General features: G+C 36.9%; 5 protein-coding genes and 1 long non-coding RNA gene across 18 annotated transcripts in view; 4 read left to right on the top strand and 2 right to left on the bottom strand.

Moving 5' to 3' along the window:
* Positions 1–20,553, bottom strand: part of LOC126821456 (uncharacterized) — a 20,630-nt gene extending 77 nt beyond the window's left edge. Inside the window, exons 1-6 of one of the 5 annotated variants that reach the window (XM_050549897.2) lie at positions 20,427–20,552; positions 17,849–18,039; positions 17,154–17,236; positions 8,225–10,028; positions 7,681–7,819; positions 1–990 (exon numbers count right to left, since the gene is read on the bottom strand). The exon at positions 1–990 is cut by the window's left edge and continues 77 nt beyond it. In XM_050549897.2, coding sequence (XP_050405854.1) covers positions 523–990; positions 7,681–7,819; positions 8,225–10,028; positions 17,154–17,217 — 2,475 coding nt within the window. In that variant the 5' untranslated portion in view covers positions 17,218–17,236; positions 17,849–18,039; positions 20,427–20,552 and the 3' untranslated portion in view covers positions 1–522. Of the gene's footprint in view, positions 991–7,680; positions 7,820–8,224; positions 10,029–17,153; positions 17,237–17,848; positions 18,040–20,049; positions 20,186–20,426 lie in introns of those variants that run through there. The other 4 variants (XM_050549887.2, XM_050549918.2, XM_050549914.2 and 1 more) reach the window with 4 other exon arrangements.
* LOC126821397 (uncharacterized) lies at positions 20,470–36,249 on the top strand. 2 transcript variants are annotated; one of them, XM_050549812.2, is made up of 6 exons: positions 20,491–20,588; positions 23,572–23,764; positions 30,097–30,236; positions 30,568–32,848; positions 33,471–33,594; positions 34,142–36,249. In XM_050549812.2, the coding sequence occupies exons 3-6, from the start codon at positions 30,116–30,118 to the stop codon at positions 34,622–34,624; spliced, it is 3,009 nt and encodes a 1,002-aa protein (XP_050405769.1). In that variant the 5' UTR covers positions 20,491–20,588; positions 23,572–23,764; positions 30,097–30,115; the 3' UTR covers positions 34,625–36,249. The 2 variants fall into 2 exon arrangements, with proteins under 2 accessions (XP_050405780.1, XP_050405769.1); XM_050549823.2 differs by lacking the exon at positions 23,572–23,764 and having other exon boundaries at positions 20,470–20,588.
* Positions 36,250–81,489: 45,240 nt separating this feature from the next.
* Positions 81,490–103,043, top strand: LOC126808955 (myb-like protein X). Of its 4 annotated transcripts, none has more exons than XR_007674854.2 (10): positions 81,490–81,613; positions 81,935–81,958; positions 83,853–84,031; positions 84,419–84,539; positions 92,056–93,583; positions 94,762–94,848; positions 95,840–95,963; positions 96,663–97,143; positions 97,512–97,696; positions 101,922–103,043. XR_007674854.2 is itself a non-coding variant. In XM_050534034.2 (10 exons), the coding sequence occupies exons 7-10, from the start codon at positions 95,910–95,912 to the stop codon at positions 102,135–102,137; spliced, it is 936 nt and encodes a 311-aa protein (XP_050389991.1). In that variant the 5' UTR covers positions 81,498–81,613; positions 81,935–81,958; positions 83,853–84,031; positions 84,419–84,539; positions 92,056–93,583; positions 94,762–94,848; positions 95,840–95,909; the 3' UTR covers positions 102,138–103,043. The 4 variants fall into 4 exon arrangements, 3 of the variants coding, with proteins under 3 accessions (XP_050389991.1, XP_050389990.1, XP_050389994.1); XM_050534034.2 differs by having other exon boundaries at positions 81,498–81,613; XM_050534033.2 differs by lacking the exon at positions 94,762–94,848 and having other exon boundaries at positions 81,498–81,613.
* A 5,490-nt stretch (positions 103,044–108,533) lies between these two features.
* LOC126808592 (uncharacterized) lies at positions 108,534–133,657 on the bottom strand. 4 transcript variants are annotated; one of them, XM_056098294.1, is made up of 8 exons: positions 133,618–133,657; positions 122,405–122,456; positions 116,632–116,813; positions 116,205–116,228; positions 115,779–115,805; positions 113,746–115,444; positions 113,410–113,533; positions 108,534–112,667 (listed from the first exon to the last, which is right to left on the bottom strand). In XM_056098294.1, the coding sequence occupies exons 3-8, from the start codon at positions 116,792–116,794 to the stop codon at positions 112,185–112,187; spliced, it is 2,520 nt and encodes an 839-aa protein (XP_055954269.1). In that variant the 5' UTR covers positions 116,795–116,813; positions 122,405–122,456; positions 133,618–133,657; the 3' UTR covers positions 108,534–112,184. The 4 variants fall into 4 exon arrangements, with proteins under 4 accessions (XP_055954269.1, XP_050389373.1, XP_050389377.1 ...); XM_050533416.1 differs by lacking the exon at positions 133,618–133,657 and adding an exon at positions 117,778–117,969; XM_050533420.2 differs by lacking the exons at positions 116,205–116,228; positions 133,618–133,657 and adding an exon at positions 117,778–117,969.
* On the top strand, positions 122,454–125,456 carry LOC126808594 (uncharacterized). Its single transcript, XR_007674694.1, has 2 exons — positions 122,454–124,929; positions 125,111–125,456. It is a non-coding gene; the product is annotated as an uncharacterized LOC126808594 (long non-coding RNA).
* An 82-nt stretch (positions 133,658–133,739) lies between the features above and the next one.
* Positions 133,740–141,106, top strand: LOC126808591 (uncharacterized). 2 transcript variants are annotated; one of them, XM_050533415.2, is made up of 5 exons: positions 133,740–133,868; positions 135,005–135,318; positions 135,555–137,298; positions 138,808–138,931; positions 139,510–141,106. In XM_050533415.2, exons 2-5 carry the CDS (start codon positions 135,018–135,020, stop codon positions 140,038–140,040), a joined length of 2,700 nt encoding a protein of 899 aa, XP_050389372.1. In that variant the 5' UTR covers positions 133,740–133,868; positions 135,005–135,017; the 3' UTR covers positions 140,041–141,106. The 2 variants fall into 2 exon arrangements, with proteins under 2 accessions (XP_050389372.1, XP_050389371.1); XM_050533414.1 differs by having other exon boundaries at positions 133,845–133,971.
* The last annotated feature ends 3,073 nt before the right edge of the window (positions 141,107–144,179 follow it).

The following is a 144,179-nucleotide window of genomic DNA, read 5'->3' as shown; positions in this document are numbered from 1 at the left end:
ATAAAATGATATTTTAAAATTACTTATTTTCAGTGATTTTAACCAAAACTAAAGCAAAATTAATTTTTATTGTGTAAAACAATATTCAGTATTATTAATAAAAGATGAAAAATCAGTTCTTATATTTCCACATGAAATGGGGTTCATTGTCATACTTTTCCACAATCTCAATACAAAACCCCAAATTATGTACTTGAATTTGTTGTTATACCATGACAGCATTATCCAGATTGTGTTTGAAACATCAATATCTCTACTTCGTGTATTTATGGTGATGAATGATGAATATATTTTCTTAACACATGATGGGAGTTTATGTACAAACTAAAATGAAATAGGTTTCTATTTTAAACAGCTGTCATCCCCATCAACACAATATCAAGCAATGAACAGATTACATGTACTGAAAGAAACTGTTAAAATAGTTCATACTAACTATATTTTTTTTAAAGGTATCGATGAATTATTTTGCTACACTATAAGCTTATATACAGTCTTAATCAGTGACGATTTTCAATTCACTTAATTGTCCTTTTTGTGTAAATCCAGTTCAAATTCTACCACTTTGTATCGCCCCGAGGTTTTGTCATTAAAGGCTGAAACATAATCAAGGAATTTCTGTGCGCTCAGGTCTTTGGTAATATATTTCTGTATGATAATGTAGGCTACATTTTTATGCCGTGAAGTTGTTACTACAACTCCCAGCTCATCAGCTTGGTCTAGAAGAAGCTGTGAGTGATAAGACGGCAGGTGGGATACAATCATATCATCAAGTCCCTCTGTTTCCTTGTAGCTGTTGATGACAATACGTAGAAAAGCATCTACCCAGGGGGATAGTTCATTTGGTTCAGGTTCATTTTTCTCGGGTTTACCATAATTTGGTGCTTCTTTTCCATCAAGATATTTGGGCTCTGTCATAGATAATTCACCAGCTTTCTCCACAATCTGTTCAAATGTCAAAGCGACTTTTTCATAGTCAATTGGTGCTACCTATAAATAAAAACTCAAAAAATTTAGAGATACATTTATAAGATTAAGATAAAAAGTTGACCATTCTTGCTTTAATACACATGTAGCTCAAAAATAGATAATGTAAAATGAAAATTTCATTCAAATTACTTCATTCTAAGCCAAGTTATCACCGTTTGTAGTTATGACAAGATGTGTGCATAGTGGTAAGCAGGGCACTGGTATATTTGAGACTTAGCCTTGCTTTCCCATTTTTAAATTAAATTTTTAAATTGCGAACCGTTCTAGTCTAGTTAAAATCTTGAGTATCCGATGATGCAATCGAGAGTTGATTATGGTCTTGTTTTGTAAATAAATATCTAATTAATAGTTTATATAACATTTCAGGCCTAAAGAAAGACCTGCAATTGGCAGATTTGGCTCTTGAATAATGTAATTTTAAGATACACCACACACAAGATCGGTTGAAGAACCTTACAGTCGGTTTGATCTTCTATTTCTCCCCAATAGATTACAAATCATATTGTTAACTATAAATCAATCCATGTTTGCCCTTAACTGAAATGAATGTAACACCTCAGTAAAAAAAAAAAAAAAACCCACCCAGTTAGCCTAAAATAAATGCTATACCACTACTGGCAAGATGTAATATTTACTATGTGTACTTGTCTACTTGAAGATATTACCAGTAAAAACCATATAATAATATGGAGTTTAAATCACATGGGAACTTGTCAGGCGAGTATAACAAAATGTTGTCCGTGCTAGATCTAATATCATCTATTAAAGATGCATTATGTAAGATTTAGACAAGAGCATCGCTAACGCTGCAATATACGTCCACATTCCAGCTTTGATTGATATGGTACTTTTTAAAATGAAGAGAATGAAATATGAAATGGCTGTAATATGATCAGAGGCAAAGAAGGCTAGGCGTCTGGTTTGTTTTGCCAAATTTACAGAAATGAAATGAAATGGGGTTTAACGTCCTACTGTTCTGCTCCTATACTGGGCTAATGAAGACGGGCATACGCCATACAGTGTGCTATGAGGGAAATTTTGCCCGGGCAGCGGCACTATCGCCTACTCTTATATCGAATTCCAACTGCCAAGGGATCTTTTACGTGCATTCTAATGTATACACGGGACCTCGGTTTTTCGTCTCATCCGAAGGACTGGACAGCTGTCCTTGTCAGGCCCTCCGTTCTGCACCACTGACAAGGGGAAACCACGTCGGAAAATCCAGATGAACTTTCTCGGCCAATGCAGGGATCGAACACCCGACCTCCAGGCTAGCGAGCCAGCGTCTTAACCACCCAGCCACCCCAAATTTACAGACAAAATACTAACAATAAAGTGGGTGTGACACTGCCCCAAGAGGTCGGGGCAAGTATCAAAATAAATAGTTGCTGTCTTTATGGTATAAGGAATAAATATGCAAAGTTCCAAGATGATCCATTCAGAATTGCAGCCTGTAGACGATAAATACAAAAATTGGGCATGGCTCTGCCCATGGGGGTTGGATATGGAAACAATATAAATAGTTGCCGTCCTTAGGGTATAAGGAATAAGTACTCCAAGTTCCAAGATAATCCATTCAGAATTGTGGCCTTTGGGCGTTAAAGGGAAAATTGGGCGTTGCTCTGCCCCTGGGCATTGGGGCATTCACCAAAATCAATAGTTGATGCCCTTAGGCTATAAGGAATACATATGCCAAATTCCAAGTTGATCCATCCAGAATTTGGGCCTGTAAACGATAAACATAAAAATTGGGCATGGCTCTGCCCCTGGGGGTCGTGACATGCAGTTGTCGTCCTTAGGCTATAAGGAAAACATATCCCAAGTTCAAAGAAATCCATTAAGAATCGTGGCCTGTAGGCAACTCACAGAGACACAAAGAAAAAATGGGTGTGGCTCTGCCCCTGGGGGTTGGGCAATCACCAAAAAAATAGAGGTCAGCCTTAGGGTATAACGTATAAGTATAAAAAAGTTTTCAAGATGATCGATTAAGCATTGCAGGCTGTAAGTGACATACAGACACACAAAAAGAAAATGGGTGTGGCTCTGTCCCTGGGCATTCACCACAAACAATAGGGATGTTCCTTAGGATAGAAGGAGTATGCATGCAAAGTTTCAAGGTGATACGTTATGAAATGTGGTCTGTAGATAACAAACAATGAATACAAGAAATGGGCGTGGCTCTGCCACTGGGGGTCGGGCATGCACCAAAAACAATAGGATCATCCTTAGGGTATAAGGAATTCATATGAAATTTTTTCAAGACGATCGATTAAGAATTGTGGCCTGTAGGCGACAGACACACAAAAAGAAAATGGGCTTGGCTCTGCCCCTGGGGGTTGGGCATGCACCCCAAACGATAGGGGTGTTCCTTAGGGTACAAAGAATAAGTATGCAAAGTTTCAATATGATGCGTTAAGAAATGCGGCCTGTAGACGACAAACAAACAAATACAAGAAATGGGCGTGGCTCTGCCCCTGGGGATCGGGCATGCACCAAAAACTATAGGGATCATCCTTAGGGTATAAGGAATAAGTATGTAAAGATTCAAGATGATAACTTAAGAATTGTGGCCTGTAGGCGACACACAGACACACAAAAAGAAAATGGGCGTGGCTCTGCCCCTGGGGGTTGGGCATGTACCCCAAACGATAGGGATGTTCCTTAGGGTACAAAGAATGTGTATGCAAGATTATAAGTTAAGAAATGTGGCCTGTAGACGACAAACAAACAAATACTAGAAATGGGCGTGGCTCTGCCCCTGGGGGTCGGGCATGCACCAAAAACAATAGGGATCTTCCTTGGGGTATAAGGAATAAGTATACCAAGTTTGAAGAAAATCCAGTAAGAATTGCGCCCTGTAGGCGACACAAAGACACACGAAAAGAAAATGGGCGTGGCTCTGCCCCTGGGGGTTGGGCATGCACCCCAAACGATAGGGATGTTCCTTAGGGTACAAAGAATGTGTATGCAAAGTTTCAAGATTATTAGTTAAGAAATGTGGCCTGTAGACGACAAACAAACAAATACTAGAAATGGGCGTGGCTCTGCCCCGGGGGGTCGGGCATGCACCAAAAACAATAGGGATCTTCCTTGGGGTATAAGGAATAAGTATACCAAGTTTGAAGAAAATCCATGAAGAATTGCGCCCTGTAGGCGAACCACAGACACACACACACACACACACACACACACACAGACAGGGGCGACGGCATAATACGTTCACATTATGAATGTGGACGTATAATAAAGGACTGTATGTTCTTGCTATAACTGTTTAACCAGCGGCTGCCAGGCAGGATTCGCCCACATTTTGCAAGAGATGAATAGAGAACAAGCTAAACAAAAAGCAAAATTTTCTTAACATCAAGGGCCATAATTCAGAAAGGTACAATCAGATATGCGCAAATATCGACAGGAACCAAGATCTTTCGGTTATAAACACGCATTTCAAGTTTCATTAAAATCAGATCAATATTGTGACCTCTGGATATTGATATACAGTAGAATCTGCATTAAGCAGCCACCCAAGGGAATTTTAACGACTGACTGCTTAACGGGAGTGGCCTCTTAATAAAATCTTGTGCTTTTTGTGCTGACATAAATTAAATATTACGCTTAGGTGCATTGGAAGCGAACATCAATACTTGCATCGGTAAATTTGAGTGTCGCTGAATCTTGCGCCGAACGAAAATTCTTTACTCAATGTCTACCATTGGTGATGCATTCGATAATATTTATCAATTTTTGTGAAGAAAATCGATGAATTAATTTTATTTTATCAAAAAAGGACATGAACAAAAAACCATCGTTGATGTTATCACCTATTTACAGGGGGTGTAACTCTATATGTAATATTACAGGAGGCGCTAAAACGCCTGTTTAACAACAAAGTGGCAATGGAAAAGAGATACTAGATGATCGTGACAAAACTCGGTACTTTTATTTTATTCAATCAGTATCAAATAATGTGTCGTTACGCGTGAAAACAATGATCAGTATCGTCGTTTAATAAAACAAAAGATTAATTAACAGATAATCCAGGGTTGATTGTTATTTTTACATTTCTTTTTACCTAATCAGTGGTGGTCCAGTTAATTAACTACTACTCACGGGATTTGCTGGGGTGTTACAAAGAAAGAACGACAAGATGGTATCATTCAACAATGGCCGTTGAATGGGCGGTTTTGTTGAATTTATTAGTAAAATAGTGACCGCTGGCTGCGTTAGAGGAGTGACCGTTGAATAAGAGATGAAACAATAGAATTTTTACAGGGGGAATTTATTGTGACCGCTAACAAGGAGATGTCGCTGAATAGGAGTGGCTGCTCATACTGATTCTACTGTACCAGATGTTTACACTATTTGCAAAGAGTGTAGTAATATGGAGGGAAAGAATTTGTGCTTTGAAACATCTATGTAAAATAATATTAGGGTTTTGATTAATTATTCTCCATTGTCAAAATATTAGCTATGGTATATAAGTTAATTCTGAAACGCAAATTAAAATTGTTTAGGAATAGTGTGACAATAACCAGACATGAGGTCTAAAGACAAAGAATAGAGAAATATGATGGCTGGAACAATAGCGTTATCTTTCATATTGTTGATTCTAACTTCATAACCAAAAATAGAGAAAGTATGCTGGTTGTTTAGATACGTTAACGCAGTTAGAGTTTAGTAAACATGATGGTCATTTGCATTTTTCAAGGATAAATTGTCATTGTTTGAAATACACGTGGTAGGAAAGTTACCATTTCATATTTGGGAAGAGTGACCAATCACATGATTAATTACATCATAATTAGCCAATAGAATAATTAATGGGTGTGAATCTGGGAATATATAATTAATAGAATGTGCGCCCTAGGTTAGACAGACATGTAGTTCTCGTAGGGAGAAGGTGTAGGAATCTCCATCAGCAGACTCACCGAGTCTGCATGAGAACGGGTTGGAGAGAATGGCTTTATTATGCTTGTAACTTTGTAACCTATATGTAGCAGTGCTTAATATAAAATATAGAAACGAAATGTGGCATTGTTGTTACTGTGTGTAACCATAAACTGAATGGCAGAATAAATACACAATATTTAAAGTTGAGTCCTAAAAGAAGAAAATAAGAAACAAATGCGGCCAGAGACAATACTAGACGATCAGGGGCTGTTCCAGAATATGTAGTAAGAAACGATGCATGGGTTATACGTCGGATGTTGTGATCGGGTTTAGCGCTGACCGTTCTCCACGTCTGACGAACGACCATGGTGCTACAAGAGGGGCGGCCATTTTGTCTGTCAGTTTTCGTCCGATTTTCACAAAAATCGTTCTCAATCAACATTACGGTGTAATGGTGATATATATTCGCACAGTTTTTTTAAATCAGTTAATAATTGTGACTTCTAGAGGGACCACAAGCTAAAATAACAATTTGTACAATCAGGGGACATAATTAAGAAAGTTACGATCTGATATACGCGAATAACGAAAGCAACCAAGATCTTTGGGTTATAAACATGCATTTCAAGTTTCATCAAAATTGTGACCTCTAGAGGGTTCCACAACCTTGTTATACCAGATGTTTACACTATTTGTGTAGGTGGACGGCCATTTTTTCTGGCAGTTTTCGTCCGATTTTCACAAAATTCGAACCCAACCAACATTCAGGAAGTTATGATCTGATATGTGCGAATATCGAAAGGAACCAAGATCTTTGGGTTATAAACATGCATTTCAACTTTCAAGGTTCATCAAAATTGGGTGAAAATTGTGACCCCTAGAGAGTCCACAACCTTGATATACCATATTTTTACACTATTAGTGTACGAGGGGCGGCCATTTTGTCTGGCAGTTTTGGGCCGATTTTCACGAAATTTAATCTCGACCATCGTTAGGGTGCAACGGTGATATATTCACACGTTTTTTTAAATCGGATATAATTGTGACCTCTAGAGGGAACACAAACTAAAAATGCGATTTTTCGTACAGTCAAGGGCCATAATTCAGAAAGTTACGATCCAATATGCGCAAATATCGAAAAGAACCAAGATCTTTGGGTTATAAACATGTATCTAAGTATCATCAAAATCGGATCAAAATTGTGAGCTCTAGAGGGTCCACACCTTGATATACCATATTTTCACACTGTTTGCGTTCAAGGGACGGCCATTTTGTCCGGCAGTTTTGGTCAGATTTTCACAAAAATCGATCTCAACAAACATTATGGTGTAATGATGATATATTCGAACAATTTTTTAAATCAATTAATAATTGTGACCTTAGAGGAACCACAAGCTAAAATGGCGATTCGTACAATCAGGGGACATAACTAAGGAAGTTACACTCTGATATGCGCGTATATCGAAAGGAACCAAGATCTTTGGGTTATAAACTTATATATCAAATTTTAACAAAATCAGATAAAAATAGTGACCTCTAAAGGGTCCACAAGCTACAATCAGGGGCCATAATCCATGAAGTTACGGTCCAATACATGCCGATATCGAAAGGAACCGAGATCTTAGGGAGATAAACCTATATTTCAAGTTTCGTTGAAATCGGGTAAAAATTGTGACCTGTAGAGTGTCCACAAACAATTGTGGACGGACCTACGCGACTACAATATACGTCCACATGAAAGTGTGGGCGTATAAAAATGTAACATTGAATGATATCGACGTTTAAAATTAGAAATCATACCTCAACACCAATTCTGTGTCTTTTCATGAGGACTTGTTTAGCTCTACGCATTGCTACCGATTTACCAGACTCCTGCTTACTGCTGTAAGAATCGGCAACAATCTGCCCTTGCATATATATGACACATCTAAAATAAAAACTATAATATCCATTACATTGATCAATAATTTACTCTAAGGAGTTTAAAGTTCATTCTAGCATGAATAGTTTTATCTAAGTAGAAAGTTATAAAGTATAGCTCTAATTTTGTGATCTACATGTATACTAATATTTGTGACTGTTGTTTGTCTGTCTGTCTGTTCGGGGTTGGCGGCTACACTAGGTCTGCCCGCGAGTCTGAAATTTGGGGTATAGGGGTAGCTCGGACCGGGGAGTAACATAGGCCAGGTGGCGTTAGTCTACCACTTCCGGTTTCGCGGTTATGACCCCCGAGCGAAGCCGGGCATTCTTCTAGTAAATCATAAATTGAATAGCATAAATAGTAAATGCAACTAATGTAGAAAGGTATAAAGTACAGTTCTAATTATTTGATGATAAATCATACCTCTTTACATTACCAAGACCATTTTCAACAAACTCCATTAAGACTTTATTTGCCAAAGCTGTTTCTTCTAATAAATTCCAAGTTGAAGTGGCTCCAGTTGGAACAATAACTACAATCCTGTCTTTTACTTCTCTTAAGCTTTTTGAACTAACCCCTCTCTTCTTCAGTTCTTCGAGGTTGCTGTAAACCCTGTGTTTGTTTTCAGCAAATCGTATGTCAATGATATCCTCCGCATGGAAGTCAATATGTCTCAATCTGTTTAGATGATTAAAACGTGCTCTGATTTTACTCGGCTTTTGACTCAACTTCATTCTTGCTACTTTTACTGCTTCAGCATATGAATCAGCTTTTCTAATTGCTTCTGCTTGAGATACAAAAAGGTCATCTACATAAAATTCACACGAATAGCCAGTCTTTGTTTGCTTGTAGATGTGGGTTATCGAAAGTTCAAGTGAATAGATGACCTCTTCAAAGTCTCTGTTCATACAATCAGTTGGTAAAGCTCTAACCCCATGACAGAGAGATTCCACTATCCAATTAAAACGTTCATCACACAGACTGACTTCTCTCTTCATTTTAGTTGGATGACTTCTCTTGTCATATAACTCAACGGAATGTGCAAAAATATAGGATAGTGGTTTGGTAAGTAAAATGTAGAGAGCAGCACAATAACAATTTACTTTGGCATCAATCTTATTTCTTCCTTCTTCAACACCTACTAATACCCCATTCATAATTAAAAAACCCTGGAATCGGTCACCATCAAGGGGTTCATCTTCGTAAGTGGTTCGGATGTGGGCCTCTGGACAGTTGTGTCTCGCCGTTTCAAGAACCCTTAAAGCTTGGGGAAAGTTGTCATACTTGAAGATATCTCTCTTCACTATTGTTAGCCTATCCTCTACAGGCAAGGTATTATATGGTCTATTCAGAGGATTGGAATTTGCAAACAATCCAGGTCTCCCCCGTTTCCCACGTCTTGAGTCGTTTCCACCTCTTCCCTCCATAGGTCCAAAATCATCTATATCTCCAGGTGGACCAAAACCCCTCCCTCCTCGTGGGCCGTAACCACCTCTACCAAAATCATCCCTTGGTCCAAAATCATCCCCTGGTCCAAAATCATCAAAGGCACCAAAGGCACCCATTCGACTTGGTGGGCCAAAATCGTCTGGGCCAAAATCCTCTGGTCCAAATCCTCTTCTTCCTACTGGTGGGCCAAAATCATCAGGCCCAAATCCTCCTCTTCCTCCTGGTGGACCATATCTATCCAATCCTCCTGGTGGACCAAATCTATCCATTCCGCCGGGATCAACCCTGCCTAAGGGTGGATCAAAGTCATCAGGTCCTCTGCTGCGATTTCTCCTTGGTTGATCATTATTTCGGCCCATTTCATTAAATCTTCTGCTTTCTCTTCCCCCTTGCTCCACTTTCATCTTACCAGGCACATTAAAACCGTAATAAAAATCTTCATTGGGCATTTTATTACGACCAGGCATGGGATAAGATGTTAAATTAGCCAAATCCAGTAAACTCTGGGGTTCTTTTTTGGGCTTTGGTTGAGCTTGCTGTGGTGGGGGCGGCTCATTGGAATCTAGATTTGACATCTGAGCCATCATCTCTGTCTGCAGTTCCAACAACATTTGTTGTCTTGTAAATATTTGCTTCAGTGCTTCTGGATCTTGTGGTAGACCTGAAGATGTTTTATTTTGAATGTCCTTCTGAGAGTTCTTGATGACCATTTGCATCACTTCTAATGGATTTTTCTTTCCTTTCTGTTGGGAAGAGTCATCTTCTAGTGGTCTTTTATCTGGAAACAAAAGTAAAAGAACAGTATTTATTGTCTGAAGCAAGTCCAGTTGGCTTTGATCCAAAAATATGAATAGTGTAAAGAAATCTGTAAAAATACATGTGTGTTGTCTATCAAAAAAACAAATCTTAGGCATTAAATTTTTTAATTTAACATGTCATAGTAATGTCCCTCCAAAACTCTTGGGTAAATACAGATGTGGAGAAACCAACCCACTCATATACACGTACCAGGCAAACATGTACAATAGTATCAAGGCAGTAGATGGGTGAAGGTCTTCCTAGCAGTTCATACAGTTTGTTACATTTTTAATCTTTTGAAAGCAACAGGAGCATTTACAAGACATTTTGAATAATTTTTTTTATGCCTAGCAATAACATAAACAAAACATTGTCTTTAAATCAGATTATAACTTAGCTGCTAGATATGAATATCAGTTTTTTCATCGCTGGTTGACAATCTGATGGTAACTACATGTACACCTATAGCCACTTGACAATTCACAAGAATTTTAAATACAAACTATGAATAATTATCGGAATCGTTTAAAACCAGTTAGGCCGTGGACTGGAGCGAGTTATTGTTTACACTCGTGGAATGGCTTAGTGCTGGTAATTTTTCTGCGCAGACTAATTTAAAAATACATAAAATGAATAATGACAGTTCTTCACACCTAGCTTTCCATGAGTGATTGCTTTAAAATATTTTTATAACTTTTAATTATTTTGTTTTCGCGGATTTGGTCCTTTTCACCGCCATATTAATGTGCCGGTGAAAAGGTTGGGAGAATTTGCAACTAAACGTTCTGGGCCCGGGATTTCAGCCAATCAGCAATCAGAAAAATCGTCATTACGAATTATGAAGTGCTTTATCCACCAAGCAATCAAGAATCCATGCAAATTAGTTCAGTTTAGTGATACCAGTTGAAATTCTGTTGCGAACTACGCAGAAAATTGCTATATCTTTATCATGATATGTTTGAAGGTAAAGTAGGCCTACAATAATTTTCTTTTCTCTCTCTTACACTGAAATGACAACAGATTTTATTCTTTACGTCTATGACCAATTCACTCAGATAATATATAATTGCACGAAATATACAATAAATAATAATTATATGGATTTGGAAACAAATTATAAAGCTTATATTAATCCGTCTCCAAATGGTAATAAATAAATAAAACAAGCCAACAGTGAGGCTGATGTCCCACGCCGAAATCCCAAAATAAATAGATGACACGTTAATTAATCGCACATTTATTTTTTTCAAAAGTATCGAGCAATCAAACTACACACTAAGTTTCATCACTCTCTATCAGATAGAATCAAGATTATCTTGTCCCAAAGCATCGACCAATGAAATTGATTATCTCTGCTTAGCTTTAGCTTGAAATGTTAATCATTGAAATCAGTCAAGACATTCACAACATCTACATCAGGTTTAAACATTCTACATGTACCTCAATTAAAAGCCGAGTTTTTATGTTCCTTAGCCCAGGCAAAAAATTCGCACAATCAAACTTAGTCAAGGTAATGATATAATGAATCTATATTCAGAGTTTCATCGCTGTTATCGTGCCCCTAAAGCATCAATGAATCAGATTGCTTATCTCTGCTTACCGTAAGCAGACAATGTTCATCATCGAACTCCATCAAGGGATTCACCTAATGAATGCCTACACAAAAATTTGAACATTCTACCTCAATTAGGAGAGTTATTGTGTTCCAAAGTCTCGACCAATCAAATTGCTCATCACTCTGCTTACCATCAGCAGAAAATGTTCATTATCAAACTTAGTCAAGGTATTGATGTAATAAAGCTATACACCAAGTGTCCTCACTCTCACTTAATTAGTTATCATGTCCCAAAGCATCAACCAATCAAATTGCTTAGCTCTTCGAACTCCATCAAGGCATTGACCCAATAAACACCTACACCAAGTTTGAACATTCTAGCTCAATTAAAAGGAGAGTTATTGTGTTCCAAAATCTTGGCCAATCAAATTGCTTATCGCTCTGGCTTACCCTGAGCAGAAAATGCTTATTATCGAACTTAGTCAAGGTATTGATGTAATGAAACTATACACCATGTTTCATCACTCACTTAATTAGAACTAAAGTTATCGTGTCCCAAAGCATCAACCAATCAAATTGCTTATCTCCACTTACCCTAAGCGGAAAATGCTCATCTATGAACTCCATCAAGGTATTGACCTAATAAACACCCACACCAAGTTTGAACATTCTAGCTCAATTACAAGGAAAGTTATTGTGTCCCAAAAAGTGTGACGGACAGACGGACGGACCCATTTTAATAGTTCCCTGCTTTCTTCGAAAGGCGGGGGATAATAAAAATGGCATGTCGAAGATAAATGTTTGACGCAATATCTAAACTTATTTTGATATTGCAGGAGATCTACATGTATTTCATACTGACCAGATACTGTTACATGTAAATGCTGAAAATTAGGTCATGCATTTATTTTTTCAAAATATAAACTTTATGTAGGCTCAAAAGATCTATGGTTACCACTCCAAGTGCTATCTCCCGCCAGTGATAAGCAATGGGTCTAAAGTTTGGAAAAAAGCCTTGAAAAGGGCCGCACTAGCAACACCCGACAACAAAAATTGCCCCTCAACTCGTCACATCTTCTACCACAATGTTAATGTAACTTGAGTTGATTTCTTTGCGGATCAGTACCCAGTTATAAGCATCAAGAATGCCAAGTGCATTAGACGAGCTAATAAAGGTGTGTCAAAATAATTTACAGCAAGGAACAAAACATTCCACAGCAGTGGGCATGTTTTCTTAGTAATGGAACAAACAAGGAAGCCGTTGGCAAACTATAGAGTCTTCTACACCAGGTATAATTAATCTGTATGTTACCCATGGAAATTTATGTACCAAATTTAGTGCTGATGATGTCCCAAATATAGAGAATGTTCCGGAATTATACTCTGATCATGAAGAGGCAGAAACTTAATCTTCATGCTAACCATGCTTCTACTCAGATGTATGGCGATGTTTACAGATATAGTTATCAAAAGGTACCTAATACATATGTGATAATCATTTTACTTTCCGTTATTGTGGACATTGTGGAAAATTTATTATTTTACACCGGGACAAAAAATAAAAGTCGAATAATAACCTTACTTAAAGTGTTTCAGTAACTTGGGCGTGAAATTTCACTAGCCTTCGTTGGACTTCATACATTCACTGGCTGTGATTCAAAAAGCTGCTTCCAAGGAAAAGGTTAAACTTAGAAGTAGTTTCATCCTCGATGACACCCTCATTTCACTTGAGAAGAATTTGTTTGTGATTTGTATACACAGAAAGGTAATAGTGTGGACAGTGCCAGATATAAATTATTCTGCTTAAAAATTTCTTCTGAACAAAGCCCCACCTCCAAACTAAAGATACCTTGGTTTTACATGTTAAAAGATGTAACTATCAGGCTTCAATCCATGGGCATTCTATTTAAAATCTTATTTCCTCTCCACTCCCGTCAGGGAATGGGTGGAATATAGCCGATCATGACATGGATGACACTTGATCCAGTGACTCTAAAAGATGTTCATGTAGACTTGAAAATCTCTCATGCACCAATCTTTGTGGATGTAGGGACTGTAATAATACTATGGTTACGATTTATCAGATGATGATATTGATGAATATTGATCAAAAGCTTCCTGATTGAACAATATGAACATCCGATAATAATAATGTCCAATTCTTGAGTGCCAAATCACCCATAAGCATGCTCAAAGTGCTTAGCAATAAACTATATATATGTCTATTCAATTTTAGTCTACATAAGATTTTTTTTGAACAAACGAGTTCTTAATTGGATTTTGCTGTCGCAAATAATTTGAAATCTTTCAAACATACTATTATGCATTGTTAATGTTGTGACTGTTTTTCTAGAATTATCTCCCTGTTGGGCTTGTTAATAAATACAAAATTAACAATATTTTTGGTCTTATTTTAAGCATTGCCTTTAGGGGATGTCAATTGCTATACTCTTTTCACCTACCATTAGCATTGTTTTGCCTATCAATCTTAGACACAAGCAATAACCAGTGGTTGATTGAACAATTTTCAATCTATTTATGTTGGTTTGCCATGCCCCAACTTATTTTGCAAAATGATGAGAAATTAAATTTTAGTATAGTGGCCTAATGTAATTATGGCCTGATGGAAATGATAGTTTGGGGACTCACAGGTTCATTTGACCCCTCTCCTAGCCCATGGGCCAGCCACAAAAATTTGTTTTACTCAGCTAAGAGTTTAGTCAAATTCAGTGTAGCATCAAGAAATTACTCAGTTACGTTTTCTCCAATATTCAGATTCAAGCTAGTAAAAAGCTGTAGAAATATGAATAAATTTTCAGCTGAGTAAAAAAAAAAGTTATGTTTTCTCCAATATTCAGATTCAAGCTAGTAAAAAGCTGTTGAAATATGAATGAATTTTCAGCCGAGTAAAAAAAAAAGTAAAATAAATAATGCTTTATAGCTGAGCCTGATGTCCCGAGGCCTTCCCCAAAAATTATTGATAACTACATGATTATCTTATCGGTGAGTAATGACGTAATTTGAATCTCAAATTCAACGTTTCTACGCTTTCGTGTGTTCCTGATTATCCTGAATCCATTTCTTACCAATCCTTGTTGAAACACCGTTTCCACAAAGCCTACAATGGCAATAACCAGCCGTAAAACAATTATTTGAGTTAAACCCATCACAGCACTGTTAATAAACAATGATCATGTGCCGCAATCCAACGAGTTTCATTAGTCAATTACTTGACCGCGTAGCAACTTTGTGTTTTGTCGAGAAAAAATATAATTCTTATTCAGATAATGTTATAAATATTATACACACTTTCGGCGACATGTGAAGTGTGTTATTTAACATCATTTTTGCTGTATCTATCAATTTAAAAAAATTGGAAAGGCAGCCCTAGGCATTTTAACGAGAGTAAAGATCTAAGCCATATAATCTTACCCAGTCCACGGCCTAAGTGGGTGTCTTCATCTCAGGAACAAAGACATTGAGTATGAGTTTTAAGTCAATCAATCAAATGAACACTTTATCCAAGAGCGCCAACGTAAAAAAACAAAATAAAACTAGAACTGCGAAGCAGTAATGACGGGTTTCACCGGTGCCACGTTACCCTTGAACTTATGTCACTTCCGGTACCAATGAAACCGTTAAACAGGTTTCCACATAAGCATTGCACACATGAAATAAAATGGACGCAGAAACAACCAAATCCAGCAATCAATTCATTTGCTACATGTCAGTGATCCTGTCAAAATTACATTACTTCCGGTGATAATGAAAATGTTAAATTGGTTTATGAAATCAGAAATAGCATCATCACATGGTGAAAATTTTATGTAAATCCTATAATAATTGCCACCTTTATAGACCAAAAACCTTGAAAAATGACTTGTAGAAAATCGCCTATTTCTCTGCAACCGTACAAGTTAGAAACCATTTTGAGGTATCTGTATGATCGAATTAGTTCATTCTATTTGTTGATTGGAATCAAATATCATAATTTTAAAAACATTATAAATCTGTTTCATTTGAATAAAATATCTGTTTTGAAGGCTTAAAATACAGTTTTTGCCAAAATGACGTTACTTCCGGTGATAATGAAAATCTTAAATTACTTGTATGATATCGTAAATGGCATTATGTATCACACAGTGAAAATTTCATGAAAATCGAATAATAATTGACACTTTTATTGACAAAAAAACCTTAAAAAGTGACCTGTTGAAAATTGCCTATTTCTCCGCAACTGAACAAGTTAGAAACCATTTTGTGATATCTATATGATCGTAAGGGTTCATTGTATTAGTTGATTTGAATCAAATATCAAAATTTTAAACAAAAAACAAATATGACTCATTTGAATAAATTACTGGTTTCGAAGGCTATAAATACAATTTTTGCCCAAATTACGTCATTTCCGGTGATATTGAAAATGTTAAATTGGTTTGATCTAGTTAAAATTGACATTACACATCAAATGGTGTCACTTTTATGAAAATCGAATAATAATTGACTCTTTTACAGGCAAACTAGCGTAAAAAGTGACTCATGCAAAATTGCCCATTTCTCGGCAACTGCGCATATTACAAATTAATTTTCACATACATTCTCTCCGTATAGATTATTGCTACGAGTTTATGAAAGTTACGAAGTATTATTTTAAAATATGAAAACGCTGGATGGGTTGTAAATAGCTTAATTTCACACCTTTTTTCACCTTTTAATCGAAATAGCCCGAAAACGGAATCGAAATTAAAAAAAATGGTCCCAACATTTTGTGCGCCTTTAAAGGGCGCACAATTTCAGTTATACCAGATTTGAAAAAAATAATATTTGCTTTCGAAAAATGGTACCTAACTGTCAAAATTGTAGTTTTTTGTCAATTTACGCCACTTCCGGTGCCGACAGATAACACTATTGGTAACAAAAAAAATGACAATTGAGACAACGGGGCATATGAACTTTGTTTTATACAAATCGAACAATAAATAATTAATCTAGGACTGAAAAACTGAATTAGCCAATGGGGACCAAGGAAAATTACCGAGACAAAAAATTTTCACATTTTTGCCCAAGTCAGAGGACTCGTTATATTTGTGTAAAACACGACTAAAAAATATTCATAAATAAAAAAGTTTTTTGTAAAAATTTAAATTTTCTAAATTTAGCGCCTAATATCTGCGAAGATTTGCCGAAAATCAAAAATCAAAAGTAGCGTAGCTATGTGCCCCGTCTCCGGCTATGCCAAAATGCATCGAAAGTTAAAATCCAATGATTATTGTTAAAATTACTGCAATATTTCTAAAAACGATAGCTTCGGTGATTTCGGACATTTCGCATTGTCGCAGAACGTTCAAAATAGCTTTATCCTCTAAGTCACACCCACTTTTCCGATAAAACCGAAGAAATCGTAACGATCCGACAATCAGTTGCTGAGATCTACTCAAAACAAAAGAAGAATAATAATAATAAGAATAATAATTTTAACAAAAACAATAGTGTTTCACACAAGCTACGCAGTGTGAAACCCTAATTAAAATTTCTTGGTTTTTAACTTACTTGATTGATTCGGATTGAAACCAGGCTTGTCCTGGCCCCATCCTCGACCATATCCAGAATCCATTGTGATTTATCACAATAACCTAAAATATGAACACAAAAAATATGACAGAATAATTTGTGACTGATGTGCTTCTAAATAATGAGAACCTCTAGAAATTAATATTCACTTAGTGATTAATTGGTCAAATATTATCATTTTTAAAAGCAGGATAAAAGTATTGTCCCTTTAAAATTGAAATATAATAAGATTTCAAGTCAAGACTGTAAGACCCACGGAATTTTCATCCAATGTGACCTTAAAATGGCATGTTATACATGTATCTATATACCCCTTTTAACAAAAATTTTATGAAACAAATTTGGGCAAAAAAATCACTTGTATAAGCTTGTCAGCATGAAAGAAAACACAACACTAAAAACTTCACTTGGGACTTCATAAATCTTGGAAAAATGTGTTTTCACATAAATAATTCACTCAACACGAAATTATTTTGAAATATTGGTTAAATCATGTCATCATCATCACCATCGATAACCTTGATAACAGATTATCTTAAAAAATTTATTTCAATCTTCATTCAGATCTATTTTTCCAAGATACTTTCATACATGTAACATGTAATGTACTATAAATCTAAGCTTTTGCTTATGAGATCAATAAAATAAAAAACAAATCCTTTCAACCTCTTTACCTTCTTTTCAAGATTTGTTTGAAAATGATTGGGAATGGTAAAATGTAAGTTATTTGTAAGAAAAGTTGTCACTGGTGAGTCATAACCTGGAAATGGTTTGATTGAAAAATAGTTTTCACAATTCAAAAGCAGAAATCCTTCTTTCAATATTTCACTGAAAATTCTCTTGAAATGAATCAGCAAGCCACAACCTAGAAAAATGAAAATATGAGAAAGACAATTGAGTTAAAAATATTTAGTTTTTCTGAAAATAGTGTCTCCATAATGTACCAAGTGCAACATCCTGGCTACAGTGTAGTTCATTTACTGATTTGGGCAATAAATTTTTAATTTCACTTATCAAGAACTTAAAGAAGCATTATACATAAGGCCATACAAAAAAAATGGCCTAAGATTTAGATACAGTGCTGGCTGTTTAGCTATAATAGTTTTAAAATAGATATAAAAACAAGTATATTGGCAATTTCACTAATTTCAGTCAAATTACTTAATTCTGAGCAAAGCTATGAGTGCTTAAAGTTTTGACAAGACACAGCCTAAGAAGTTGACTGTCCAGTATCATTGCTACTTGAACACCCATCTTAACATTTAAAGGACAGTATTGGTGACAGTCATCATCAAACTGGTTAAACACATTCCAAATATAATTTTAACGCAGAGATCATTGCTACATGTACGATAGAGGCATTATGAAGATTTAAAGAAAGGGAAGTGACGAACGCAAAAGGAAAACACGAGTTTTCCTTCTACATGTATATAACTGACTGAAGTGACGGGTGCTAACAGATACACGGCACGCACAAATTCCTTTGAAGGCCTAAAGTTGTTATAGGAGACTGTGGGAGGATATCTGACAATACAAAAAAATAATTGACTGTCACTAGATACGAGAAAAATAGAAAAAGCCTATACATTACCATGTTTTTATTAAGTATAGAATGCATAATAACAAGGGAATGTACAGACTATTTCTATTTTCCTCGTTTTCCCTTATCTAGTACTGATATTCAATTACTTTTCATGAATTATTAGATATATTCTCACAGGCTCACATAACTTTTGGTCTTCAAAGGAATTATTACTTAGTGAGCAGAAATTCAACTGTGTATCTGATATCATGTTTGCATACTGGTAGAATTGAAGTCTATCTATATAAATACTGACCCGAAATAATCTATTCTCTCCCACCAGCACAATTTATTTTCATGCCAGCAGTACATTATTTTGATTCAGATGGCTAAATAGTAAATACATGTACTAACTAACACTATTATTAATAATTAAAAAGGCTTATTGATTAAATATGTCTATTAAAAACTTTCACTGTTCATGACTAGACAATAGGTACTGAACATTCACAATTGTTGGGGTTGACTGTCACAGTGTCAGAACTCATGCTCTAGCTTTTAATGGCTATTTTATTTAATTTTAAAAAGTATTTAATGCTTGATGGATGAGGGCAACAATAATTAGGTTAGGCTTGTTTTGGGAAATGAAATGAGGTTTAACGACCTAATTTTCGACACAGACTGGGCTAATGAAGACTGGCATACATCATGCAGTGCTATGAGGGAAATATTGCCTGGACAACGGTGGTGTGGACAACTCTTGTAATTGTATCACATTCCAACTGTTTTTTGTCCCATCCAAATGACTAGACAGCTGTCTTCGTCAGGCCCTCAAACCTGCATGACTAATTAGGAAACAACTTCTGGAAATCCTAAGGAACTATATGCGCCAAGACCACCAGACCAGCGTCCTAAACACCATGCCATTAGTTTTGGTGTGACCGGGTCTAGACAGTGATAAACCAAGCATGTTATATGATCCTGGCCAAAATTTTGAGAGGTCTATTATTATCTTTAGAAAACCTTTGTTTGGAAAACACACAGAAAGTTGTCCATAAAACCACGTACCGGTATACAGAGTTTGTACAAGACCATTATTAGAACAAGTTACCGACAAATAAATGTATTGGAGTGGGTATAAGCCTACTTTAAATACGTGCTTTAGCGCAAGATCAGTGTGAAGGGGAAGTGTCATGCCTAGTAGTCCCCCTAATAAATTTAACTTCAATCAATACAATAGCCTACTACTTTGGAAGCCAGACTCAACACGACGTAGGCCTATTTCTTATTAATCTGAAAAAGTCATTGTCCAAGCCTGTAATAATCGCATAAAATAAAAAATTATATAATCACCTTCAAATGCATTTTTTCGACAAAATATCTAAACAGTGGATCGAAAATATTGCAAATTCTTCCTCGTGTTACAAGAAAATTTAATTATGACTACGCATGACCATTGTAAGGATATGATGTCATTTGGAAATCAAGGTCACCGCGCGAGCCACGGCGTCCCCACCTCTGATTGGTTGTTTCATAGAATGCGTCTCTTATGCCATTACAAAGTAATTACAAAATGCCTTTTTTATAACATATATGATGAAGTATTAGTTAGTATCACTTACTATTATTATCTGAATTGAAGAATTGATACTAAAGTTAATTCATGTTTGTAAAATGATCATAAACCATGTAAATTCTACCGCAGTTATAATAATGTTAAAACTGTTTACCATGAAATTCTGCACCGCTTACACAAAATCCTGCACCCGAATCTAATTGTTCACCGCTTGCCTTGTGCTTTGTCTTTTCCTTGCTGGTTGGTGTAAATGTATGGTTGCATTTTAGTGGACATCTTCTTCAGAATTACAATGAGAAACTGTGGATCGGAATTGGTAAGGAAGTCACGCAGTATAGCGAGACGGTTTAAAAGCTGCACAAAATTAAATTTTAACTTTGCTACAAATTCTGGTGAAATTGCTCATGTTGTGACGCGCAAACCGCCGAACCGCGTGTTGGAGCACTCGCCAAAGCCTACCTACAGACGTACAGTACAGGGGTGTGGGACATTGACATAATAATGCGTAGTATGCTAGATGTAGTAGTGCTCTAGCTACGGGAACGTAGCTAAAAACGTTGAGATATACTGATGTGCTTGTTTTTAGCTACGATTGGGTGCCTTTGGCATAGTTTAGACCACAATGTGTTACCATTCGCATTTTAGTATTCTAAATAGTAAATTGATTCTTATCTTATTCGGAATTCTTATATTTGGTCGAGTTGTTTAGTCGGGTAGACTGATATCACCGGAATTCATTTACAAATACTGGAATTCATTTACAATCACCAGAATTCACTTTGAAAATCCCCGATTCCTCCCATAAACAGGGGCGGATCCATAGCCCCCCCCCCCCCTGCTCAGCCACATAAATTTTTTTGTAAATCAACACTTTTTATGAGAAAGGTTTCTCGGTCGTGTGCTTTATACTTTATCGTCAGATTTCCGACAGGATGGGCACTCAAAGCACTAGATAATGATATAGACATGTGATATCACAATTAATGCTTTGCATCCATGAAATTGAATCACAATGTCATTGTATTAATTCATAATAAAAATTGACGTCAAACGAGGTGTTGAATTTCTCTGTTTATAAAGCTCAATGTGTATATATATACGCCAAAATGACAATAGAGACCATGCGGGAGGGGGGGGGGAGATACATTGTCTTAGGAACATGACATGACCCCCCCCCCCCCCCCGAATTTCGTGAAAATTGGATCAAAATGGCCTCCCCTCATACGCAAATACACTCTAGGGTGAAAAATATGGTTCATCATGGTTGTGGATCCTCCAGAGGTCATAATTTTGATCCGATTTTGATGATACTTGAAATACATGTTTATAACCCAAAGATCGTGGTTCCTTTCAAAATTTGTGCATACTGGATTGTAACTTCCAGAATTATGCCCTTGATTGTACGAAAAATCATGTTTTTAGCTTGTGGTCACTCTAGAGGTAACAATTTTTATCTGAATTAAAAAAAAAAGTTTGATTGTACGAAAAATCGCTTTTTGTTTAGTTTGTTCTGTCTTGCAAAGTGCAAAATGTGGGCGTATCCTGCCTGGCAGCCACTGTTTTGTTTTGTTTTTTTTGCTAACAAACAGTGCGTGTTTCGGATGGATACATTTTACGTATAATATTGCCTACGGAATATTTTGTTGTCCAATGAATGGAAAATGATAAAAATATTGTGTGATGGCAAATATGGTGTCAGGTGGGAACACATGGTCAATTTTTACGAAGGGAAAAGACAAAAATTATTGTTCTGTGAATAATTATCGAGCTTGCATATTTACAGGATTATCAAATTTAATGTTTATAAAAATTATTTAGGCCTACTAATCTTTGACTGCTTTTGATCTCGCGACCAGCTTCAAGGGGAATGATAAATCATGTTTGTTAAACATTTTTTTCACACTTAATTTTGGACAAGAAACTTGATTCGCAGATTCCCATAGATTTGATAACTTTCTGCTAATCAAATATTGATATTTGATCCGCACTTACGTCATTTTTGTTTAGTAATCTGCTATGCAATACCGCTTATCATATGCCCTGGTAGTATGCCAATGTCAATTGTATGGAGTGTCTCCAGCAATAGCAAGAAAAAATAATCTTTAAGCCCCGAAGCCCAGTATAATGCTTAAAGTCTATAATGTTCCATTCTCAGTATTCCCAGTGGTCCATTTCTAGTGTACTGCACTATACCCTAGGTTCATCGTGGTATTCATGTATTCAAATTATTTGCCCTTGGTCGTAGCCTGATTCTACAAAAGAATTTTAAAAAAAATAGTTTACAAACCAGTCTTGGCCTCATTGTTTACATTCACAACAATATGGTGGCTTGTTCGCTCGATTATTAGAAAGTTTGCAAGAGATTTTAATTAAAAGAAGTGGCATGCACACAAAAAAAGATGTCATAAAACATATTTTCGATGGGAAAGCTGGGTTTTTGTCAGTTCTTATTTATAGATTCTTTTTGATTGGTTGATAAAAATAGCACAATCATCATTTCAATATGTGTCTCCCCCATGGATGAACCCAAGGGTTAGTGGAGTGGAACGTAATGAGACCACTGGGGATACTGAGGATGACATTCATATTTTCATAAGGGAGATGATCAAATACAGAAGCAATCCGAAACTGTTTCTCAATCAGTTAATACGTGTGGGTGTGAGAAATGAAAGATATCTACCATGTCTCTTTCTCTGAAATTTTCCGGTAGTTCTATTGATGCATTGTGTTGAGACTCAGTATTTTATTTAATTTGTATCCACTAATATCCAAGGCCATAATCTTCAATATTATCTTAAATTACAATATAACATTTTTTAGCCCTTAGTTTTATTTTAGGTAAATAATGAAAAAAATTTTATTGGCCTTCTGTCATATATTCATATACATTTATTTGCACAAAAGTGGATCTGCAATACAATGTAGCCTACCGGTATTTGAAGTTTATACCCTTAAAATTTAATCCTGATTTCTTTTTTTTCAGTCGAGTATACTGAGCTTTTTTTCTAGTGTTATTTTGTCATCTTAATATTTGAATTTTATAAAAAAAAAAATTATGCTGCTCTTTGTCGCATTTTACAATTTTTGCGTCCAATTTGCAAGATGATAAATCTAACAGTCAGTTCCGTTTTCACAATTTTCATAACTACCATGAGATACCTGAATTTTGCTGCAAATTACTGACCCTGGCAGGTACTGTTACTGCTGTGATTGAAGTATTTTTCTATTATACACATATTGAATTTTGTAATTCTCATGTATCTGAAATGTTTATTGTATGTACTGCTTCCTTTTTCTAGGTAAACTGAATCCAGATAAAGAGAAACATCAGTCCTTCATTTTCTGATTGAATATTTTATTCAACTTTCTTCAACAAGAACACCGAGCGTTTAACCTTTTCAAGCTGAAACCGGTAGAAGATAATTTGTGCAATAATTTCAAAGCTAATCCTATAAATTAACTTGGATTGTTAATTACTGTATTGGTTTCAAGGTAAAACTAACATCCCATTTCGGGATGAAAATATCGATTGCTTATGTTGGCAAATGTGGTCTTACTTTATGCTACCGGTATATATATACTGTACACGTAGTTATGTTTTTTTATCATAGTTTTACCAAATACTTGTTAATCATGACCAAGATTTTTTTGCTTAATATAATCTTTAGGTGATTATTTGAAAAGAATACTGTAAATACCTTTTTGTAAATTTAGACTTGATTTCCAACTAAGTACCGGTGGTCTTCAGGGATATATACATGTATATAACCTAATAATAGGATTATGGACTGAAAACCAGTTAAGGTTCATTAGGATACCCAGTACATTTAAAATAAAAATGACTTTGCTTTGCAATTTAATAAATTAAGAATTTCTATTACTCTTAAGTCTTCATACAGTTAACCTACATGCACAATGTAACAAGTTTTTAAAAATGTCTAAGACCACTGTCTGACATAAATTGTCATGTAATTCTGTGATTGGCTAATTTCAAAATATTAATGTCAGAAAGACTATGTTCCAGTGCAAATCCTATCGGTTTGAAACAGTATTTTGTTTTTTTAAAAGATTCTGAATTTTTATATGGATTTATTCTTATAAGTAAGATCTGAACGAACACTGCTGCAAATTTTGAAAAAAAAAATGGTTAGAATTCTTAATTAAATAGTCAGATAATGGATGCAGGCAGTTGTATCAATGTGACATTTATGACAAGGTACAAGTACAGATACATGGCCATTGAAGATTCAAAGAAACTAAAAAAAATAAGTGCCTATATAAAATATCGGGCCATATTCATAAAATGGATATAATTAAAAATTTAATGACAATTGGATTCGTCAAATAATCAAGCCATTAACATTTGATGTTAGCATCAGAGTTTGTTTTTAAAATGTGTATTGTTATATGCAATTATAGTATAAGCTCAGGTCATTCGAAGCTGGCATCAGTCATACAGTGTTGATTGAATTAATTTTTTTCCGTTAATGTCTTGTTGCCTGTACAAACTTCCCAATAAATTAGACCAGGTAACATGGTAAAATTGAAGGTGATATCCTTTAATCTTTTCAAAGACTTAATTTGTTGGTTTTTGCAGTCATTTCAAAATATATTCATTCTAGAAAAATGAAATAAGTTTATTTTATTTTCATTGGTGGAAAATGAAATTGTGGACCAATTTCGTCAATATTGTCATTAGAGCCTACATTTAAATGTTTAACTTTTAAGAATTTATATTAAGTAATCTGCAACATAATTTAAAACCTGCATACAGTATTTATATTAAATTGTAAGCAGTTACAATGTAGATGGGTTTTTTTTTTTTTTTCATAATCAGTTATGAAGCGATATTTTCTTCTCTCCATTTTGTGAGGCATTTATAAATTTTTTATAAATCTATAGAAGTTCTTCTTTACAATTTACATACAATTAACTAGTGTCCAACATGAATGATCAATTTAAAAACCTATATAAACACATCTGCTGTGATCTTTCTAGGGGAAACTGTCATCATCTGTAAATAATAAAAAATGGTATTGTGAATGGCAGCTACCCTTCATAATGTCAGTCAAAAACATGTATTTCAAAACTAGATTGATTACCTTTACTAAATTGAGTTGCAGTTGAGTTATTCTCCTTGCAATACCATATTGCATGTAGAGCTGGGCGATATTTTAGTTTTTCAATATTAAACCGTCACAGAAACAAACAAAAAAACCCATCAAAAATACTGTCTTCAGAAAAGTATATAAAAAGTGAACATATTGCGATATATCACGGTTTTGATTAGAATCGTGTCTGCTCCTGTTCAATTTTCTATGTATCTTGATGAATTGTGTATAACCAATGCTTTGATTTTTTTTCAAAGAAATCATTGGTTTTCTTATTGAAATAAATTTTAATAATGCCGAATTATAAATATTGCCAACTACATGTCTATCGATAGTATCGGTAGACCAGTCCTTCTCGTTTACGAAATGGAGCGGAAGGCATAAACAATTAACTAAACTCCAAATTTAAAAATTGAGAGAAAAAAAAACTTGTTAAAAAAAAAAAAAAATTTTTTTCTTAATTATATTGCAAGAGTAATTCTACATTGTATTTATACACTTTAGTTTTCTCATATTCTCTTTATTATGTCATTTATTTATATGTTCCATGAATTTTCATCAGTTTGATCAATTTATCAGCATGCTTCTTAGTGCACAAGTCTAAAGACCCCCCCCCCCTGTGGCTATTTGCCCTCAAGTAATTCCAATTTAAAAATGTCGCATATTTGACAGTTTTGACCATATCCAGCCCTAGTTTTACCATGGAAACGCTCATCGCTCAAGGAGGAGGTCACTATATATACTCAAACATAATATGCAGTTTTAAAAATAAACAAAAACTGAAAGTAAGGTAGTTTATGAATCTCAATATTTAGGAGAGCGCTTTAGCTAATTAGCAGGCGTATGTAATGACTCCCCCAAAGATAAGTGGGAGACGCAAGTGAAAAAGCGCGCCTTAAACGTGAAGGACTGGTAGACAGACCGCTATTTGACTTAGTTAATGGATACTTTTAGGCAACTCTGATGTTTTATAGTGTAATGGCGTTGAGTACTCTAAAATGCACATTTTAAATCTAGCACTGTAAGTTTTGTTCATACGATATGAGTACCTGGTATTATGACATTTTCTTTTATTTGGGGCCATAAATTATATATTAATCACCAAGAAAATACCAGTTTTGTTTACCAACTATATTCCAAACTTGGCCAAAAGCATGATAATAAAGGGTGCTAATGACCAACAAAAATTTTCTCAGTTACACGTATGACTCCATGGATTTTCATTGAATATGGCATGAACACTGCTAAATGCAAGTTCAAGAACCACAAGGGACACTTTGCTTTGTCTGGTATCCATGGAAATGCCAAAAACTAATGAGTTTTTTTGTAAATTCTATAAGTTCATGCTAAAAAGAGATATCAATAGTCCCCCCCTCCTCGGTAGATCAAAAGTTGAGGTTATAAGTGACATTTCAACACTAAAAATGTAAAATATGAACTCAAAGTATATAACAATTGACAAAATCGAGATAACAAGCATCTGTGAATAATTTCATGAAAGAATTCACTACAAATGCACAAAACAGAAACGTCAGAACCATGAAACAAAGCAGGGATCAGCTGAAGTCAATATCGGGTATTTCCACCCGGAGCTCTTACACATGCCTGAAGTCGCCTTGGCATGGACTGGCACAGATGTCTCACTACACGCTGCGGTATGTTTGCCAATGATTTTGGAGTGCCTGTGCCAACTCTGCAACAGTTTGTAGTGGCATGGCTTGAGTTCGTCCCAAGTTCATCCCAAAGGTGTTTGATCGGGTTCATGTCGGGAGACATAGCTGGCCAATCCATAACACGGACAGGATGATTGTTCAGAAAGTCTCTTGTCAACCTGGCAGTGTGGGGTTGGGTGTTGTCATGCTGGAAAACCATCTGTCGACAGACGTCATGTTGAGCCCTCAATGGAAGCAACACCGGACGAATGATGGCGCCAATATAATGTTGAGCGTTGAGAATGCCTTGGACCACCACCAAAATGCCACCTCCCCCGAAACTATCCCTTTCCAGCACACAGTTATCAGCAAAGCGTTTGTGTTGATGTCAGTAAATAGGGCAACATCCAAGAAGATGACATTTCGCCATGGTGTGTTGTGCAGATACCCCTGATTTGCGTCCCATTGCTGTTTGGCAAGTTGATGACTGTGCAAAAGGAATTGACCATGGTATGGTCGACGGCAACATAACCCAAGAGCAGCCAGACGCCTTTGGACTGTTTGGGGGCTGATCTGACATTGCTGTGTTCCAACAGTTCCCCTGGCAGTAGCAGTAGCTGACTGGAACCTGTTGCGCAGATGCTGTAGTCGGATATGGCGATCTTGAGCAGCGGTTATTACAGGTGGCTCTCCAGGTCGGGGTGGATCGGCAACTCTTCCAGTGGCGTGGAAGCGTTGTCTGAGGCGAGCAATGGTCGATGGGTGGACATTATTAAAGTGTCTGGCAACGGCTACCTGTGAAACCCCCCTGATCCAGCATGCCCATACCTCTGTTCCTGTTTTCTTGTGTAAGGCATGGCATTTTTCCGAAGTGATGAATGTTGAAATTTTGATCTGTATTTAAAGGGCCAGAGAGTGCAGGGAATGCACAATGTGCAAAACGTGTGACATGGGACTGCTTAAAATCGTGAAAAAAGACAAGTGTTGCGTTAGCACAAACAAAGTTCATTACCGAGAACTGATATTGGGTTCAAACCCAGAACTCCAGGAAAAGAGACCCATCACAAGTTTCACCTATGTGCCATAAAATAGGAAAGCCCAAGAAAATGTTTACCTAAATATTTCACGAATTGGGCATTGCGTTTTTTATAATGGCTTTGAGTGTATATGTTTACATTAGTGAAATGAAGAAGCCTTTTTAATTTCAATAATTTCTGTTAATTACTTCTACTAACTTCTAGCGTTATGACCCTTGTTTCACTTTGTTGCACCGTGTGAAAGCTGTAACATCAGTAGTTACCTACCGATCTGTATGAAATTTATATATGTCATTTGGATTAGTAAAAAGAACAATCCTATTGAATTTCAGAAATTTTTGTTTATTACATCAAGAGTTATGGTCCTTGTTTTACTTGTGAATGCTCTAATGCCAAAAGTTATCATCCGATCTTTGTGAAATTTATATGCATTATTTAAATAAGTAAAATGAAAAAGCCCGTCAAATTTGAAAATTTTCTGTAACTCCCGGAGTTAAGGCCCTTGTAAACACTTGAACGACAAAAATTATAATCTGATCTGTATGATGAAATTCTTGTAAATGTCCCCAATTACCTATAAAAGAATATTACATACAAAAATGTAGTCTTCGACCACCAAAAAATGAAATTCAGTCATGCCCCAATCATGGTAGGTGATAGAACTGGATAATCGCGTCGTAGAGGGAATTCCTTCTGGCTTCATATATAGATAATTGTCAATGATCCAGTGTGAAACTGCCATGATTGTTTACTGCGGATGACGTAAACGGTTTGTTAGACGTCAGAATTTATTTAATAACTGATCTAGGTTAGAGAAATTTTCTCGTTTGCTATAAATAGTATTTTCCTTTTGACGTGTATCTCCGTTATTACCTAACGAACGATCGGAGTCATTGTACTGTTAAATGTCCTCTGAGTTATTTTACTCATATAAAAGATGTGCAAAGTCCTAATAAGATTGGTGTTAAGTTGGTGTGTATCTTAGACTACTCAACGCTCTAAACATAAATCTTTCCAAAATGAAAGACAGTTTTTATTACTGGTACTGATACAGAGTAAAATGATAATCTTTGAGGTCAACGGCACATGCATCGTTTAAAATCGATTAAAATATTCATCCTTCAGTGCGGTTAGCATAAATGAGTAACTTATGATGGTAGTAACTGCTAGGTTTAAAAGTTTTACTGCTGTCTCACTCAATTCAGAGTAAATAGTATTCTCTAGTACGAAATTGAGATTATTGCGGAAACAAATCGTAGAATGTAAAGCTGACAACACAATAAATACAGTTAAATTTATAATTGTAAAAACATCTTAAACTGTTGGGATAATACTTAAAATTGAAAACAAAATCTATAAAGAATTGAAAGCTCCGGTAAAAATAGAATGTTAGCTTCTATAGTTGGGGTCCGAGTTTATTACCACTCTAAAAGACCCAAAAAAGCATTTAACTACAACTCCGAACGAAAACATTTTAATCATTTCAAAGAATGTATATATTTATATAAAAATAATGAGAGAATAAAGGCTGTTGGAATCGAATATCTGTTGCAGTTATCCACCTACTGCTAGAATTTAGAAATGGATGGAATAGACATATTATTTTGAATTTAATGTTGCATAAAATTAATCATCTCCATTTTTCATTGTTTTATTTTTTATAAATATTTTTACCATTCACTCGCAAGAGGCCACCTGTGAAAAATTAAAGAACATTTGGTCACACTTTTGTTTTGAGAGCTACTATGACCCCATAAAAGATAATCCAGTACATTGCAGGGTTTTTTTTTTCTTGTCTTTATGAATTAAAAGCTGGAACAAAAATTTCTTTCAAAATCCATTAATGTCATGCCTGTTCCAGTTGTTTTGGGTGCACAGTACAGCAAGCCAGGATTGAAATATTTTCCACTGACTTGATAATCCAAGTACATGTAAATCATACTGCTCAGATGTATTTATACAAATGTTGTCTTTAATAGCTACCTTTTGAATCAATTATATAATCTTACTGTTTTGTTTTGAAGGATATAATTTCTGTAGAAAATGGCTTCAACATGGGGCGGAGGGAGAGGTCGAGGAGGAAGAGGTCAAGGTATAGAATTTGGACGTGGACGAGGTGGCAGAGGAGGTAACTCATTTAATGAGGGAGTCAATCGAGGAGGATGTAAGTTGAATTAATTAGTATAAGTATAATACAATAATGTGTGTATGCCATTACATGTATGTAGATAGACGTAATTGGTAATACTACCAATTGGGATATTTTGACAGCCTGAAATTGATCTGATTGCATATCCTAAATTAAAAAGGTCTTATTCTTTACACTGGTAGGGGACCAATAATCTAAATCGTATGAAAAAATGTATGTTTTAAATATGATCTAAATCGTATAGAAAATGTATATTTTAAATATGATCTAAATCGTATAAAAAATGTATGTATAAATTATTACAAAAACATAACTTTAACATTTAAACCAATTTTGTACTTTGTAGATAAACGTCCAGTAGATAATTATGATCCATTGGATATTAAAAGATCAAAAACATCATCTGTTGAAGAGATGAGCAAAATGATAGAGGATTCCCAAAGAGAGATAGCCAATCTAAAAACTAGTAATGTTGGAGCTGATCATGTAAATCAAGTATTAGAGAAACAACAGAAATTACTGGAAATGCAGTCTAAAATGTTAGCTGGTTTAGGAGGTGTTCCTGCTGTACAAGATGTTGAACCTTTCTCTCAGTCCAGTTTTAATAATGGAAGAGGTAGTGATACTAGTAATAGAGGTGGTTTTGCCACGGGCCGGGGTCTAGGCGGAGAGACCAGAGGTAGAGGTGGTGATTCAGGACGAGGTAGTTTCAACAGAGGGCGAGGTGGTGATATAGGTTATGGAGGTGATGCGGGTCAAGGCAGTTTTACCAAAGGACGAGGTTATGATGTTGGTTATGGTGGTGATGTAGGACGTAGCAGTTTTACCAGAGGACGAATTGGTGATGTAGGACGTGGCAGTTTCACCAGAGGACGAGGTGGGGATGTAGGTTATGGTGGTGATGTAGGACGTGACAGTTTTACCAGTGGACTAGGTGGTGATATAGGGCATGACAGTTTTAGCAGAGGACGAGGTGGTGATGTAGGGCTCGACAGTTTCAGCAAAGGACGAGGTGGTGGTGCAGGATACAACAGTTTTACACGTGGTCGAGGTGCTGATACAGAACAGGGTCGAGATACCAGAGGAAGAGGCAGTGATTCACGCAGCAGAGGCCGGGGTAGAGGTTATGGATCACCTGTGGATGATCCATACTATTCACTGGAAAATTTAGACTATGGTTCAAGCTCTTATCCAAGCGATCCAGTCCGCGGACGGGTCTCTGACTTTGGTTCTTATGCCAAGGATCCCTATACTGATGTTCCGTATGCTGCAGATCCATATGCTAATGATTTGTATGCCAAGGATCCTTATGCTCCTGATCCCTATGCCCCAGATCCCTATGCCCCAGATCCCTATGCTGCAGATACATATAGAAGAGCAGAGGACCCTTATCGAGGAAGAGAACTTCCACCTGCTCGAGGTGAATATGAAATGTATGGCAAAGATCCTTATGGAGAGGATAGATATGATGTACCTTATGAGGATCCTTATGCTCGTGTACCTACAAGGGATCCCTTGGGTTATGAAGCTGAGGAAAGCCATTTAGCAAGGAGCGCTGGTACCAGAGGTCGAGGAAGAGGATATCCACCAACAAGAGGTAAACCCGGAGGTGCTTATGCTGGACGAGGTGCTTATCCAGTTGAAGACGCTACTGAATACTCAGTCAGTGTAGAAGGAAAACTAAACACTTTCAGTAAATTACTGTTTGATTATAAGGATATCTATTCACCAGTTTCTGCCATTGAAACTACAAGACATGACAATACAGAAGTAGTCAAGATTCGTACTATTTATGAAACTACTGAGGATGTGTCCAAAGACCTCTATATTGGTGGTTATTTAAAGATAAATGGTGTGTTGTTAGCATCTGAACGTGGTTTAACTAACCATCATGTCAAAGACAAGGTTTACTCCAAAGCTGTTTATATGCTGTTATCTAAAACTGTAAGTGAAATTTTTGCAGCAGGTAACATACTTGCAGTAGCACTGAATAAGGAAGCTTCTGAACAAGGACGAAAACATAGAACTCATCGATTTGTCCATTATCGTCTTCGAGCATTAGTCAATGTTTTACGGGAAGAATTAATGGAATCGAGCAGATTCGCATCAACTGAAAACAACCTTGTTCATCAGTTTGATTTAGCAAGTGGTAATGCTGATGCAGGAGTTACATTAGTCTACTTACAGAATGATGCTACTAATACAGTTATATGTGAACTGTATGCTGATGATCTGATGCTTGGTTCTGGAGAAGCTAAGGATAAGAAAACGGCTTACCAGTTTGCCTATCGTAATGCCAGGCGTCTCATGCTACATTTTGGCATAACACCAGATGAAATAATTAGTGAAAACAAGCGATTGCAGGATTTGGATTACTTTAGTCCCAGTGTGATTGATGTACAATTTAAGGCCAAAAATTATGAAAGAGGAACTAACTTGTTTGCACTGAAGAAAAGTTATCCAGATACGGTTGTAGAGGATGTTAGCGGGAAGCGAGATGTCGTCTTATACGAATATGGTCGTGCTTATAACTCTGATTCATACAAGCTTCTTGAAGCAGTGGCTTTAGCTAACCGCATGCAATTGGAATACACAATGTACAGTAGAGATGAAGAGGCTGTCTACAGGCATGTTCATTTTTATCTTTAAGAATTCTTTTTCTGTGCATCGTGGATTATTTTTTTAAAAAAAAGTTTCTTAAATATATTTTAATAAACTTTATTATATAGACCCAATTTGCTAGAATAAAGGTTAAATGTAAAATTCCATACACAATTCAAATTACTTTATTAAAAATCATGTTTGTCTTAAAAATACATTATGGGAGATAAGATAAAGAGCTGGCATTTCACACTATAAGACATGTACATGTAATTAAAAACTAGATAATGTTAAGGAAATTTGCTGAAAATTTCAGAAAAATTGATCCACTCTGAACCAAGATTTTAGCTATTGAATTTTCGGATTAGTCTCGATCATCATTACTAAAGTCGGTACGATCAAAAACAGTCTCAATTATCCATTCCATGATCAAATTATGAATGGAAGTCAAACAGGAAATCAGAAACTAATCCGATAAACATCGCAGGCTAGCAATGCCATGGAGAGTTGATTATGGTCTGGATAAGTTAATGTCTAAACAATAATTTAGATAAAATTTCAGGCCTAAAGAAAGACCTGCAATAGGCAGATTTAGCTTTTGCATAATGTATGTTTAATATAATTCAAATCCATTTGTTTTCCCTCCAGGACTTTTATTTTCTTACACGAGAAGGTGGTAGGAGAAGGTTTTGGTTATAATAAACTTGAATCCAAACTGATTGCTGCTGATAAAGCTTACACATATCTGAAGCAAAACTGTACCATTGTACAAGTAAGAATTTGTTTTATCTTGTAAATTGTTGTAAAAGATGTTTTAGGTCATTCAAAATGTTGGAAATTAACTGCTCAAAAGATATTACATATCGGTCCAACAATTAATAAATTTATTGATTCTCACTGAAATGATATCCATTTCGGGCTTAAATTAGTCTTTGGGTAACTCAATTAATTCTGATAGGTTCAAATTCATGAAAATCATAAACACAAACCATTGACATAAAAGAATCCTTTACAGTGGTCCAACAATTAATAAATTTATTAATTCTCACTGCAATGGTATCCATTTCATGCTTAAATTAGTCTTTGGGTAACACAATTCTGACCGGTTCAACACAACCCATTGACATAAAAGAATCCTTTAAGTTGGAATTTGATGAAATGCTCTCCTGGCAAAATTTCGCACATAGCACACTGCATGACGTAGGCCGGTCTTCATTGGTCCTGTTGGTGCTGAGATGTAGAATTTTAAAGCCGAATTGACTATTTTAGAACATATTGTTTTTTTATAATTGTTTTGTTTTTTATAATTGAACTCATAGATTGAAGATCGAAATTATAAAAACTTGTCCATCGACTTCAACAGAGCAAAAGTTAAAGCACGACAGCTGAAGAATGAACAACCAGATTTAGAAAGTACATTTGAACCGTCAAATTATATCGCACGTGGTGCAACTGATCCAGAACCTGATGAACTCTCACCTTGGATTGACCATATATTGGAGGGTATGATAATCAACTTCAGTCGTAGTACTGGGTTCGAAGAGCTGATATTTGGAAATGATTTCCCAAACTACCATGTCATCTGTCTAAAAGAAAGATGCAAAAATTACGCTGTTACCTTGACAATTAAAAGAGGTGGCAACAACCAGTTTAAAAATGGTTGTATTATTATTCAGAAAGATTTCCTTAAAAACGCAGATCCTCAGACATTGGTTGAAAAGCTTAAGATTTTGGGTTGTAGAAGTGGTCGTTATAGTTTGTTACAATATAAAGATGAAAATGATATCATTGTGCAATGTTAGCTGTAAAATCAGCCATCTTTTGTGAATGTAATGTTTTTATACACCCACATGGAAATGTGGTTGTATATTGTCCTCACTCCCATCTTGTGAACACTCTAAAGACAAAAATTATCATCTGATCTGTATGAAATCTATGTGCATCCTTTAAATTAGTCTTTTAAGGCCCTTGAAGGCCCTTGTGGTAGTTTGTAGCACCTTGTGAACCCTCAAAGGACGAAAATTAAATCTAATCTATATGTTCTTGTAAATACCCCCTCTCCATTACCTACAAAAGATTAAATATGCGACAACCCTTGTTGACCTGTCTGACGATTTAGCTGCTGTGGGCGTATGTTATGTTGCCTGGCAACCTATCTTTAACATGTGTACAAAATTTAGGACATTCTTCAAGACCATATATAAATACATACTTGTACAAATATGCCATATCTATAAGATTCATTTCCACACAAGATCATTGTTCTTGTATTAAGTATTTCAAGAATTTAAAGCATTTTGTTAATGTAAGAATTTCTAGGAAAACAAATGGTTATCAAAATAGTACGCTGAATTTGTTTCCATTAGGGCGTTAAACACCTTTTCATTTCATTGAAAGAAATTTATTAACTAGCCCGTATTTGTTATTTTTGTACCTAAATACTTCTCCAACCCGAACATTTTATCTATCATTCTTATGAGTAGTTCATTGTTCACATTTACATATTGATACTTCTATAGATCGGTAAAATATAGTTTTATAACATTTTTCTTTTTTTCATCTTTTATGTTTAAATTAAAATATCATCTTTATTCATATTGCGACCATATTGTCCCCCATCTTTTGAAGAAAGCAGGGGATTATTTAAATGCGTCTGTCATCCTTTTTGGACACAGAAATTCTCCTAATTGATCTGAAATGTTCAAACTTGGTATGGGTGTTAGGTGAATGCCTTGATGGAGTTTGAATATGAGCATTTTTTGCTTAGGGTAAGCAAAATTAATAAGCAATTGGATTGGTTGATGCTTTGGGACGTGTCACCTTTGGTCCTATTAGTGAGAGTGATGAAACTTAGTGTATAGTTTCGTCACATCAATACCATGACTAAATTCGATAATGAGCATTTTCGGCTCGGGGTAAGCAGAGCGATAAGCAATTTGATTGGTCGAGACTTTGGAACACAATAACTCTCCTAATTGAGGTAGAATGTTCAAACTAGGTGTAGGTGTCTATTAGGTGATTGCCTCGATATGAGTTTGATCATGCATATTTTCCGAGACAATTTGAACACGACAATTTTGGTTCTAATTGGGTGAGATCAATCAAACTCTCGAGTATAGATTGCTCGATACTTTTGAAAAAGAAAAATGTGCAATTAATGTGTCATCTATTTATTTTCGGGGGACATCAGCCTCACTGTTGGCTTGTTTACTATAATTTTAGGACAACAATCATTCCTTGGTTGGACTATGTATTTTCAAAAGAAATCTGTTTTACTGTAAATCTTCCAGGATCTTTTTTGTTCTATTCGTTATTATGTATCCATGATGTCCTGTTCGTTGTTTCGTATTGATGTTTTATATAATCATGAACAATTTATGGTTATAGATTGTTGGGTATTTTTAAAAATAAAATGATCCTATTTAGATTTTTTTGCTTTCTAAGAGATCACTATTTTAAAAGTGAGGGTCACAAGAATCTCCTTTTCAATTGCCCCACCACTGGCAAAATAGTAAACAGGGAGAGTTGAATTCCAGAAATATACTCTCCAAAAAAAAGAAACGCAATGTGACATTTCATCGTCGGTATACCCTCGCTCTACCATCGCCCTTCTGAACCAAACTGCTCTCCAGTGTTGCTGGAGCCATACCCTCAGTGTCTGAACCGATCAAAGTTGGATTTCATGGTGTCGGCGTATTTAAAAAAAGCAGCTCCAACAGAGACCTCTGGCTCATAATCCGGTTTCACGTAGGCATTTACGGACTGTCTGGTCTGAGATTATATGTTGTCCGGGAATTGCTGCTGCAGTAGAGATTGTTGTTGTGAACTGTTTTTATACGTCCACATTATGAATGCCCAACCCCCAGGGGCAGAGCCAGTTACCCCCATTTTTTTGGTGTGTCGCCTACAGGCCACATTTCTTAAAGATGCATTATGTAAGATTTAGATCAAGAACTAGCCATTCTTGCTATAATAGTTCGAAAGTAGATGATGTAAAATTAATAATTTGAAAATTTCATTCAAATTACTCTATTGCAAGCGAAGTTATTAGCCTTTGAAGGTTTGACAGACGTGTGCAATAATTTCAACCACCGTACTGGTTGATCGAAGCTAAGTCTCGGTCCTCCATATTTGATTAACTCAAAGTATCGCTGAACCATTCTAATCTATTTAGTATCGGAGAAATCTGATGCCATCGAGAGTTAATTATTCAAATGTTTAAGTAATACTTTAGAAAGACCTGCAAGAGGCAGATTTAGCTCTTGCATAATGCATGTTTAAGTGATCATCTTGAAACTTTACATACTTATTCCTTATACCCTATGGATGATCCCGATTATTTTTGGTGCATGTCCAATCACCAGGGGCAGAGCCACGCCCATTTCTTGTATTTGTTTGCTTGTCATCTAGACGGCATTTCTTAACGTATCATTTTGAAACTTTGCATACTTATTCTTTGTTCCCTTAGGAACACCCCAGGGGCAGAGCAACGCCCATTTTCTTTTTTAGTGTCTGAGTGAAGCCTACAGGCCACAATTCTTAATTTTGTATGAATTCCTTATACCTAAGGAGGGTCCCTATTGGTTTTGGTGCATGGGACAGAGCCACGCCCATTTCTTGTATTTTTATACGCCCACATTGAAATGTGAATCCAAATATATAAAGAGAGAGGAATCCAAAACCATTTGTAGCTTGTATTTTTTGAAGAAGTAGGTTTTTAGACTTACGAAACGTTAGATACTATAAAAGATGGTTTTGTGATACCCATGACTTTGTTTTTAACCACATTGAAATGTGGTCGTATAATGTTGTCACGTCCGTCCGGTGTCCACAATTGCTTGTGCTTAAAGCGAGAATTTCATATTTTTAAAATGTATTAAAATAAAGCCTTAAAATAGATGGTATCTATAAACAGTCCTATATTCTTAAAGATTAATCCTATAATTCACTATTGCCAGTTGAGAAATTACATTTTCAAATTCAAACGTTTGAAGATAGCTATTCCATGGGGGAATAGAAAAACAAGGGAGGTAATTGTCATTATTTCCGGTGTGAATGATTTTATAAGTGTGATAATGATACCTACGGTCGTATAATTGTGACTTGACAACCTAACGAGCAAAAGACATAGAAATAATTATGTTTTGACTTTCTTAGAAAATATGAAATTCTCGCTTGTGGGTTCACGTTGTGAGAATCACATAGCAGGTATCATGTGGTCCATATTGACCCCAGTTATAATTCAACTTTTTACATGCAGATATATTTGAATTAAAAGGCAGTGGTTTGGTTTTATTTGCATTCATATTTGACATCTGAAAAACAACTAAAATTATTATCCAAAAACATTTTAGTGGCATATGGAAAAGATTTAATAATTCTCACCAAATTGATACTTTGTGATAAAAAGGTTAAATGTCAATACACGCTTGATACAAAAAACCATTCAATATTTGGAATTCATCATTTAATTTTTGGTATTTGTAACATGCAGATGAATAAAAATGGGAATACTCTGACATACGCAATATGGTTTCAGGCAGCAAACACATTAGCAAAATCCCTACTGTGAGTTACAAGTTAGGACCCCTTGTTCCCTTCAAGCGTGGGGCCTGATTTGCATGTGACATCTGCATGTGGGAAGCATATGAATACCGATCTCTTTGCTACGTGTAAAAATGTATTGGAGACAAAGTCACTAAATTTAAGAAAGTTGAACCAAGTAGTTGTTACAAAACACTATAAAACAATGTGCATGGGGGACCCCACGTGAACCGACAAGGGTTAAAGATACATTCCCGCGTACAAACTTTGATTTGATGATATATCCGGACTAAAAACATATTCAAAGTAACCAATCTATCAAACATTTGCTTCAATTCCCTCTCAAAACTTTTTATTCGCCTATAACTATAAGTAAGCTGTTAGACGCAATGTCTGTCAACTTAGCTTCATTGTGGGAGGGTCTGGTATGTAAAGGTTAGGTTGTGACCCTATACTATGCAGGTCGCAATTTTGATCCGATTTAAACGTCCTACTGTTCTGCTCCGACTGGGCTAATGGAGACGGTATTAAACACAGGGTAGAAATCCGTGGCCTAATTAGGCCGTAAATGGTAAGATTTAAAAATCGTTCTAAAAATACTGGAATAAGCTTCTGCTCTTCTTAGTTTTTTTATCTGCAATATCACTTTAGCGGAAGCAGACGTTAAAGAACCAAGACAAGCAAGCAACAGTGGCCACATTCCTTATCAAGGTTGGTCCGTATCTTATTTTTCCTTTGGAAAAACTGCTCCCGAAACATGACTGCTTTGTGGGCATGACTGTCTTTGTGTGGTATTTTGGTATGTATAGGCCTAATATTTACTCTTCAAACAATAAAACACACAGCCCATTTTTCATCTTTTTTTTTTTATTTGCACGAGATCGTTGTTTCCATAAATCTTACTTTTTTTTTAAATGTCATTATGTAAGGGTAAAATAAATTCATTATTGGTTTTAAATGTAGGGTCATCATTTTTGCCGAAATTTGTTTTCGCTTGAATGCACCAAGACACATGAATTTAACAACTTTGCGAGCTTTTCGCATGGAACCTAAATCTAAGGCCTATTATATCCAAATCAGTTGCACATGTAAACACTCAGCGAACCAAGTGATGCCACATCTGAACGAAAACCAACGCAACAACGCTATTGCCGTATTGGTCGATTACAAGCAGGTGAATCCCAGACAGATATGTAGCCAGTCCTCTAAACATGGCGGCTAAAGAAGACGTTTCGCAGTTGAAAAGAAGAAAATGTAAACATCCGAGTGGTGGATATGGTACCCAGAGTAGGTCCTATGTCGAGTGTTTTAATTTTAGGGAATATTAAGGGATTAAAAAAATTCAGCATTCCTGAAGAAAAAGAGCTCAGTCTACGTCGCGTCGTCTGCTACGACTCTACTAGTACGATACGAGTCATCGTCGAGTGCTGCTAGGCCTAGTGCTATTACTGAGCCATAATAACATAGATATAATATAGATTATAAGAACAGCAATATATATCATCAGAAATTTTATTTTGTAAGAGTACATATTTGGTGAAAGATGTTTTTATATTTGATTGGTTAGGCTTAATTGGCATTATATTGCATATTATAGGCGTTTTTACGAGAAAACAAATCGGTTTCGATTACCTATCTCGTTTTGTACAAAGACATAGGTCTCGAGTTGGTATTCGAATCGGTTCTCGTAAACGCGATGAGTTGCCTCGCAAGATGGCTGAAGACTGAAGCATTGAGGAAAAATGTTAAAAAAATTCACTTTTCTTTATTATGTTCTTGGCGACACCGCCCAAAAATAAAAACGAAAAGTTGTACCAGTTGACTGTCCCCAAATGCCCCGTATTTTTATTAGGAATGTCCATAATATTCATATTTTAACGTGAATTTCAAAAGAAAATGATCTAACGTCGGGCACGTCGTGTCCCTTGTTGGGGACGCCATCTTGGAAATCGAATCGTCAATCCGGCAGGCGAGCAAGTTGGAAGATTTGCATAATCGATTTGGCAAATCGTCGTGGTAAATTCGACAATTAGGTGAAACCGATTAGTCTAATTTTTGCCGTAAATGTGTTTGGAAAGGAAATGCAAATCGATTAGCCATAATCGGTTTCTCGTAAAAACACCTTATGATATATTCCCTCAAATCCCTGAGGCTGTACTTCTGTAGGCCTAGATCTTAGATAATATGACCTCTCGCTCTAACTTGTCTAAGCTAAATCAAATCAAATCAATGTGCTATTAATGTAATGTAAGGAGAGACTAGAGAGACACTTCAGAGACTAGAGAGAAATTTGGTTTAACGTCCACTCGACACAAACTAGGTAATTTCGGGACTAACATGGTTCAGTTTTATTTCAATAATTCACTTGATTGATGGGTCTTTTTAAGCAGTGAGAGGAAACTGGAGTCTGGAGGCAAGAAGTAGTTGCGCTTCGATGTAAACCAAATCATTCCTTGCATTCTTTATCGGCTGGGGCTATTTGCCACATGTGGTAAGACAATCCGGAGACTATTTGCCACATGTGGCAAGTCTCCGTACCGCAATTATCAACCGATTTCAATGAAACTTGCAGATTATAATAACTTTAATAATATCTCAAAGCAGCCACAATTTCGGCCATTTCCGGTTAGCGGTTTCCGAGATATTATGTTACCACACATTTCATGTGCCACGGCTACAGACCGCAATTACAAACCGATTTCAATGAAACTTGCATAATAACATTAATAATATCTCAGAGTAGGCAAAATTTCGACCACTTCCGGTTAGCGGTTTCCGAGATATCAGGTTACCACACATTTCATGTGGCACGGCTACAGACCGCAATTACAAACCGATTTCCATGAAACTTATAGAATATGATAACATTAATAATATCTCAGAGTAGGCAAAACTTCGACCACTTCCGGTAAGCGGTTTCCGAGATATCAGTTTACCACACATTTCATGTGGCACGGCTACAGACCACAATTATCAACCGATTTCAATGAAACTTGCAGATTATAATTACATTAATAATATCTCAGAGTAGGCAAAATTTCGACCACCTCCGGTTAACGGTTTCCGAGATATCAGGTTACCACACATATCATGTGGCACGGCTACAGATCGCAATTACAAACCGATTTCAATGAAACTTGCAGATTATAATAACATTAATACTATCTCAGAGTACGCATAATTTCGACCACTTCCGGTTAGCAGTTTCGGAGATATCAGGTTACCACACATTTCATGTGGCACGGCTACAGACCACAATTATTAACCGATTTTCAATGAAACTTGCAGAATATAATTGCTTTACTAATATCTCAGCGTAGGCAAAATTTCGGCCACTTCCGGTTAGCGGTTTCCGAGATATCAGGTTACCACACATTTCATGTGGCACGGCTACAGGCAACAATTATCAACCGATTTCAATGAAACTTGCAGAATATAATTACTTTATTAACATCTTAGAGTAGCCAACTTTTCGGCCACTTCCGGTTAGCGGTTTCCGAGATATCAGGTTACCACACATTTCATGTGGCACGGCTACAGACCAATATTATCAACCAATTTCCATGAAACTTGCAGATTATAATTACTTTAATAATATCTCAGAGTATGCAAAATTTCGACCACTTCCGGTTAGCGGTTTCCGAGATATCAGGTTACCACACATTTCTTGTGGCACGGCTACAGACCACAATTATCAACCGATTTCAATGAAACTTGCAGATTATAATAACATTAATAATATCTCAGAGTAGCTAAAATTTCGACCACTTCCGGTTAGCGGTTTCGGAGATATCATGTTACCACACATTTCATGTGGCACGGCTACAGACCACAATTATCAACCGATTTCAATGAAACTTGCATAATATAATGACTCTATTAATATCTCAGAGTAGCCAAAATTTCGGCCACTTCCGGTTAGCGATTTCCGAGATATCAGGTTACCACACATTGAAATCGGTTGATAATTTTGGTCTGTAGCCGTCCCACATGAAATATGTGGTAACCTGATATCTCGGAAACCGCTAACCGGAAGTGGTCGAAATTTTGCGTACTCTGAGATATTATTAAAGTAATTATAATCGGCAAGGTTCGTGAAAATTGGTTGATAATATTGGTCTGTAGCCGTGCCACATGAAATGTGTGGTAACCTGATATCTCGGAAACCGCTAACCGGAAGTGGTCGAAATTTTGCCTACTCTGAGATATTATTAATGTAATTATGCAAGTTTCATTGAAATCGGTTTGTAATTGCGGTCTGTAGCCGTGCCACATGAAATGTGTGGTAACCTGATATCTCGGAAACCGCTAACCGGAAGTGGTCGAAATTTTGGCTTCTCTGAGATATTAATAAAGCAATTATATTCTGCAAGTTTCATTTTAATCGGTTGATAATTGTGGTCTGTAGCCGTGCCACATGAAATGTGTGGTAACCTGATATCTCGGAAACCGCTAACCGGAAGTGGTCGAAATTGTGGCTACTCTGAGATATTATTAAAGTAATTATAATCTGCAAGTTTCATAGAAATTGGTTGATAATTTTGGTCTGTAGCCGTGCCACATGAAATGTGTGGTAACCTGATATCTCGGAAACCGCTAACCGGAAGTGGACGAAAGTTTTGCTACTCAGAGATGTTATCATAATCTGTACGTTTCATTAAAATCGGGTAACAATTGCGGTCTGTAGTCGTAAGGCTATTTTGAAATTTGTGCTTACCACATGTGGCAAATAGCCACAGCCTTCTTTATCGCATGCTATCTATTATTTTCGTAATTTTAGAATTACATGTAGATGTGATTTTTAAAGGATCAAATTTTAAATAGTAAGCTTTAATGGCTGTAGTTCAGTTGCACGTATGTTCTTTTTACATTCTTATTTTTTGTAAAAACAAATAAAATCTACAAACATAATAATGGCTGGAGCTATTTCAAGCCACATGTGGTAAGTCAATCCGGAGACTATTTGCCACATGTGGCTACAGACCACATCAACGGATTTCCATGAAACTTACAGAATATGATAACATTAATAATATCTCAGAGTAGCCAAAATTTCGACCACTTCCGGTTAGCGAGTTCCGAGATTTCAGGTTACCACACATTTCATGTGGCACGGCTCAAGACCATAATTATCAACGGATTTCCATGAAACTTGCAGAATATGATAACATTAATAATATCTCAGAGTAGCCAAAATTTCGGCCACTTCCGGTTAGCGGTTTCCGAGATATCAGGTTACCACACATTTCATGTGGCACGGCTACAGACCACAATTATCAACCGATAGCCGTGTCACATGAAATGTGTGGTAACCTGATATCTCGCAAACCGCTAACCGGAAGTGACCGAAATTGTGGCTACTCTGAGATATTGTTAAAGTAATTATAATCTGCAAGTTTCATTGAAATCGGTTGATAATTGTGGTCTGTAGCCGTGCCACATGAAATGTGTGGTAACCTGATATCTCGGAAACCGCTAACCGGAAGTGGTCGAGATTTTGGCTACTATGAGATATAATTAAAGTAATTATAATGTGCAAGTTTCATTTAAATCGGTTGATAATTGTGGCCTGTAGCCGTGCCACATGAAATGTGTGGTAACCTGATATCTCGGAAACCGCTAACCGGAAGTGGCCGAAATTGTGGCTACTCTGAGATATTATTAAAGTGATTATAATCTGCAAGTTTCATTGAAATCGGTTGAATATTGTGGTCTGTAACCGTGCCACATGAAATGTGTGGTAACCTGATATCTCGGAAACCGCTCACCGGAAGTGGTCGAAATTTTGCCTACTCTGAGATATTATTAATTTTTTTATAATCTGCAAGTTTCATTGAAATTGGTTTGTAATTGCGGTCTGTAGCCGTGCCACTTGAAATATGTGGTAACCTGATATCTCCGAAATCGCTAACCGGAAGTGGTCGAAATTTTGGCTACTCTGAGATATTATTAATGTTATCATATTCGGTAAGTTTCATGGAAATCGGTTGATAATTGTGGTCTGTAGCCGTGCCACATGAAATGTGTGGTAACCTGATATCTCGAAAACTGCTAACCGGAAGGGGTCGAAATTTTGACTACTCTGAGATATTATTAATGTTATCATATTCTGTAAGTATCATGGATATCGGTTGATAATTGTGGTCTGTAGCCGTGCCACATGAAATGTATGGTAATCTGATATCTCCGAAACCGCTAACCGGAAGTGGTCGAAATTTTGCCTACTCTGAGATATTATTAATGTTATTATAATCTGCAAGTTTCATTGAAATCGGTTTGTAATTGCGGTCTGAAGCCGTGCCACATGAAATGTGTGATATCTCCGAAACTGCTAACCGGAAGTGGTCGAAATTTTGGATTCTCTGAGATATTATTATTGTTATCATATTCTGTAAGTTTCATGGATATCGGTTCATATATGCGGTCTGTAGCCGTGCCACATGAAATGTGTGGTAACCCCCATATCTCCGAAACCGCCAACCGGAAGTGGCCGAAAGTTTTGCTACTCAGAGATGTTATCAATGTTATCATAATCTGTAAGTTTCATTAAAATCGGGTAATAATTGCGGTCTGTAGTCGTAAATCTATTTTGAAATTCTTGCTTACCACATGTGGCAAATAGCCACAGTCCATAATAATAGGCCTACAGTCTACCGAATAAAATAAATTTAGATTCATATGTTGTCATTAAAAGCAATTGAAAAAGAATCATGTGCGAGGGAACATTTTCTGAAGAATCTATTGTATTCTGGTAAAAGGATAATGGACAAGCCCAATTTTTCTAAGATTGTGTATCGAAAAATGTGATTCTATGTAGGCCTACAATTACTTGTGGTTAACAATTTAAGTGTTAAGTTTATGTATGTTATATTTATATACCTTTCCAAATTTCATATTCATAACAAAAATATTATTTTGCTCAATTTTCAGTTGCAATAAGCTTTTAATAAAACAGTAAGCCTTATACTGTTATGCTATTTAAAATCACATTTCCCCTTTTACTGGTAGGCCTTAATCCGACCAATGAAATATTTACTGAAGCACTATCACTAATTTTAAACCATTCAGTAATTCAAAATAATTTTAATTTACTCTGTCATTATCTAGTTATAGTATGCTGTATGGTTAACTTAGTTTGTATGGCAGATCATTCCATAATAGTACACAGTATAAATTACTATAAATTAAATTTTCTATTTCTAAATAATCAGTTGACAAAAAAATCACAAAAATAAAAGTAACTCTGAACACAGATCAGACCTAATGGCATGGATATCTAGAGCAAACTTCAGATTTATAATAATTTAATTATTCTTGTGAAGTAGTGTAAAATTGACAATTTCATAGTATTAGGGGGCCTATAACTGTGGCCAGTCTGCTGAATGTCCCCCCCCCCCCACCCCTTATGGCCCTTGATCACTTTAAAAAATCTTGTTGACGCTCAACAGGATAACTAGCTTTTCAAAAGAAGTGATCAAAAAGGCTCAACCTTGAGCTTGCGCCCCCTCGCCCCCAGGCCTGCCCCCAGGATGCCCCAAGTGCCCCTTGGTCGAAATCTGTTGCTCCTAAGACCTTCCCGTACCCGTGCACCTCTAAAAACGATGTTTTGACCCCCCTGGGTCTTCTGAGGGGTGACCCGCCCTTTATGGCAGGCACACTTCTGAGCTTCCTCTTTTGACTTCACTGGAAGAGGCTCAGAATTGTTGAGAGGCCTTTATCTGGCGCCCCAGGCCTTTCAATGGCCGTCAATAGGTCTTTGCTCACAAGTGTGCCTTACAGATGTTGCCCAATTTCCGTTTTTCGCGCTTTGGTGTGCCGTAGGGTGGCGGGTACGAGTATGAGTGGGTAAGGCCCTGCCCTCGGGTGGTCTGGTATCCATTCAGGGGGTCAGCCCCAGAAAAAAAAAAAAATTGCCACGCCCCTTTCTGGACATGTCCTAAAATTTACTTCTTTTTTTTTGTGACAGAAGGTCGGAAAATTTGGATTGGGTATGGGTGGGGTGGGGCTTTGGTCCACCCCACCCGTAGGTGGAGGGTGGTTGCGTGCCCCAAGTCGGTCGTTGATGCGCGCAAATTTGATTTTTTACTCAACCTGGTGTGCGCGGACAAGATAAATTGCCTAATTTAACCTTGGAGTTGACTTTTTTCACACAAATATAATTAATGGAGATGAGTTTTTAAAGATACGCCTGTCGCCTCGCCAAAATATATTAATAAAGTGGAAAATATTCCAAGTTTACACGCAAAACAGCGAAAACGCAAGTGTCAGCGGTCTGATTCCTGTTGTATGGAGTTACCTCCCTTGAACCAGTTGAAGGGATTTTTTTGTAATTCTATCTATTAAATAGAATATATAGAAAATGAGAATGTTTTTCATTCCAAATATTGTAGTCCTGAAAAGGACTGTTTGAAATACCCAATTTGGGGTGTTCTTCATCCGAAGAGGGCAGCTTTACATCTGTCAAACTTGTTACTCGTAAAACCTTTTGGCAAACAGCCGTAGAGTTTCTCGCCAATGAGCTCGATGATCCACCCCATGTAGACACAGAGTTTCGCCATCTCAGCTCCATTCAGATGTACCCCATCCTTTTTCAGACTTTCGGAAAAATATTCTTCCGGGTCCCGTTCTCTGTAGAAGCAGGTTAACCCATAAAATAAGTATCTATGTCCAGTCAACATCCTTTTCATCTTCTTGTTCAATTTTTTCGTACTTCGTCGATACGTTTTCCAGTCTCCGTATCTTGGGGTTTGTCGCGGGTAACAGTTGATCCAGACGACCGGTATTCTGTATCGACCATGGAGATCTAGCAGGATGCTCATAAGTTGATCGGCAATCAACTGGACGTCGAGCGACGGACGTATGTCGTTTCCCCCCAAAACAACGAATAATATCTCCACGTTGCGGGAAATATTGAAATCGGACGACCTGTACCTTTCGGCTGTATGACCCGACTTTCCATAAAAAAATAGTTGGTGGGCGCTCAAATCCGTTCCCGTTGTCCGGCAAAATTCTTCTAATTTATTCACATGCGACGAGCCTACAATACCGATCTTCATCTTGTCTATGTAATGATAAAACTATAAACGCGTACTCTTAAATAGCCACATGTAACGTCGGCTTTAAAAACATGCGAGTTTTCATCAGAGCTTGTGGTTTTTTTTTATATATTGACAAGATTGATTTACACAATTTATTCAAATAAGAAACCACACCTCACGTTCTCTCTAGTAGATAGCCGCCTATGTTATAATCATAGACATTATGGCTTCCACTTGCACCGATTAGGGAGATTAAAGCGGTAATTACCTGTAGATAATTAACTACTAACAATATGGCGATTATAACTGAAGTCTTAGTGAACATGTAGTTTAGAGAATAATTCTCACGCCAGCGATCATTAATACTTTTATTTTCTAGAAATAGGTATTTTTAGTACCGAATAATAAACATTTCCATTTGTATATTGTTTCGATCTTATTAAAAAGAAGACAAAGTGTGCATATTTTTACGTACATATACGTCAAGGTATCTATTAATAAGGTAACAAAATGGCGAATATATCTGAAGTCGTTAATCCATGACTGTATAAAAAAAAATGCCGCTCTATACGTATATCTCACCCGTATATTATATATGTTCAATAAAAAAAATATACCTGAGATAACGTCAAAAAATGATGGCGAAAAAATGAGAGAAGCCACGAATCATATCTGTAAATATTTTGTCCTACATACAGGTCAAGTTGTCGATTAACTAAGAGATTAAGCTTTAAGTAGGTCAACCCACAACTTAACACTATGTCGATTATTATTGAACAGGTAGTTTACAGAATTTACTATCGCTAGCGATCAGAAATACTTTAATTATGTTGTATTAAGTATTATAAAACAGAAAAAAATGAACAATTTCCGTTATATATTGTTTCTATCTTGTCATAGAAAATCAAAGTGTGCATGTTTTACATACATCTACGACAAGGTATCTATTAACAAAATGGCGATTATGTCTGAAGGCCTTAACTCGTGCTTGTATAGAAAATGAAGACATATATGGAGCGAAATACGTCTTAATCTCTTGAAATAAATACTTTAATTCTCTTGTAATAAATACTTTAATTCTCTTGTAATAAATATTTTAATTCGCTTGTTATAAATATTATTTGTCGCTCGTACTAAGTATTTAGTCACACGCACCGATCAAGAGATTAATTAGGTCAAAGCACAACTTCTTATACCTGTAGATCAATTAACAATAGAGGGGATTAAAATTGAAGTCTTAGTTTACAGAAGTTACTAACGCTAGCGATCAGAAATACTTTAATTATGTTGTATTAAGTATTATAAAACAGAAAAAAATGAACAATTTCCGTTATATATTGTTTCTATCTTGTCATAGAAAATCAAAGTGTGCATGTTTTACATACATCTACGACAAGGTATCTATTAACAAAATGGCGATTATGTCTGAAGGCCTTAACTCGTGCTTGTATAGAAAATGAAGACATATATGGAGCGAAATACGTCTTAATCTCTTGAAATAAATACTTTAATTCTCTTGTAATAAATACTTTAATTCTCTTGTAATAAATATTTTAATTCGCTTGTTATAAATATTATTTGTCGCTCCTACTAAGTATTTAGTCACACGCACCGATTAAGAGATTAATTAGGTCAAAGCACAACTTCTTATACCTGTAGATCAATTAACAATAGGGTGGGGGGGATTAAAATTGAAGTCTTAGCGAACAGGTAGTTTACAGAAGTTACTAACGCTAGCGATCAGAAATACTTTGGTATTTTGGTTATATATTCTTCGATTTTGACAAATGCACCGATTAATGGGATTAAGTGGGTCAAACCTGTAGATTGATTACGAATATGGCGGGTTATAATTGAAGTCTTAGTGGGCGTCGTCTGCTAATAACCGATTAACAGGATTAACTGTATATATCATAGCGATTTCATAATAAAATATATAGAATTAAGTTCTTCACATGGAAATCAACATTCATTAATAATTGTTTATTAAATACTGTATGTTAATTGCATACTCGTGAAATGAAATATTTCAACAGAAATAAACATTTAATTTTAACGTAGTTTGTTTCACAAATAAATACGATTGTAATTGCGTATATTTGTCAACTTTCAGATTTTTCCTATGGGAAATACACATGAAGAAATATATGTTCTAGACATATTGTCGCCCTTCTACGAAAGCCTTAACGGATTAACTGTAGGGATGGCTTCCTCTTTTGAAATCCAATAAACATATTTGGTGTGAATGCCGAAAAATAAATTTTATCTGATACCTGTAATTGATTTGCGACAGCATGACGCCATCTTTGCTGGTGTGAAGTTGGCTTAGGCGTTAGATTAATCTTGTAATATTAGTTGGCATTATACAAACCGTTCCATTCCTGTAGGTATATAAGGTAAGCAGGAATCGGGGTTTGTCATTCGCGATAAACTTGTGTTGAATATAGGTTAAGGTTGAGAGTCGGCTAAGTTCAGATTTTTCTATTATATTTTCTTATTATATTATTATTATATTTTATGTACTTGTATGTTATTTCAAAGTAGGGGTGAAATTTTATTATAATCCGATTACATTAAATATACACTGCTTATCTTAAAGTATTCATTTGGTAATAAGTGTGATTTAATATAGTCAGATTACATTAAATATTCACATTTGAATAGGTTATATATCCAACATGCCTGGTAGACACACTAAGCAATGCCCTGTTTGTTTCAAGCCCTTTGTGTATATTGTTAGGCATTTGACAAGTGTTCATGATAAGAGTAAGGAAGAGGCGTTAGGTATATCCCGCGACATTGTCGCGCGCCAGTACTCAATTAATCCCAGGATTCGTCTGACGGATATTTTGCAACTGGTGCCCGGTGATGATGGCTGGGTAAGTTTCCCCCAAGTGCAGAAAATATTAGAGGCAACAGGTATCGAGGTGATAGTTAACGGTCTTTGGCCCGTTGCAATGGTTAGGCAACAGAACCCTTTTACGCTTGCCCGGTGCGTCTTGAATCCACCGGTGGAAGCAGAGGCCCAGTCAGAGGCTGAACACCCCGTTACTGATTCCAATTATTCTCCGACTGGGAGCGAACTGGCGTCGGATGAAGCCGTCACCCCGACCGATGTTCACGTCCACCCCCCCACCGGTGACAGTAGCCCAGTTATAGCCCCCCACCACCCCACCGGTGACAGTAGCCCAGTTATAGCCCCCCACCACCCCACCGGTGACAGTAGCCCAGTTATAGCCCCTAGGCCCAGGCCAACTCGGCCAGTTTTGACTTATAGTAGTGATAGTGATAGTGATAGTGAGTCTGAAAGCGACTCAGAGGGTGAGTCTGAAAATGAGATGACGGCCTCGGAAACAAGGCATTTGCTCAAGGGGGACACCTTTAGGGGGAATACTTTAGTTGGGCTAGTCCGCAAGATAAGAAAAGAGGCTGGATTGTCCAAGACAATATCATGGAGCGTTGGGGGCGACAAGGGTGACGCCCACCTACATTCATTTTACACACATTTGACGAGATGCAAGTCTGGTAAGAAAGGCAGAAGTGCGTCGATCAACGTGAACCACATTTCGAAGTTACTGCATTTTATTCAGGCGACCCACAATATGGGTACCAGTAGCGCAGACCCCAAGTGTCTGTATAAGCAGGAAACTTTCAACAATTTTTATGACAGGCTCGCACACAATCTTGATGGTAAGGGAAATGGGGTTGGTTTACAGGCGACGGCTATGAAAAATGAATTGCAGGCGGTCAAAGCCTATTTAAACTTTCTGATAACTGGTTGTAGTTTTCACGTGACCGACCCGGCTTTTAAAGAACATGTTAAGATATTGCTAGAAGCCATGGCTGTCATGGTCAAAAATAATCACAGTAGAATAGCTGCCGCAAACACGCAGCGTCAAATACAGCAACAGACGGAGGGTGTTAAGCATGATATAAAAAACTTGAGGGCGGAAGTTGAGAAGAACGTCGCCATCAATGATCGATTAAAAACGATTCGCGATAAGCTAGGTAAGAGTGGCGTGCGAAACGACAATAGATCGGATTTTATTTTTTTGACTAGGTACTTGTTGGTTAGGATTCAGCTTGAGGCCATTCAGAGGGTGGGGGTGTCCGAAGGTCTGACATTGAGGGAATTTTACAGCGCGATTGCGGGTATTAATGAGGCAGGGAAAGACGTCTTTCTTTTTTTGGTAGCGGAGCATAAAACAAATTGCCATTACGCCGGGACGCTCGTGGTCCCGGCCGACGTTTATAGCTTGATGGATTTCTATTTGAAGAGGTTTAGGCAGAAGGATGATCCTAAGACAAAATGCTCCCACAAGTTTTTCAGGCAATGGGATTCACAGACGGAATACGTGTCCGTCGCCAATAACATTACGGTATTTAGGAAGAAGTTTGGGTTGACTACTATCACTTCGACAGAGTGTCGGCACGCCGCCCATTCCAAGGGCAAAGAGGAGGGTATCAGTCATGATGCAGCTCTTCAAGCGTCCTCGGCAATGGGACACACTCTGCCGACTGCTGAGAAGCATTATCGGAATGAGGGGAAAGTTAAAGCCGCCTTCGCCAACGCCCAGGTTTTGAATAACATCATTAATGGTACATTTGGGGAGTTTAGATTGAATCCATCTTCTGTCGATGCTGCCAAGGCCATGGCTAAGAAACTGGGGGCCGATCTTACTGATGTAAATTCTGGGGCTAGTACTTCTAGTGCTAGTGCTACCCCACCCGTTTTGGAACCCTGTGTGGTCGTTTTGGAAACTGTTAATTCTGGTGCTAGCACCCGTTCTGCCCCCATATTAGAACAATGTCAATCTTCTCCTACATCTTCAGTTGGCTCCTTCCCATCCGTTTCTTCGAATGGGTCGGATGTCATGTCATTAGACCAGATTACTAAATTGTTACAAGAGGCCTTATTTGAGGCATACCCCATTACCCATGACGGGCCCGTCCCCAACAAAGCCAAGGCCGAAGCAGTGTTCAAGGGTAAGGAGTATTACGACAAGGTTACTTCTGATCAACGCCCGAAGACGACCAAAAATCTTACGTCTAAATGGCGGGAGGCGCAGCATAAGGCCAGGGGTTATTTTTTCGTAGATAGTTTTCCAAGACTTAAGTTAGGAGACGCCAAGACTGTTAGTTCGCTAATCCAGGCTAAGTTCCCCGACTGGAGCCAATACGGCAAGATAGCCTATTACGCCTTGCAGCATGTGGCTCACCAGTCCCAGTCCAAACGGGGCAAAGATAAGCGCCCCTTACAACTGACAGATATCCCTCAGTTGATGCACATGCATTCAAAGCAGTCATGGGATCACGTAATTGTGAAGAAACATTTACCTGGTCGGGGTAGGGGGCTCTTTGCCATGAAAGAAATCGAAAAGGGTCAGGTAGTAATAGATTACTATGGGATTTATAGAACTGGTTCCGAGGGCAAGCGTTTGTATCAATCAAGGACTGCAGAAATGGGATATATGTTTGAATTTCATTATAACAGCACAAAGCACTGGAGAGATGCAACGGTGGATGATGGTACGTTTGGTCGCCTAATAAATCATTCCGCCTGCTGTGCTAATTTGAGGGCCAATGTAGTAGATTTAGCTAACAACGGTCGTCCCCATCTATTTTTCACGAGCACCCGGCAAATTCTTCCAGGCGAGGAGCTGCTTTTCAATTATAATGACCGGGACTCCCAGGCGGAATTTTTGAAAGCTTGCCCAGTGTGTGGGGTAGATAACCCCGTTCTACATGGAGTGGGGGTGGGTTCTCCAGACAAGTAGGTTAGGGAGTTAGGTTAGGGAGTTAGGTTAGGGCATAAGGTTAGGGCATAGGATTAGGCGATAGGTTAGGGCATTAGGTTAGGGCATAGGATTAGGCGATAGGTAGGGAATTCCAGGCACCATAAGTCGATCAAATGGGATCGGACCATGCGTGCCTGGGAATAAGGTTAGGGAATAAAGTTAGGCGATGGTTAGGGCATTAGGTTAGGGAATAAAGTTATTCTGATACTTTTCTTCCCTTTTTTTTTCAGGACCGCCGGCTTGCTGTGACAGGAGCTGGTATCATCTTTTTTTTTTTTTTTTTGAATACAGCATCTGGTGTTATCACATGAATATGTTCTCGTTATAACAGTTGTATGATATTAAGTTAGCGTGACTATTTTTTGCGAAAACACCAGAAGTTATATTCCTCGGGCCATGTTGAAGCATACCTCCACGTGGTATGGCCTGGATACCAATGGAATAAACACATTCCGTTGGTAACGAAATGCTTCTAAGGATAATATCCTTCATCCCCCTTTATAATGTACCCGCGCAAATATATGTGCAATAAAAATATAGCCAAGAAACGTCACATGATCGTGACTTTGAAAAAATCCCATCCCCGTACACGGCCCCTCGTCTGTAAACGCCCCGAAGGGCTCGTGCGCGAGGTCCCAGGCTGGGTATTCGTGAAGGAAGTCGACGCCGAAAAGTCCACCAGTCACATCAAAATCGACTTCCGGCAAGCGGAAGTGGGCCAAAAACGTACTTGATGGTCGTTTGACCTTGACCTTGACCTTTGAGGGTCAAACCAAGGTGACCACGCGACTCCCAGGGGTCGATTTAGTTCAGAAGGCCGCGACCTCAAGGTCCTCGGATGCGATTTCGGAAATCCATTTATCTCCCCTTTGACCACAGTCACGAAAAGACAGATTTTTTAGTTTTTTAGACAATTTTGCCCAAAAAAGGTCTTCCGATCGGCTCCAAATTTCGTGACCCCATAGATCGACCCCACATTTGTTCTTCATTTTTTAAAATCGCCAACCAAAAGTCGTGACCTTGACCCGCTAGGGGCCCCACAAATATTTCGGTTTTTGTCCCCTAGGGGCCAAACTAATTAAGTGAGACCCACCTGACCTTGACCTTTCGACCTAAAATGGGGGTCTACATGACCTTGGTGTGTCAAGGTCATCTGGAAGGGTCAAGGTCACCAAAATATTTACCATCTCGCGTGCTCCGGGGCCTCTGTTGGGATCCCAGGGCCACGTGGCATGCCAAAGCTTACGATCCTGGATGGCCCCATCAATGACCTTTTTTTTCAGACCTTGACCTTTGATCTGACTTTTGACCTTGGGGTGGAAAAACTCCAAAAACTTCGGGTGCCGTCCAGAAATTTGCCAGAAAGGTCAATGTCAAGGTCAAGGTCACGACCCACAAGCCCGGTGACGGGGCTGTCCCGTGGGTCAAGGTCCAGACCTTGGTCCACATATCGCGCCCCCAGCGGCCCCATAGGCAAAAAGTCGCCTCAAAAGCCCGGACTTAGACAAAAAATCCCATCCCCGTACACGGCCCCTCGTCTGTAAACGCCCCGAAGGGCTCGTGCGCGAGGTCCCAGACTGGGTATTCGTGAAGTATATCGACCCCGAAAAGTCCACCGGTCACATCAAAATCGACTTCCGGCAAGCGGAAATGGGCCAAAAACGTACTTGATGGTCATTTGACCTTGACCTTGACCTTTGAGGGGCAAACCAAGGTGACCACGCGACTCCCAGGGGTCGATTTAGTTCAGAAGGCCGCGACCTCAAGGTCCTCGGATGCGATTTCGGAAATCCATTTATCTCCCCTTTGACCACAGTCACGAAAAGACAGATTTTTTAGTTTTTTAGACAATTTTGCCCAAAAAAGGTCTTCCGATCGGCTCCAAATTTCTTGACCCCATAGATCGACCCCACATTTGTTCTTCATTTTTTAAAATCGCCAACCAAAAGTCGTGACCTTGACCCGCTAGGGGCCCCACAAATATTTCGGTTTTTGCCCCCTAGGGGCCAAACTAATTAAGTGAGACCCACCTGACATTGACCTTTCGACCTAAAATGGGGGTCTACATGACCTTGGTGTGTCAAGGTCATCTGGAAGGGTCAAGGTCACCAAAATATTTACCATCTCGCGTGCTCCGGGGCCTCTGTTGGGATCCCAGGGCCACGTGGCATGCCAAAGCTTACGACCCTGGATGGCCCCATCAATGACCTTTTTTTTCAGACCTTGACCTTTGATCTGACTTTTGACCTTGGGGTGGAAAAACTCCAAAAACTTCGGGTGCCGTCCAGAAATTTGCCAGAAAGGTCAATGTCAAGGTCAAGGTCACGACCCACAAGCCCGGTGACGGGGCTGTCCCGTGGGTCAAGGTCCAGACCTTGGTCCACATATCGCGCCCCCAGCGGCCCCATAGGCAAAAAGTCGCCTCAAAAGCCCGGACTTAGACAAAAAATCCCATCCCCGTACACGGCCCCTCGTCTGTAAACGCCCCGAAGGGCTCGTGCGCGAGGTCCCAGACTGGGTATTCGTGAAGTATATCGACCCCGAAAAGTCCACCGGTCACATCAAAATCGACTTCCGGCAAGCGGAAATGGGCCAAAAACGTACTTGATGGTCATTTGACCTTGACCTTGACCTTTGAGGGGCAAACCAAGGTGACCACGCGACTCCCAGGGGTCGATTTAGTTCAGAAGGCCGCGACCTCAAGGTCCTCGGATGCGATTTCGGAAATCCATTTATCTCCCCTTTGACCACAGTCACGAAAAGACAGATTTTTTAGTTTTTTAGACAATTTTGCCCAAAAAAGGTCTTCCGATCGGCTCCAAATTTCTTGACCCCATAGATCGACCCCACATTTGTTCTTCATTTTTTAAAATCGCCAACCAAAAGTCGTGACCTTGACCCGCTAGGGGCCCCACAAATATTTCGGTTTTTGCCCCCTAGGGGCCAAACTAATTAAGTGAGACCCACCTGACATTGACCTTTCGACCTAAAATGGGGGTCTACATGACCTTGGTGTGTCAAGGTCATCTGGAAGGGTCAAGGTCACCAAAATATTTACCATCTCGCGTGCTCCGGGGCCTCTGTTGGGATCCCAGGGCCACGTGGCATGCCAAAGCTTACGACCCTGGATGGCCCCATCAATGACCTTTTTTTTCAGACCTTCACCTTTGATCTGACTTTTGACCTTGGGGTGGAAAAACTCCAAAAACTTCGGGTGCCGTCCAGAAATTTGCCAGAAAGAGAAAGGTCAAGGTCAAGGTCACGACCCACAAGCCCGGTGACGGGGCTGTCCCGTGGGTCAAGGTCCAGACCTTGGTCTACATATCGCGCCCCCAGCGGCCCCATAGGCAAAAAGTCGCCTCAAAAGCCCGGACTTGGACAAAAAATCCCATCCCCGTACACGGCCCCTCGTCTCTAAACGCCCCGAAGGGCTCGTGCGCGAGGTCCCAGACTGGGTATTCGTGAAGTATATCGACCCCGAAAAGTCGCCTGGTCACATCAAACCGGACTTCCGGCAAGCGGAAGTGGGTCAAAAACACTAATTTTTGTCATTTGACCTTGACCTTGACCTTTCAGGGACAATTCAAGGTCACCACGCGACTCCCAGGGGTCGATTTAGTCCAAAGGGCCGCGACCCCGAAGTCGTAGGATGAGATTTGCCCATCAAGTTATCTCCCCTTTGGACCACTGCTGTGGTGCGGCTATTTTGGCCCCCCCCCGTAGGGATGTCCCGGATGGGGTCACGCCCACCGGACCTCGACCTTTGAGCATGGCTTTCGGCTCCGCATGACCTTGGTGGGTCAAGGTCATCTCAAAGGGTCGAGGTCACCCCGCAGACCCAAATGTTCGTGTCCCTTCTGGACCGTAGCCAGAAAGGTCAAGGTCCAATTCAAGGTGAAGTTACGGAAGGTCGGTCACGGACCCACACGTGGTCCCAAGGTCATGACCTTGGCTGACCCCTAACGCCCACGGCACCTCCCTACATTTTCCGGGTCATTTAAAGACAGGGTTGGCGGTCGGTCAAGGTCTTCCGATCGGTTCGGCACTCGGTAACCTGGTAGATCGACCCCACATTTGTTCTTCATTTTTTAATATCGGCAACAAAAAGTCGTGACCTTGACCCGCTGGGGCCCCGGAAAACTGTTTTACCAGGGCCGATCGGGTCAAGTTCATCCAATTCGCTCGAGATTTCGTGACCCGATAGATTGACCCCACATTTGTTCTTCATTTTTTAAAATCGCCAACCAAAAGTCGTGACCTTGACCCGCTAGGGGCCCCACAATTATTTCCGTTTTTACCCCCTAGGGGCCAAACGGATCAAGTGAGAACCATCTGACCTTGACCTTTAGACCTAACATTGGGGCCCACATGACCTCGGTGGGTCAAGGTCATCTGAAAGGGTCAAGGTCGCCAAAATATCCACCGTGTCGCGTGCTCCGGGCCCATTGTCGGGGTCCCGGGACCACGTGGCATGTCAAAGGTTACAACTGTAGATGGCCCCATGTATGACCTTTTATCTGTGACCTTGACCTTTAATCTGACGTTTGACTTTGGGGTCGAAAAACTCCCAAAACTTTAGGTACCGTCCAGAAATTCGCCAGAAAGATCAAGGTCAAGGTCATGGTCACCACCCACAAGCCCGGTGACGGGGCTGTCCCGTGGGTCAAGGGCATGACCTTGGTCCACATATCGCGCCCCCGGCGGCCCCATAGGCAAAAAATCACATTAGAGATCCCTATATCTGAAAAAAATGACTTACCAGGCTATACACCTTGATAACGACAATATGACTTTTAAGAGAGAACTTGTATGAAATCTGAACCCCCGGGCCGATGTGGCCCATTTTTGGTGTGCATGTGCCCACGGGCCCCCACTCGTCGCCCACCAATTTTCGGGGCCATCGGGCCCATAGGGGCGGAGTTATGGGCGTTTTCTAGGGGGCCCGAAATGTCAAAAGTTGATTTCGTCGATTTTTCAGCAGGATTATCGCTACGCCCGGGCCCTCCAGAAGGCCGATCAACGCCCAATTTTCAGGGCAGGTACGTCACGCCATCGCCCATCTGTCTCCCAAATTTGGGATCCCTGGGACCCATGGGGGCCGAGAACGGGCCCCTTTTCGGCGCCGAATTCGTCTAAAAAACCAAATACGCGCGCCCCTTCGCTCACAACATCCGTACCGTCGTGGATTTTGACTTGAAATTCACTGGGCCCCTAGCCTAGGACCTTGCGCAGCCGGCCACAGCATTCATTTGTGGTTCCGCCTTCACCAAGTCGAACGGTGGCCATTTTCCCGATTTTACCCAGATGAAAATCTGTTCCGGGGCCTCTCTCTGGATCCTAGGGCCACGTGGCAGGTCAAAGGTCACGACCCTGGATGGACACATATATGACCTTTTATTTGTGACCTTGACCTTTGATCTGACCTTTGACCTTGGGGTCGAAAAATTCCCAAAACTTTATGTACCGACCATAAATTCGCCATAAAGGTCAAGGTCAAGGTCATGAACCACATGCCCGATGACGGGGCTGTCATGTGGGTCAAGGTCATGACCTTGGCTGACATATCGCGCCCCCGGCTGCCACATGGGTAAAAAGTCGGATTTTTGCCGATCGGGTCAAGGTCATCCAATCGGATCGGGACTCGGTGACCTGATAGATTGACCCCACATTTGTTCTTCATTTTTTAAAATCGCCAACAAAAAGTCGTGACCTTGATCCGCTGGGGCCCCGGGAATTTTTGCCATTTCTCTGCGACACCTCAAGCCGGACCCTTTTCCTTAATTTTTGTGCAGACAAGCTGAAATTGTCAGAGAATCACCCCATTTACATTACAAGGTGGCCCTGAAAATTTCAGCTCAATCGATTCAGTCAAAATAGATATATGAGCTCAATAAATGTCAAAAAAATGGAAATCTGAGGCAATGTACTTCTGGTTGCCTGAAAATGTCATTTATGTTAAGGCCTGGGTTGGATTCTATTAATGATAATGGGCTGTGATTTGGAGATTTACCTCCTCAGGTATTGAGGGAGGACATATATAAATTTCAAGGAGGTAGGATGACTAGAAGGGCCCAAGGCTGTGGGGCTCAGTTCTGCACTTTTTTGCAATTTCGTCTCTTTTCGCCCTATGCAGATGTATGAAGCCTGGTCTTTTGGGGAAATATTGCAGCCATGAAGCTGAAAGTTTCAGAGAATCATCCTACATGTCTTTCGAGGTGGCCCTGCCAATTTCAGGCTCATTGGATTGATATTAAAGATTTTAGGCCCTATATTCCTGTGGTATTTTTAGCGTTTGGCTGAACGCGTCGTCCGAAGGCTTTATTCACCAGGAAAATAGGGTCTAAAACCTTTAATATTAATCCAATGAGCCTGAAATTTCTAGGGCACCTTCCTGCAGTTAGTACGAAGGTGGTGGCCCAATTTCAGCCTGATCACTCCAAAATTGAGAGTTTCCTGGCAGGCTCAGTTCGGGGTATTTCGATGGTTTTGCTGAATGACGGCTGTATGCAGATGTATGAAGCCTGGTCTTTTGGGGAAATATTGCAGCCATGAAGCTGAAATTGTCAGAGAATCATCCTACATGTCTTCCGAGGTGGCCCTGCAAATTTCAGGCTCATTAGATTGATATTAAAGATTTTAGGCCCTATATTCCTGTGGTATTTTTAGCGTTTGGCTGAACGCGTCATCTGAAGGCTTTATTCCCCGGAAAAATTGGGTATAAAACCTTTAATATTAATCCAATGAGCCTGACATTTCTAGGGCACCTTCCTGCAGTTAGTACGAAGGTGGTGTCCCAATTTCAGCCTGATCACTCCAAAATTGACAGTTTGCTGGCAGGCTCAGTTCGGGGTATTTCGAAGGTTTTGCTGAATGACGGCTGTATGCAGATGTATGAAGCCTGGTCTTTTTGGGGAAATCTTGCAGCCATGAAGCTGAAATTCTCAGAGAATCATCCTACATGTCATCCGGGGTGGCCCTGCCAATTTCAGGCTCATTGGATTAATATTAATGATTTTAGGCCCTATGTTCCTGTGGTATTTTTAGCGTTTGGCTGAACGCGTCGTCCGAAGGCTTTATTCCCCAGGAAAAATAGGGTCTAAAATCTTTAATATTAATCCAATGAGCCTGAAATTTCGAGGGCACCTTCCTGCAGTTAGTACGAAGGTGGTGTCCCAATTTCAGCCTGATCACTCCAAAATTGACAGTTTGCTGGCAGGCTCAGTTCGGGGTATTTCGAAGGTTTTGCTGAATGACGGCTGTATGCAGATGTATGAAGCCTGGTCTTTTGGGGAAATATTGCAGCCATGAAGCTGAAATTTTCAGAAAATCATCCTACATGTCTTCCGAGGTGGCCCTGCCAATTTCAGGCTCATTGGATTGATATTAATGATTTTAGGCCCTATATTCCTGTGTTATTTTTAGCGTTTGGCTGAACGCGTCGTCCGAAGGCTTTATTCACCAGGAAAATAGGGTCTAAAACCTTTAATATTAATCCAATGAGCCTGAAATTTCTAGGGCACCTTCCTGCAGTTAGTACGAAGGTGGTGGCCCAATTTCAGCCTGATCACTCCAAAATTGAGAGTTTCCTGGCAGGCTCAGTTCGGGGTATTTCGATGGTTTTGCTGAATGACGGCTGTATGCAGATGTATGAAGCCTGGTCTTTTGGGGAAATATTGCAGCCATGAAGCTGAAATTGTCAGAGAATCATCCTACATGTCTTCCGAGGTGGCCCTGCAAATTTCAGGCTCATTAGATTGATATTAAAGATTTTAGGCCCTATATTCCTGTGGTATTTTTAGCGTTTGGCTGAACGCGTCGTCTGAAGGCTTTATTCCCCGGGAAAATTGGGTATAAAACCTTTAATATTAATCCAATGAGCCTGACATTTCTAGGGCACCTTCCTGCAGTTAGTACGAAGGTGGTGTCCCAATTTCAGCCTGATCACTCCAAAATTGAGAGTTTCCTGGCAGGCTCAGTTCGGGGTATTTCGATGGTTTTGCTGAATGACGGCTGTCGAAAACTCGTGCAATTGCCTCCAAAGTCAGCCACAATGTACACCATCCTATCGCCCAGCCACCTGAGAAAATGGAAGGCGATTCGAGCCGCGAGTCGCGAGTTTTTGGATGGGCAGCGGCGGCGGAAACACCACTGAAGCCGCTCTGCGGCACGAATTTGTGCCAGGTTTCGTCCTCTTTTCCTTTTCCGCCCATCACCTGAGCCGTCTGAGCAAGTTCCGGGGCCATTATCTCTGGAATGAGAATATGCAGGGTTTTGGGAATTATACGATCAAAAAGCTGAAGACCGTACGATTTCACAGAGACGTCGCACGAAAGGCCAGGAAGAGTGCAACCGCTTGAAATCCAGCGCCAAATGCGAGCGAAGAGCAGTTACGGGACCCTAAAAGGTTTATTTTTCGTCAAATACGGACATGCAGCCAAGGCACCGATGGTCCCACAAAGATCAATGCCTGTGGGAAACATTGACGAAGGATGTCTCGATCGAGACCTGGCATGCACGTGCATTGTATAAACCATTTTAGCCACAGCAGCACCACAGCAAAGTCGCGAGAACGGGTTTATTCGGCGCCCAGTCGAAAACTCGTGCAATTGCCTCCAAAGTCAGCCACAATGAACACCATCCTATCGCCCAGCCACCTGAGAAATGGAAGGCGATTCGAGCCGCGAGTCGCGAGTTTTTGGATGGGCAGCGGCGGCGGAAACACCACTGAAGCCGCTGTGCGGCACGAATTTGTTTCAGGTTTCGGCCTCTTTTCCTTTTCCGCCCATCACCTGAGCCGTCTGAGCAAGTTCCGGGGCCATTATCTCTGGAATGAGAATATGCAGAGTTTTGGGAATTATACGATCAAAAAGCTGAAGACCGTACAATTTAACAGAGACGTCGCACGAGAGGCCAGGAAGAGTGCAACCGCTTGAAATCCAGCGCCAAATGCGAGCGAAGAGCAGTTACGGGACCCTAAAAGGTTTATTTTTCGTCAAATACGGACATGCAGCCAAGGCACCGATGGTCCCACAAAGATCAATGCCTGTGGAAAACATTGACGAAGGATGTCTCGATCGAGACCTGGCATGCACGTGCATTGTATAAACCATTTTAGCCACAGCAGCACCACAGCAAAGTCGCGAGAACGGGTTTATTCGGCGGTTTTTGGTCGCCCAGTCGAAAACTCGTGCAATTGCCTCCAAAGTCAGCCACAATGTACTCCAACCTATCGCCCAGCCACCTGAGAAAATGGAAGGCGATTCGAGCCGCGAGTCGCGAGTTTTTGGATGGGCAGCGGCGGCGGAAACACCACTGAAGCCGCTGTGCGGCACGAATTTGTTTCAGGTTTCGGCCTCTTTTCCTTTTCCGCCCATCACCTGAGCCGTCTGAGCAAGTTCCGGGGCAATTATCTCTGGAATGAGAATATGCAGGGTGTCGGGAATTATACGATCAAAAAGCTGAAGACCGTACAATTTCACAGAGACGTCGCACGAGAGGCCAGGAAGAGTGCAACCGCTTGAAATCCAGCGCCAAGCGAGCGAAGGGCAGTTACGGGACCCTAAAAGGTTTATTTTTCGTCAAATACAGACATGCAGCCAAGGCACGGATAGCCTCACAAAGATCAATGCTTGTGCCGAAGGATGTCACGATCGAGACCTGCCATGCACGTGGCATTGTATAAACCATTTTGGCCACAGCAGCACCACAGCAAAATCGCGAGAACGGGTTTATTCGGCCGCTTTTGGTCGCCCAGTCGAAAACCCCGTGAAATTACCTCCAAAGTCGCCACAATGTACTCCAACCTATATCCCAGACACCTGAGAAATTGGAAGGCGATTCGAGCCGCGAGTCGCGAGTTTTTGGATGGGCAGCGGCGGCGGAAACACCAGAGAAGCCGCTCTGCGGCACGAATTTGCGCCAGGTTTCGGCTTCTTTGCCTTTTCCACCCATCACCTGAGCCGTCTGAGCAAGTTCCGGGGCCATTATCTCTGGAATGAGAATTGGCAGGGTTTTGGGAATTATACGATCGAAAAGCTGAAGACCGTGCAATTTCACAGAGACGTCGCACGAGAGGCCAGGAAGAGTGCAACCGCTTGAAATCCCGCGCCAAATGCGAGCGAAGGGCAGTTACGTGACCGTGAAAGGTTTATCTTTCGGCAAATACGGACATGCAGCCAAGGCACCGATGGCCTCACAAAGATCAATGCTGGTGGAAATCGTTGTCGAAGGATGTCTCGATCGAGACCTGGCATGCGCGTGCTATTCTTTATAATATTTTGGCCACAGCAGCGCCACAAAGACCGAGCAATAGCTCAAAAACCGGGTTTTTCGGCGGTTTTCGGTCTGTCAGTCAAAGACCCGTGGTTCGATTGTCTCCAAATTCTATCAGCATTTACTCTACCCTATGCCCTACCCCCCTGAGAAATTTTGATGGCAATGGGGGTCGTGTTTTTGGCAGTGGGGAACGGGGAACGGCCGCGGGGAGCGGGATGGGAGGAAATTGGGCGCGGAAAGGGCGTTTGCTCGATTGGTACGTGCGACTTGACGAAAAAAGTGTGTCGAGCGTGACCGCACGGACCTCAGCTTTCGATCCATACCTTGGGCGATGACGTGCGATCATCCTTTCCCGACCGTTTTTCGGGCGGGATGCGGCTTAACACGACATCCCACCGAGATTTTCGCGGAAACAGCAAAATGTGGACCAAACCGAATTAAGCTCTAGAGCCTATAGTTAATCTGATTGACTATGAATTTATGAGACGGAGACTCTTATTGCTTTACAACGATTGCTTTACTGCCAGAGTTATGGCCCTTGATCACTTGAGACGCGCTAGAAGCTTATACACATTATTTAAAGTTGCAATTTCATATTTTTAAATTAAGTTATATTTTTAAAATTTATTAAAATAAAGCCTTAAAATTGATGGTATCTATAAACAGTCCTACCTTGTTAAAGAATAATCCTATTAATCCTATAATTTACTATTGCCAGTTGAGAAATTGGCAAAAATATCATTTTCATCTTCAAATTCAAACGTTTGAAGATAACTACTCCATGGTGGAGAATAGAAAACAAGGGAGGTAATTGGGAGGTAATTGTGTTATTATTTCCGGTGTAAATGAGTTTTAAGTGTGAGAATAACACCTATGGTTTTATAATAGTGAGTTGAAAACCTATTGAGCAAAAGACATAGGAATAATTATGTTTTGACTTTCTTAGAAAATATGAAATTGTAACTTTAAGCATAGATCGTACAAATTTAGTACAGTTCTATGGTTTAAGGTCAGGAGACAAACACGCGAAACAAATTCTAATGAGTCATGTTTTAGTGTGTTGTAAATATTTTCATTAATGACAAAAGAAAAAATATTGTTGACTTGCCGGGTGACTTATAGCAAGAGACAGACTGACCTTTAGTGACCCCTCTATATTATTGTTCTGGGCATGCCTCAAGGATGCTTTTCATAGAATCCGGTATTTTTCTAGTAAGATTGGCCATTGGGTATCTCGCTTTCCATAATAATATACCAAATTTGCCATACTATCTTCTGGAAATAACTGCCGTATAAATACTTTCGTGGGAATATATAGGAAGAGCGGGGCAGTGGCCATGATTTCTTTTTTTAGTAAATTGACAAGAAGTGAAGTCCTACAGAGAATCAAACTATGTATAATGTACGCAGTTGAAGCCAGCCATATGTTCGATTTAACAGTGCTGTTAAGAAGTTAATTAATTGAAACCATTTTATACGCCCATATTGAAATGTGGTCGTATATTGTTGTCGCCCCCGCCCGTCCGTCCGTCCGGCGTCCACAATTGCTTGTGGACGCTCTAAAGGCTAAAGTTAATATCCGATTGACTTTAAATTTATACAAAGTGTTTAAGGTCATAAGACGAAGAAGCCTATTGATTTTCGATAATTACTGCCTGAGTTATGGCCCTTGATCACTTCAAAAAATCTTGTTTAAGGTCATGAAACGAAGAATCCTGTGGTTCCAGCAGCATGGTGCCACCCCCCACACCTCAAACGAATCAATGGCATGGCTACAGCAGCGTTTCCCTGACCGACTGATCAGCCGCAGGTGTGACCCGGAGTGGTCGCCGCATTCGCCGGACTTGAACGCCCCAGATTTTTATCTGTGGGGATACCTTAAGGACAGGGTGTATGGCAACAACCCGCAGACTATCCCTGATCTGAAGGCAGCAATCACAGCAGCAATAAAAGCGATCCCAAGGGAAGAATGTGGGAGGGTCATCGAGAACTTTGCCCGCCGGATCCAAATGTGCTTGCAGCACCTGGGAGCTCATTTAGAGCACATTTTTTGAGCGCCAGTTAAACAAAGAGTTTTTGTGGTACAGACTTGAAACTTTGGAGATGTCTGCTACATAGACTTAACCTAATGTAGCTTTTTGTGTTAATCTAAATAAAATTTTGGAAGTTATTCGATTTTTATTGATGTCACCCTGAATATTGATTTTCAATGAATCTTTATGACTTGAACAGCTAAATCCATGATGTTAAAAGTTTCGTATACTAAACGATAGCATGGGGCAGAACTTTATAAAAAACAAACAAATTCTAATGATTTTCTAATAATTACTTAATGAGTTGCTACTCTTAATCAGATTTTAGTGTATTATAAATGTTTCATTACCGAAAAAAGTAAAAATATGCGACAACTCTTGTTGACTGTCCGGACAATATAGCTGCTGTGGGCATATGTTTCGTTGTCTGGCAACCTATTTTTATGTAGATCATTGTAAAACCAAATTTTTTTTTTTGACCCAATGTGCCCCGTATGTGGGGTACACTGGGTCAAACTATGGGACACAGTTGGCCATCGAGTATGTTTTTTTTTTTAAAAAAGAATGTATAGTAAACACACTGAAACTCATAAGAACTGTGAAAAGTAATCTTTTAGTTCAAAATATGAATTTGTTCTAAGACTTGAACACAGATACGTAGCAGGAAATTAAAAAAAAAACAGCTTAACATTGAATAAAAAATTCTTTAACTGGAGAAAAAAAATCTTTTGTGCAAACGTCCTATAGAATTGTAAGTCAGTAAGGATTCGTAACCTAGGACCAATATTTCCTTAAAAACAGCTAAAATATCCAGATTCTGTCTAAAATGGATAAATGGTATTTGGTTAAACTCGAAATGCTTATGCTCAGTGTGCCCCACTGACATGTGTCCCACTGTGCCCCATCATCAACCAGAACTAAAAATCGAAAATGGCAGGAAGGCATGTGATAGTATTATGAAACAAAATATTTCTAATGAGAGTCAATTACTATCTGCTTCACCTGGAATTTCAAATTTGTGGGCTCCAACAAAATCTGGAGTAGCCAAGCAGTTTAACCAGTCCACCAAAAATTCACTTTTGTGTCAGAAAAACTGTTAATGGCTGATATATATTAATCAGCTTACATGAATTTATTGAATTTAGGAGGACAAATGGGGGCTATAAAGGGGAATTCCACAGTGATGTCACAATTGAATTTTCCCAACACAGTTAAAAATTACAAAGCCTGGCTTACTGTGCCCCGCTCTCCCCTATATCATCTGAATAGGTTGAGTTTGAATTTCATGAAAATCGGAGCAAAATCGTCAGACAAAATGGCCGCCCCTCATACGCAAATAGTGTAAACATGTGGTATATCCAGGTTGTGGACACTCTAGAGGATTAATGGCCTCTATTTGTACGAAAAATCACGTTTTTAGCTTGTGGACCCTATAGAGGTCACAATTTTCATCTGATTTTGATGAAACTTGAAGTGTACGTTCATAACCCAAAGATCTTGGTTCCTTTCGATATTCGAGCATATCGGATCGTAACTTCGTGAATTATTGCCCTTGACTGTACGAAAAATCGCGTTTTTAGCTTGTGGTCCCTCTAGAGGTCACAATTATTATCCGATTTTAAAAAAAAACGTTTGAATATATCACCGTTACACCATAATGATAGTTGAGTTCAAATTTCGTGAAAATCGGACCAAAACTGCCGGACAAAAGGTCCACCCCTCGTACGCAAATAGTGTAAACATCTGGTATATCAAGGTTGTGGACCCTCTACAGGTCACAATTTTGGTCCGATTTAGAAGAAACGTGAAATACATGTTTATGACAGATCTTGGTTCGTTTCGATATTCGCGCATATCGGATCGTAACTTCCTGAATTATGTCCCTTGATTGTACAAAAAATCACGTTTGAACATTACGTACATCAGATAAACTACTTTTAAAGTCCAAAACTGTTCAATTAGTCTTTTATGGTCAGCGCTTTTTTAGTTAACACGCACCTGTTTTATGGAATAATTTACCATTTAGTTTAAGATGTTGTACATCTCTATATTCTTTTAAAAAAACAACTTAAAACACATTTAACGGACTCTGTATACAATCGTTAACATGTCCATAATCTTGTTGTTTATTTATGATTATATTGTCACTTTGTTAAGTGCCCCTGAAAATGCTATATGAAAGGGCGCACTATAAATATGCTGTAATAATAATAATATTAATAATAATAATAATATCCCAAAGAACTGTATTGGCGCATATAGGACCATAAAATCCTGAATTATGGCCCTTGGTGGTACGAAAAATCGCAAAACGTCAACATATAACATCTGTCCTTAAATCGCTTCACTGGTTACCAATAGAGGCTCGTATAAACTTTAAAATCTTAACATTGGTCTACAAGTCTCAGCATGATTCAGCTCCATCCTATATCACAGATCTTATGCAGCCTTATGTACCAAACCGACCACTCCGTTCACAGAATAATCTATCACTTGTTGTACCTTCAACTAAATTAAAATCTTTTGGTGATAAAGCCTTCAGTGTATATGGTCCACGACTATGGAATGACTTACCTGACAAAATAAAGTGTTCAGAAACAGTTGCTCAATTTCGATCTAGACTTAAGACGCATATGTTCACGATGTATTATCCGCAGAAGCCATTAACTTACAGCGCTTAGAGCATGCTCATGGATGGATTAAGCGCTATATAAATGTACATTATTATTATTATTATCTATCTCTTGCAAAATGTGGGGGAAGGTGAATGGCAACCGCTTGTTTGCAAAGGAATGGAGGTGGGGGAATGTTTAAGAGTAACAACTCATTAAGTAATTATCAGAAAATCATTAGAATTTGTTTGGTTTATATAAAGTTCTGCACCATGCTAACGTTTAGCATACGAAACATTGAATAACATGGTTTTAGCTGTTCAAGTTATCAAAAGACCTTAAACTCTGTGTATCAATCTAAAGTCAATCGGATGATAACTTTAGCCTCTAGATCGTCACAAGATTTCTCAAAGTGGTCAAGGGCCATTACTTTCACAGTAATTATTTGGAAATTATTGAAAATCAATAAGATTCTTCTTCTCATGATCCCAAACACTGCGTATAAATTTAAGTCAATCGGGTATTAACTTTAGCCTTTAGAGCGTCCACAAGATTTTTTGAAGTGATCAATGGCAATAACTACTCGAAATCGCTGAAAATCAATAGGATTCTTCGTTTCATGACCTTAAACACTGTGTATAAATTTAAAGTCAATCAGATATTATCTTTAGGCTCTAGAGCATCCACAAGATATTTTGAAGTGATCAAGGGCCATAACTCTGGCAGTAATTATCGGAAATCACCGAAAATCAATAGGCTTCATCGTCTCATGACCTTAAACACTGTGTATAAATTTAAAGTCAATTGTGGACGCCAGACCGACGGACGGATGGGGGCGACGACAATATGCGACCACATTTCAATGTGGGCGTATAAAAACTGGATAATCGAAACTATGTTTTTTATTGTACCGACTTTATTACTGATGATCGAGACTAGACCCAAAATTCGATCGCTAAAATCTCTGTTCAGAGAAGATCAATTTGACTGAAATTTTCAGAAAATTGTCTTTACATTATCTAGTTTTTAACTATTATAGTGAGAACTGCCAGCTCTTTATCTAATCTCCCATAATGTATCTTTAATTAATAGACAATCACTGGTTTATTGTTATTTTAGCCAATCTTTTTAACTAAACTGCGCTTCGACAACAGGGCGTATATAAATAATGGCAGATGAATAGGCGATGTTTTGATAAATTTATAACTAAAATGCAACTCCTGGTCGCGTTAAAAGAGTGAGTGTTCAATAAAGAGAAATGAAATGAAATGGGGTTTAACGTCCTACTGTTCTGCTCCTATACTGGGCTAATGAAGACGGGCATACGCCATACAGTGTGCAATGAGGGAAATTTTGCCCGGGCAGCGGCACTATCGCCTACTCTTCTATCGAATTCCAACTGCCAAGGGATCTTTTAGGTGCATTCCAATGTATACACGGGACCTCGGTTTTTCGTCTCATCCGAAGGACTAGACAGCTGTCCTTGTCAGGCCCTGACAAGGGGAAACCACGTCGGAAAATCCAGATGAACTTTCTCGGCCAATGCAGGGATCGAACACCAGACCTCCAGGCTAGCGAGCCAGCGTCTTAACCACCTAGCCACCGTGGCTCCCGTTCAATAAAGAGATGAAATCAAAGAATTTGTACGAAGAGAATTTATTGTGGCAACTTCCAAGCAAATGTCGCTGAAAAACAGTGGCTGCTTGTTCAGATTCTACTGTATTACAATCTAATCCTAGACATTAACCAGTGGCTGCCAGGCAGATACGCCCACATTTTGCAAGAGATGGACAGAGAACAAGCTAAACAAAAGGAGATTTTCATACAATCAAGAGTTATACAGATATAATCAAAATTGTGACTTCTAGAGGGTGCACAACCCTGATATAAATTATATTTACATTATTCGTGTACAAGAGGCTGCCATTTGTCCAGCAGTTTTGGTCCCATTTTCACGAAATTCAAACTCAGTCATTATTAAGGTGTAACGATGACATATTCAAATGTTTTTTTTCAATCGGATAAAAAATGTTATCTCTAGAGGAACCACAAGCTAAAATGTGATTTTTTCGTACAATCAAGGGCCATAATTCAGGAAGTTACCATCCGATATGCGCGAATATCGAATCGAAAGGAACCAAGAACTTTGGGCTATAAACATGTATTTCATTTTTTCTTCTGATAATGACATCTAGAAAGGGAAGACTGCTGTCTCGTTCTGTGCCCACGGTGAACTTAATTTCAGTATGCTGTGTGTTGTGGTGGCCTAGTAAGGAGTGTATGGGTAGGGGGGGGGGGCTTGACCAAGTCGACAACAACGTAGGAGACGAACCTACGTTGATGTTATTACTATAGTCTTTGGAGTCCAGTGAGAATAAAATTTTTGAAAGGTTTGGGGCTGTTTTGTAAAAGACAGAGTCTCGGGAGCACACATTGGCATGTAACCTGGTTTTGGGTGGCTTTTGGTGGTGGCAGACGTGTTTCGGGTCCTTGATTTGATGAGCAATGCTGACGCAGTCAGGTGTATCCATTATTACAGCTACCGTCTCTTTGTCCGTCTCTGATTCCCCTGTCTTTCTGAAATTCTTTGAGAGCTTTAGGTGTGGTTGTTGGGTTGTCACCTGTGAAGAGGCTAACATTGGTAACAGTTTTGGTAATATATTCTTTTTAAGATGTTTTAGAATCTGCTTGGCATAGGCGTTAGGTGGGTGGGGGCAGAACCGGAAATGCCCGAAAAAATTTCGAGTTATAGGCGGCGGCGTCGTTCTTACGGACACAGAGCTTACCGTGTAGGGATCCCCAAGAAAATTTTGGAAAATTTGACGGCCGCAAATGCATTTCCTGCTATTCTAGCCAGTGAATACAGCAACTTCAAAGTGGTCTAATATAGCCTAATTAAAATGGCTGACTGGAATTCCAACCAACTTATCAATCGTTTACAGTCCACGGAGAGGGTAGGCCTACCGTCGGGAGAAAACGTGTTTTTTTCTGCTATTCCAGCAACTTAATCAGTGTGGTCCAATATAGCCTACCTTATAGGTAGCTGACCTGAATCCCAAACAACCAATCAGTCGTCGTGGGGTATGGGGGCCTCGCCCTCCCGGAGAAAATGTTGAAAATATAATCGCCGCAAATGCGTTTTTCAGCTATTCTAGCCCGTGTGTTAAAGATACTTTCCCAGAAAAGTATTTATCGGGTGGTTCTTTCCAATAAAAGTAAGTCAAATTTGGTATATATGGAAAGTATAGACACACAATCTTACTAGAAAATACTGGATTGCCCGAAAAACGTCCATGGGGCAAGCACTGGGCAAAATTGTCAGGGTATCACTAACTAACAACCCGACTGTTATCTGCCAGCTTATTGTGTGTCAGCTTAAAGGAGCTAAATCGCTAACATTTGGGACCTAGAAATTGACAAAAGTGGGTCGCAACGCATATAATACTGTAATATGAATGTATATAAACTGATTTACATTCAATGGTTTCCGTTTTTACTCCAATTTCAAATCAGTTATGTTCGGCGAAATAAGCCAGCAGTCTCAAGCGAGTGTAAATTTCTAGCGTCTGGTTATTCCAGTCTACATACGCCGTTTGATTTGGAGCAATGTGTCTAGCCTCGTCCCTCGAGTCTCTTGATACAACTGGGGCTGAAGAGCATTATGGTACACGATTCGTGTACCAATGGTAAAATGTTTATTTTGTCTTAAATATTGGATATCAAAAGCCCATCTTTTTCCGGTAAGATCACAACATGAATGTTGATTTAGTTTGACAAATAAATCGTGTTTTCAATGTTGAAGATTTTGGATCATATTGAGTTAGAGACTTAGCTACTTTAAGTGAGGGAGCGGTTGTTATTTCTTGATCAAATGGTTAGGCGGTTTGGGGAACATTGAGGGGTGTCAACGTACAAAAGACTCTGCAAATAAACGGCGAAAAAGGAAGTTGACAGAAGTAAAAAGAACTTACTTGGGCCTCATTATGTATGGTAAATGTACAGTAAGTAATGATAAATACATTCTGAAAAATGGACCATCCCACAATGAAGCTAAGTTGACAGACATTGCGTCTAACAACAGCTTACTTATAGTTACAGGTATCCCCGGCAAATACAGAGTTTTGAGCGGGAATTGAAGCAAATGTTTGATAGATTGGTTACTTTGAATATGTTTTTAATCCAGATATATCATCAAATCACAAAGTTTGTACGCGGGAATGTATCTTTAAGCAACTCCAAAGTTGTCCAGTGGTTTTGTAACCGAAATCCCACTCTATGCCAACCTGACCAACCATCCAACCAGACGGTTGCAGCTGCATTCATAATTGATAATCGATGCCCGAAAAATGTCGCACAAATTAGAGTGGCTCCAGACAAAATGTTTTAATCCATAGTCAATTTAGTACAAATTCGTGATATTCAATTAAAAGTAAAGTAAAATTAGTGTTTAATTAGATTTTGGCACTTTATTTTTGTTTCTATCTAGATGAAATAATAAAGTGTGGGGGCAGCCTATGGTGCTTGGGTTGAGTTTTAGTTGGTTGATATTATTGGAATGGTTGCATTTCACAAAGATGTATAGTTTAGCATTGGCTTCAATCTGTTTCGAAGAATGTTATATTATCAGGGTGACACTGAAATTCAGTAAATTCGAACTGTGTTTCATACCCTAGCGACGATAGAATCTGCATCGACACTTCGCCAGAAATAAACATCTTAGTAACCTGTGATTTTTACAATTGTGTCATCTGACATGTCTGAAATGTTCTGTATAAGGTAATTCAATAGTCAGTGAGCAGATAAAAAAGACTAGTATACGTCCTCGTCTGGATCAGAATTGCATTCGTGTGTCAAGGGTTCATGAAAAAGATAAATGTGCAATTAATCAATATGTGTCATCTATTTATTTTGGGATTTCGGCAGAGGTGACATCAGCCTCACTGTTGGCTTGTTTTATTTTTCCCAAAAAATATTATTAAATTATTTTTATTTTTTCTCAGATTACCCGTCTGCCCGGAAAATTGATAAAAATAAATAATAATCGATGTCCGAAAATTGTCGCACAATGAATGCAGAGTTGCTTTAATCCAAAACTTATGTGATTTCTTGCACACTTTATTTTGTCCATTAGAAGGCAAAGGGTTTTTTCCCCCCAAAATGTCTTATTATTTGTTTTCTCAGTTTTCCTGTTTGTCCAAAAAATAGAGTTTCCCAAATGTTTGGGGTGGGGTGGAATAGAGGATGGCCAGATACGATCTTCTAATAAAAAGTGTCGCCGGACCTTATATTTTAAAAACAACAACCAAAAAAAACATTTTGTATGGCTTCCCTGTCTGAAGTCTACTCACAATAGAATTACGCGAATTTTTCATATTTTTTTTTAATTACGGGTTTATAAATGTATTATTTCAGTGATCCTCTTTTGAAGAGATACAAATGTTTACTTTCCACGTATTGCGGTTGACTGCAGGCCTATGTTGTATCATCGTGACAACGAATCACGCCCCTGTGGACGAGCGAATAGACTTGATTACCCAGTTCACCATTCGGTATAATTGCGCCGGAAGTAGTATTGTTCGCCGGGTTACATCCGGGGTATTCATTATTATTTTCTGTTGAAGTTCTTAGAAATTGGTACAGATTCTTCATGAGTACAGCAAATTAGTGAGTATGAAACAAGATAACACACGTCAAAAACAAAGAAATAGATATAAAGATACTTTCTAACCATGTATTATAATGTGTTTTATCAAATTAGGTCGTTGTGTAGTTTAAATCCGACCAAGGAAGTTGAAACACGTAGCGCTATTTCTTTGTCACGTGTTCTCTCGTCCATTGCGATTGCTGGCGCGGGTGTTTGTTTGTTTGCATTAGAAAGCAAAAGGAACATGCACTGTGACTGTTAGCCTATTACTGTTACCATATTAATTGTTAGTTTTGTTTTGACGTTATTTTCTCCAGATGCAGAGGCCTACGCGCGTTAATTTTAGTTTAGGCGGTATTTCACTCCCCCCAGTACTGCTTGAATAAAAGCTTAGATTTTTTTAGATCTAGCCTATCCTCAAGCAGAACTAAATTGTTTTCATTTTGGCTGAAATCTTTCAAAACTTTACACATTATTATGTAGAAATAGTAATAACTTATCTAAAAAAAAGAAAGATGCCCTGAAGATTTCGTGTCCGTCCTTACTTATGTCGAGGAAACATGGACCCGTTCAAATTTATTTCCCATTGAACAGTGGTGTGTTTTCATGTTGCCAGTAAGGACTAACAATGACGTCGAAGGATGGCATAATAGATTGAATTCTAGAGTTAATTCCAGAGGCCCTGTGTCATTTTAATTGTTAATTTGTGAGTTATTTATAAATCATCAAAAAGACATATACCAAAGTCCCAAACGTCCTATACCCGAGTCCCAAATGCCGCGGTCATATTTTTTTGAGTCCCAAATGAAGTGAGTCCCGAATACATGTAATCCTCCGAATGATCTTGGTTCCTTTCAATATTGGCATGTATCAGACCATAACTTCATGGATTATGACCCCTGATTGTACGAAAAATCACTTTTTAGCTTGTGGACACTCTAGAGGTCACAATTTTGATCCGAGTTTGATATATAAATTGAAATGCATGTTTATAACCCAAATATCTTTCGTTATTCACGCACATCGGATTGTGTTTTTAGCTTGTGGTCTCTCTAGAGGTCAAATCTTTTTATCCCAAAAAAACGTCAGAGTATATCACCGTACCGTTACACCCTAACGACGGTCGAGTTTGAATTTAGCTTGTGGTCCCTCTTGAGGTAACGATTTTTATCCGTTTAGTATATCATCATTACGCTGTAATGGTGGTTGAGTTTGAATTTCGTGAAAATCGGACTAAAACTGCCAGACAAAATGGCCGCCCATAGCTAATAGTGTAAAAATATTGTATATCAAGGTTGTGGACCCTCTAGAGGTCACAATTTTCATCCGATTTTGATGAAATTTAGAATGCATGTTTATACATGTACATGTAACCACAGATCTTGGTTCTTTCGATATTTGCGCATATCGGATGGTAGCTTCCTGAATTATGGCCCTTGATTGTACAAAAAATCGCCTTTTGAGCTTGTGGTCCCCGTAGATGTCACAATTTTTATCCGATTTAAAAAAAACAACATTTGAATATATCACCGTTACACCGTAATTTTGGTTGACCAATTGGGCCAAAACTAACAGGGGCAAAATGGCTGCACCTTGTATGCAGATACTGTAAAAAATATGGTATATCAAGTTTTTATCCGATTTGGATGAAACTTTATATGGGTCATTCCACAAATGAGGGGTTGGTTTGAAAATTCATACTGGTCATTGCTCAAAGCAGCAAAAATACCTATTTTCTCATCACCAATTATTTTGAAAAGAAACCAAGATCTTTATGATAAAAACATATACTTTCAAATACAAAAAAAAATATAAAACTTTCAACAATCAAAATAAGTAGCAGTCTTTGAGAAATGCTTGTGTCCCTTTCAATAGCTTACGTTGTGAATCCGTTTAGCCAAAAAAAATGAATCAAAAGCCTTGAAAAGAGCAAGGTAACATTTCAAGATTGTTAGCTTGTTACAGGAAAGCAAAGAAAATAATGTAGCATCAGGTTACATACGTGTATACTAATACACTATCTTATTAATAATAGGGACACGAAAGTTTTCATAATAATATTTCGACACCGCGACCATTCTGTCACGTGATCCCCGAATACCAAGGAAGCGATAATTATCATTTATGGAAGAATAATGTTATTTTGGACTCGGCAATTATAACTTTCAGCATCTATGCGCCATATGCAGGAGGTAAATTCACTGAATTTCGATTACAACGTAAATACAGGGATGCTAAACTTTGATTTGAATTTATTCAGAAAATATCCATTCGCCGGTCCATCGTCTGCTTTGGCATGTTTATTATGTGACCATAAACTAAACATCTCTCTCTGACGTAATTCACACCTAATAGAGGGCGTTACCAGCGGCATAAACAAGCACTTCGTAAATTGAACGAGGGACTCGAATTTCAAAACGACAAAGCTAATTAAATTTTTACAGACAATACAACTGATTACGTTTTCGGAATTTGTTACTTATTACAACGTCAACGAAATGGAATTACGATTAAACATTTTGGTTTGATTTTTCAAGTTAATATCGTGGCTAAATTGACAATAATACAACGTAAATATTGGGGACACAAAAATTTAAGTTATGGGATGTGAATAAAAATCCTCCAACTGAGATTACATGTACTTACCATTTCTTTAGAAATGAAAAATTAGCAAACAAAATCTTAGATTCTCTGCAAAAATATTTGGAAATATTAGTCTTGTGCTTAACATGGTTCATTTGTTAAATTTGCCTTGATGTTATAGTTGCTAGAAATGACAATTCATAAACAAATATCTATTAAGTGAATCAAGGATTATTTTGAGTTTGATTTTTTAGGCGCTGCATGGCAGTAAAATAAGGTTAAACAACTTAAAATACAGACACTTGCACATTCTTTGCAATGAAATACGTCACTCGAGTTCAATATTTTCCCAAGTTACGCTTGGCACATTGCCCATACGATTATTTGAAATAATGGTACTCCAACATCAAAGGATGACGTCACATCTGTATTTTAAATAATATTATTATGGACAGGTTGATTTGATTAAGTTATTTACTTAAATAAAAAATAGAAGTTGGGTAAAAACACTAAATAATAAAAAGTTCTTGTATATCTAAACGTCACTTTAAAACAGATTTAGAATAATTAAAAGTTCTTGTATATCTAAAAATCACTTTAAAACACGGTTTTAAAAATGGCTTGAAAATCTTTGTCGTGGGAAGAGAGGGCGGGTCATCTTCTCACTTTGTCATAATGAAAGTTAAAATAGGAGATGCAATTGTAAAATACTTTTATTATAAAGAAGATAACCGATGTTAGACATTATAACCTAATCGTATCAAAAACGTTAATCCATCCATCAATTAAATGTTGTTTAAACGCCAATCAACAAACAATACGAGGCTACTTGATTACAAAAACACCGGTGAGCAATAATTATTGGGTATATAGTAATTTTAAACAACTTATTAGTAAAACTTAATTTATTTTATACAATTAATGTGTGTGTGTATGATTCTACCATTAGTTCGTTCGTGAGGTATTACGCACACATTCCACTGAGAGTGATGTCTTTGATCTGGCCGGCGTAAAAAAACATAATTACCTAATCAACATTCTTAATCCCACTAACACTCACTGCTAACACCAACTTGAAATTAATTTATGACCCATGCCTGTATAACTTTTATAGTCGGATTGATTAATTAATGACAGATATTAACGACACTACACTTTATGTGGAAAAGCGAAGTGCTCGCAGTAAAAACCACATAACTGGACCCGTATATTTTTTACATATTAAAAGTGTTCGTCCATAAAGTTCCATATTGTAAAAAAATAATTAAGAGTTCAGGACTTCAAAGTTTAAAAGTTGTAGGCACTCTAACTTGGATCTTAAATTAAAATGAATTACAAAACAAATTATTCCGTAGTCAATTGTTTTATTTAATTAGGGGGATTAAGGAATCCACACGCCGGATGTACATGTATATAGGTAATTGAGGAATAAACATTCCGAATATGCATTCGGTCACTGTGACATCACTGGCGCCTGAGGGGATTAAGAGTGTTTTCGATAATAGGCAAAGCCGTTTTTATGGAAAGTCTATTTTTACGACTTTGAATGAAGATAACTGAATTAATTTCAACCAGATTGGCGTGAACTTGCCGTAAAGTGGATAAAGTAACCATTGGCTACACGTATCTCAAATCTTCCGGGACCATCTTATGTGCACTTTAATTACTTTCAATGTAATAGGTAATGGTAATTAATTACATTGCTAAAAATGAGAAAGTAATTGTAATGAATACATTTAGAAAGTAATGGTAATGTAATTAATTACATTGGCAATGTAATGTCCCTGGCCATAGGCATCCACGATAGATATTCATCTTCCGGTATAGCCATGTACCGTTATTTTTTCTTAATTCTCAATTTAACGCATGATTACGTCCATGACAATTTGTTTTTTAATTTTTTATGAATAGAATATTTTCTAAAGTGTCGTAAAATCGTAAAATTATTTTGGAATATTCATACGTAAAGAAATGGAAAATATTTGAATTTTTTAAAATTCTAGAAAAATTGTTCCACTCACCTGATATGGATCCAATTGTCATATTCTGCAGGCATCACATTCTCAAAAACATCATCCTCCAATCAAAATAAAGGTACGGTCAGACGTAATTCAATACCTACAGTGTACTTTTTCGCTTAAAATCATAACCAGTTTTTTGACGAAATATTAAGCCAAACAGAGTTAAGTGCCCTTGAGCTTGGTACACGCTACTGACACAAATTTATAATAATTCAACTGTATTTTCAAGTAGAATTTTGTGATTCAAGAACATATACAAAATATGTTAGCATTTGTCTGCCATTCAATTCAAAAATAGTTCAACACAAAAGCAGTTTCTACTTCTAGGAAATTTTGATGCTGTATTTACTATTTTCCATCACATAGACTCTAAATATTTAATCCAGATTATGTTTTGTGAATGTGATGGTACACCATACAAAAAGTCTAAAAGTAGTCGCATGACAAAAATGGAGGATATTGGAAAAAACAATTTTTTCTTAATGGACTTGGTGTACATTTACTAAGTAAAAGAAACAGTTTTCAAAATTTGAAGTCTTGTTGGTTGTAGCATATATCAGGCATCTCTGTGAGATTTTGTTATTTCCATCTTGTGTTGTTTACCCTGTACATGTAACTTAAATTCCAAAGTCATTATTTTTTATTTTCATCCATTTTGTACATTCAGGCATATTTAGATACCAAAATACATGCACTAAAGATGTTGTGAATGTCTTTTTGAGGCCCCCCCTATTTCAGTTGTGATAATGTTTGAAAATCTGTGATACATGTACCTGTTGTTATTGGGGTAGACTAATCACCGGAATTCACTTTGAAGATATCAAGATCTTCCTACATGTATCTTACATTTATCTACACCGAAAATTGGAACCACACAGTAATTGGAACCAAGCAACAACTCTGAAAAATTGATCAAACATTAGTTAATTTTGATAAAGAAATAATTTCAGGAACCGATAAAGCTCAAAATATTGGTGCTATATTAGACTCGAACCTATCGTTTAAAGATCACATACAACAAAGTATTTGCTCCACTGCCTTCTATCATAGACATGTACATCGAATTGGAAAGATCCAATGCTATCTCAATTATGAAAATAAAGAAAAACTCATTCACGCATTCATCTCAGCTAAACTAGATTACCACAATGGTTTACTATACTGCTTACCAGACTATCAGATTAACAAACTACAACATGTTCAAAATTTAGCAGCTTGACTCCTCACTAAAACTAGAAAACATCAACACATCTCCCCTGTATTGCAATCTTTACATTGGCTCCCAATTCAGCAAAGAATTAAGTTCAAGTTACTCCTCTTCGTTAAACGACCAAGCTCCATCTTCTATAAAAAGTCTTGTAGAACCCTATACTACTAGCAGAAATCTCCGTTCTCAGAAAAAACATCTTCTAAAATCTCCAGCCATTGACTTACAACTTGGAAAACATGCCTTTTCTTATGCTGGTCCTTTTCTATGGAATAGACTAGCACCATCAATGAAACAATTACTGTCTGTGGGTCATTTTAAATCTCAACTCAAAACATTCTTATTTCAAAACCCTGATCTGTAAATAATCAGTTAATATAAAAACCAACAGCGCCTTAGAAACTGTTTTCTTCAGTATCAACGCCCTTTATAAACGACAATATTATTTTTATTATTAAATCCCCGAAATTCACTTTGAAAACATAAACACTGGAATTTACTTTTAGACTATCAGAATCCACAACTTAAGACTTTGTAAATAATAATAATAATCTATTTATAAAGCACTGAATATCCAACAAACTAGTTGTTTAAGAGTGCTATACTAATTCCTATTCACTACTCACTAGTAATATTGTGCATTAATAAGTTACTTTTAAAACACCTAAAATCACTGGAATTCACATTTAAAACGTAAACACCGGAATTCACTTTCAAAATATCGGAATTCACACTTAAAGTAGTTTAGTCTCTATCTAACTCAATAATATCATCCTAATTCTTCAACACTGAAAACGATGAAATGGGGTTTAACGTCCTACTGTTCTGCTCCAGTAGGACGTTAAACCCCATTTCATCGTTTTCAATGTCGAATTAGGATGATATTGAAAACACAAATTATTTGTAAATTTAAATCAACAGTGGTGAACGAGGCTAGTCATATTCCACAAGTCATGTCAAACGGTGAGGCCATATTCCTATCTGGAGAGCAGTTGAAGAATAGACTCCAGAATTTGTCGACCACCCAGATTTGTTGCATTGCACATTTTTGGGGCATCTAGATACTATACATGTGGCTTGAAATATTGGTGGGCAGATGCTAATTCTTTTTTTACTTCTTTGCAGAAGTTACAAGATGGCATCGACAAACACAACTGGTGCAGTCAGTTCCACAACTGCTGCTTCTTCCACAGCAGAGATGTGGAGCCAAGCAGCTGCTGCATACCAAGCATATAACAATAATTGGTCAAATGCAGCACAGCAGATGTACAATACCGGTAATGCAGCTTATTCTACAAACCAGTGGGATACTAGTAATACAGCTTATCAGACGAACTGGTCTGCAGGAACTAACACAGGCGCAACCGCCTCTAACTATAACACAGCTGCAGCAAATCAGTGGTATAATCAGGCCAATGCTTACACAGGGGCTACCAATACTGGAACTGGCACAGGTACTGGTAACAACCAAACAGCATATACAGCCAACACAGCAGCTTTCTCTACAAATACAGGCTATGTTGATCAGTCCAGTTACAACACAGAGGGATACAGCACATCCCAAGGTTATGGAGGAAATCAAGGTTATGGAAACCAGGGTTATGGAAATCAAGGTTATGGAAATAACCAAGGTTACACTAACACCAACAACAAGGGAAATGAACAGAAGGGGGGTCGTGGATTTGGAAATACCAGACAAGATAAAGGATTTGGAAACAAGAGGGGAGGTGGTGGGGGCACTGGTGGGGGAAGCAGCGGGGGAGGGGGTAGTGGTTATGGAGGCGGGGGTAGTGGTTATGGAGGCGGGGGTAGCGGTTATGGAGGTGGGGGCAGTGGTTATGGAGGAGGAGGCAGTGGTTATGGAGGAGGAGGAGGCAGAGGTGGTGGAATGAGAGGAGGAGATAGGAATGATAGAAGTGGCAGTGGAGACAGAAATAGAATGGGTGGGGGGAGGGATGGGGGAGGAGGAGGTAGAATGGGAGGAAGATTTAGTGACCAGGGGGGGAGAATGGGAGGAGGAAGAGATAGAGATCAAGGTTAGTAAATATGGCCTTTTTTATTACTAAGTTGATAAAAACTCAATTCTTTATTCTATTATTATAAGTTGAATCCTGAAATGGTTTAATGACCTATGCACAAATAAGTTTGTTCATATTTTCTCATCAATGGCATTTTGTCATCGAAATTTTATGTACATGTATGTAGATACACCAAGTGTTAAAAATACAATTTTGTTTCTTTAAATCAAGATATATTTGTAAACCAATTCAAAATCATATACAATTATCACATTTGATAAGTAGGATGTGAATTTAATCCAACATGCAGTATAATGGAATTGTTTTATTTTCATACAGCAAAAAGGAAGGACCCATTTCAAGGTTAGTACATGTATTTGATTGCTATTTTGTTTTCATGATTTCTTATATACATGTAGGGGGATCACGGTGGCTCAGTAGGTAAGGCACTGGCTCGCTAGCCCGGAGGTCGGGTGTTCGATCCCTGCATTGGCCGAGAAAGTTCATCCCGATTTTCCGGCGTGGTTCTCACTTGTCAGTGATGCAGGACGGAGGGGCTGACAAGGACAGCTGTCTAGTCGTTCGGATGGGACGAAAAACCGAGGTCCCGTGTACTCATTGGCGTGCACATAAAAGATCCCTTGACAGTTGGAATTCGATATAAGAGTAGGCCATAGTGCCGCTGTCCTGGCAAAATTTTCCTCATAGTACACTGTATGGCGTATGCCCGTCTTCATTAGCCCACTTCGGAGCAAAACAGTAGGACGTTAAACCCCATTTCATTTCATTTATATACATGTATTGCGACAAGATCTACTTTCTACATGCAAATATTGAATATGCTTCTGTAACTTGCCATGCAGTTAACTCTTGTTAACACTTCACAAACTACAATTATCATCCAATCTTTTAAAAACTACATTAGTGAGAAGTAGGAATGCTCTGATGGCAAATATTATCCGATATTGTTAGAACTTATATGCACTTTTATACGACCACATTGAACTATGGTCGTGTATGTTGTCACCGTCCTGTCCATTGTCCACAATTGCTTGTGGGCGCACTGAATACTTATGTTGTCACTTGCATACAAAAATTGCTTATCGTCATGAGCAGAAACACCTGTTTATTCCTACAATTTTCGATAATTACTGCCATTTGATGTTTAAAATTTGTGCACATTCTAGCGGTTAAAGTGATCTGATTGATACACAGTTTATGCAAAGAGTTTGCATTCATGCGATGAAGGAGCTTTTCAAAAGTCTGGTGGAAACTTATGGCTAAATTTATCATCTAATTGACATGGAATTTATGCATGGTGCTTTATGTTTTTGGCATATAATTACTGTCAAGAGTTATTGTCCTTGCTTAGATGACTTGGCTGCTGTGTGTGTATGTTTGTTTTCTGTCAACTTATCTTTTCAAAGCCGACTAGCTACATGATTTTAAACCAATACAAATTTTATACAAAAGCTATGTCATTAGTAATTTACAATTATTATGAATTATTTCTGTCTTTGATAATCCTGTGTACAGGCAAAATTTCCCACAGACACACAGTATGGCATATTTCCATTTTAATTAGCCCATTTGGTTCAGTTCCTTACATTTGTATTTGAAAAAATATTTTTATGGTTGCAATATTCCACTTAAAAACCAGTAGCTGAATAGGTAATAAAGATGTTATTATACATTATGGGAGATTAGATAAAGAGCTGGCAGTTCTCACTATAATAGTTAAAAACTAGATAATGTAAAGGCAATTTGCTGAAAATTTCAGTCAAATTGATCCACTCTGAACCAAGAATTTAGTGATTGAATTTTCGTCCTAGCCTCGATCATAATTACTAAAAGTAAAATCGGTACAATCAAAAACATAGTCTCGATTATCCATTTCATGATTTAATCATGAATGAAAGTTGAGCAGCAAATTGGATCCTAATCCAATTGGTAAATATCGCAGCGCTGACATCGAGAGTCGATTATGGTCTAGATTATAAGTTAATGTCTAATTAAAAATTTAGGTAACTTTTCAGGCCTAAATAAAGACCTGAAATAGGCAGATTTAGCTCTTGCACAATGTATGTTTAAATATAATGTATGGTCTAGAATTTTAAAATTAGACAAAAATTTAATTCATTATTCTGAGATGTTGGAGTCAGTTAGATAAATAACTTTCTCATGGATTTATTAAAATAAGCCTAATAGTAATACAATACATGTGTTTGAGCCAAGTGTACTATTATCTTTTCTTCAGGAGCTCCAGATCTTGGTAGACCATATAATCCGAAGAGAATTAAATTAGATAAAGATATGTCCAGGATGGGAAATATGATAGAATCGTCATCATCAGCCATCAATTCTTTACGACGTGGTTGGGTTGATATGGACACCAAGGAGCTCAATAAAAAGGTGGAATTTCTCATCAACCAACAGGTAAAAATCAAAATTTTAAACTTCATAATTTATATAGATCAGTAATGATTTTTGTTTTATGTAAATTAAAGTTGGCTGAGTGATGTGTTAAAATACATTATGTACATGTATGGTAGGGTCTTACATTGTTTTGGTGTTAAAACTCATATTTCTGCTAAGGCAGATATCTTGAATATTATTAAATTTCAATTCATATAGAAAAACTATCTAATAATGTGTCTAACCTCTTTAATTTAATTCCCCAAAAAATAATATATAAAATCCAATGAAATCTACACTCTTCGAAGATACAGATTTTCTGAAGATATTAATTCAGACTACCGGTAACATGTTAGTATTTATTTTTTTTTGTCTATTTACGTTATGCTGTATTTTATTTACTATTAGATGATGTTGATAGATAAACAAAGTCAAATGGCAGAATCTTTAGAGAGAAGAGAAATAGACATGCATGGTGAAATGGAACTCTTATTGAAAGAGAGAGCTGACATGATGCGACATTTAGATGGTTAGTAGGAAAATGCTTCTGTTTTCTGATTGAGCTTGATAAAAACATTTATTTCATGTGGACTCCTGTTTAAGGAGTTGCTAGATTTTTATACGGCCACATTTTCATGTGGACACTCTACAGGTCACAATTTTTATTTGATTTTTACAAAACTTAATATATAGGTCTATCTCCCAAAGATCTTGGTATCTTTCGATATTGGCATAAATTGGACCATAACTTCATGGATTATGGCCCCGGATTGTATGAAAAATCACGTTTTTAGCTTGTGGACACACTGCAGGTCAAAATTTTCAGCTGATTTTGATGAGACTTGAAATGCATGTTTATAACCAATAGATCTTGGATCCTTTCGATATTCGTGCATATGGGATGGTAACTTCCTGAATTATGGCCAATGATTGTACAAAAAATCACGTTTTAGCGTGTGGTTCCTCTAGAGATAACAATTTTTATCCGATTGAAAAAAAAACCATTTGAATATATCATCTAGAGATAACAATTTTTATCCGATTGAAAAAAAACATTTGAATATATCAACGTCACACCTTAAAGGCTCAATACCACTCTTGTTGTAACTGAATAATATGTCCCAATCTTTATTCTGGTCAACAAATTGTACTATTTTACAATATTCCAATTAATTGATGATACAAATTTCTCATCTTGACACATCTAATTTAAAAAATTGGAAAAATTCAACTAAATGATTTGAAAAGCCTGAAGTAAAGCTTTTCAAATGTGACTTGGATTTAACACATCTAGTACTTAGAATAAGGCTATTTTTTATTTTCTGGAGCTGTCAAGCCAGCAAGAGTGTTAATGCCCCTTTAATAGTGGCCGAGTTTGAATTTCGTGAAAATGGGACCAAAACTGCTGTACAAATGGCAGCCCCTTGTACACAAATAATGTAAATATATCAAGGTTGTGCACCCTCTAGAAGTCACAATTTTGATACGATTTTGATGAAACTTGAAATATATCTGTATAACCCTTGATTGTATGAAAAATCTCCTTTTGTTTAGCTTGTTTTCTGTCCATCTCTTGCAAAATGTGGGCGTATCTGCTTGGCAGCCACTGGTTAATGTCTAGGATTAGGCAACACAAATAAAATAAGTTGTTTCTCGGGCACCGCCCGCACGCAAAATTGGTTGCGCAAGCGGCCTATTTATTAGTCTTGATGAAAAAAAAAAAATATGTAACGCCCGCCCGAACATCGGTAAGCAAGTCATAAAAAAAATATGCCGCATGTATCTACATGCCCCATACGTGAATATCCATTCAAATGTATTAAACTGATTCAGATGTAAACGCTCATTTACGGGTCTTTTTTATTGATATCGAAAGAACCTCCATTTTTATACGTCCACATTCATAATGTGAACGTATTATGCCGTCGCCCCTGTCTGTGTGTGTGTGTGTGTGTGTATGTATGTATGTGTGTGTGTGTGTGTGTGTGTGTGTGTGTGTCTGTGGTTCGCCTACAGGGCGCAATTCTTCATGGATTTTCTTCAAACTTGGTATACTTATTCCTTATACCCCAAGGAAGATCCCTATTGTTTTTGGTGCATGCCCGACCCCCCGGGGCAGAGCCACGCCCATTTCTAGTATTTGTTTGTTTGTCGTCTACAGGCCACATTTCTTAACTAATAATCTTGAAACTTTGCATACACATTCTTTGTACCCTAAGGAACATCCCTATCGTTTGGGGTGCATGCCCAACCCCCAGGGGCAGAGCCACGCCCATTTTCTTTTCGTGTGTCTTTGTGTCGCCTACAGGGCGCAATTCTTACTGGATTTTCTTCAAACTTGGTATACTTATTCCTTATACCCCAAGGAAGATCCCTATTGTTTTTGGTGCATGCCCGACCCCCAGGGGCAGAGCCACGCCCATTTCTAGTATTTGTTTGTTTGTCGTCTACAGGCCACATTTCTTAACTTATAATCTTGCATACACATTCTTTGTACCCTAAGGAACATCCCTATCGTTTGGGGTACATGCCCAACCCCCAGGGGCAGAGCCACGCCCATTTCCCATTTTCTTTTCGTGTGTCTTTGTGTCGCCTACAGGGCGCAATTCTTACTGGATTTTCTTCAAACTTGGTATACTTATTCCTTATACCCCAAGGAAGATCCCTATTGTTTTTGGTGCATGCCCGACCCCCAGGGGCAGAGCCACGCCCATTTCTAGTATTTGTTTGTTTGTCGTCTACAGGCCACATTTCTTAACTTATAATCTTGCATACACATTCTTTGTACCCTAAGGAACATCCCTATCGTTTGGGGTACATGCCCAACCCCCAGGGGCAGAGCCACACTTTATATACTTATTCTTTGTACCCTAAGGAACATTCCTATCATTTGGAACATCCTTATCATTTGGAGTAGGCCCTACATGCCCAACCCCCAGGGGCAGAGCCATGCCAATTTTCTTTTTGTGTGTCGCCTACAGGCCACAATTCTAAATCGATCATCTTGAAACTTAAAATACATATTCCTTATACCCTGAGGTTGGTCCCTTTTCTTTTGGGTGCATGCCCGATTTTGGGGAGATAACTCCATTTAACAATGTCAAACTCCATTTAACAATGTCAAACTGACGTGATATGCTTTAAATAGTTGTCACCCATGTAACATTCGGGTTTTTGTGAGTGGTTTCTGAGAGCCTTTGTTCAACTTATTTTTCAGAACGCTTTGTAAGTGTTAGAAGTATTTATACCGGTTATTTGTTGACGTTTCAAACCACCGTTTTCTCCCCCTTTCCTCCCACTGCTAAAGACCTTTTGGTACTGCAATGACAATGTCTCTCTCTCTCTCTCTCTCTCTCTCTCACACTAAATAAATTATAAATTCATGTAACTGCAAGTACATGTGCGTTTTCAGGATGTACATTTTTAAAAAGTCTTATGTTTGGGTGTCATTCGTTATTATAATTTAGTACCAAATTTATTATTAATAATTTGTCTTTTAAGAATATTAAGTACTTTTGTCAGATTGGGATTTAATTTCAGACTTCGGTTTCACTTGGTTCGGAGGAGATAACTCCGTCTAACAATGTCAAACTGGCGTGATATGCTTTAAAGAGTTGTCTCCCATGTAAAATTCGGCGTGATATGCTTTAAAGAGTTGTCTCCCATGTAAAATTCGGGTTTTTGTGAGTGTTTTCTGATAGCCTTTGTTAAACTTATTTTTATTAATATTTTGTCTGTAAAAAATCTACAGGTTACAATTATTAATATATTTTTATCAAATTAGCATTATCCACCATAGGTTGTAACTATTTATATTGTTCCATATCCCACCCCCAGGGGCAGAGCCACACCCAATTTTTGTGTTTATCGTCTGCAGGCTGCAATTTTGAATGGATCATCCTGGAACTTTGCTATTTATTTCTTATACCGTAAAGACAGCAATTATTTATATTGGAGCATGCCCCGACCCCCCAGGAATGTGGACGTATATTGCAGCGGTACCGATGCTCTTGTTGTATCACGTGATTTTAATTACCTCCCCTTGTGAACTAGAATTTGAATCGTGTTAAACACCGAAAGTCATTGACAACAATGCAATGTATTTCAATCATTCGATCTTAATCGGCTCATTATTGCCGGCTTCAGTCGGTCCATGTTTAAAAAAATCCTACTTATAAAACAATGAATCGTAGAACAGGTTAATTATTATAACTTGTGGCTACGAATACGATACGATGATAGTCACCATACCTTAGTCAGAATCTGGGTCATTAGCACATTTAACGGTAGTTTTGATAATCCGGAAAATAATAATTGGATTACACATTTGATGGTTTTACTGACGAGTTGTTAGTTAAATTTAAATAGTCATTCGATATAAACCCCAGATAGAACACCGAATATCCTGAGAAACACACCGAATAACCTGAGAAACAGTCATATCCCGATGACACGTGACATTGGTTGGAATTAGGTCAATCATTATAAACCAGCGATACTAGATTTAGATCGAAGTGTCGTTTACCGTGATGATGATGATACACATGCTGACAGAGGCTTACTCTTTAAAATATTGTCGTTATTATGGACGGCTATTAATAGTCGTACGGAATTTTATTTTAAACCAATTTCAATTATGGTTGTCACTATTACCATTAGTAAGCTACATTACGTGAATTAAATATGGAAAATTATTTTCCTTTCAGTCAGTGTTCAGTGTTTGAGTAGACTTGATTTTTGGGTTTATGTTCTAAGTATGTATAATATATAACTGAAAGCAAAACCGTAGACAAGTAATGACTTTCTTATTAAAAAAAAAAAAAAAAAAAATATACAAGGCCGCCCTCCCGCCCTAACAATTTTCAACAATAGGCAAATTTTATTTTGCACCATCCTCTAGCCAGAAATGAGATAAAAAAAAAAATAAACCGCCCTCCCCCCCTACAGTTTCAGCTGTCAGTTGCCCGAGAAACAAGACATTTATTTTGTGTAGCCTTAGATTGTAATACAGTAGAATCTGTACAAGCAGCCACTCTTTTTCAGCGACATTTGCTTGTAAGTTGCCACAATAAATTTCCCTTCAGACAAATTCTTTGATTTCATCTCTTTATTGAACACTCACTCCTTTAACACGGCCATTATTTGCATTTTAGTTATAAATTTATCAAAACATTCCTATTCATCGGCCATTATTTATATACACGTCCTGTTGTCGTAGCGCAGTTTAGGTAAAAAGATTAGCTAAAATAACAATAAACCAGTGATTGTCTATTAATTAAAGATATATTAAGGGAGATTAGATAAAGAGCTGGCAGTTCTCACTATTATACCAATTATAGTTAAATATTAGATAATGTAGAGAGAATTTTCTGAGATTTTAGCGATTGAATTTTGGGTCTAGCCTCTCATCAGTAATAAAGTCGGTACAATAAAGAAACATAGTTTCGATTATCAAGTTTTTATACTACCACATTGAAATGTGGTCGCATATTGTCGTCGCCCCATCCATCCGCCGTTCTAGCATCCACAATTGACTTTAAATTTATACACAGTGTTTAAGGTTATGAGACAATGAAGCCTATTGATTTTCAGCGATTTCGGGTAATTATTGCCCTTGATCACATCAAGAAATCTTGTGGAAACTCTAAAGGCTAAAGTTAATATCCGATTGAGATAAATTTATACGCAGTGTTTGAGGTCATGAGAAGAAGAATCCTATTGATTTTCAATAATTTCCAAACAATTACTATGGAAGTTATGGCCCTTGATCACTTTGAGAAATCTTGTGAAGATCTTGAGGCTAAAGTTATCGTCCGATTGACTTTAGATTGATACAGAGATTAAGGTCTTTGGTAACTTGAACAGTTAAATCCATGATATTAAATGTTTCGTATACTAAACGTTAGCATAGTGCAGAACTTTATATAAACCAAACAAATTCTAATGATTTTCTGATAATTACTTTGAGTTGTTACTCTTAATCAGATTTTAGTGTATTATAAATGTTTCATTACCGAAAAAAGTAAAAATATGTGACAATTCTTGTTGACTGCCCGGACGATTTAGCTTCTGTGGGCGTATGTTTCGTTGTCTGGTAACCTATCATTGATTTAATTATCCTATCATTGAGCAGATAGGATTCTAATCCAGAAAATTGTGGTCTGGATAAGTTAATTAATGTCTAATTAATAATTTAGATAACATTTCAGGCCTAAAGAAAGACGTGCAATTGGCAGATTTAGCTCTTGCATAATGTATGTTTAATCTTTTTTTTTTTTTTTTTTTTTAACTTAAACGACAAAACTTGATCACGGTTTTCACACGTAAAAAAACAATATTTAATACAGGTGAATTGACTATGTATCCGTCAAAGCCCAGTTTTGGAACTATTTTCCATTACCGTTATGTTGCTATCAGAGATTTAAAGATGAATTATGAGAGATTAGATAAAGAGTTGACAGTTCTCGCTATAATGGTTAAAACATAGATAACGTAAATAGAATATGTTGAAAATTTAAGTCAAATTGCTCCACTCTAAACTGAGATATTTGCTTTTGAATTCTAAGCTTAGCCTCGATCATCATTACTTAAGTCAGTACGATAAAATCATAGTCTTGATTATCCATTTTTGGATTTAATCATCAGTGAGCTTGAGCAGCGGATCAGATTCAAATCCAGTGAAAATCTGACACATAATAATATGACATCGAGAGTTGATTATGGTTTGGATAAGTTAATTAAAATAGTTTATATAACATTTCATATGGGCTTCTGATATCCAATATTTAAGACAAAATAAACATTGTACCATTGGTACACGAATCGTGTACCATAATGCGTTTCAGTGCCATTTGTAACAAGGGGCCTAAGAACGAGGCTGGAATAACCAGATGCTAGAGATTGTCATTAGGTTGAGACTGCTGGCGTATTTCGCCGAACATAACTGATTTGAAATTATAGTAAAAACAGAAACTTTAATATACATTCATATTACATTATTATATGCGTTGCGACCCATTTGTGTCAATTTCTAGGTCTCAAATATTAGGGATTACCGAGTTTCAGTTACGGCCAAAATTACTGATGGGAGTATCAATGTTTGCTTGGATGCATCAAAGCTTTTTTTTTTTCTTGAAATCAGCTGTAACAAACACTGAGATTTTATTAACAGGTCACTCCTGTTAAGCAGGTGTCTGCTTAATACAGATTCTACTGTATATTGACATTCATCCCTTCAACAAAAGGACACACATTAAAAAATTGATAAGTGATAAACCTTTAGTCTAATATGATGAATGCAAAGCTGTTAAAGATGCATTATGTAAGATTTAGATAAAGAGCTGGTTGTTCCAAAATAGATAATTCAAAATTAATATACTAAAAATTTCATTAAAATTACTTTGTTTTGAGCGACGTTATAGCAACATTACTGGATAATCAAACTCTGACTTGCCTCTCCGTTTTTAAATTAAATTATTGAATGGCAGTCATATTTCAATCCGTTTACATCTAATGTTCTAGTGAGTTGATTATTGTCTTGTCATGTGAATAAATGTCTGAATAATAATTTATATAACATTGAAGCCAAAATATAAACCTGCAATAGGCCGATTTAGCTCTTCATTATGCATCTTTAACCCTTAACCGGTCGACGTCATTTTGACACGAAATTAAATACTCAAATGTGGCTTATAAAAAAGGTTCTTGCTGTGGTCGACTTTCGACCGTGACCACTTAGCTGTATAATGTTGTGGTGACTATAGTCGACAATGACCGGTTAAGGGTTAAGTATAAACTCACCTATCATCACAGGAACCTGTGAAAACTATAATAAAGTTGTATGGTAAAATGTTTGATTGTACACAAGTCTTGGATGGGTATGGTGAAACGGGGCCCTTGGTAGCACTCTTGAGCCAAAGTAATTTTTGAAGGAGTATACATGCATTACCTTTATAACTGTCAAAGTCAAAACTAGCCAGAAGAAATATTTTTTGACATAATTTACACTTCTTCAAAGCGGTTATTTATGATTGTTTGTTTTACAGAGACCATGAGATTTGGAGGAGGAGGAGGAGGAAGAGGTTTTGAGGATAATTTTGGTCCACCATTACCAGGTCCAATGGGTCAAATGGGACCACCAGGACCAAGATGGAGCAGAGACAATAGAGACAACTCGTGGATCAGTCCTGAAGAATCAGTCATGAGATTTACGGAGTACCTGTTATTCTTTCAGCCTAAATCAAACAATGCTCAGACACTTGTTAGAGCAGTTGTTAGCTCACGTTTGAACATTAAAGTAGAAATGAGATATAAAGAAATAGAGCGTGACGGAGAAAAGGTCTTCAGGGGTCATCTTTTATTGGGCTATTTTGTATTGCAACATGCTTACAAGAAAACTCTAGATGAGCTTAGGAGCTATCTTTTTGATCGTTCTGTGTACACTTTGATGACTAAAACGCTTGGTTATATTGCTGTTAACAGTAACAGAGTTATGGAAGCAAAGAAGAATGAAGATCGTATGATTAGGGGCGATGAGATGTGTGAAGTAAATGGAAGCGATGCTGTCAAGATTTGGAGTAGTAAACCAGATCGTGAACGTCATAGAACAGATTCGACATCAAAAGATAAAGATGATGAAAAGTCTGAAGCAGATTCCGCGAAAGATGTTAAGAAAGAAGAACCTGAAAGTGAAGATGTCAAGGAAATAAAACAGGAAGATGCAGAAATGAAAGATGGTGAGAAAGAAACAGAAACTAAAATGGATATCAAACAAGAAGACAACGAGGAGAGTAAAGAGGAGAGTAAGGAAGGTGATGATTCAAAGAATCTTGATGAATCAGTGGATGGAAGTAAAGATGGAGACAAAGGTAGTAGGGACAGAGATTCTCGAGATAGACGGGACAGACGAGACAGAGATAGGGGGGACAGACGAGATAGATCGCGGGACAGAGATCGTCATGGTCGTCAACGAAAACCACGCTCTGAATACAAGTTTTTCAGTCCTCGACTACGGGAGAGATTAGAGATGATGAGAGATGAACTACCAGTTGGACCTCATATTCGATCCATACATGATATGAGTTACGCAGCTAAATGTAATAATGTAGGTATTACACTCACCGTGTATAAAAGAAGACCTGATGATCATCTATTGGAGACCTATGATGCAGAATTGTACGCCGATGAAATATTTTTGGGTAGGGGCCATGGTAGAGATGTCAGAGAGGCGCACAAGTATGCGTTTATTCACAGTCGAGATGATATCCTTGGTGCTCCTATGAATGAGCTACTCTCAACCCGCAAACGCTTAATTGAACTAAATTTAAATGACCCTTTGCTTCTTGATATTCAGTATCGTGGACCTTTTCATGATGTAGGTAACAACATGAGTAATTTAAAGATGGCACGGGAATGGCCATTAGAAAAGGAATCAGATATCGCTGATATTATTATATTAGAAGATCAGGAGGATAGAAAGAAGAATTATTATAAAACTCTAGAAATTAGTGCTACACAGAATGGTATGATGTTGGAATGGGTACGATCTGGTCGAGATGACACTATGCCTCATAGGTAGGTTGATTTTCTTATTAAAGCAGGATTTAACACTTAATTTGAGATGTTTTGTCAATCTGGTAAAGAAATACATGGGATCGATAGTATACAGGTACATCTATAACTGGCATATAAGTAAACATGTAGCTGGATTCATTTGATCATGAACATTATTATGGTTTGTCCAACAAGTAATTTGGATATAGTATTTTATTTTTGTCTGCTATACCCAGTATTTCACACTAGACATTAAGATATTTTGTCCTTTCTGCTATCAGCTGTACAATTACAGATTTCTGGAATTTGGACATGTACATGTAGTCACATATTGTGTTTAAATATAAGAACTATTTAAGACAGTATGCACCAATCTTATTTTAGTGTAAGTTGTACTCTTCCGTATTAACAATTACGATTGTTTGTACAGTTATTTTATAGTCAATACTTTTTCTGTATTTGTATACTGTCTGTTTATGAATTTGATATTATAGTTTGACTTTTGACTTACCATTTTTAACAAGTAAATCTTATTATAAACGTCTATGTTGTACAGCTTTCACTAAAGTAATAGTGGTGTATGCGTCCCAACAGATGCCTTCATACCAATACTAATACATGTACTGTCGAGATTTTGAAGAGCACTGCATTTAAAGTCCTTATTGGATTAATAAGTAGACTACATTTTCTTCTCTCTTCTGTCTTAGTTACTTCTGTTTATAATGCTTCAGTATTTAAGCCAATGTAGCTTAAATGTAAGCCTCTTAACCAATTTATTTGTCAGTATGTGAACATGCTTTAGATGAACTAACTTCCAAAGAATAGTCCTAGTTATATACATGTACCAAGAAGAGCTTCTACATGTATCTGAAGAGATAAACTACAGATGTTATGGTGCCATAACTTAAAATATTTATAATTTTAATTGTCCTGTCCGTGAACAAACCATGTGCAATGCACTTTAACCTGTGAGGGAAAATTAAAATTGAAATCAACAATTTCCAGAATGGTCAGAAATAATGAATGAGAGACATAATTTCTAAAGATAGAGGAGCCAAAGAACAGTCTTAAACAAGCATCGGTCTGGGCAAAGTCGAGCAACAAAGAAACTGCCATTATCTAGAATTTTATTTATTTATTTTTAGTTTAATGAGAAATAAAGTGTTAAGATATAAAAATTAAAATTTTCGCTTTTTTAGGTATCCAGAAATCTTCCAGGAACAGGGAAAACAGGTTTCAAATCTCCATGAGTCACCATTTTTCGTAAGACAAGATTAATCCGACAGGTTAAATACCTCATAAATTAAGTCTTAATAATTTATAAAAGAAGGCTAGCAGGACATGATTCGATGTTTAAAAAAGATGGATGGTCAACTTTTCTGTCAAACAGATACAAAGTTGTCTCAAATTATTGGAGGAGGGGAGCTGGGGAATTATTATCATTTCACTGGATCGGATGCACATAAATTAAAATTAATACACAGTAGTTATTCCTTGCTAGCCTGCAAATTTTCCTACATTTGAATATTTATTATAAACCAAATTTGCAAATTGATTCTGGTGTTACAAGCGCACAAAATTCTGAAAAGCAAAAATGGCACGTGCCAGCATCTCCGATGGATGTGTGTTTACCACATTGGTGTGGTGTGTATAATTCTTATCAAAAAATAGCCACGGATATGAGATCAATTTAGTAATATGTATGTTATGGATTGGTACAATCCCCTAGTTACAGAATGCATACACACATGTGTATTTAATAAAAACAATGTCTGAATATGACTGGAGGACAAGGTGATTTGATTACATGTTGATGGGACTCAACCCTGTTTTCAACAAATGCTCTTTCTATCTCTCATTATGTACATGTTTATCTATTTGATCCTTTGCTGTAGGTAGTTGGTGACTTATAATAAGAACAATGTCATGCATTATGGTTTTATGTGATCATTAATTAATATCTGTTGATTGCATTGTTTTCCATGCTATGTTGATACAATGTATTTCATTAATGGTGAATATTATTGATAAACTTGCTGAATATCCTTGTTACTAAATATGCAGACAAACTGAACAGATTGATTATTAATGTTGTTTATAGAGTAGTCAATAAATCATGCAAAGTTCTACTAGTTGATGCTCATATTTAGGTAGTTTAACAAACATCTTGGGTAAGTATCAAGATCAGTTTGTCTGCATATTTCTAGAAATATTTTGCCATTGTAGCATTTATTTTCTGATTTCTAGCTACAATATGTGTTTTATATTTATATTCAGATGTCAGTTGTATTTGGAGAAAACAAAAATAGCAGATGTCAAGTCACCAAATAAACTCAAAGCTAAGAATATGGCTGCTTTTGAAGCTCTTCAACTGCTGAAGAAAACTCAAACCATAATAAGAGTAAGTTAGAATATTTATGGAATTTCTTGTGAACACTCTACAGACTGCATTTATCATCCAATCGTTTTAAAATTTATATATCTTGTTTGCATTAATCTATTTAATTTCAACAATTTCCACTAAATACTTCTGTTCTAGAGTTATGGCCCTTGTTTCACTGTGAAGAACCTTGTGAAGGCTTCAACGACAAAATTTCTCCCCCAATCTGTATTAAATTTATGCATTATTTGAATAAGTGAAACCAAGAAGCTTTTCGAAATTTAAAATAAACACAACAGTTCTATGGATAACAATTACTATATTTAATTAAAGCTACGTTTCAACAATGATTCTCTTGTCGTTATCAAGCACAATACTAACTGTTGTGTTTATTTTAATGTGTTCAATTACTAAATGCCATTCAAACAGTATTTTCGAATTTTCAACAATTTCCATGAATTACTTCTAGAGTTATGGCCCTTGTTTCATTTTGCATAACCTTGTAAACACTTAAATGACAAAAGTAATCAGTCGATCTGTATTAGATTTATATACATTCTTTCTCTATAAGCCTACAGACTGGGACAAATTAGTTTGTTAAATTTGAGTTAAGATTAAATTGCAGCATTAATGAAAATCAGTGATGCTTGAAAATGCTCTGGCCTCAATATCACACCCTGTTCAGTAACCATTGCTCAAAAAGTCTGTTTTTACTTCTAGTATTCAATAGATCCCAACAAGAAGCCTCTGTTTACCTTCAATGATTTGAAAGAACAAGCCAGATTAAGACATGAAGCAGATAAAGAAAAAAAAGCTGCGGAAGGTGGTGAAAATCCAGCAGAAGATGAGACAACCGAGGTGAAAGAAGAAGAAAGTGAAAACATGGGCGAGGAGAAGGAAGAAGCAACAGAAGAAGGAAATGATGAAGAAACTGGTGGAAAGACTGAAGATGCTAGTGAAAAAGGAGAAGATGATAAAGATGAGAATAAGGAAGATGGTGATGGAGACGAAAAATCTGGTAAAAGAAAAGAAACACGAGCGGAAAGAAAAACAAGACATTATAAAGAAAGACAGAAGGAAAGAGAAAAGGAAAGAGAAAGAGAAAAGCGACATGAATATCTGGATAAATATATGGACGAAATTATCGGGGAAGAAATTGATAAATATCTGGCTACAGATGATATGGAGGGTATTTTACTTGGTAAGTTTTTACTTCTCAAAGTTAAATTATTTAATACAGGGTTAGTTCAGTCTTGAAATATTCTCGCATTTCTCCATATGTCACAAACAGTAAAATAGTAATTCTACTGTCAGTATGGTTATTTTGAAATGGTTATTTATTTTTTGAAATTAAATCTTTATTACACATAATAATAACAGAAAGTTTTCAATATTAAATGTGAATTTAACATAGTTTACCCCGATTTGTACAACCTTGATAATCGATCAAAACGGCTAAATTTGCAATCAAAATTGCAGTACAAACCCCATAATAAGCTTATACTTCTCAATATAAAGTGGTTTGATAAAAATCCAACATAAAATCACTCTGTTTATTTTATATTGTAGGGTCAGACTTGCCACAAAATACAAAGAGAAAAGTGAGCAATATAGCTGTAGAAAAGGGTATGTTAGTGATGCCATGTGGATCTGATGATGTCATATTACTCAACAAAGAAACATACCTAGCTCCAAACATGATGAGAAGATTGCAGGAAGCTGGTAATCAAATAGGAAGATACCAGATCATTCAAGTAAGTTTAATTTTAATGTTATTGTAGATAAATGCAAATTTAGTCGGTTCTTCAAATAAGTAAAATATTGTTTGTGGAATCTATAGGGTAATCTTATCCTCTGACCAGAGAGAGAGAGAGATCCACGACACAAACTAGGTCATTTTGAGACTAACACATGGTTCAATTTTATTTCAATAATTTCAATGTCCACAAGGTTGGACAGGCGACCTGTGATTGAAATAACTTTCAAACTTAACCTGCCAGTCGGGCAGGTGACCCATAAAAGTTGCCTGCCCATCTAGAATGTTGCCTGCCCACATTTTGTAACATATTTTACAAAAAAACAAACTAGAATAATGCATCACTGTTTCAAACGTTATTTATTCAGCTAGGCTCTAACTAAGAAATAACATTTGTATCAGTCATACAATGCAGGAATGTTTGCTTGGGATATGCCTAGTGGCCCGTAACATGCTGTGCATATCCGACAAAACAGATTCTTTTTGTCGGTAATCAGCCACGGAAATTCGATCTGCCACTTAATCTGATACTTCCTTTTATTGTTTTCATATTCTTTATCCTTTTCCTCAATGTCTTTTTCAACTTGTCTTTCTTTTAACTTTGATAAAAAAAACTAAAAATCTTTAATTGTGACATTCTTATAAACTGAATACGTATTTACGACACCATTTTGTTTGATAACCTAAACGTGATTGTAACACTAGTTTTGATTGGTCTTTATTGGTCCATGTTACTAAGTATGGCCAATCACGGCACGGATAACTTAAATTTAGGCAGATACACTAGAGTAATTTCCTAATCTTCACAGACTGAAGATCTGTCACCGTTATAAATAGAAGAAAACATTGATAAACTCGCATCTCGCTTTTCATAAACTTCATTATCAAAACAAGACATGGCAAAGGCAAAGTAAGCTTCAGTGAGTGATAGATTAGAATGAGCGAGTTAGTAGATTACATCTGTCAATTTTATCAGCCTGACAACCGGACTGGTGGGGAAATTTTTCAGGCAGCCCGACGTGAAAATTATGGGCAGGCTGGCAGGCCTTATTTCGATCACTGCAGGCAACCCTACTCATTGTCACTACACAGACCTTGTGATACAGCGTGCTAACCATTCAGTCATCCAACCTCCCAAATTGATACCGTGTATCCTGTAATCCAGGTAGCAATTAATCTTGTGTATTTAGCACTAATTTCTTTCACAAATCCTTGTTTCAAAATTCGTAAAAAGCATTTAAAATCACCAAAATTCATCTAATTTGTACTTGTTTTCAGTTTAAAGCTGACCATTCAATTTTGATAGTGAGTGTCCAGTTTACACAAGTTTAATTTCTCGATCACTGTTAAAAAATAAACAACCCATTTGATTATTGATGTATATAATATAATTAATTTTTGAACAGTGATCAGGAAATTAAATACTTGTAAATTGGACACTCATTATCAAAATTAATCCGTCAGCTTTAAACTGTGAACGTATTATGCCGTCACACCTGTCTGTCCACAATTTGTTTGTTGACACTCTACAGGTCACAATTTTTATTCGATTTTAACGTAACTTGAAATATAGATCTATCTCCCAAAGATCTCAATTCCTTTTGATATTGGCATGTATCGGACCACACATGTAACTTCATGAATTGTGCCCCCTAATTGTACGAAAAATCGTGTTTTTAGCTTGTTGTCCCTCTAGAGGTCATAGTTATTATCCAATTTAAAAAAAAACGTTTGAATATATCGGCGTTACTTGGTCGAGTTTGAATTTCATTGAAATCGGACCAAAACTGTCATCCAAAATGGTCGCTTCTTGTATTTTGGTTCCTCTTAGAGGTCACAATTTATATCTGATTTAAAAAAACGTGTGAATATATCACCACTACACCCTTATGATAAGAGTTTGAATTTCGAGAAAATCAGACAAAAATTGACAGACAAAATGGCCGTCCGTTGTGCGCAAATAGTCATTGAAGTGTCAAAAGGGTGTATTTCGGGAAATTAGTTAAATACACTTTTTGGCATTTTTAAACTCTCCCTGTTAATATGCACATCTGTCTTAAGCTGTGTATCTCTACGCCAATTAGAACTGTTCTGGGTGTCATGTGTCCAAATGTTGTATCTTGATTTGTGGAAATTTTGAAATGCAAAAGGTTCTATTTCTTAATGTTTAGAAATTCTTAGACCCTTTTGACACTTCGACAATATGGTATATCAAGGGTCTGGACCCTCTACAGCCTACAATTTTGATCCAGTTTTGATGAAAGTTTAAATTTATCTTTATATCACAAAGATCTTGGTTCCTATTCATACTTGGGGTATATCAGACTGTCAGGATTATGGTCCCTGATAGTATGAAAAATCGCGTCATTACCTTGTGGATGCTAGTGAGATCACAACTACGACCTACTCTTAATTTGAATTTAAACTGCAAGGGTTCTTTTAAGAGCATATCATCTCATAATATTTCCATCATATTTGACAGTCCGGTTACCGGGGGGGGGGGGGCTGAATGGTTGGGACGTGTGCACTGCATCATAAGGTCTCTCATTGACTCAGTTGCCGTGGTTTCGATTCCCTGGTTGAACGTGACAAGGAGTAGAGGTCGCCTGACCAACCTAGTCAGGTCCTCCCACTGCTAAAGACCCCTACTCACAAGCAAATTATTGAAATAAAATTGGAACCATATGTTAGTCCTGAAATGACCTAGTTTGTGTCAAGTAGATGTTTAACCCATTTCCCTCTCTCTACTCGCTAAGCCAACCTGTCAATTTCCGACTACAGTACAATTCTTGAATGATCTATATTCTCCCACACAACTGCTTATTTAGCTTGTTTTCTGTCAACATTTACGCCACAATGACAGTTGACTTGGTATTTTGTAGAAATCAGACCAAAACTAACTGATAAAACGGCTGCTCCCCATGCGCATAGTGTAAAAGTATGTAATACTAATATTCTGTACCATCTAGAACTGACAATTTTTATCTGATTTCAGTGAAAATTAAAATATATATATCACAAAGATCTTGATTCCGTTTGATAATCATGCACATCCGAACGTAACTTCCTGGATTATGGCCCCTGATTGTTTGAAAAATCGCATTTTTAGCTTGTGGATTCTATAGAGGTCACAATTTTTTATCTGATTTTAAAAAACGTTCAAATATATCACCATTCCACCATAATGAAGATTGAATTTGTATTTCGGGAAAATCGAAATGTAACTGTCCGACAAAATGGCCTCTCTTTGTACGCAAATTGCGTAAAAGCATGTAATACAAATGTTGTGGACCCTCTAGAGGTCACAATTTTTATCTGATTTTGATGAAACTTAAAACTTATCTTTATATCCCAAACCTGTCAAACCCTTTGGATATTTGTGCATTTCAGACCATAATTTTCTGGATTATGGCCCCCGATTGTACTATAAATCTCTTGTTTTTAGCTTGTTCTCTATTCATCTCTTGCAAAATGTGGGTGTATCTTGCCTAGCAACAGCTGGTTACAAATTTTTAAACAAAAATTTGCTATTGAACGAATGTGAAAGAAATTAGTACTAGATACACAAGATTAAATGATACCTAGGTTACAGTGTATAGACCTTAAATGGTCTCGATGAAGAATCCTATTTATTTGAAACAAATTCTGGTAATTACCATAGTTTTTGCCATTGGTTAGTTCATATCTTCTGGGTGCTCTTGCTCTAGAGGCAAAAGTGGTCATCGATTTGACTTTAAGTTTATACAGTGTTATAGGTGATGAGATGAAAAAGCCTATATAGTACATACTGTATGATAAATCTTACCACCATAAATAACTAGAAGCCAATTCAATTTTAATTATTTAGACTGTTACTCTTGGTTAGTTTCTAGTGCCTTGTAAATGCCCTCATTACCTACAATTTCAAAAGTATTGTCCTGTGTTTGAATCCTGATGTGGACTAAGATTACCACTTGTCTACCAAAGCACCTGTCGGGCTGACAAAGTACCTATATGTTACCTATATGTAGTCTTTGGCATAGTATAGAAAACTATAGTAGCCTACATGTAAATAAAACCGCAACAGTTCCAATTTGTAAATAGTGGACAGAAATGCTGCTGTGAGGGCAAACAATAACCAAATATTAGTCTCTAAATGACTGAAGTGTTGTGTTGACAAGGTGTTGCTTTCCATTGATCTTCACAGTGTGAAATACTTTAATTTCATCAATTATATTTTTTAGCTGAAAGTTGAGGGCTCTGATAAACCTCTGGTATTAATTGAAGAAGAGGAAGATGATGGAGAAGAGATAGAACATGGTGACGACCATAAAGATGATAGTCATGGTCAAGATGATGCTACACCCAAGAAGGTTAAAAAGACGAAAGAAGGGGATGAAGAAGTTGAGAAAAATGGGAATGGGGAAGTGGAATCCATGGAAGTCGATAAATCTCAATGATGACAGATTGTTGGCAAATTATTGTCTTTATCTACATTTATAGTGAAAAAAAAAAATCCCATTATGTTCTTTTGATGTAGATAGATTTCATTGTCTTGTGCAAATTAAACTTTGAAATATTTCATAAAAATCATTTCAAATCATTCTCTAATTTTATCATTTTATATTCATCATTAAATACATAGATTATAATCAGCTTGATTTCATTTTATTTTCATATTGTGGGTTAGTTTAACATTGTGTACTGTTTGCTATTTTAAAAGATTTTGTTCATTTAGTTATTTTTTTGTGTCTGGTATTATAATAGAAAGATGGAGAACATGTCCTTTTTAGGTGTATCGTGCTATTACTACTATATTCCATCCACACTATATTCATATTATTAACTGTTTTAGAAAGATCGAGAGACATTCCTTGATGATTATGTAAATATTCAGTTGTAGTTTATGGTTTTTCACATATTTCATTGTTAGGGCTGCAGCTAATTACATTTTCTAATGGCAATTTTTAAAAAAATGGATACAATTATGGAAATTCACTAATGTTTATACAAATAGATATTTGGTTTATATTGTATGGTCTATATCAAGAGTTTTATTCATAGTTTATTGTACACATTTAAACGAAATTCTAATTCAGGTATGTATTTTCACTATTGCAGCCATATGATAACTAATGTATTGTTTGATTCGAGATAGACATCAGTATTATATTTCAGTAATCATTGTCTCAGTAAATAGTAGAATTGGTGATTTTTGTGATTTTAAATAACTTGATATATTTATGAAAGTGATGAAGATATTAAATTGTCTGTCTTCATGTACATGTTATATAAAACCCTTCATTTTACATACATCATCTTAAAACACCTATGTTTATTTGTTACCAATAAATATATGGAATTAAGCTTGTTTATTTCAATCTTGTTATATTGTTCAGTATGGACCCAGTTCATTCTGTATTTATAATGATTTAACCTATCCATTGATAATGTCCAGTTCTACCGAATATTGAAATACAGTTACAAGTTCAAATACCCAATGCAGATGGTTCATAATGAATGGGCTTCTTTAACAAGGGATCTGATAACAGTGTCAACAGACACCAAAGAGGGTGGGGAAATATACTCTTCCAAAAAAGAAACGCACAGCCCATTTTTCATCATTTTTGTATTTGAAGGGGATTGTTGTTTCCATAATTCTTACTTGTTTTAATGTCATTATGTATGGTAAAAAAGATGTTTTTGCTTGATTGCACCAAGACACACAAGTTTAACAACTTCGCAAGCTTTTCACATGACACTCAAATCTAAGGCCTTTAAAATCCTGGGGTTCTCAGTTTCAAAATCAGTTGCAGTCCATAAACGCCTACGTAAAACTGGATTACAAGCCAGATGTGCCATTAGAGCTGTTTTGAAATAGGCCTACACCGTCAAATCCGACTTCAATGGATTCAGACACACAGGGTATTGCCCCAGCAACGCTGAAGACGAGTTTGGTTCAGCGATGTGTCGCGGTTCCTGTTGCAACAAGGCGAATGGCACTTCTTTTTTTTTTTTAAGAGAATAGAAAGGCGAATAATATATACTGAGCGCCATGGAAAACGCATCACTTTTTTTTCCCAAATATTTTATTACTAGGTGGTTTTGTATTTATAATATTATGCAATACTATGAACTATTGTTTCACACAATGCTCCCAAACGCAAAAAATATCGGCCCGTGTGCACTAAAAAAAATTGCACGAGATGCACATGAAAAACCCAATATTCACGTGCAGCATTGTGTGTGAGCCCTTTAAAAGCATGTTTTCAACTTAATGTGCAGTACATGAACTGTGAAACGTCAATCTGTCGTAATCTGTTGTTGGACGTGTGAAGGAATCGAGCTAGAGATGCAGAGACTTACTGAAAATCAACGGAATGAAGCCATGGGAATGTCCAGGGCTGGCATGTCAGACACTTCAATTGTCATCAGTCCACTATTGTAAGGTTGGTGGAACGTGTTTGAGTTACTAGATCGACATGTGACCGTCAACGTCCTGGTCCACAACGCGTTACAACCCAGGCTCAAGACGGCTACATCCGGGTCACTCATCTGCGTGACAGATTCCGCCCAGCAACTCGAACAGGTGCAGCAGTCGTCGGAAGACAAGGACCAGTAAGTGCCAACACCGTAAGACGTATAAGAGAAGTAGGGCTCCGTGCACGATGACTTTATGTTGGAGCTATCCTCAGGGATCATCACCGTCAGCGGCATTTGATATGGGCTCAAGGACACCAGACATGGAGAAGAGTAGACTGGCAAAGTGTGCTCTTCAGTGATGAGAGTCGCTTTCATCTTTATCCGGACATGGCACAGATAGAACATGTCTGGGATGAGATTGGACGCCGTCTGTATCGGAGACCACAGATGCACACCATTGCTGCTTTAGAAGCTGCTCTTGTCCAAGAATGGAACAATTTGCCCCAGGCCTTCATTCAAACATTGGTTAATTCCATGCGACGTCTCTGCACAGCGTGCGGAAGAGCCCGTGGAGGACACACGCGCTACTGACATCTGTGTCGTACTTTTGGTTTTGACCCCTCTGACTTTGTACCGTTGATTACAGATTAAACATCCATAAGTGTACAAATGTGTTGTTATTGATAGTGTTCCCATTTGAATATTGTTCACATTAAGAAGCAAAATAAATAAGATATGTTTACAGGATCATTTTGTTATACGAAAAACTAAGTGATGCGTTTTCCATGACGCTCAGTATAGGTCTTTACAGGTGCATTCAGAATCTTTGCAAGTATATAATGTGTCCTCTGTTCAGATTATGCCTTGGCCATATATAATCCTTGAGTGACATTTAGCGATTGAACACATTAAAAAAACACAACACAGTTTATATGGAAATACAATCACTGGTTTATAAGTATAGCACGACGTTTCGACAAGTATTCTCTTATCGTTATCAAGCATACGTTTCGACAAGTATTCTCTTATCGTTATCAAGCACAAATGCTTGATAACGATAAGAGAATATTTGTCGAAACGTCGTTCTATACTTATAAACCAGTGATTGTATTTCCATATAAACTGTGTTGTGTTTTTTTTTTGGCCATATATAACTTCCTTATTTGCTGTCCTGAACACGTCAGCGATTTTGATTTTTTGAAACCAGAGGGAGTTGATCTGATGTTAACTGTTACGCCAGATGAAAATCTTTCTACATGTAGTATTTTACTTACCGGTATGTAAATTATTTCAATATTGAAAATAGAGATTTTGTTTTCATGGTCAAACAAACGAAAGCAGAAATAGTAAAAATGCAAAATTGAAGATTTATTAATCATAACAACACTTACATCAGATCAACACTTTATTTTGACCTAAATCAGAGGGAAACGGGCACTTGTCACCTACAAGTGTGGGATTGAAACCATGCCACTTGACAGACCATAATTTATGATCAGTTGAAGAAATAATTTGGTGACAAATGAATTGAACCTACAAACTGGTAATCATAAATAAGGGAAATTGATATGAAAGATGGCCATTAAATTGTTCTTTTCATGTCAAATCAATATTAGATGAGCATGAATGATTTTGGAAAATCCTGGATACAAATCTATATTCATTGTCAATCACCCAGTTAGTAGTACTTAGCACTAGTGAGTGGGGTGTCAATATTCTGTCAACTCTCACAAAACAGGCAAGTTAGTCTCACAAAACAGACGGAATTAAAACGTAGGCCTCCAGATTCGGTCCTATTTTTTATCCTCTCGTTCACAAGAATTTGCTCCCATCGATGAACTCAAATGCCATTGCCAGGAAATTTAGGACCAGTCCCAAAAGATTAAAATCTTAATTACATATCATCTATTATATTCATGGTTATAGTCAACCGCCCAGTTAGTAGTACCACTAGTGCGTGAGGCAACAGACTACAAATTTTCTGTTAACTCGCACAAAACAGGCAGATCTCAAAATTCTGTCCCAGTGACTCCCATTTCTGATCCTCTGGTTCACAAGAATTTGCTCCCAGCAATGACAGTCAAAAGCCAGGATATTGACTAAATTTCCCAATCTCAAGGGTTCATTTACGTGCATGCCAATATAACGGGACCTTGTTATATTTGTCAGATCAGACTGAATAAACACTTCCTCACTGAGACAACAATCTAGGGTTTACATGTAGTTTGAACCCGTATTTGTCATATTTGTGAATATTTACAATAGTTCATATAAAAAACAAAATTTATCATTCATGTTTTATTTGGCTTTTGAAGCAGGCAAATTACACTTATAATTTACAAAACAAATTTAACGATAACATGATGTTCTGATATTAAACATTATAAATAGATCTACATCATCTCTGTCTATCCAAATACCATACCAAATTTAGACTGTCTACAGTTAGTATAGCTCGGCTTGAGAACAGACACTAAACTAGTTGACCAACATTTTTAAGTCCTGAATCAACGATTTTAGTCGAAAACACGAAGTATACTTGGAGAATTTTGTTAAGGATTGATTATGCTTCCATTTAATAAGATAGGCTGCCAGGCAACAAAACATACGACCACAGCAGCTAAATTGTCCCGAGCGGTCGACAGGTGTTGTCGCATATTTATTCCTTTGGAAGTAAATTGGGGGCCTTTACAAGACAGTTCCATACAGATCAGAATATAATTTATGTAGTTTGAGGGTTCACAAGGTTCTACAAACTGAAACAAGGGCCTCAACTCTCTGGAAGTAGTCTACAGAAATTGTTTAAATTTGACCGGCTTTTTCGTTTTACTAATTTAAATAATGCATATGAATTTCATACAGATCGGATGGTCACTTTTGTCATTCAAACGTTCACAAGGTTCACAAAGTAAAACAAGAGCCATAACTCTAGAAATTATTAACAGAAATTGCTAAAATTCAATAGACCTCCATTTCACAAATTTAAAGGATGCATATAAATTTCATACATATTGGATGATAACTTTCATTAATCGAGCATTAACAAGGTTGAACAAAGTGAAACAAGGGCCATTACTCTAGAAGTAATTATTGTAAATTGCTGAAATTCAAAAGGCTTCATGGTTTCACTAATTTTAATAATGCATATAATTTTCACAAAGATCTGATGATAACTTTCGGCATTAGAGCGTTCACAAGGGTCAATAAAGTGAAACGGAGCCATAATTCTAGACATAATAAACCGAAATTGCTCAAATTCAATACAATTGTTCTTTTTACGAACTTAAATGACACATAAAAATTTCATACTGATCGGCAGATAACTTTAGAGGTTAGAGTGTTCACAAAGTGCAACAAAGTGAAACAAGGGCCATAACTCTAGAAGTAATGAACAGAAATTATTGAAATTAAAAAGGCTTCCTCATCTCGCTAATGTAAACCACATTTATAAATTTTAAAACAATCGGATAATAACTATTGGAGTCAGAGCGTTTACAAGAAATTGTGGACGACAGAAGGGGGCGACGGCAATATACGTCCACATTTCCATGTGGGCGTATAAAAATTGACAAATTTTATTTAGTCTTTGTGTGTATGACAGATGTAATGGTTAATTCCATGCGACGTCTCTGCACAGCGTGCGGAAGAGCCCGTGGAGGACACACGCGCTACTGACATCTGTGTCGTACTTTTGGTTTTGACCCCTCTGACTTTGTACCGTTGATTACAGATTAAACATCCATAAGTGTACAAATGTGTTGTTATTGATAGTGTTCCCATTTGAATATTGTTCACATTAAGAAGCAAAATAAATAAGATATGTTTACAGGATCATTTTGTTATACGAAAAACTAAGTGATGCGTTTTCCATGACGCTCAGTATAGGTCTTTACAGGTGCATTCAGAATCTTTGCAAGTATATAATGTGTCCTCTGTTCAGATTATGCCTTGGCCATATATAATCCTTGAGTGACATTTAGCGATTGAACACATTAAAAAAACACAACACAGTTTATATGGAAATACAATCACTGGTTTATAAGTATAGCACGACGTTTCGACAAGTATTCTCTTATCGTTATCAAGCATACGTTTCGACAAGTATTCTCTTATCGTTATCAAGCACAAATGCTTGATAACGATAAGAGAATATTTGTCGAAACGTCGTTCTATACTTATAAACCAGTGATTGTATTTCCATATAAACTGTGTTGTGTTTTTTTTTTGGCCATATATAACTTCCTTATTTGCTGTCCTGAACACGTCAGCGATTTTGATTTTTTGAAACCAGAGGGAGTTGATCTGATGTTAACTGTTACGCCAGATGAAAATCTTTCTACATGTAGTATTTTACTTACCGGTATGTAAATTATTTCAATATTGAAAATAGAGATTTTGTTTTCATGGTCAAACAAACGAAAGCAGAAATAGTAAAAATGCAAAATTGAAGATTTATTAATCATAACAACACTTACATCAGATCAACACTTTATTTTGACCTAAATCAGAGGGAAACGGGCACTTGTCACCTACAAGTGTGGGATTGAAACCATGCCACTTGACAGACCATAATTTATGATCAGTTGAAGAAATAATTTGGTGACAAATGAATTGAACCTACAAACTGGTAATCATAAATAAGGGAAATTGATATGAAAGATGGCCATTAAATTGTTCTTTTCATGTCAAATCAATATTAGATGAGCATGAATGATTTTGGAAAATCCTGGATACAAATCTATATTCATTGTCAATCACCCAGTTAGTAGTACTTAGCACTAGTGAGTGGGGTGTCAATATTCTGTCAACTCTCACAAAACAGGCAAGTTAGTCTCACAAAACAGACGGAATTAAAACGTAGGCCTCCAGATTCGGTCCTATTTTTTATCCTCTCGTTCACAAGAATTTGCTCCCATCGATGAACTCAAATGCCATTGCCAGGAAATTTAGGACCAGTCCCAAAAGATTAAAATCTTAATTACATATCATCTATTATATTCATGGTTATAGTCAACCGCCCAGTTAGTAGTACCACTAGTGCGTGAGGCAACAGACTACAAATTTTCTGTTAACTCGCACAAAACAGGCAGATCTCAAAATTCTGTCCCAGTGACTCCCATTTCTGATCCTCTGGTTCACAAGAATTTGCTCCCAGCAATGACAGTCAAAAGCCAGGATATTGACTAAATTTCCCAATCTCAAGGGTTCATTTACGTGCATGCCAATATAACGGGACCTTGTTATATTTGTCAGATCAGACTGAATAAACACTTCCTCACTGAGACAACAATCTAGGGTTTACATGTAGTTTGAACCCGTATTTGTCATATTTGTGAATATTTACAATAGTTCATATAAAAAACAAAATTTATCATTCATGTTTTATTTGGCTTTTGAAGCAGGCAAATTACACTTATAATTTACAAAACAAATTTAACGATAACATGATGTTCTGATATTAAACATTATAAATAGATCTACATCATCTCTGTCTATCCAAATACCATACCAAATTTAGACTGTCTACAGTTAGTATAGCTCGGCTTGAGAACAGACACTAAACTAGTTGACCAACATTTTTAAGTCCTGAATCAACGATTTTAGTCGAAAACACGAAGTATACTTGGAGAATTTTGTTAAGGATTGATTATGCTTCCATTTAATAAGATAGGCTGCCAGGCAACAAAACATACGACCACAGCAGCTAAATTGTCCCGAGCGGTCGACAGGTGTTGTCGCATATTTATTCCTTTGGAAGTAAATTGGGGGCCTTTACAAGACAGTTCCATACAGATCAGAATATAATTTATGTAGTTTGAGGGTTCACAAGGTTCTACAAACTGAAACAAGGGCCTCAACTCTCTGGAAGTAGTCTACAGAAATTGTTTAAATTTGACCGGCTTTTTCGTTTTACTAATTTAAATAATGCATATGAATTTCATACAGATCGGATGGTCACTTTTGTCATTCAAACGTTCACAAGGTTCACAAAGTAAAACAAGAGCCATAACTCTAGAAATTATTAACAGAAATTGCTAAAATTCAATAGACCTCCATTTCACAAATTTAAAGGATGCATATAAATTTCATACATATTGGATGATAACTTTCATTAATCGAGCATTAACAAGGTTGAACAAAGTGAAACAAGGGCCATTACTCTAGAAGTAATTATTGTAAATTGCTGAAATTCAAAAGGCTTCATGGTTTCACTAATTTTAATAATGCATATAATTTTCACAAAGATCTGATGATAACTTTCGGCATTAGAGCGTTCACAAGGGTCAATAAAGTGAAACGGAGCCATAATTCTAGACATAATAAACCGAAATTGCTCAAATTCAATACAATTGTTCTTTTTACGAACTTAAATGACACATAAAAATTTCATACTGATCGGCAGATAACTTTAGAGGTTAGAGTGTTCACAAAGTGCAACAAAGTGAAACAAGGGCCATAACTCTAGAAGTAATGAACAGAAATTATTGAAATTAAAAAGGCTTCCTCATCTCGCTAATGTAAACCACATTTATAAATTTTAAAACAATCGGATAATAACTATTGGAGTCAGAGCGTTTACAAGAAATTGTGGACGACAGAAGGGGGCGACGGCAATATACGTCCACATTTCCATGTGGGCGTATAAAAATTGACAAATTTTATTTAGTCTTTGTGTGTATGACAGATGTAAAACGGTGTAGAGCCGCATTACAAAACAGTCAATCTGATTAAAATACAGATCTATATTTCGTTTAGTTTTTTTATACTTTCTATGGCCTCTACTACATGAAGATCTGACCAGTTGTAGTGGGAGGTCCTGTCAGAGGTCATACGAGTGGTTTTTGACCCTATGATGTCAGACATTTGATTAACCAATCAGCGTTGATGTTTCTAGTGGGTTACCCACAGTTACTTGCAACTCACCATTTCATTGGCGAATCCCTCACATCATCCAGAACGTGGGTTATATAGCAACTCTTCCAGATCCTAGTGTAGTAAAGACAAGTAAAACAAAATTTTGAACTATAAAAAAAAGGAACGAAATAGGATCTGTGTTTCAATCAGATTGCAAAAAAGTATACTAATGTTTGAATATGGTGGCCATTTAGGCCAGAGATCTATTCACGAAGTATGAAGAAGAATGTACAAATATAAAGATAACATAATGTTCTTATATTACACATTATAATTAGATGTACATCATCTATATCTATACAACTATTCAATGTGAAATATATTACATGATGCACAAAGAAATTTATGACAGCTTAGCAGTATACCTTCGCTCAGCATATATAGAAAATCTACACCTTCACATCTTAAACATTTACCATTTGAAAAATACAAAACTGTAACATCTGATAAATTCACCATTTATAAGATGAAGACTTTGATGGAGGGGAAACAACTATTGTGACAAATGTACAACTTCACATCTTGAAGTAAAATCTTTAACATTTACCATTTGAAAAAAAAAAAAAAAAAATACAACATCTGATAAATTCGCCATTTATAAGATGAAGACTTTGATGGGGGGAAAACAACTATTGTGTAAATAAAATATAATGAATTGTTTAGAACACAATCTATGTGATCATTTTATGATTGCTGTGTGTGATAGGAGGTTCAGTGATACATCAAGTAACAATCTTTCATCAAACATACAATAAATATTTAGATTAATAAGCATTTACACAGACTTTAAAAGATATGAGCTGCTAGCGGGAGAAAAACTACTAAATACTGTTTTATTCAGCACTAGGAAGAATTCTGTCAATTTATTTTCCAGACAAGGTAATTGTTTGAGCATTGATTATATAATGTAATACAAGAATAAAAAAGGATAACATAAAATGATATACCCCAAGAAATCATTTATTGTTGGTAGGATTCTTTTTAACAGCAATAAGGAACAGAAAAAAAAATTCCTGGAGTGTAACAGAATAATGGCAAAATTTTTATAATTTGAAGATATTAAAGTGTTTTTTTGGGGTGTTAGTAACTAATTATTTCTGACCGGAAGTCATATAGATCTCAAGAAATATGGAACCCAACCAACAATATAGTTAGTTGTTATAAAACTTTTAACATTTAACAATAGTACCATTTTCATCCTTCCATTGTATTAACTTAAACCGACCACTTTTGTTATTTAATTTTTTCAACAAGTTGACTACATCTATGGGAGACGATTTTTTGAGAAAAGATTTTTGAACCACTGAACAGTTTGTCCTTGCTGCCTTATCATCGCCTTTCTTTATGACCACATGAATTGGATATTTCTTACTCAGTTCTTTCAATCGCAGAATATGGAACCTTGGAAAATCTTTGTCAAATATGAGTTCTTCAAGACCCTCTGTTTTACTGAAATCTGCAACAATATTTTCCAAAACCTGATCAACCCAAGGTGAGAGGTCATCAGGTTTAGAATCATCACTAACAGGTTCAGGATAGTTAGAGAGATCCCAATCTCTAGCTAATTCTGGTTCATCAGCTTTTAGCAACAGGGCCTTTTCTTTGGCCTCGGAAAAGGATAACGTTATATTTGTATAATCTCTAGCACTGGTCTGAAATAAAAAAAAACCCCAATAAATAATGATCATGTTGAAGGAACCACCAAAGTTTTTTTTTATGCCATTCAAAAGATATGCCAGTTTTACAAATTTTAAGTTTAAGTCCTTTTTGAAAGGAGTAATCTCATTTCTATATTTGGATCTGGTTACCTGTAATGGAAGACCCTTAGAAACCTCACTCCTAATCTTGTTCAATTGATTGAAGCAATGTGGTATAAATGAAATGAACTGAAATGGGGTTTATTGACCTAATGTTCTGCCTCGATTGGGCTAATGAAGACAGGCATATGCCATACATTGTGCTATGAGGAGAATTATGCCTGGACAGCTGAACTATAGCCGACTCTTATACCAAATTCCAACTGCCAGGGGATCTTTTAAGTGCATGCTAAAGTATACATGGGACCTCGGTTTTTCATCCCATCCGAACAACTAGACAGCTGTCCTTGTCAGGCCCTCCGTCCGGCACCACTGACAAGGGGAAACCAGTCGAGAATCCCAATGAACTTTCTCTGCCAATGCAGGGATCGAACACGTGACCTCCAGACTAGCAAGCCAGCGTCTTACCCAATTAGCCACCGTGTGGTACTTTTTATGCAAATTTACATACTTTCACTTTTGATATGGTTGGCCATAAGTCAGTAAATTCCATTCTGTCCCCAAGAGCCCAATGAAAGACCTGCAATAATCAGATTTAGCTGTTGCATAATGTCTGTTTAAATATAACTGTGATTACCTGGATAACTGTACAGTTTGTACGTAAATAATGGATGGCTTTATTAGCAGCATTAGCTTTAGCTTTAATTCTGTTGAAACCCATTGCATCTGCAATCAAGTCTCCTTGTAGAAATATCAAACACCTAAATAAAAGACAACATTTAAAATGAAAATATATTTCATAGATTTCTTGAGCAGCCATTTTGAATACATATATGAAAAGCAGCACTCTTAGTACATGTAGATGCTATGAAAAGACTAAGGACACACTACATGTATCAGATCTAGGCAGCCAGTTAGACTAGTTAGAGCTAAAAATTATAGATTAACCAACCAAACTGCATAAATATCATACCTTGTTGGTCCACCTTCATTAGCACAATATGTTACAAACTCCAGTAACATACGGTTGGAACAAGCTGTATCTTCTAGAACTTTATATGGCATGGTACTCGGTTCATCAGCATGTTCATAGGCTATTACATCTCGTTTGTTTAAAATATCAGTAGCATATGTATCAGCACAAGTTGTCTTTAAAAGGTTTAAATTTGATCCTCTCTCATGATTTCTGCCTTTATATTGTACATCCAGAATAGATGGATCCATAATTTTGACATCTTGCAGACGTTTATTTTCTCTTATAATTCTATCAACAGGATTATTCCAATTCATCAAAAGTCTTTTGGAGTTTCGATAAGCATTTCTTGTAGCTGCTCGTTTATCAGCCTCTTCTCCACTTCCTAACATCAAATCATCAGCATATAAATCACAAGTAATAGAATCACCGTTCTTCTTAAAGACGAGAGTGATTCCTGCATCACAATTACCACATGCTACATCAATCTCATGAATTAAATTTTCTTTTGATCCACGACCATAAGTTTCTGGAAACTCTTCCCTCAGTGTGGTAACTAAGCCTTTCAAACGCGATAAAATAAATTTGTGATCTCTTTTGCCGGGATTCGCTTTATCCTTTGATAAACTTTTAATTTCGTCTGGCATTTTTTTATACAATTTATTGGAAATGGAGAATATTTCACTGACTGACTTTGTCAGTAGGTTGTACATGGCCTCAGCATAAACTTCATCCTTCACCTGATGCTTTGTGTAGCCTTGTTTTCGAGCTAAAACAACACCATTCATTTTCAAATGCCCATCAATATAAGGATCCTTGTCTAAATCTTCAGTGACGAGATATTCAGTACGAATTTTGACAAAATCTGTGTTATCATGTCTTGTAGTTTCAATAGCTTGAACAGGAGCTTTTAAATCGACATACTCGAACAAAATCTTTATGAAATTATTTAGTTTGCCTTCAATGCTGACGTAATACTCTGGTGCCGGAGTCGCAGCCCCATAAGATTCCCCATATTCATAATCTAGATAAGGATTGTAGAAATCATACATGTCATATTCTTCTTTATCCATACGGTTATTATACATCTGACCTCTAGATTGATAACCACCTCTCATTCTAATAGGATTTATTTCATTACCACGCCTACTTTTCATACCCCTAGCACTCATGGAGTTTCCACCCGTTCCTCTCATAGGACCCCTGCTCCTGCTTCCCATGGTGTCCCTACTCATACCAAGCATGGAACTTTTGGGCACCACGCCCATAGTGCTCATCGCCATTGCACCACGACCTCTTGCCCTTGTTCCACTCCCTAAGTCATCTCTTATCCTTCCTAATGGTGTTCGTCCGTGGTCTGCCATCATGCCCCGTTTCGGACCATGCATGCCGGAAGAAGCTCCTTGAACATTCATGTATGGATTATCGTAATCGCTCTTAATCTGTCGTCCACCTATTCTACCATACGGCTCCTCACCATCCCCCATTCCAGCTATCATCTCTGACTGCATCTCCAGTAACATTTGCTGTTTGTTCAATACTTGACTTAAGTGATCTCCACCATGACGAGATGTGTTATTGAATGTTAAGTTGGCCAACTCCCTCTGGGAATCTTGTATCATCATATTCATCATCTGTACAGATGATGTTCTCTGTCTTTTAACACCCATAGGATCCAACTCATCAATTGGTCGTTTACCTTCAAATTAAAAGTGAGCTTGGTCAATTAGTCAGATATTTATGTATTGCACAAATAAGACTGAGACAGTGTTGAAAGTCACACAGATTTGGAAATGTTAGTCGTAAAGTAATTCACCATTTGGTTGTAACAGGATCAAGATAACATTGAACCAAATATATTTCATTATGAGATAGTGTAGGGTAACATCCACTCAACATCAACCAGATCATTTTGGGAGGTATGAATTTATAGCTATTGTTATAGCAACTATAACCTGCTTTTTACATACAATATTTCACACATATCTATTTGTTTTAAATAGAGAAATGTTAAATATAATCATATATTTTACCTGCATAGCCCAGATCATCTTCATAACCTGAAGTAGATAAATAAATATCATATTTTGTTAACATTTAATGATTGTTTATTATATTAAATCAAAAAACGTATGTTGATCTGGGTTTTGCCAGATTTGTTATATTGTTCCAAAATGTTATGTAGAAATGTCTTACACATTATATTGTATTTTCAGAGATTTTCTAACTCGTTCCTGTGTAACATTTATGCATAACCATTTGAAGAACATGCTACAATTCATCACATCAGACTAAACATCATGGGCTAAAGAATCACTAAAACTTATAATATATAACCACATTAAAAAGTGGGCATATCAAAACTGATTATCGAAAAATATATTATTAATATTTCAAGTTAATTATCAAACTGATTGTTATCAAACTCCAGATACCATACTCTAGAAAGTCAAACTAACCTGAATAATCTTCATATTCAGGAGCTAAAAACAAGACAAATATATAATTTACGCATTTTTGAAAATGGTCATCCCAAGTAATTTGAAATAATCAGAAATTCTACAAAACAAACATTCAATAATTTAAATTTTAACAGTTATTTCTTCATTCATACATGGATGAGAAGAACCATACATCTGTACATGTACCTCAAATATAAAATGTCTTTTTTTCTAAGAATGTCAGATAAAATCAGCTCTGGAAGTTCAAAATATGATGTCAGTCTCTACAAAATAACATTTTGTCCCTGTAAGTTCAAGGATTGCAATTATTCTGTTTCACGTCAGATTGATAGGAAAGGTAGCGGGACCGAAATAATGTGCTACCAGTTTAAGGACAGTACACCTACATGCATATATGTCGTAGATATTACGGTAGTATTTTTACCTTCTCTTGCTCTGCGTGGAACCATACGATAGCCTCCCTGTCCAGCCAAACTATTTACGCCATAAGTATTTAGACGAGCATTGCTTATCCCTCTACTACGGCCAGCACCATGACTGCCACCCAGTTGCATACCTCTGCCCCTTCCTCCATGAAAGGAATTCATATTTCAGATCACTCACTACCTTTATTGATATAAAAAATGATTAAATAGCAGGAAGCAGAGACAATAGACAATAATGGTTTTATTTTGAAAAAAATATTCAGTCAAGTACCGGTAAATAACTTTTATAACAAAGTTATAAATAATAAGATTTGATATGCTTTTGATATTAATAGAGGTACTCATTCAAAATCTGTTATTTTCTTCTAAAATTGTTTGAAGAGTTTGAACTTCACACAGTTAACAAATCTTTGTTACATTTTTGCATACTCTCACTGATTACAAAATTTGCATTCTTAATTATTATCACAATTAAGAAATGCAGATGATATTTCATATTAGAAATATTCTACTTTTGCTCAAACTTTTTACATAATCAACTTATACAGGATAGTTAATTTCTTAATCATACCTGTAGGTACAGTCATCAACGAGTCACAAGCACTAAACATTAGTCAAAGTAAAACAACTTTCGCAAAATGGAATTTAATTTTCAAAATAGTTAATGGAATTACAACAGCAAAAGCTGATTCAAAAATTTGAAAAAGGTCTGTCTGATAGCGACAAAATAGACACACAACTAGCCTTATTATGCACTATGCAGCTACATGTATAGATAACATTTCCAAAATCAATTTTTTTAATTTGCATAAAATTTGTTTCCAGATAACATTATTTTAAAATTAAATACAAAATTTGTCTATTCAAGCAATATTTACAAATAATTTATTGTTAAAAGTTGTGTAAAACTGGTGTTAAATTTTTAGGAACAGAACATTAATCTTCACATTATGAAGATTAATAATAGCAAAATGCTGAGTGCCTCTTTCCAGACAGAACATGAAGACAACTGGGAAGCCTAGAAATCAAAAATTTGCTTTTCTCGTGTTATAAATAAAACGAAATATCCTAAAATGAAAATATTGTTCATAAAAAAATAGAAGTTTTTATGTAATATTGATCCTCCCAGAGGGGGGACATTTTACCTGTTTTACAGTCACAAAAGTTACAAATTCTCGTTACAAATACAACGGCTTGTGTTATATTTAACACATACACCGCCACAGTCTTTCAGCTGGTTTATTATGAAGAACTGATTAAACAAGTTCTTGAATTGATTTGTATCAATTCTACTATTCAAATTGAAGAATTGGTCAAATAAAGAGGAAGCTTCAAACCTAGAAAAGGATAAATAATATCATTAATAATATAATACATGTAGCAAAAATTACTTGAGTTAGAAATAAATAAATGATGTACACATAAAACAAAAAATGAAAGAATAAATTTGTAGAATAGTATATATGTAAAAAATTCACAATTTCAATTTGAAGATATATACAGATGCTAAATTAAACTTCAAAATGGAACACGTTGGGTAAGCTAGATAATATATTAAGAGTAGGCTTTATTTGGAATTAATCCTTAGCTCATTAGTGTAATGTGAAGAATGTTTTGATGGTCATCAGAAGGTCTTTGTTATCAGTTCTGTCAGATTAAGAGTCATAGATGAAAATTAAAAATTTGTTTACATGATAATACTTGTATTTTGAGTAGATCACAAGTTTGACTATTTTGAGTTGGAAGATAATATGGTCATCATTGCATGTATTTGGACTACTGTCTGAACCAAGGTAAATTATAAACAGATTTCTTTGATTGTGAACAAACTACTGAATAATTGTTATTAAAAACTTGCCTATGTGTTTTAAATCACCTCCGGTTGAATAAAATCCATTGCACAATTAAATATCCAACGAAAAAAAAAAGTTCTCTCTTGAAATGTCAATGTTTTTGCTTGTATTTTCGACTGTGTCCATCACAACATTACACATGTCACATGATGAGCTAAACCATCGTATTATGTTGAAGGGGGGTTAAGTTTGACAAATTTTGACAATCACGTGTGTTGTAATCAAAACAGCGCATAACCTCTTTAGATCGTTTGAGTTTGGCCAACTGAAGACAATAACATTAATTTGGAAACAACTGATTGTCAGTCTACTAAATTTCATTCACGTGCAATGAATATATCACCTATTATAAAAATACTCGTAAATATAATATTGCTTTTCACATCATCACCCCATAATTGTAAATACCCTGTGTATTTTATATATATTTTTATAAACTATATTACATCCCTGTCAATTATACGCAACTTTGTGGCTAACAACTGTAACATTTATAAATAAACACACTTTATTTCATAATTTTAATTGATCATATTCCAATGCTCTGTGGTTATTAGTCCATTTTCAAAGTTTTATGATTATCACAAAAAATATGAACAAGCGGTTGTCATGCAAGATACGCCCACATTTTGCAAGGGATGGACAGAGAACAAGCTAAAAACAAGCGGTTGCCATGCAAGATACGCCCACATTTTGCACGAGATGGACAGAGAACAAGCTCCAAAAAAGAAGTGATTTTTTCATACAATCAAGGGCCAGAATTCAGGAAGTTATGATCCAATATGTGCGAATATCGAAAGGAACCAAGATCTTTGGGTTATTAATATGTATTTCAATTTTCATCAAAATCGGATCAAAATTGTGACCTCTATAGGGTCCACAACCTTGATATACCATATTTTTACGTTATTTGAAAACGAACGGCGGTCATTTTGTCTGTCAATTTTGGGCCAATTTTCACGAAATTCGAACTCCGTCGTCCTTAGGGTGTAACGGTGACATAATAATACGTTTTTTTAAATCTGATAAAAATTATGACCTATATAGGGTCCACAAGCTAAAAACGCGATTTTTCGTACAATCAGGGACCATAATTCAGGAAGTTAAGGTCCGATATGCGCGAATATCGAAAGGAACTGAGATCTTTGGGTTATAAACTTACATTTCAAGATTCAACAAAATCGGATAAAAATTGTGACCTCTATAGGGTCCACAACTTTGATATACCATATTTTTACGCTATTTGAGAACGAACGGCGGCCATTTTGTCTGTCAATTTTGGGCCGATTTTCATGAAATTCGAACTCAGTCGTCCTTAGGGTGTAACGGTGATATAATAATACGGTTTTTTAAATCGGATAATAATTATGACTTCTATAGGGTCCACAAGCTAAAAACGCGATTTTTCGTACAAACAGGGGCCATAATTCAGGAAGTTACAGTCCAATATGCGCGAATATCGAAAGGAACTGAGATCTTTGGGTTATAAACTTACATTTCAAGTTTCAACAAAATCGGATTAAAATTGTGACCTCTATAGGGTCCACAAGCTAAAAACGTGATTTTTCGTACAAATAGGGGCCATTAATCCATGAAGTTTTGATCCGATACATGCCAATATCGAAAGCAGCCGAGATTTTTTTTGGATAAAGCTATATTTCAAGTTTCGTCAAAATCGGACAAGAACTGTGACCTGTAGAGAGTACACAAACAAATTGTGGACGGACGGACATCCGGACGGACAGGGGCGACGACAATATACGTCCACATGAAAATGTGGGCGTATAAAAATAATGTAATTTTTTGTACAATCAGGGCCCATAATCCAGGAAGATATGGTCCGATATGCGCGAATATCGAAAGGAACCGAGATCTTTGGGTCATGAACATACATTTCAAGTTTCATTAATTTAGAATAAAAATTGTGACCTCTAGAGGGTCCACAACCTTCGTATTACATACTTTTAAACAATTTGCGTACAAAGAGCGGCAATGGTGTTGTACTTGTGATTGATATATAGCTAATAACTGGGAGTACAATTGTATGGCTACATTGCCCTGTGAATTTCGGATTTTCAGAAATTAAATGTGTTACCGAGACGCACGATTATAAAATTCTGAACAGTTTTTGCACAACAGAAATAATATTTGAAGAGAAATAGAAATACATGAAATTAATTAAACCGATGTGCGGTATGATTTGTTGATAATAATTTTTGGTATTTATAAAAAAAAAATAATGTCATATACCTATTCAATGATTCAATGGCCACGGCTATTAATTTTGCCGAGGCAAATTTAAAATACATCAGCATTTACGGATTTACCTCGGCTACAGCAGGCACCAAGGTTAATTGACAGGAGTGAGTAAGTTCATCAGGAAATATGAAAGATATTCGAGGGTGAGATTCAAGGCCTGTAAAACGAATGTCGTTTTTGTGTTCTGCACCTGTGTTCCAAAGAAATAATCCCACCCAACTCTGTAACCAAATAATGAATACAAGACGGAAACAAAATAACGGACTACGGGCATACTTATGTTTGTAGATGCCCAAACTCATCACTGGGTCTGAAAGCAATAGCTTATTCATACACAAAATTTGAACTGTCGTAAAAGAGCCAAACTCTGTTACGATAGACAAGACTTGCTGCGACCCCATTATAAGAAATGATCTATCTCGACAAGTGATGATATTAGCTTCCATTTTTGTATTTCTTGATGTCCAAGTTTGTGATGAGTTCAATTTTACAAGAGAGAACTTTTTTTATTCGCTGGGATATTTAGTTGTACAATGGATTTTATTTAACCGGAGGTAATTTCAAACACACAGGTAAGTTTATAATAACCAAAGTTAGTAGTTTGTTCATAATCGAAGAAATCTGTTTAAAATTTATGACGGTTCAGACAGTACGTTAGTAGTTACATGCAGTAGTAAGTAACAAGTCAACAAGATGGTGGCACTTTAACATCCCTTTATCTTTAATTGGAATTTCTTTTGTGGATTGGAACAAAGTCTTTAAGTTAAGACAGAGGATATGTTGACATTTCGTCAGCAAAATATGCGACCCCTCACTACAACCCCTTAAAACAACCAGCGGCTGCCAGGCAGGATACGCCCACATTTTGCAAGAGATGAATAGACAACAAGCTAAAAACAAACAGGATTTTTTGTACAATCAGCGGCAATAATCCAGAAAGTTATGGTCTGAAATGTGCAAAAATCAAAAGAGACTGAGATCTTTGGGAAATAAAGATATGTTTTAAGTTTCATCAAAATCGGATGTGTAATGGTGATATATTCACATGGTTTTTTTTAATCGCATAAAAATTGTGACCTCTACAGGGACCGCAATCTAAAAACATGATTTTTTTGTACAATAGAGGGCCATAATTCAGGAAGTTACGATGCGATACGCGCGAATATTGAAAGGAACCAAGATACGAACAGCCAAGTGATCACGCTTCACGTTTGATTCGTAATTAATAATGCTGTAAAATATCCAATTTAATTACATTGGAAGGTGTGTAATGATAAAATAAAGTCTTTGTTGGCAATAAAAATGACAGGAAGTGTTAGAACTAGTGAGTATTGTGAGATTAAAGCAGACGAAATGTCATGAACGCATTAAAACAACATGGCCAGTGAGAAACCTTCTATATACTGTAATATATAGTCAAGCAGTAGTAAGAAGTTTTATTTGAATTCCTTCAAATGCCTGTGTGACGGAACTAATTAATTACAAGAGACTGGATCTTCTAGTCTATTTATTTCCTTGTGGCTTGTTCTCTTCTGTGGGCCTTTGTTGTTCTGGCTTTAAGTTTGCGACATTTGCAGCCTGATTTCATGTAAAAAGAGGCTAAACAATTATTTCTATGAAATAAAAACCAAACTAAACTACCAGTTCTTTTGTAACTTACTACGACTGTCACTAAATATTTATCTTGCATCTTCAGAAAGTGCGTTTTTGACGCACAATAATGGATCTTCAATGAGTTACTTTCTATTTTTCACTCGGCAACCGGCTGCAGATTTCACTCGGCCAACTTCGGTTACTCCTCTACACCAAACCATGTTTCCAAACAGAATTATCTTTCCGTGACCCGCAAATTATATTTTTAACTGGTTTGCTTTTGGCGCAATATTCTGATGTTTAGGCTAACACTGTTTTTAACGGCGTCAGCTTCTTATATTTATTGGGCTACAAACACTTAACAGTTGTCTTTTATTTTCTGAGGAGATTTTCTGACCTGGGTAATGTAAATGAAGTTTGTTACTTTATAGTAGGCTAGTATTTGACTAAAACTGCATAAATCAAATCTTAATCATAGATGTACCGATTGTAAATAATTTTTTTTGCTGACGAAGTCTTTTCTAACTTTTGGGGTAAGACTACTAACTAAGTAGCCTACATTGAAATTAGTGCTAGTACAGTAGAAGTGGTCTTGGCGTCGGGTAATCGATATGAAAACAAGTCTACATTATAATTAGGCCTAGATATCTACCTAGTCCGACTTCATTTCAAGCATTTTATTTATACCCCTTAAGTTGTAGTAGTGACAGTTTAACTACAAGTAAGTACAACAGCAACCAACAGGGGGTCACAGTATCGTGACTCGTGGACTTGTCAGGAGTATAACTTGAGCCTGAGAATGATCAATGAGATACACACAAATGGATAAGTCTGATAATCAGTTAATAAATCAGATGTAACTTGTAAATAAAGGCACTGTATGACAGTGTATGTAGGCCTACATATGATATATATTCTAAATACTAATAAATAGGCCTAGTAGTATTGTTTTATTAATATTACCTATTTATTAATTAATAGGGTTTCAGGTCAAACTCAAAGTTTCAAATGATCAAAACGCTCTATATACCAGTCAATGCGTGGGATGGCACCAAAATAAGTGCTTTTCTGTCATATTTGAGTGACGTCATGAGTCATAAGCGGTATTTTCCCTTCAGAATCGCTATACTGGCTAGGCTCTATATAGTACCAATTTTAAAACTGAATGAAATCCGCACGTTATTGTCAGCTAAGATTTATTAAAATCATAATTATATATTATAGATCTAATTTCAAATATTATACTTAACTAATAGAATCAATTAAGCTTTTACTATCTAATATGGTCGAAGCTCAGGTCCTAAAAACGCCTTTAATTTATGGTTTCTGTTATTCTTAAATAGATATTGTTAGGGACCTCATGCTGGAGGTTCGGTCGCATGATCATTTAATGTTCGAATTCTATACAAAATTGTAAAGTCTGAAGTTAGTATCAATGTAATTTGCTTATCTGGTCAACATAGGTCCATTTACATTGATTTTGATGGAAAATTAGATCTGAATTACATATTACATATTTAAAGTTTATATTTCTTGATTATAAAGGTAGAATTTGAAATTATTTTCTCAGTGTTTTAAATGGGTTGGTTTTTTTTTTTGATGGCTTTGACCATTAAATTGAAAAAAATCAATGAAATGGACCTTTGTTGTGGTGTGGATAGGCTTGGGTGTAGGGGTGCCGGGAGCCCAAGTAGTGTCGTTAAAAAAGTATTAACATTAGTGTTACTTTACTCTTATTTTATGAAAGTTTTTTTCGCAAGTTGATTTCCTTTATTTTTTTAATGTAGAATGGTAATGAACTGCTTTTTTCCTTTTCTTTGCTTTATTTGTTCCGTTTGAATTTGATTTATCTGTTTAGTTTTTGATTGTTTAATTATTGTTTTTGTTAATTAAGTTGATTCTTTTAAACTTTGTTTTTATTTTTATACGTCCGTCGTCCACAATTTCTTGTGAACGCTCTAGAGACTAAAGTTAATATCTGATATTTACTGCCAGAGTTATAGCCCTTGATCACTTTGATAAATCTTGTGAACGCTCTAGAGGCTAAAGTTAATATCCAATGGACTCCAAATTGTTACACAGTGTGTAAGGTCATGAGACGAAGAAGCCTAATGATTTTCAGCGATATCCGATAATTACTACCAGAGTTATGGCCCTTGATCACTTTGAAAAATCTTGTGAACACTCTAGAGGCTAAAGTTAAAATCCCATTGACTTTAAATTTATACACAGTGTTTAAGGTCATGAGACAAGACGCCTATTGATTTTCAGCGAGATCTGATGATTACTGCAAGAGTTATGGCATTGATATGTGAGAGACATCAGTTTAAAGTCGATTCTGGTTATTATAATCTAATGTATGAGCTTTGTGTTGATTTTACCAGCCTGTAATTGTGGTATCATAATTAATTGTGATTTTAACATTTTTTTTAGTTAACTATATTAAATGAATTCCAAATGTATGTGTTGGCGAGGGGGTACATTAATAATTATATGTTTTTGTAGTACATGTTCCTTGTTTTATAATAAAACTACGCCCTTTCATTTTTCAGAAGAAAAGTATAGAAAATATTTCCAATTATCTATCTTGAGGTAAATCAGTTTATTATTTTCATTAACAGTTCTTATTTTTGTAAATTTTTATGTAAATCAACTACTTGTCATTGGAGTGCATCTCAAAATTCACTTTCCTTATCTACATAAAGTTTATGTAATAAGTTATAGTGTGTAAATTTGAAGTAAGTTCATATGTTTTTTTATTAATTATTTACAGATCACAGAGATTGAATGCTGCAGGTCTTGTGTTTAGTGTATAGACTAATTGGTGGATGTTATTAACATTAACCTTTTAGCAAAGGTTAGCTTGATGATGTTACTGACTTTGCAGTGTAGTGGAAGATGTTAACCTAACTTTGGAAGACAACAAGCCTAACCCTGAAGTCAACGATGTACAATATGTCAGTGTCACTGTTCCACTACCAAACGTAACGCGAATATAAACAATACTTACGGGTACATGTATTTACTTTGATTGAAATGAGGTCAACTTAAAAATTTGTGTAGATGTGTTATTTGTTGTAACAGTTATATCCATAAAAGTTATATCCATAAAATGTAAATTGTATTTTCTCTATATTAGTATAACAGATTAAACGAAATAAGATTATTTCACTCATGACTCGTAGTCACCCACCATCGTAGAAGTGTCAACATATCGAGAACACGCATTCATGAACCATGATTAGTTGGGACAAATTAATAATGAGGAATACTGTTTTCAAAGGCCTTAAGACAGGAAAGTGGTTATTGGTCACAACATTCATGTGTCACTGCAGGGGAGGGGGTGGAGTCAAATGATAATGCATTCGTGTTGGATAATAAGGTCTGTCATTTAGTGAAGAGGCTTAGCTTCGTTTCCAAGAGTAGGGTCGACTGCATTCCCACTGTTAAGATTTCGAGAAACAGGGCCCAGATTCTCACATCAGATACTTGAACCACAGAAAAGGTTACCTTTCAGAAAATTGGCTCTGTAGCCTAAAACTGAATCACCTATATCTCGGTTCAGAGCAAAGCAATCTGACTGAAATTTCAGCATTTTCTGTTTCTATTATTTATTGTTGAACTATTATAGCGAGAACTGTCAGCTCTTATCTAATCTTACCCAATGGCGCCAATGCCCCTTTAAAATGCCCCTTATAAATCTAGTTTAAAATCCAAATATTTGTCTAAACTTTAGACAGACCTTATGATCTACTAGTATTCTCCAGTTGGTCAATTTCACTGCAAGTCAGTCAAAACGGTCCAAACATGACTGGCGAAAATAAGACAAATAAGGTTGGAAGTACCTTCAAAACAAACCATGGCACTTGAATCAATGACAGACCTTATGATCTAAAGCATACATCAGACCACTCAACTGGTAAAGACTTTAGACAAATATTTGGATTTTAAATTAGAAACAAAACCATACTGTTGAAGATGTAATTAAGACAAGACATTAGACTAGCACTTATATTTATTAGCAAAAAAAAGCCAACAATTTGATTGGTTTTAGTGCTTAGCCAATCAAAATTGAAATTTCTACTAAAATTTGGATTTGATCTTAGTTAAAATTTCCCTACTTTTAAGTTCTGGTAAAATGTCCTTATGTGTCGGAAGTTCTGATTTGTCGACTAAACGAAAGCGACCAGACTGTCCACCGTTGGCTTTGAGAAATGCGACAATTTTGATCGGTGACATACTTTGCGTTACAATGGTGTACATCTGATTTCTAGTGGAATGATTTATAAAGCGAACTGGAACGGGGAGGTTATACAGTAAGCCGTTAATCTGGCGTGTGATATGATGAGGGAAAGCAGGTCCAAACAGTAGATCTTTTAGCATTTTAACTTTTATGAATTCGTCTAGTCGTGCCTGGTTTTCTAGGATATTTCTTCTTAGCCTGTGAATCTGTTACTTCTTCCTTCATTTCAACATCTGTGTCACTGGTCTCAGTTTCTGAATCAGTTCCCTCAGCTGTAGTAGCTGTGACGTTATCTCCTGCATCCTCGGCAGCTTTCTTCAACACCTCCGCTTCTTTAAGCAACGTATCAAAACTGACAGATTCTATCGCTTGATCAGGTTTAGTGTAAGCAGAAACCTGGAATGAAAAACGATTTACTAAGACATGATATCTAGGTTAACTTTAAATAATGGCATTCATCAATTAAAGGTCAAATCTGTGCCTAGCCAGGAAGGCATTTTTATGTGCAATACAAGAGCAGAACGAAAACCAAGGTGGCTCAGTACATGAGGTGCCAGCTCTTTGGATAAGCCATCGGCTCAGGGGTTAAGCCACCAGCTCAGTTGGTAAGACAATGTCTCAGTGGGTAAAGACCCACCTCTGTGGGTAAACCGCTGGCTCGGTGGGTTCTGACTCGGTGTGTAGGACACTGGCTCATTGATAAGAATCTGTTTTTAATCTGGCCAATGAAGTTCATCAGGTTTTTCCAGCCTTTTTTCGTCTTGTTGCAAGGGCAAGATGGACTGGACAAGAAAAAAGGTCCCTTGTATAGCCATTGGCAGCATGTTGACGGAACGGGAAAAAAATGCACGATACTGGACATGAGATTCTACTCCTTGTCACATACAAGCTTGGCTCAAATTGATTCAAGGACATATCTTATGATCTAAAGGGCATGCATTAGACCACTAGACCAGCCCACCCATATATCAATCTTCTGGTGTTGTCACAGGATAACCCTGCTCAAGGGACAGGAACGTTGCTTCAGTGAAAGGGTGTAGAAATGCAATGCTTGGCTAAATTGGTTTTTATACGCCCACACTGAAATGTGGACGTATATTGCCGTCGCCCCCGTCCGTCCGTCTGTCGGTACGTCCGTCGGTCCATCGTCCACAATTTCTTGTGAACGCTCTAACGCCAAAAGTTATCATCCAATTGTTTTAAAATTGATATATGTTGTTTTCATTAGTGAGATGAAGAAGCCTTGTGAACGCTCTAATGCCAAAAGTTAACATACGATCTTTGTGAAATTTATATGCAATATTTATGTTAGTGAAACGAAGAAGCCTATTGAATTTCAACAATTTCTGTTTATTACGCCTAGAGTTATGGCCCTTGTTTCACTTTATTGAACCTTGTGAACGCTCTAACTCCAAAAGTTATCATCCGATCTTTCTGAAATTTACATGCATTATTTAAATTAGTGAAACGAAGAAGCCTATTGAATTTCAGCAATTTCCGTTTATTACGTCTAGAGTTATGGCCCTTGTTTCATGTTATTGAACCTTGTGAACGCTCAAACGACAAAAGTTATCAACCGATCTGTATGAAATTTATATGCATCATTTAAATTAGTAAAACAAAGAAGCCTATTGAATTTCAGCAATTTCCGTTAATCATCTAGAGTTATGGCCCTTGTTTCACTTTGTTGAATCTTGTGAATGCTCTAATGACAACAGTTATCATCCGATCTGTTTGAAATTGATATGCATGATCTAAATTAGTGAAACGAAGTATCCTATTGAAGTTCAGCAATTTCCTTTAATTACGCCATGAGTTATGGCCCTTGTTTCACTTTGTTGTACCTTGTGGTTGCTTTAACGACAAAAGTTATTATACGATCTGTATGAAATTTAAAGGTATCGTTTAAATTAGTAAAACGAACAAGCCTATTGAGTTTCAGCAAATTTCCGTTAATTACATCTAGAGTTATGGCCCTTGTTTCACATTGTTGAATCTTGTGAACGCTTGAACGACAAAAGTTATCACCCAATCTGTATGAAATTCATATGCATCATTTAAATTAGTGAAATGAAGAAGCCTATTGAATGTCAGCAATTTCTGTCAATTACTTCTAGAGTTATGGCCCTTGTTCTACTTTGTTGAATCTTGTGAACGTTCGAACGACAAAAGTTATCATCCGATCTGTATGAAATTGATATGTATTATTTGAATTAGTAAAACGAAAAAGTCTGTCGAATTTCAATAATTTCTGTAGATTACTTCCTGAGTTACAGCCCTTGTTTTAGTTTTTAGAACCTTGTGAACCCTCAAACGACGAAAATTATAATGTCATCTGTATGAAGTTGTCTATTAAATGCCCCCTAATTACCTACAAAAGAACAAATATACGACAACTCTTGTCGACCGCTCGGACGATTTAGCTGCTGTGGGCGTATGTTTAGTTGCCTGGCAACCTATCTTTATATAATGTAGGCCCTATTTAGCTCAGGAATCCATAGCCCTAAAGCTAATTCAAGTATTCAATAGAATAACTTACCTCTATGACTGGTTGTGTTTCGTAGAGCTTAAACAAGATATCAGCTGCTGCAAAATTTCTAGAGCCTATCTTACTAAGAGACACTGCAGGTTCGGTTCCAACATCTTCCTTCTGTATCTTCATCTGACATCTTAAAGTAAAAAAAGAGAGAAATGGGGATTAACACTCACACAAAACAAACCAACATTTTTGGACTGACACCCAGGAGGTTTGACTCAATGAAAGATCTTATGAGCTTGGACCACTCAACCACCCCTAAAAACAAAAGAAGAGTAACAAGCAAACTGAACATTTCAAAATTTTGATCAATGGGACAAGACTAGATCTTAAAGCTACAATTTCATATTTGTTAAGTTATATTTTTAAAATTTATTAAAATAAAGCCTTAAAATAGATGGTATCCATACACAGTCCTACCTTGTTAAAGAATAATCCTATTAATCCTATAATTCACTATTGCCAGCTGCGAAATTGGCAAAATTATCATTTTCGAATTCCAACATTTGAAGATAGCTAATGCATGGAGGCAATAGGAAAACAAGGGAGGTAATTGTGTTATTATTTCCTGTGTCAATGATTTTTAAGGGTGGGAAATAATGCCCATAGTCGTATAATAGTGAGTTGATAACCTATTGAGCAAAAGACATAGAAATAATTATGTTTTGACTTTCATAGAAAATATGAAATTCTGGCTTGAAGGCTAAGGCCAGGAAACACAGCCTAGGTCTTACAGTTAAAGCCGGAAGACGCAAGACTACAGTAGGTCTTAAGAGATTCAAGACTAGGTCTTAAGAGACACAAGACTAGGCCTTACAGTTGAGGCCAGAAGATACAAGACTAAGCCTTACAGTTGAGACCGGAAGACACAAGACTAGGCCTTAAGATTGTGGCCGGGAGACCAGACTAGGCCTTAAGGCAACTTACCTGAATACACGATCATCATTGTCAAAAAACTCCCATTCCAACAACATATTGTTGACAAAACATGAATGTTGTAAAATATAGAAACCTTGAACTTTACGATCTACTATCCAACTGACGTCCTCAAAGACAACGATATCCTTGGCTGGTAGTGTTGATATAGGTTTTCGGGTCCATTGTAAGCGATGAAGATTCGAACAGTTATCTTCCAAAATGCAGTTGCCCTTGACACGAAAGTCGATAACATCTGTTGCTGCTTGGTCGTGTGGTTGAAGTTTACTGTGTTGGGGGAGGATGAACTCGGGGTCACAGTTCGTGAAACCTATCGGGCTTTAGAGTAAGCGTCTGCTTGGGCATCTGTTCGGTTCTCTGCTTCACCAATCATGATGAGATGACCAGCTAGATAGAGGTTACAGAAAATTTTCTCCTTTTCTATTTCTGTGTTCATGCTACGACGGTACAGACAAATGGGCGTCAATTTTTCATCGTTGAAAATTCTATCCAAGACAGTAATGATGGATGCAGGATGCGTGGCACTGCTAAGTTCGTTCATTTTGACAAACTGTTCACGGAGATCAAATGCCCTAGGATTTGGTGCTGCCTTTACCAAAGTGCTCTGAACCTGTGCTTCTGCTTCTGTTATGACAGACTGTTCGTCACCATCTAAGATGTTGCCATGTTCAACATTCATGGTGGTCAGTCGTTCAACCACCATATTATAACACAATGACTTAGCAGTTTTTTTGGAAACTGAAACACCTGCACCTTGTAGTATGTTGTCAATAAAGTACATTCCCTTATGATAAACTTTCCCTGATTCAGCTTTACAACTCTCTACATCATATCGACAACGGACTCGACATTTAGCCACAGAGGCCGCCAACTCCATTTTGCTGACTGAATTGGTTGAAGCATATTTAGGATTGGTTAGAATATCTTGGATCTGTTTCAAAATAGATGGTGGGGGTAACTCTGCAATTGTTTCTTTCTCCATCTTAGCAACGGTCGAGTTGAAATTCTCCAGTTTCTCCTTGATAACTTTTGGGGTCATATCATCCTGGTTCAAAATTTCAGTGACAGGAAGGGTACGATAAAGTTCCAACGCCTTCTTGAAACATGACAGTTTGATTTCTTTCTTGTTGATGCCGATAGCTCTGGCTAGGAACACACCACCCAGATTAAGTCGGCCAGTGAAAAAGGATCCGTTCTTTCCTTGTACCATGCCATCGATCAAAAAATCTGGTCTAATTCCAACTTTACAACTCATCAGAGAATTCTCAAACAACTAAAATGAAATAAAATAGGATTTAATGGGAAAGAGAGGAAAATGGGCTTTATTGTTCACTCGACACTAGGTCATTTCGGGACTAACATATAGTTCATTTTATTTCATTAGGGGTCTTTAGCAGTGGAAGGAAACCCTGAGGACATGGAGAAAACGCACGAGGTTGAACAGACGACCCTACTCCTTGTCACGTACAAGCGGGTAATGACGCATTAACGCTTCGACCACCCAAACTCGCCCAACTGGTCTTATGTAGATGGGCAAATAAAAGAATTTTATACGTAATACATGCTTGAATAAAAATAAAAATAAAGCAGAATCTGTGTTTTTAATGAGATTATTGTGAAAAATATTAAACATGCATTATGCAAGAGCTAAACCTGTCAATTTCAGGTCTTTCTTTAGGCCTGAAATCTTATCTAAATTATTAATTAGACATTAATTAACTTATCCAGACCATAATAAACTCCCGATGTCAAGGCTAGCCTTCGATGTCGACTGGATTACAATTCTATATGCTGCTATCGCTCATTGATAATTAAATCACAACAATAGACAATCGAGACTATTAGTTTCGAGGCTAGGCGAAACTTTCATCCGCTTAGTTTTCGGTTCATAGTGGACCAATTTGACTGACATTTTCAGCAAATTCCCTTTACATTATGTAGTTTTTAACTATTATAGTGAGAACTGCTAACTCGTTATCTTATCTCCATCTCCCATAATGTATCTTTAATAAATAAAACCTCACCATAATTTCATTGATTACTTTTTTTTCACTTCGTAAAAACATTGAAAGTCGTCGAATTTTTTCTGCTAGCGGCAATTTTGTGGCATCGATTGGTTCTGGGTTGGGTGTTTTGTGTACAGCGGCAGCAGGCAGACCTTTGTTATCAATGGGGCGTGTCTGGCAGCCTGGTAATGTTTCCCATTTCTTCTCTGTAAATAAACCATTAAAAAATGTAGTTTGTTAAAGCTGCATTTAGTAACTGTATTGAATAAACCATGACTAATATACCGGTGTATTAAATACAAGTTTTTTCACAGTTCATTTCTGACGACGTCTTGAAAAGTGTTCTCTTGTATTTATCAAGCCACAAACAAAATAAACTTCTAAATAACTTGTATTCTGAATATTGTTTAGTGCCCAGGTTCACTTTGCTCATTTCTGTTGATCAGCGGCTGGGGAGGGGGGGGGGGGAATAGGTTTTACATTTAGATTCAGAACGAACATGATTCTTCTACAGCCATCCTTTTTACAGTGGTTACAACTTAAACATACAGGTTTCAAGTTTAACTGACTACCATGACTAGAGAATAGAATAACGTGATTTATCAACGAATTAACAGAATTTTAAAACAAAATTAAAAGCTTTTGAGCAGTAGTACGGTAAAAATTATGTGTGTCAAAAAGATAAGCACCACCGTTTAAAATGAGGTCTGTTTGATATTTAACCATCAACAATAAATTCAGATGGTTTTTATTTGGAACCATGTAATATCCATCACAAAATACTTCCAGCATAAGTCTTGCCACTCCAAGAAGAATAGTGTCAGGTTCCTTTGGTACCATGGTACTAATCAAACAAGAGGTGTTGAGGACGTGATCCAAGTGAGAGAGGGGGGGGGGGTTGGATGGCTGAATGGTTAGCGTGCGCGCGCTGTATCATAAAGTCTGTCATTGAGTCAACTGGCGTGGTTTCGAATCCCCGGTTGTACGTGACAAGGAGTAGGGTCGCCTGTCCAACCTCGTGGGTTTCCTCCCACAGCTAAAGATCCCTACGCGCAAGCGAATTATGGAAATAAAATTGAACCATATGTTAGTCGAGTGGACGTTAAACCCCATTTCTCTCTCTCTCTCCAAGTGAGAGAGGGATACACATGACGATGGTTATCACTACTCTTGTCTGTAATCCTCATCCTTTTCCTGACCAGATCATCTAATGGACTCCTATATTTTTCGAAATCCTCAATTAAAAAATATCTATTACTTAAATGACCAAATATTCCTGTCTTGTTTTACTTTAAGGTGGTCCTTAACCTTTTGTCAGTTGTATTTATTTTTATAACTTACTTGCACCACCGGCACTGTTTGCGGGAGTTCCAACACCTCCTATAGAATTCAACTCATTGTTAAAAATATAATTTGCGGGTCACGGAAAGATAACTCTGTTTGGAAACATGGTTTGGTGTAGAGGAGTAACCGAAGTTGGCCGAGTGAAATCTGCAGCCGGTTGCCGAGTGAAAAATAGAAAGTAACTCATTGAAGATCCAGTATTGTGCGTTTTTGACTGCAAACTCTATGAAAACCTCGACTGAGAAATACAAGCGGTGAAGACTGAAATTTATACCCATAAATTATTGTTATGGGTTGCTCTAACTATGTGCTGCCAAGTTAACATAGGTGATGGTTAGGATCAGAATTATTGATAAAAGAATATAATGGCTGTAAATGCTTAAGACAAAATATAAACAGGCTTCATACGGTGGGAAAAAAAACAACAACAAAAAAAAAACAACAAAAAACAGATTATTCGAGAACGGTAAATATTTCATAGTGAGCAATTCCCCCTGAACCGCGTCCTTTTAAAGGGAAGTAACTCGCCAAAGACGCCAGGAGCCGGGTGTTTTTCTTACTTTTACCTGGTAAAATTTGTTGTTGTTATTTGTGAAATATTATATTTTTAGTCTTTGTAGAAATATACACTCGTCTTAAACGATACGCATTAACGTTTGGTCAGTAGCATTGCATCATTTAATTCCATGATAATCATTCGATAGATAGATTCCATATTCCATGTGCCGTGATCTGCATTCGCCATTCTCATTCTGCATTCATGATTCACTGGGCCCTATAACTAAACTAGGCTACTTTACTTTGAACTTCACACACTATCCTGTGTATAACCACGCGGGTCGTTGTTGTTTTATGAATAGTGGTAAGCGAGTTTGGTGATTTATTTATCTCGTTTAAAACTGATTTTGCAAATTGTATGTTATTCAACCAGTTTTTAAACCTTACTTGAAATAACAAGATGTGAAGATAGCCATCGGCTTAAAAACTGGTTGAATAACATACAATTTGCAAAATCAAGGCCCAATTTGAAACACTTTGTTAAAATTAATGGCTGTATTTCAGTCATCTATGCAGTCAGTTTTTAATTCATTAAATCGCCATTTAAAATTTACGAAAAAAACCCCATTGGATTGGAAATGGTCATATATAATATAGGTTTCTGTGTATTGTTTCATTATAGTATAGACTATGGTAATTGGTATGTAAGTAAGAATGATAGTACCCGGTACTATTATGCCACACATATATTTATCTTACAACATTTTTACGTATCATGCCATATCGCAGATAGCATGACATTTCGGCCCTGCGACCTTACAGGCTCAACACAAACAATGTTTTGGACACAACACAATCAAAGTTTCAAACTTGGTCTGACAACATTGTGTAAATAGTAGAGACTATAAAAAATTTCAAATTGATTGTATAATATATATAGCTCATAATTTTCGTTATGACTCATGAGAAAGAATGTCAAAAAATTTATAATAATATGGGTGATAATCGAGATACAATTTTCGAAAACGTTAAAAATTAATATAGTGTAGTGAGCAAACAGGAGCAAGTACGCTTTATGCCTCTTTAAAACTTTTATCTTTTTAGGAAAGTTATCATTATGCCTCACGGTAATCGTCATGGGAGACAAGGATTTAAGGGTGGCAGAAGAAGTGGAGGGGGAGGAGGTGGTGGAGGATATCGAAATGACAGAAAGGGTGGATTTGGGGGTAGAGATTATGAAGATAGATTTAACAGAGGAGGAGGTAACTGGGATGATGGAGGGTTTGGGGGTGGAGGTTTTGGAGGGAGAAGTATGGGAGGCAAGAGACATGTAATGGAGGAAAATTGGAACATGATGAACCAAGAGCCTAGAAGACCAACTTTACCAAAGGGAAATCCAGACTATTGGGAATATAAAGGTAAAATTTTAGGTTTATTAAGGGCAAATGTAAATTCTGAAATTCCATCAGTAGAGTGAACTTTGGATTTGATGATAGTATGGTTATAGTTTCAATGACCATCTAATCACTGGCAATACTTATTGATTTAAAAAAACACAAAAAAAACACAGGCAATTTAGAATCAACATGTGTTCACAAACTAAAAATAAAATTGCTTGTACAATCAGAATAATTAAGATCACATATCTTTTCAGACACTGCCAGTGACAATGAAGAGTGTTCAGAAGTCGAACCCAAAAGACCAAGATTAGAAGTCGAAGATGGTCTTCTACCAGGTGCTGAAAATGTAACATGTGTTATGCCAGTTCCTAAACCTCCTGTTCAAAGTGAAGAGGACAAAAAACCGAAACCACTTTTAGATAGTCCAATGTTTGATGAATATTATGAATACTTTGATGGTGGTCCAGTTTTACCTACTGCTCTAAACCCAAAACCACTTGACCAAAAATCTGATGCTCCTGGACCAAGAGATGAATTTTGGGATACTGATATAAGAAATGGGATGTCACTTGAGGATATGAGATATAGAATCATCCCAGGGGAGCCAAAATATTTTGAAGGTCCCGGTCCTAGGTCAACCGAATTAATAAGAATAGGACAAGATGGTCGCAGAGTTTCGCCAGAAGAAAAGATGTTTGTTTTTGTTCAAATTCTTCTCAGAACTCCATTTAAGAAATCGGCAGTAGAGGTAATGGAGATAGCACGTGGTAAAATGAACAAGAAGCAGGCAATATGTTTGAATTTTCAAATAACTCCAGAGGACGACGACAGTGACAATTATCAGTGTCAGTTCAGCGCAGCAGGATTTAAGATTACAACCACAGAAGGCTCAACTAAAGAAGAAGCCAAAACTTCAGCTGCAGAACAGGGTCTTTATATTCTGATGACCAAAACCTTTAATGAAATATGTCCAAGTAATTACTATCAAACCCTAGATGACGGCAACTACGAGACCAAAGTTAGGACAAAAGACGACCCAAAAGAAACCAAAGCTGCAGTTGAAAACAAAGATGACCAGACTACTGATGAAACCAAGGCATCCATAAAGACAGACGAAAAAGAAGAAAAGGACGAGAAAGAAGATAAAGAGATGGAAGAAGAAGGAGAAAAAGATGAGAATACAGAGAAAGATGAAAATGAAGAAAATACAGAGAAAGATGAGAATGAAGAAAATAAAGAGAAAGATGAGAATACAGAGAAAAATGAAAATGAAGAAAATAAAGTAACAGATGAGAATGAAGAAAAGGATGAGAAAGAAGAAAAGGGTGAAAATGATGAAAATAAAGGAAAAGAAGGAAAGGATAATAAAAGGACATCGGAGCATAAGAGACATGAACAAAGAGGAAAGAAAAGCCCAACTTGGAGAAGTCCCAAACTTATTATTCGACTACAGATTATGAAGAAAATCATGGAAGAAACACTAGCTAGAAATTGCTATTCTGATATGGAGGCTGTTGCTTATACATGTGAAGTGGCACTTTGCATTGTTTGCTATAAAAGATATCGCTTCTCGGGTGGATCAGATCCAATGAAATGTGATATGTATGCAGATGAGATGTATCTTGGAACTGGCAGTGGATCAAACTTTGAAGAAGCCCTGTTTGAAGTTTATATGTCAGCTAGAGACAATCTAATCAGAACATCGGTTCACTCGCTTCTAATGAACAATAAACGATTATCAGAACTTGATAGAAATGATCCCAAGATTCTCGATATTATTTACAGAGGCCATTATCAAGAAATTGGATCTAATCGAGGAAGTTTGAAAACTTTTGAGGTCTATCCACCAGACTTAGATAAATCAACTGATGAAGTTATCATCCTGCAGTCTGAAGATAAACACACAACACCATTCCGTATATTAAAAAGTAGTATAACACAGTCTGGGTTATTGATCGAATGGGTACTCTCAGCAAAAGATGACCATTCTGCTTGCAGGTAATAAAACTTCTTAAATGAGCTGATCCACCTGTTTATTTGATTTAACAATAGATAGATAACAATGAAAGCATGAAAAAGAAATGTTATAGGGTTTAATGTCCTCCGATTTGGTTAATATACAGGCATACGTCATACAGTGTGCTATGAGGGAAATTTTGCCCAGACAGTGGCGATACAGCCTACTCTTATATCAAATTCCAACTGCCAGAGGAATCTATTACATGTACATGGGTCCTCGTTTTTTAGTCCCATCCGATCGACTATACGTTGTTCTTTGCCATGCCCTCAGTCCTGCACCATTGACAGAAGAACCCCACCAGAAAATCCAGATGAACTTTCTCGGCCAACACAGGGATCAAACACAGGACCTCTAGGTGGCTCCTAACAATAAAAGCTACTAGAATCAACTTTTATAAACTTATATCACAGAGGTCTCCGTTCAAATGCCAAACTACATGAAAGACTGCTTTTGTGAAATCACTGATAAGAGTCAAAACTAACAGTAGAAATATGATTTTAATTAACAGTTGTGATAGCATAATTTGACCGATTTACTAAAATAATCAATAATTTTATCCACCCACATTTTAATGTAGTTGTATATTGCCATCACTCCTGTCCGTCCATCCATTTGTCAGTCATTTCCATTTTTGCTAGCTCAGTAGAGGCTATAATAATAGATAACCCTTAGGTACGGGTACATTTTTTTCAATTAAAAGGCTTCAATTATGTTTGATTTTCCTAAACTTTGTATTGTTCGTGATGTCTATCTCAAAGAAGCCTTTTGATTTTCAACATGTTTCATAAGAATAACCTGCAGAGTTATGCCTCTTGTTACAAAATATTTTTAACACTTTATAAGCTGTAATTACTAACCTATCCTGTTTATATTGTTTGTCTTTCCATTCTATTTACTTTCTCAATGTTTTACGTACGATAATAACTTATTACCCTTTGTTAGAAATCTTTTTAGCAACTGACATGATCCATTTGACTTGGCTTCTGGTGGGCTTATGTTCTGTCACCAATGCATTCTTAATTAGGGCTCGATTTAAGTTGATATGAGTAGGTTTTATCAATATCATCATTTTATTAGAATCAGATGGACCATCGTCTTTAATGGGTGCCTAAATGTTGCTGTAAAGCCTAATTAAATATTTTACTTCTGCCTTCCTTTTCTTTAATTAGGAAAAAAGGGTTTCAGATTGAAGCATTTCATTAATATTTGGCTTATTTACTTCTTTGATTTTGAAGGAACTAAATTTTGACTAGCATGTTCATGAATTCTGTTGTAAACTTCCATTACATGCTATAAAGGAATAATCCTATTAAATTTTAGCAGTTTGTGACAATTAAATTCGCACTTTGCAGATCTTAGTTGGTGTGCAATAAAAAAAAAAATATTTGAATTGATGTTACAGTTACATTGCAGATGTTTAAATTAGATACCGGTACTATTCACTTTGATTTCTTATCTTGATGTGCCTGTTTTGTTTACTTCAATAGGTGCTTAGTCTACCTACAAGGGAAAAGAATTGTAGATGTAAGAGGGCCAACCAAGTTCAAGGCAAAGAATGCAGCATCTGAAATGATATTGAAAGGATTTAATGCTACACATTCAGTGATCAGAGTAATTATCATCTTATATCTTTGTGCAAAAAATTTGTAATACTAATAATAGTACTATAACCCCATATAAAGCTTGAGTTCTAGTAGTTACTCTAGTAACGAAATATACAAGAGTCCTAGTACCTGGACTCTATCCGTCCAGGTACTAGGACTCTCATATATTTTGTTACTAAAGTAACTAGAGTTCTAGTTGACATAATATAACCCTATGGGTTTTCCAAAAGAAATTTTGGGCTTTGAGCTGTTAAGAATCCAAGTCACAGATTTGTGTTACTGTTAGCAACAGTAACCATGGGGGCAGTAAAGTATTCTTTGAATGAAACACACCTCACCTCAATAAGACCAAAATATCATGTGTTAGTCTCATAATGATCAGATTATAAAATACTGATACAGTATGGGATCTTCCGCATAATGCTAATAATGCTACATGTACTATAAGCATTTCAGAAGGAAAATTCTGGTTGTTCTGTATTTTGAACCAACCCTCAAACCCAGACAGGACATAAATCATATCTATTGAATTCCGATCATTGAATCACATTTATAACAAAATATTTTATTTTTCTGTTTTTCCAGTGTTCTCCCATGGAATTCTCAGAACCAACATTGTCAATGGAAAACCTAAAACAGCAAGCCAGAGAGTTGTGTGATGAACAGAATATTATCACTGATGAAGAACTAACACCATGGATGCATAAAGTTTTAGAAAAACTTATAGATGAAAAGTTGGAAGGAGATACTTTAGATCTAATTATACTGTGTGAAGATATTGGTGGTAAATTAAGAAAGTTCATCAGAAGTTATGCAGACTCCAAGAAATATCTAGCCAGGGAGCGTCCATCTGATACAAGAAAAAATCTTATTATACAAAAGAGACTGTTTACAGCCAAGGAAATGGTAGATATTCTGGAATTAAATAACTACGAAAGTGGTAAATTTAAATTGATTCAGAAGCGAGATGGGGATATACTAACAAAATATTGGACTGAGGATGGAAGTATGAAACTTGATGTCCCTGAATCCATTAATATTTCTGATATTCAACAAGAGGAAGAAATGCCATTAGATGATAGGCGTGCAAGTAAAGGGCACTCAGAAACAGAGTAAAAACTTTTTATTATAAAATTTTAATGATACATTTTTCACTGGATTTGTGTGTCTACAAGACTTGCAAAGATTTACAGACTTTTCTTTTCATCTGCTAGCTAACAATATTTTTTTTCTCACAAAATTCATATACCAGAAACTTGGATTACAAAAATAGTTTTAACACTGGGTTAAGAAAATAGTTTTAACATTGGGTCAAGAAAATAGTTTTAACATTGGGTTAAGAAAATAGTTTTATACAATGTTATTTTTTTGTCAATCATTTATTATTTCAAAATGAATACGAAGTACAGTGATCATTGAAAGACATTGTAGCGAATTTAAAAATATATGACTAATGTATGCCATTCTTGAATATATATAAATTGTGTCTACTAACAGTACCCAGATTTATGTGAAGAGCTTTTAGATAAATAGATAATCTCCAGCGAGTCTTTTTTGATATAAAAAAATATGGACTTGTGATAATATTAGAAATGAAGAGAAGTAGATTTTATTTATCACCCAATCCTTTCTTACATGCATAAATAAATATAATTCTTTGCTATAGATTTGACTTTTACTGAACCTGATTACATTACGGCGTAGTGATACATCATTTTTTGACAGCAATTCAACCATTGCAGTCCTTTATATTGACCCAGTGTTTCCATGAAAGTCAATTAAATAAAAAATAGTTCCTTTTAATAAGAAAGAAGTTATTTTTATTAAAAATTGAACTGTTCTTTGAAAATAAAAAAAGTAGTTCCATTTTGATTGACCAATCAAATTCATGTAAAGCGATGTCTCCTAAGGAGCTATATCGTAGTAGATTATGAAATTTATCAGACAAGCAACATCTACTGTAGAATGTATTATTGGGTGATAATTAAAGATAATTATCAAATGTTTAGGGACTACTGTCAAAATATTGTTTATTCAGCAGACTTGAATTAGGTAGAAAGACATATAAATCAAAGTTCATTAAATTCAAGGATATTTTAAAATAATGCATACCCTACATGTGTATTTTGTAGTCAAATGAATTCATTCTCATCATTGTAAAATAAAACTTCAGCCAGATAAATTGTGTCAATTTTTATACAGCCACATTACAGTGTGGGCATATTATGCTGTCAACCTGTCCATTAGTCTGAGTTTTTAACACAATACTGACAACAGTTTTTCAGCAGTGTTCCGAGACCTTCCATTCTGGAGTTAAACACCTTTCGCCTAATACCTTGTGAGCACGATCAAGGCTACATGAACTTGATTGAAATTTGATTTCTTGAAGGCATCTACATGTATATCAGACTTGGTCAACTCCCGCCCTTTACTTTTGAATAAGCTGCTGTTTATAGTTACTTTTTTATACCCCTAAATTTTCATATGGACGTATATTGTCGTTGCTCCTGTCAGGGCGTCCACAATTTGTTTTTGGACACTCCACTCTACAGGTCACAATTTTTATTCAATTCTGATGAAACTTAAAATATAGTTCTATCTCCCAAAGATAGCATTTTGAAAAATGAACCCCAAATATGCGATTTGGTGGCATATCTGATTATAATCTCTGTCAAATAATATATCTCATAAATCGATTAATTTAGGCCAAAACCCCGACCTGCAAGTAATTTACAACCATCAACCTGTGAAATTATCATATCATCATATTATTAATTAACATATCATTGTATCGTCGAGAGAATTTAACTGGTTATAAAATGGGACTAGTAAATATAAAAATGTCAAGGAATGTTTTTAAACGCCAGCCTCAGGAAATCGCCTCGCACCCATATTCAGCCAGCAGACCAACTATCATCAAATTTTGCTGTGGCCTGAATATTTTTGGAGTTACGAACCATCGGCAAGGAATGTTTTTAAACGCCAGCCTCAGGAAATCGTCTCGCACCCATATTCAGCCAGCAGACCAACTATCATCAAATTTTGCTGTGGCCTGAATATTTTTGGAGTTACGAACCATCGGCAGACATTTCTGGCGTATCCCCACAAACAGGGTGCAGGTGACTTAATAATTAGTAAATTTGCGGGCGAAATTTTCGGATGAAATTCGGAATCCCCATTCCAGACTCCAGTGATGGCCCGTTAAAGCCACCGGCCACATACAACATGATCATCATCGCTCCATGGCCGGTCCAATACCCCCTCCCCCCCATATAATGTTCAACAGAAAAAGGTTTTTGTAGAAGAATTGGACAAAATTATTTTTTTCATTTTTGTCCGACCGGCCCTTCGGGCGATCGCCCCCTGTATGGCCCTTGATTGTAGGAAAAATCATGTTTTTAGCTTGTGGTCCGAGGTAACAATTTTTATCCGATTTAAAAATACGTTTGAATATATCACCGTTACACCTAATGATGGCAGAGTTCGAATTTCATGAAAATCGGACCAAAACTGCCGGACAAAATGGCCGCCTCTTGTACGCAAATAAAGATATGGCATATCAAGGTTCCTGTCGATATTCGCGCATATCGGATCATAACATCCTGAATTATGGCCCTTGATTGTACAAAAATGGCGTTTTTAGCTTGTAACAATTTTTATCCGATTTAAAAAAAACACGTTTATATCACCGTTAAACCCTAATGATGGTTAAGTTCGAATTTCGTGAAAATCGGGACCAAAACTGCCGGAAGTTTTGATCCGATTTTGATGAAACTTGAAATATATCTTTATAACCCAAACATCTTAGTTCCTGTCGATATTCGCGAATATCGGACCATAACTTCCTGAATTATGGCCCTTGATTGTACGAAAAATCGCTTTTTGTTTAGCTTGTTCTCTATCAATCTCTTGCAAAATGTGGATGTATCCTCCCTGGCAGCCGCTGGTTTATCAGGACATAGTTGCTGTGTGGACGTATTTCCACGCTTTCAGCGGCTATAGGTTAGGGTTAGGGTTAAAAGGTGGTGTGATTTTTTGCTGACAGTTTGGGCATAATCAAAATTGTGTGTGCATCCTTTTATAATTTGATAGAAAAACGATTACTGATAAATACATGAAACTAAGGCACTGTTTACCCTATATTTTGTCATGTTGTCTAAAAGCCAGTGACTTTTGTTTTAAATGCAAGTAAATACTGACATTTTTATGCATTTGCTGATTATTACCAGATGTTCACCCTGCTTGATATTACTATATATTATTAATCAAATTTCAACAGCTTCCATTAATTACATCTAAGAGTTATGGCCCTTGTTCACTTGCCACATAGCTTATCCAACTTACTTCAAAGTTATTTAAATTAGTCGAACCGATGAAACGCTATTGAATTCTAAGTATATGTAAAGTACGTGTACTTCTGGCTATGGTCCCTGTGAACTTCGCAGAATCTTGTGAATGTTCCAGTAGCAAAAGTTATCTGATCTGCTTGAAATCAGTATTATGCATTGTTTAGATCTGTGAAATGGGTTTTTAACTTCCCAACCTTTTTGCGCCAACCACGATAGACAAAAATCAGCGTTAACTGTAAAACGTTCTTTTACTTGCATGACAACATGGACATGGGACTCCAGGTTGTTTTTTTTTAAATCCCATCTGAACGACTAGATATTGTTCCTTACCAGGCCTTTCATCCAGCACAACAAACAAGGGGAACCACTGGAAAATGACAGATCAAAGCCCATACCTCTTTGTTAGTGAATCGGTGCCTTTCTCCGTTTGTTATTTATCCCATTGGATCTTGTCAAAGATTTTTTATAAAGGTTTTGCTTTTTAAGACGACTATTCTGGTTAAAATAGCATAATTATCGGTCAAGATGGAAACCAGCAGTTGCGATGCATGATAAATCCACATTTTGGAAAAGATGAACAGAACAAGCTAAAACAAGCCATCAGTGAGGATGATGTCCCCCGTCACCCCCCCCCCCCCAAAAAAACAGTTGACACATTAACTAATTGCACATTATCTATTTTCAAATATATCGAGTAATCAACTATACACTAAGTTTCATCACTCTCCATCAGTTAGAATCAAAGTTGCGATGCATGATAAATCCATATTTTGGACAAGATGAACAGAACAAGCTAAAACAAGCCAACAGTGAGGATGATGTCCCCCGTCACCCCCCCCCCCCCAAAAAAAAACAAAAAAAAAACAAAACAGTTGACACATTAACTAATTGCACATTATCTTTTTT

This window comes from Patella vulgata, chromosome 1 (assembly GCF_932274485.2).
Source record: "Patella vulgata chromosome 1, xgPatVulg1.2, whole genome shotgun sequence".
NCBI classification, from domain to species: domain Eukaryota; kingdom Metazoa; phylum Mollusca; class Gastropoda; family Patellidae; genus Patella; species Patella vulgata.
The sequence above is the reverse complement of the archived record's forward strand: the minus strand, read 5'-3'. Positions and strand labels throughout refer to the sequence as shown.

What these genes read in the sequence shown, in the direction of transcription:
- LOC126808591 (XM_050533415.2), top strand. Translation starts at nt 135,018, where the DNA reads ATGCCTCACGGTAATCGTCATGGGAGACAAGGATTTAAGGGTGGCAGA. An exon ending in GATGACCATTCTGCTTGCAG is followed by an intron (nt 137,299 to 138,807) that starts GTAATAAAACTT and finishes TTACTTCAATAG; the next exon opens with GTGCTTAGTCTACCTACAAG. An exon ending in CTACACATTCAGTGATCAGA is followed by an intron (nt 138,932 to 139,509) that starts GTAATTATCATC and finishes CTGTTTTTCCAG; the next exon opens with TGTTCTCCCATGGAATTCTC.
- LOC126821397 (XM_050549823.2), top strand. Translation starts at nt 30,116, where the DNA reads ATGGCTTCAACATGGGGCGGAGGGAGAGGTCGAGGAGGAAGAGGTCAA. An exon ending in GGGAGTCAATCGAGGAGGAT is followed by an intron (nt 30,237 to 30,567) that starts GTAAGTTGAATT and finishes TGTACTTTGTAG; the next exon opens with ATAAACGTCCAGTAGATAAT. An exon ending in GATGAAGAGGCTGTCTACAG is followed by an intron (nt 32,849 to 33,470) that starts GCATGTTCATTT and finishes TTTTCCCTCCAG; the next exon opens with GACTTTTATTTTCTTACACG.
- LOC126808955 (XM_050534033.2), top strand. Translation starts at nt 81,517, where the DNA reads ATGGGTGGGGGGAGGGATGGGGGAGGAGGAGGTAGAATGGGAGGAAGA. An exon ending in AATTTCTCATCAACCAACAG is followed by an intron (nt 84,032 to 84,418) that starts GTAAAAATCAAA and finishes ATTTACTATTAG; the next exon opens with ATGATGTTGATAGATAAACA. An exon ending in GAAGATACCAGATCATTCAA is followed by an intron (nt 97,697 to 101,921) that starts GTAAGTTTAATT and finishes TATATTTTTTAG; the next exon opens with CTGAAAGTTGAGGGCTCTGA.
- LOC126808592 (XM_056098294.1), bottom strand. Translation starts at nt 116,794, where the DNA reads ATGAATTCCTTTCATGGAGGAAGGGGCAGAGGTATGCAACTGGGTGGC. An exon ending in TGAATATGAAGATTATTCAG is followed by an intron (nt 115,806 to 116,204) that starts GTTAGTTTGACT and finishes TATCTACTTCAG; the next exon opens with GTTATGAAGATGATCTGGGC. An exon ending in CAAACTGTACAGTTATCCAG is followed by an intron (nt 112,668 to 113,409) that starts GTAATCACAGTT and finishes TTTTTATTTCAG; the next exon opens with ACCAGTGCTAGAGATTATAC.